This window comes from Littorina saxatilis, linkage group LG9 (assembly GCF_037325665.1).
Source record: "Littorina saxatilis isolate snail1 linkage group LG9, US_GU_Lsax_2.0, whole genome shotgun sequence".
NCBI classification, from domain to species: domain Eukaryota; kingdom Metazoa; phylum Mollusca; class Gastropoda; order Littorinimorpha; family Littorinidae; genus Littorina; species Littorina saxatilis.
Genome location: NC_090253.1, coordinates 66,347,596 through 66,481,271, shown reverse-complemented (window position 1 = coordinate 66,481,271; position 133,676 = coordinate 66,347,596). Strand labels below are relative to the sequence as shown.

Below are 133,676 nucleotides of genomic sequence, written 5' to 3'. Positions count from 1 at the left end.
ACCTAAATCACATGTCTCTTAACCCAAAGAAAACCAAATATATGATAATTACAACTAGACAAAAACGACAGAATTTTACCTCAACTGGTCCCGATTTAATGATTGACGGCAATATAGTGGAAAAAGTCGACCATCACAAAGTTCTAGGTGTCCACATCGATAACAACCTGTCTTGGTCAACTCACATTGAACAACTTAGTAAATTAGTGTCAAAGAAAGTGTACCTCTTATCTAGAATTAAACACTTCCTTAATTGTCAAGCCAGGCAGTTATTTTTCACTGCTCATATTCAGTCTCTTATTGATTACGCATCCACTCTATGGGACTCAGTAAGTGATAATTTCCTAAAGCTACTCAGCAGATTACACAAAAGAGCGCTAAAAGTAGTATCACTCAAACAGACTACTCTCACCGACTCGAGACTACATCAACATAGGGGTCCTACCTCTAAAGTCAAGAATGAATTATAACAAAGGAATAATGATGCATAAAATTATGACAGAAAATGCACCCGAAACCATTTGTTCAAAGTTCTCTTTAAAGAATTCGCACCACTTTATAAAACTAAACACTCCTCTTCCTAGGATAGACCTATTTAAATCAAGTCTTGTTTATTCAGGAAGCAGCCCCTGGAACGCTCTTCCGGACGCCCTGCGGCAATCCACCAATACGGATTCTTTTAGAACCAAATATTCTCTCCGTTTAATGAACTCTATGAACAAATAAACTTGATTGGTATGTTCTCTTTGTATACAGTTGTTCATTATCGGAATTATGGTTTATTGTGACAAAATCACGAAGATTTGGCTCTGTAATACATTGTTTTGCCGAGCTAATGTAGAGGGCCCCAAAGGGTTTAAAATCGTGATCGTGATTGGCGTTTTTTGACCTTTCTGTGACCGTGATTGCCGAAATTTCCATTTCTGTGATCGTGATGGGACTTTGCCCGTGATCCGTGATGACCAAAAAATCAATTCTCGTGATCGTGATCGTCATTTGTTTTCGTGATCGTGATGGGCATTATTGCAAAGCATTTTATTTTCAACGTACATTTTTCACAACTGTATCTCTCTATGATCCTCTATTCGTCAAGGAGCCAATCCCGATTGAAGGGAAGCAACAACACATTCAGAAATATGATTTTGACAGCGATTGCTTCCCTCACACACAAAAAAAGATCCAATCAGAAGGCAAATTGCAAAAGTCTGCCAAACTTCATCCAATGGAAGGGCTTCGTGCAAAAGTTTTGAGTGCATTCAGTCAAATTCGAATTCGAAGATCAAAAATGGCGTGCAGGGGTACTGTCATCGAACTTCTGTTATATATTGTGGATTCAAGCCAGACCAAAGCAGGCGGCGAGAATGCCTTCCTTGGTGGAAAGGTCAGGCTACGGGTCGGTCTTTCCGAAGACGAAATATCAAGGTATGTTGATCTATGTTGCTCGATGACTGTTCTGAATGTAGGCAAAGATCTTGAAATTTGTTCAAGATCTTTGAGTTTGACTTTGAGTGAGATCATTGACATTGTCGACATTGCCACGTCCGGCTGTCACTCGCTCAGTGTGATCTCGACTGGCTCGAGATCGAGTCTGCGTGTAGCCAAAACCGAAACTAGAAATGTGTTTTTCATCCCAGCAACGTGGACACGCTTGGCATAGATTCTAATTGTCGCTTCTTTGCATTAAGCTTGGATTTATTTTAGCGCCTGTAAACTTTAATATCAACAATGGGCTAAATTCAGAAACAATGGCGGGGAGACGTGCCAGTTTGGATCACTTCAGGGGCGGACGAGGGGGGGGGGGGGGGTTTCTGGGGTTTCCGTATCCCCCCCCCTCCCAGCCAAAAAATAAAAATATTTGTGTGTTTTTTTGGGTTGAGTTTCAATTTTTGGGGTATTAATCAGTGACAAAACCTGCTGCCTGAAACTGGTAATGATCATCCTCAGAATGCACCAGATTGCACCATTTTGCATCCTTTTTTTCAAAATTTTCCGGGGGTGCTTCGCGCCGTCGGCTCGGCGCTTCGCGCCTTCACACCCATATCTTCACAATATACTTTTGGAACCCCCCCCCCCCCCCATAAAATGAACTGATCCGCCCCTGCACTTAATCCTCATGTCAAAGACGATCAAAGTCATGTTCGTTGGGGATTTTGTCAGGCATGCTACTTTTTCAGTAATTGCTGGAAATCCGATAAAGCCGTTTTCAAAATCCGGTAAAGTCAAATTTATTCCGGTGAAGTTGAAAATTTTCCGCAAAAACGATCCGTGTGAATATCGCGCAACGCGACCGGGCACCGGTCTCAATGAAGCCAGCGCACAGTTACTGTAGTGTTGTTTTCACCAGTTTGGAGGTGTGTTCAATGGTGGTGGGGGGAGGCTAAAATGGGATTTTTAACAAGATCACAACACTATTACAACCCTGAAAATTATGCCCAGAATGCACCAGATTGCACAGATTTTAACCGTTTTTTGAAAAAAATTCGGGGGGGCATGCCCCCGGACCCCCCTAGTTGGCTCGCCTGCTTCGCAGGCTCAGGCTTGTGGCTTCGCCACTGGCACTGCACGCTTCTTTCAGGTAAAACCATTTTTGGCCTGTAGCATTCCTGTTTGTTTTTCAAGGCCATGAAACCAGGCGATGGTGTACCTAAAATTGTATGGCAAAGTTGAAAATAAAGAACCCATCACACATAGGGGAAGGGCTCCTAATATGGACCGGCTCCTAATATGGACCACCTCCTGTTCTGACAAACTAACGGCGCTAGAGCACTCAAATTTTTTTTATTGGCTGTATTCACCCTCTCTGGATCACTTGCACATGTCAAAAGAGTTGCAGAAACACAAACCTCAAAACCGTTAGGCTTTTTCTCTTTTTTCACTTTTGGCATGGTTCACTCTAAATTTGCCACCTAAAATGGACTCGTTTCTGTCCACAGCCAACGCTTTTATAACACAAAAATTGCTTTATATGACAGCCAAGACCGTATTTGTTACAATTTAGCAGTCTTGACCCCGAGTTTCTCCTGCAAACAAAAAATAATAGCAAAATCTCAAAGTATGTGCGAGTTCCCTAATATGGACCACCTTCAACAAATCGAAGAAAATAAAAGCTAAAGCCTATTTTCATTAATTCATTAAGAAGCTTGCTGGAAATAACCCATAACTCGCCCTCGAGATTTAAAAAAAATATAACAAATAGTTTTCTTTTCGTGGAAGTTGATAATTTCACTTAATTTCACTCTGTTTTTGATAAGCTTCTTTAGTTTCCTGGTGTGCTTCAAATAATGTTCTCATCAACCCGAAACAGCTAAATCTAAAGCATATTTGAATTAGTCTGACTTGCACACTAAGTTGTATCATGTTATTTTGAAGTGTAGGGGTCTTTTTACAGTGATTCGTGAAGGCCGCTTCACTGGTCCATATTAGGCGCCCAGGCTCCTAATATGGACCCTTTGTGATTTTTTCTGTATTTAATTGTTGCTGAATATCTATCAAAGCTATTTCACTCTAATTAGGCCTAAAGGTTAACCTAAGAGAGAAGGACTACCAAACACAAAATGAAACTTCTTCGCAAGAAAACAAGCAAGTTATCAGCATGAAACAAAAAGTGGTCCATATTAGGAGCCCTTCCCCTACATGTACTTTAATTTCAATCCACCCAATAGTTTTTGAGAAAATGGGTTTACAAGATTTAGCTCTGGAAATGTGAAATTGTGCAAGTATATAATTATTCATGTGTGTGAGTGAGGGTGTGGGAGTTGAATGTGTATGAGTAAAGAGAGAGAGAGAGAGAGAGAGAGAGAGAGAGAGAGAGAGAGAGAGAGAGAGAGAGAGAGAGAGAGAGAGAGAGAGAGAGAGAGAGAGAGAGAGAGAAAACAATGAAAACAACATTCTTGTTACTGATTACAAATCATGATATGTATTTCTATGTGCGTATGAAAGAGAATTAAAAAATAAAAAATAAAAAAAGTGCAACAGTTCGAATTCTCACTTTGCGTTGAATAAACAATACATCCAGAGGAGCGAATTACTGTGTGGTTGTGTTTACTTTGACACGTGCTTTCTGTACATGCAACTTTTACCGTGACCGTGATTTGCCACTGGTGTTCGTGATCGTGAAAACAAAACTCAAGGTAACTGTGATCGTGAAAGCTAAAATTTCTCTTCCCGTGATCGTGATGATACCCCCCCTTTGGGGCCCTCAATGTATTGTTGGGTTACTTTCCGTTTATCTTCATTGCTTTACACCCAATTTTGATCACTACCTTATGATCTACAATGCTTCTACATAATGCACTTCATGTACATAAACTTATTTGTCATCATTTTCACGAGTTTTCATTCACAAGCACCTGGGAAATAAATCTCATGTTCCCCAGGCAATAAATCCCCGGTTACCATAGTTGCAGAAGCAGGTTATACATGGATAATCAAAAGCAAACCCAATAGAAATTAAACGCTCCGGGATTCTTCGGCTCTTTTCATTGGTGTTTCCCCAGACCTAAACAGACGACACGACACTGCTTTGCAAAGTTCCAAAAACGAACTGGCAAACTGGCAAAAGTAAACAAAAAACAAAACTACTTCATGAAAGGTCATATATTCATCAAAAACAAATGAAACCTAGCGATATGTTTTGTCTTCTTACAGAGTCATGGAGTGCGTGTATCTGTGTTTCGATACACAGACGTTCGGAGACGTTCACGTAAAACGACCCCTGACACACACATTTGAAACAATAATAAAAGCAAAGAAAATAGCAAAAAGATATGCAAACATCTAACAAAGCCGAGCAAGCAGAATGACAGGTCTATTGAAAAACAAAGAGGTACTGAGTCGGAAACAAGATCGCGATTCTTTCCTTCGCTGCACGACGCAAATCTTCTGTGACCTTTGACCAAACGTAGCTTCCACATTCGATCACTCAGCTTAATATTTAAAACAGAAAGCCGATGGGGTGGAATACCGAGATGAACCTACAGAACTGTGCATCCTCAAACTTGACATATTCATCCCAACCTTTAATGAACTCAAAAACACAGACCGTTGCTTTCACACGCCAGCTTTGATTGCCAGTGGTTATCAAACCGGGACTCGTGTGGTTATCAGCACGGAACCCGTGTTTCAAAGCATGGCTCCCTCGGTTGATTGTGCACTTATTTTCTCACTACCAAAATGATGACAAAAACGATGTTTGGTGGTTTGTTGACAGACCAACTTTTTTGTCGGTCCTCGGGGAGCATATCGTCTTTTGTTTCATATTTATTGACCAAGGCCGCGGTCAATAGATATGAAACAAAAGTCGATATGCTCCCCCTCGGACCGACAAAAAAGCTGGCCTGTCAACAACCCATCAAACATCTTATAATGTTCTACCATTAATGTGTGTGGGTTTTTTTTTTTGTTTTTTTTTTTTTTCCTCCCCTAGTCATAGTAAAATAGTTTAGTCCCTCTTTAGGGCGAGGGCCAGATGCAAAAAAGCATATCTATGCTTATTCTTGTCACCCTCGAAAAATAAAGATTTGTCCTTGTCATTGTCATTGTCATTGACATTGTCTCTCTCACACACATACAGTCAGTCTCTCTTTATATCTCTCTCTCTCACACACAGTCAGTCTCTCTTTATATCTCTCTCTCTCACACATACAGTCGACAGTCTCTCTTTATATCTCTCTCACACACACAGTCAGTCTCTCTTTATATCTCTCTCTCACACACAGTCAGTCTCTCTTTATATCTCTCTCTCTCACACATACAGTCGACAGTCTCTCTTTATATCTCTCTCACACACACAGTCAGTCTCTCTTTATATCTGTCTCTCTCACACATACAGTCGACAGTCTCTCTTTATATCTCTCTCACACACACAGTCAGTCTCTCTTTATATCTCTCTCTCTCACACATACAGTCGACAGTCTCTCTTTATATCTCTCACACACACACAGTCAGTCTCTCTTTATATCTCTCACACACATACAGTCAGTCTCTCTTTATATCTCTCTCTCTCACACACATACAGTCAGTCTCTCTTTATATCTCTCTCACACATACAGTCAGTCTCTCTTTATATCTCTCTCTCACACACACAGTCAGTCTCTCTTTATATCTCTCTCACACACACACAGTCAGTCTCTCTTTATATCTCTCTCACACACACACAGTCAGTCTCTCTTTATATCTCTCTCTCACACACACAGTCAGTCTCTCTTTATATCTCTCTCACACACACAGTCAGTCTCTCTTTATATCTCTCTCTCACACACATACAGTCAGTCTCTCTTTATATCTCTCTCACACACACACAGTCAGTCTCTCTTTATATCTCTCTCTCACACACACAGTCAGTCTCTCTTTATATCTCTCTCACACACACAGTCAGTCTCTCTTTATATCTCTCTCTCACACACATACAGTCAGTCTCTCTTTATATCTCTCTCTCACACACACAGTCAGTCTCTCTTTATATCTCTCTCACACACACACAGTCAGTCTCTCTTTATATCTCTCTCTCACACACACAGTCAGTCTCTCTTTATATCTCTCTCTCACACACACAGTCAGTCTCTCTTTATATCTCTCTCTCACACACACAGTCAGTCTCTCTTTATATCTCTCACACACACACAGTCAGTCTCTCTTTATATCTCTCTCACACACACACAGTCAGTCTCTCTTTATATCTCTCTCTCACACACACAGTCAGTCTCTCTTTATATCTCTCTCACACACACAGTCAGTCTCTCTTTATATCTCTCTCTCACACACATACAGTCAGTCTCTCTTTATATCTCTCTCACACACACACAGTCAGTCTCTCTTTATATCTCTCTCTCACACACACAGTCAGTCTCTCTTTATATCTCTCTCACACACACAGTCAGTCTCTCTTTATATCTCTCTCTCACACACATACAGTCAGTCTCTCTTTATATCTCTCTCTCACACACACAGTCAGTCTCTCTTTATATCTCTCTCACACACACAGTCAGTCTCTCTTTATATCTCTCTCACACACACACAGTCAGTCTCTCTTTATATCTCTCTCTCACACACATACAGTCAGTCTCTCTTTATATCTCTCTCTCACACACATACAGTCAGTCTCTCTTTATATCTCTCTCTCACACACATACAGTCAGTCTCTCTTTATATCTCTCTCTCACACACACAGTCAGTCTCTCTTTATATCTCTCTCACACACACAGTCAGTCTCTCTTTATATCTCTCTCACACACACAGCCAGTCTCTCTTTATATCTCTCTCACACACACAGTCAGTCTCTCTTTATATCTCTCTCACACACACAGTCAGTCTCTCTTTATATCTCTCTCACACACACAGTCAGTCTCTCTTTATATCTCTCTCTCACACACATACAGTCAGTCTCTCTTTATATCTCTCTCACACACACACATACAGTCAGTCTCTCTTTATATCTCTCTCACACACACACAGTCAGTCTCTCTTTATATCTCTCTCTCACACACAGTCAGTCTCTCTTTATATCTCTCTCACACACACAGTCAGTCTCTCTTTATATCTCTCTCTCACACACACAGTCAGTCTTTCTTTATATCTCTCTCACACACACAGTCAGTCTCTCTTTATATCTCTCTCACACACACAGCCAGTCTCTCTTTATATCTCTCTCACACACACAGTCAGTCTCTCTTTATATCTCTCTCACACACACAGTCAGTCTCTCTTTATATCTCTCTCTCACACACATACAGTCAGTCTCTCTTTATATCTCTCTCACACACACACATACAGTCAGTCTCTCTTTATATCTCTCTCACACACACACAGTCAGTCTCTCTTTATATCTCTCTCTCACACACAGTCAGTCTCTCTTTATATCTCTCTCACACACACAGTCAGTCTCTCTTTATATCTCTCTCTCACACACACAGTCAGTCTCTCTTTATATCTCTCTCTCACATACAGTCAGTCTCTCTTTATATCTCTCTCACACACACAGCCAGTCTCTCTTTATATCTCTCTCACACACACAGTCAGTCTCTCTTTATATCTCTCTCACACACACAGTCAGTCTCTCTTTATATCTCTCTCTCACACACATACAGTCAGTCTCTCTTTATATCTCTCTCACACACACACAGTCACTCTCTCTTAATATCTCTCTCTCACACATACAGTCAGTCTCTCTTTATATCTCTCTCACACACACAGTCAGTCTCTCTTTATATCTCTCTCACACACATACAGTCAGTCTCTCTTTATATCTCTCTCTCACACACAGTCAGTCTCTCTTTATATCTCTCTCTCACACACAGCCAGTCTCTCTTTATATCTCTCTCTCACATACAGTCAGTCTCTCTTTATATCTCTCTCACACACACACAGTCAGTCTCTCTTTATATCTCTCTCTCACACACAGTCAGTCTCTCTTTATATCTCTCTCTCACACATACAGTCAGTCTCTCTTTATATCTCTCTCTCACACACAGCCAGTCTCTCTTTATATCTCTCTCACACACACACAGTCAGTCTCTCTTTATATCTCTCTCACACACATACAGTCAGTCTCTCTTTATATCTCTCTCACACACAGTCAGTCTCTCTTTATATCTCTCTCACACACATACAGTCAGTCTCTCTTTATATCTCTCTCTCACACACACAGCCAGTCTCTCTTTATATCTCTCTCACACACATACAGTCAGTCTCTCTTTATATCTCTCTCACACACACAGCCAGTCTCTCTTTATATCTCTCTCTCACACACATACAGTCAGTCTCTCTTTATATCTCTCTCTCACACACATACAGTCAGTCTCTCTTTATATCTCTCTCACACACATACAGTCAGTCTCTCTTTATATCTCTCTCACACACACAGTCAGTCTCTCTTTATATCTCTCTCACACACACAGTCAGTCTCTCTTTATATCTCTCTCACACACACAGTCAGTCTCTCTTTATATCTCTCTCACACACATACAGTCAGTCTCTCTTTATATCTCTCTCACACACATACAGTCAGTCTCTCTTTATATCTCTCTCACACACACAGTCAGTCTCTCTTTATATCTCTCTCACACACACAGTCAGTCTCTCTTTATATCTCTCTCACACACATACAGTCAGTCTCTCTTTATATCTCTCTCACACACATACAGTCAGTCTCTCTTTATATCTCTCTCTCTCACACACAGTCAGTCTCTCTTTATATCTCTCTCACACACAGTCAGTCTCTCTTTATATCTCTCTCACACACATACAGTCAGTCTCTCTTTATATCTCTCTCACACACATACAGTCAGTCTCTCTTTATATCTCTCTCACACACACACAGTCAGTCTCTCTTTATATCTCTCTCACACACACAGTCACTCTCTCTTTATATCTCTCTCACACACACAGTCAGTCTCTCTTTCTATCTCTCTCTCACACACACAGTCAGTCTCTCTTTATATCTCTCTCACACACACACAGTCAGTCTCTCTTTATATCTCTCTCACACACATACAGTCAGTCTCTCTTTATATCTCTCTCTCACACACACAGTCAGTCTCTCTTTATATCTCTCTTCTCTCTCACACACAGTCAGTCTCTCTTTATATCTCTCACACACACACAGTCAGTCTCTCTTTATATATCTCTCTCACACACAGTCAGTCTCTCTTTATATATCTCTCTCACACACAGTCAGTCTCTCTTTATATCTCTCTCATACACACATACAGTCAGTCTCTCTTTATATCTCTCTCACACACACACAGTCAGTCTCTCTTTATATCTCTCTCTCACACACATACAGTCAGTCTCTCTTTATATCTCTCTCTCACACATACAGTCAGTCTCTCTTTATATCTCTCTCACACACATACAGTCAGTCTCTCTTTATATCTCTCTCTCACACACAGTCAGTCTCTCTTTATATCTCTCTCTCTCACACACAGTCAGTCTCTCTTTATATCTCTCTCACACACATACAGTCAGTCTCTCTTTATATCTCTCTCTCACACACACACAGTCAGTCTCTCTTTATATCTCTCTCACACACACACAGTCAGTCTCTCTTTATATCTCTCTCACACACACACAGTCAGTCTCTCTTTATATCTCTCTCACACACACAGTCAGTCTCTCTTTATATCTCTCTCACACACATACAGTCAGTCTCTCTTTATATCTCTCTCTCACACATACAGTCAGTCTCTCTTTATATCTCTCTCACACACATACAGTCAGTCTCTCTTTATATCTCTCTCTCACACACAGTCAGTCTCTCTTTATATCTCTCTCTCTCTCACACACATACAGTCAGTCTCTCTTTATATCTCTCTCACACATACAGTCAGTCTCTCTTTATATCTCTCTCTCTCTCTCACACACAGTCAATCTCTCTTTATATCTCTCTCTCACACACACACAGTCAGTCTCTCTTTATATCTCTCTCACACACACAGTCAGTCTCTCTTTATATCTCTCTCTCACACACAGTCAGTCTCTTTATATCTCTCTCTCACACCCACACAGTCAGTCTCTCTTTATATCTCTCTCTCACATACAGTCAGTCTCTCTTTATATCTCTCTCTCACACACACACAGTCAGTCTCTCTTTATATCTCTCTCTCACACACACACAGTCAATCTCTCTTTATATCTCTCTCACACATACAGTCAGTCTCTCTTTATATCTCTCTCTCACACACACACAGTCAGTCTCTCTTTATATCTCTCTCACACACACACAGTCAGTCTCTCTTTATATCTCTCTCTTTCACACACACACAGTCAGTCTCTCTTTATATCTCTCTCTCACACACACACAGTCAGTCTCTCTTTATATCTCTCTCTCACACACTTACAGTCAGTCTCTCTTTCTATCTCTCTCTCACACACATACAGTCAGTCTCTCTTTATATCTCTCTTGAGCTATCCTGTTAGACTTATTTTTGTTCCTTCTGTGAGATAAAGTGTGTGTGTTTGTGCATGCGTGTGTGTGTGGGCGCGCGCGTTCGTGTGTGTGTGTGTGTGGGGGGGGTGTTTGTGAGTGTGTGTGTTTGTGTCTCAGTGTCAGTGCACGGTGTTCGAAACGGCACGCAGAAATGCTATACTGTGATGTCACTTGCCTGAGATCCTGGTCAGTGTGTTATTGTGACAGTAATTGCTTGACCACTGGGGTAGACTGTCGTTGACCACTCGGACAAAGAGCGATGATGAGCACATGATCGTCCATTAACTTGACCTAACAGTGTAACTGGCTGAGTGTAACTGTTCATAATTCAGTGTCACTTTCAGGTTAATGGGACTTATTGTTGTGATGCGTGGGCAGGGGTGGGGTGCTGGGGGATGGCGGGTGAGGGGAGGAGGGGGGAGGGCCAGGGCTGCTAGGTCACAGTTGAGACTGACCGGCCTCCCGCACTGCAAGTCATGTCGTTAGTCCAGCCCCTGGAATTGTGTTAACCGCTAATTTGTTGTAGTTTACTGACAGAAATCGCTGTCCGTCTGTCGCAGGATTAACCTATCATAGCATTAGTCTTTTCATTTATTAATTAGTACATACTTAGCTCCCTGTAACTCTTATCTGGCTGTGCCGCGCAATACTGGGCGATAGAAAAACATTTTATTATTTTTATTATTTATAGTTAATTTTCCTCTACTTTTTCTTATTCTACCCTACTCGTTTTGGGGTATTATACCACTTCAATTAAATGTAGGGTGTGGGGTTGAGGTCACGGTGTGTTTTGCCAATTACATCAAGTAAATTCCCTTTTCACAATCGAGCCAAGTGCAAATCTGAATAAACCAGGGAGTAGAAACAAGGGAGACTAATACAGTAACACACGCACTGTGTTTTGTGCAAGTAGCCTCCCTTGTTCCGCTGAGATATCGAAAGCAGGAAAAAAACACTGCATCTTCCCCAAAGCACCACTTTCTTAACTGGATGTTACGAAAAAGACACTAACGATCAAGTAAACAGTTTTCGAACTGCTTCTTAAATAAAATAAAAATTGAGTTTCGCAGCCTCGCGAAACTGTCCTTCACCTGTCGTGACCTTTAAATGTCAAAGTACACACGTGACAGGTCGTCTGCTTGCCGTGTGCTCTGCTTCAAACGAAACAGTGAAACTGACTGTTCAACGTGGCATACGAAAGTGTTTTTAAGATCTGGACTGAATTTCATAAACCAGCAACATGCCGATGCTCTTCTTCAATACCAACTTGAAAGACAAAGACATCCCAGCGGATTTTGAGCGCAAACTTTGTGAAAAAGTCGGAGAGGTTTTGAACAAACCCATTGAGGTAAGTAATGTGGACAAAGTGAAAGTTGCTGTTGCTCGTGTATGTCTTTTGTGTGCTAAAGCTCAACATTACCGCCTAACGCTAAGTTTGCAGCGATTTTTTGTTCTTCTGATTTTTCGCGTCTATAAAGTACATCAATTATGTGCATGATCTACTAGTGTTGTTTGGTTTTTACTCCGGTATTTGAAGGCATACATTTGCATCTATCAGCTCTGTTCTACTCTCGCATGCATTCTAGTTTACTGTGTGTGTGTGTGAGAGAGACAGAGAGAGACAGAGAGAGACAGAGAGAGATTTTCCTCTGTGATATCAACAAATAATATGCATCTATATCCAGACATTATACTTATATATATATAGTCATCAGACTTTTCAAAGCCAGATCAGAGTTGTGACTCTTTATCACAGATATTTCAAGATGCAGCAATTGAATGTTTATATTTTGTTTTATTGTTTGGAAAGTTGATGTAGAAATAGGCATTTTATCTCCCTCACAGCGAACGTTATTCTAAATGATTCAAGCACTGTTTTATGTGTAATATGGTGCTGTGTTATCTGACACTGCTCTTTGCCTGTGGCTTGGCCTTGACCTAGCTTGGAGCAAAATGGGACTGCAAAATGGGACTGCACTTCTGATAACATTGTGCAGCATAAAGCCTGTCCTTGGGCCAAGTGGACAACGCCAAGTGGACAACGCCAAGTATACTTTGCGAAGCTGGCCGCACATGCATGGCTTTAGCACTGAGTTTTCGGTAAACAGTCTTCGCGAAGTCTTTGTGAAGTCGACTTCAGGCTTAATTAAGAAAGGGCTTCAGAGAAGACGTTTTCTTCAGCTATGTGAAGCTCAATTGATAAAACTACAGAAAGTTGCCTGATGAGTGATGTGCACAGTCATGGTTATCAACAGTTTGACCTAGCGCTTATCATCAGGGACCTTACAGGGGAGTTTCATATACTGACTGAAGTAAAGACATACATGAAGTTCTGTAATAGTCATGAAGCTCATTTGAACAAGCATTTAGACTTTCATCGTCCACTGCTCAGGAAATTGCTGGTAGCTTATGGGGAGTCGGGTTGCTCAACTGGTAGAGCACTGGATTTGAGAATCACAGGGTCACGGGTGCGAATCTAGGCCAGTACTTTATTTGAAGACTCACAGACGGTATCCATGTTCCAACCCTGTGTCACCGCTGTGCATGGACACGAACGACCTCCATAATTCTACCAGAAGTGCAAGTGGCTGATAACACACTGTCCATACTTGAAATATTTTTTAGCAAAACTATGTCCTTTTTTTTCACAACGCACACCTAGATAGTGCGGCTATTATTGCTGCTAGCTTTCCACTGGAAGGAAGCCACCTCAATTTCCCAGCTATAGACCAATTCGGGAAATAACTCCGGTTTGTATGTGTTGTGAAAGAATGGATAGCCTTGCTTCTAGTGATCCAAACAATCCACAGGCCGGTCGCTAGCGAGGGTTTGTATGTGTTGTGAAAGAATGGATAGCCTTGCTTCTAGTGATCCAAACAATCCACAGGCCGGTCGCTAGCGAGGGTTTGTATGTGTTGTGAAAGAATGGATAGCCTTGCTTCTAGTGATCCAAACAATCCACAGGCCGGTCGCTAGCGAGGGTTTGTATGTGTTGTGAAAGAATGGATAGCCTTGCTTCTAGTGATCCAAACAATCCACAGGCCGGTCACTAGCGAGGGTTTGTATGTGTTGTGAAAGAATGGATAGCCTTGCTTCTAGTGATCCAAACAATCCACAGGCCGGTCCCTAGCGAGGGTTTGTATGTGTTGTGAAAGAATGGATAGCCTTGCTTCTAGTGATCCAAACAATCCACAGGCCGGTGGTTGTCTGAAACATGTGGACTCTGACTAGCGAGGGGTTGTCTGAAACACGTGGACTCTGACTAGCGAGGGTTGTCTGAAACATGTGGACTCTGACTAGCGAGGGTTGTCTGAAACACGTGGACTCTGACTAGCGAGGGGTTGTCTGAAACACGTGGACTCTGACTAGCGAGGGTTGTCTGAAACATGTGGACTCTGACTAGCGAGGGTTGTCTGAAACATGTGGACTCTGACTAGCGAGGGTTGTCTGAAACATGTGGACTCTGACTAGCGAGGGTTGTCTGAAACATGTGGACTCAGGGCACTTGTAGGTTGTTTGTCTCACTAATACTAAAAGGAAGGGTATTCACTCTTTCAGGGCACTTGTAGATGTCTGACTAACACTAAAAGGAAGGGTATTCACTCTCTCAGGGCACTTGTAGATGTCTGACTAACACTAAAAGGAAGGGTATTCACTCTCTCAGGGCACTTGTAGATGTCTGACTAACACTAAAAGGAAGGGTATTCACTCTCTCAGGGCACTTGTAGGTTGTTTGTCTCACTAATACTAAAAGGAAGGGTATTCACTCTTTCACATCCCATAAAAACCTGACAGAGTTAATCCAAACATTGTCTATTGGAAAATAAAGTGATGAAAAATAAACATAGCTGCTACACACCAACATGGCTGTGTGCACCTTTCAGAGAATCGAGCTGACTGGTGTAAAGACAAGGTGTAACATGAAACTTGTTTGAACAAGGATTTAGATTTTATGTCTATTGGCAAAAACAGTGATGAAAAATAAACACATCAACAGGGTTTAAATAGCTGAGAGAAAAAGGCAATGGGACATTTGTCCCCCTCAACCAAATTCCGATGGGACATAGTCAAAGGCAAGACGCGACAAAGAGGCCTGCACATGTACGCGTTTTGACCAAAGTTGCAGAATGGTGCAATATGGTGCCATCTGAGAATTAGCCGATATATGGTGTTATCTCTGTATGTGTGTGAGTGTGTGTGTGTAATCCGATGTAAAGTGTACATTTGGTGGCGCAGTGGTACGTAATTTCAATGCGCCCTTTGACGCACTGACGGAAATTGTGATGGGACATTTTCAGATTTAATGCGCCAATGGCGCAGGGCGCACTAGTAAATGAAACCCTGCATCAACATGTCTGTGTGCACCTTTCAGAGAATCACGCTGACGATCAACTGCGGGCTGCGTCAGATGCGAGCGGGAACCCCCGACCCCATGGTCAGCCTTGAAATTCACTCCATCGATGTCTTCGACAAGGAGAGGAACCCCACGTACTCCCCGCCTCTCCTCACCTTCATCTCCGAGTCACTCAAGTTGCCGCAGAAAAGGTGACATTTTGACGACCTTTTTCACTTTCACACACACACACATAAAACCACTGTACACACACACACACACACACACATGCATGCATACACACACACACACATATGCACACACACATGTACTAACTCACACACACAAAGCTGAAGACACACACACACACACACACACACACACACACACACAGATACACACACACACACACAGATACAGTCTGTATGTAAAAGTCCCAACCCTTTGTGAGGTAAGAATGCACTTGATGTGAAAACAAGGTGGAACAAAGAGTCAAGAGAGCATGCCAGGAAAGGTTCAAGTGAGTGGTGACAGGGTACGAATGTGTGACTGTGTCAAAGTTGTTCAGTGCGCGCAGACAGACAGACAAACAAAAACACACACAGATGCAGCATATATGTGAACAGATGCAGACATGACCCCCACAGACATGACCCCCACAGACATGACCCCCACAGACATGACCCCCCCCAAACATGCACGCACACACACACATAAATGATGACACACACATAAATGATGACACAGACACTCACGATACACACACGGGCAAACTTTCTTTCTTTCTTTCTTTATTGAGTCACTTGAGAAAAAGTGACTCTATGTAATCGGTCAGTGTTAGTCTGTCCGGCCGGCCGGCCGTCCATAGACACCACCTTAACGTTGGACTTTTCTCGGAAACTATCAAAGCGATCGGGCTCATATTTTGTTTAGTCGTGACCTCCAATGACCTCTACACTTTAACGATGGTTTCGTTGACCTTTGACCTTTTTCAAGGTCACAGGTCAGCGTCAAAGGAAAAATTAGACATTTTATATCTTTGACAAAGTTCATCGGATGTGATTGAAACTTTGTAGGATTATTCTTTACATCAAAGTATTTACATCTGTAGCCTTTTACGAACGTTATCAGAAAAACAAGGGAGATAACTAGCCTTTTCTGTTCGGCAACACACAACTTAACGTTGGGCTTTTCTCGGAAACTATAAAAGTGACCGGGCTCAAATTTTATGTGAACGTGACTCATTGTGTTGTGAATAGCAATTTCTTCCTGTCCATCTGATGCCTCATATAATATTCAGAACTGCGAAAGTGACTCGATCGAGCGTTTGCTCTTCTTGTTTGGTGTTTAACGTCGTTTTCAACCGTTCAAGGTTATATCGCGACGGGGAAAGGGGGGAGATGGGATAGAGCCACTTGATAATTGTTTCTTGTTCACAAAAGCACTAATCAAAAAATTGCTCCAGGGGCTTGCAACGTAGTACAATATATGACCTTACTGGGAGAATGCAAGTTTCCAGTACAAAGGACTTAACATTTCTTACATACTGCTTGACTAAAATCTTTACAAACATTCTATACAAGAAACACTTAACAAGGGTAAAAGGAGAAACAGAATCTGTTAGTCGCCTCTTACGACATGCTGGGGAGCATCGGGTAAATTCTTCCCCCTAACCCGCGGGGGGCACACGGGCAAACACACTTCCAGCATCTCTCATATCATCATTCAACTTTACTGGAAACACACCATAAGTCTACAAGTTACAACCTGGCTCCTTCCTCTTGCACAGTGGGAATAGTGTACGTGTATTAATGTCCTGTTTGACACCTTGGTCCACCTTCAATTTAATGTAGAAAACAAAACAAAACAAAACAAATCCCACTGCTGTATGCTATGTCCCAGTGGATGTGTCAACTTGTGTCTTGGAGAAAGTCAGGGCTGAGATGTACAACACGAAACTGGGTGCCACCAACATGGGCGGTACAAAGCCATAGGGTCTGATTGGTTGAAATTGAATTTTGATGTGATTTCAACCAATCAGTGGCGTGTTCCCACCACGGTGGGTGGCACCCAGTTTCGCTTCATGCACCCCGGCCCTGGTCAATGCGTGGTGATGATCAACATGATGGTTTGTGGGAGAAGAACGATACTAGCTGTACCTTTAAATGACTTAAAATTGCCCGTTTAACAAAACATGGTGTCTGCTTCTTCCACAGAGTGGTGATCCTCTATCATGACCTGCTGGCCGCTAATGTGGGACAAAACACCAGCTGAGCCTTTCTCTCCCTTGCAAGCTCAACTCCTGCTCCTAGCACTACATGTATGCCACTGATTTATCTCTTTGTTGCCAACATTTATGCACGATCACAGTACAGGAGTGCAGGGTAGGGTATGGCAGATCTCTATGCACGATCACAGTACAGGAATGCAGGGTAGGATATGGCAGATCTCTATGCACGATCACAGAACAGAATGTGCAAATTGTCACGCTACAAAATATTACGTGAGCGGCATAATCACTATACTGGCGTGCCCAGCCAAGGTACATGCTATTGGGCTATCAAAAATTGGAGTCTTGGTAGACATAATGCTGATAATGATGGTGTTTTGAGATATTTGAATCACCGTCCAGCATGACTGAATGAGGAATAAGTGGGAGCACATTGAAATTTGATGTACACGTTCAAGCATGTGCAAAAGTATGTACAGAAGACAGTTATTCATAGGGCCATGGATCGGCTGATTGTTTTTCAATTTTGAAAGAGGAACCATCTCTCTAGAGGGTGCATACAAGCTGTGAATTTTTAGGTTTTTTTTTTAATATAAATCTGATGTTAGTCAGAATGGCTGAAATCCTTGTGGAGTGGTTATGATCGATGCATTGCATGCATGACTTTGATTTTGTAAATTTCATTCTGTGTGTGTATAGTGACCACATGTCAGTTTGACCAAGCTAACATTGTGTGTGTATAGTAGTGACCACATGTCAGTTTGACCAAGCTAACATTGTGTGTATAGTAGTGACCACATGTCAGTTTGACCAAGCTAACATTGTGTGTATAGTAGTGACCACATGTCAGTTTGACCAAGCTAACATTGTGTGTATAGTAGTGACCACATGTCAGTTTGACCAAGCTAACATTGTGTGTATAGTGACCACATGTCAGTTTGACCAAGCTAACGTGCAGACAAACAAAACAATTATTTTAACAGGTTTATGCCTGTTCACATGCTTGATATGCATGTACTATAGAATTCCCATATGTTTGTGATTTTGTGTTTCAAGCTTTATTTACAGACCAGGACTGTGATTTGTTAATTGTTATCTGGGGGTTCAAATTTGTTGAAAATGTGATCACTGGTTCAAGTGCTAGTCTTTTAAACTACAAGTGATTGTCTATTTGAATGGGGTCACAACTAATACCATTTGTTGATCTTTGCTTAAAAATTTTTGTTGTTGAAAGTACAGTGTGTCTTTGAGTGTTTGAGTGTGTGTGAGTAGTGAGAGAGAGAGAAAAATTTGACAAGCACCAATGAACACTCAATCATCGACATGTGAGTAGTGAGAGAGAGAGAGAAATTTGACAAGCGCCAATGAACACTCAATCATCGACATGTGAGTATAGTGAGAGAGAGATAAATTTGACAAGCACCAATGAACACTCAATTATCGACATGTGAGTAGTGAGAGAGAGAGATACATTTGACAAGCACCAATGAACACTCAATCATTGACATGTGAGTAGTGAGAGAGAGAGAGAGAAATTTGACAAGCGCCAATGAACACTCAATCATCGACATGTGAGAAGTGAGAGAGAGATCAATTTGACAAGCACCAATGATCATCGACATGTGAGTAGTGAGAGAGAGAAAGACATTTGACACGCACCAATTAATGAACATTCAATCATCGACAAAACAGCAAATTGATTTTCTCTTGTTTTTTATTTTAAGAGCTTTGCCGGGTGTCTTATTACTCAAACTGGGGAGAACAGAAAATAATCACAGATCCCCATAGCTGAAACAGACTGCTATAGTCAATTCTAAACACACTAAATTTTGTTTTTAATCAGTTGCTTTTATTTCAAAACCTGATGCAAGAGCAGTGTGTTTTTAAGCAAAATAGTGGACTGAATTAATAAATAAATAAATTAGGAAAAGAACACTAGAAGAGAAAAATATTACAGTGTAATAAATGAATAAAGAAGGGTGAAAAAGAAAGCCAGAAGAAAAGGAAACACCAGTGTACTGTTTCCACCCACAGTGGTACCTGCCATGAAAGGACACCCATGGAACCAGCTAAAAGTGTCCCAACACTGCAGGTGGCCTGTCATGACAGGTACAGTATGGTAGAGAACAGAAAGAGGGACAACACAAGGTATCCTTGAGGGAGGTGTCCTCTCATCAGAGGGGCCACACATGGCAGGTACCAGTGTACACAGAACTAACCCTTCCTTCAACAAGTGGAAACCTTGTCACCATACTAACTCCTATACTACAAAGTGATTTCCCTTCTCCCAATTATCACACACCAAAAGAAAGTGTTTACTACAGACTGATCCACCTCCATTTCTAAAAAGCTGATGTGCCCCAGTAAAATATCTTATCTTTTGTGAGAAACCCTGCATAGGAATCCCAGTCAAAAATGTGTATGGTGTTAACACTGTCCATATACAAGAATAATACAAAATGTTAAAAGGGGCCAGGTTAAGGGGCCAGGTTAAGGGGCCAGGTTAAGGGGCCAGGTTAAGGGGCCAGGTTAAGGGGCCAGGTTGCTATTTCTTTTACAATTGCCTGTCGAACTGTATTATATTCACACTGACCATAGTTGAAAAATAAATACGTGAAAAAAAAGGTGCCATATGTTTTTAACAACTGACTGATTTACTACATTGTGTATGGTTCCTATTGTCCCTATCTGAAGAACGGAGAAAAAAATAGTGCCACGATTTTTAACACCTGACTGATTTTAATGACGCTATCTACAGACACAGACACAGAAACTGTGATCACTAACGGCCTAAAAACAATCCAGAGCCTTTTGACTTTCAGCCAGTCATTAACACACACAATGTACAATCAACATGCCAGGCAGATAAGTTACGACTTAACTTGTGAAACTACAGCTTTCGAAACAGCCCAGTCATCATCACATTCTTCTCTTCACATACACCTTATCTGTCATTCACGGTCAACCATACCAACACACACTCACACACTGACACAAGAAGGGTGGATCATCATTTCCGGTTTTTCCGACGAAGAGACTGTCCCATGCCGGAGAAGGCCTCAAATGCTTTATCTCCATCTTCCTGTAAGAAAAAAGAGTAATGTTTAAACCCCAGGGGAGTTTTATGGTCATGTCATTACAACGCGGGTGTCGGTGGCCGTAATGCTGGAATAGATGGTCATGTCATTACAACGCGGGTGTCGGTGGCCGTAATGCTGGAAGCTGGAATAGATGGTCATGTCATTACAACGCGGGTGTCGGTGGCTGGAAGCTGGAATAGATGGTCATGTCATTACAACGCGGGTGTCGGTGGCTGGTGGCTGGAATAGATGGTCATGTCATTACAACGCGGGTGTCGGTGGCTGGAAGCTGGAATAGATGGTCATGTCATTACAACGCGGGTGTCGGTGGCTGGAAGCTGGAATAGATGGTCATGTCATTACAACGCGGGTGTCGGTGGCTGGAAGCTGGAATAGATGGTCATGTCATTACAACGCGGGTGTCGGTGGCTGGAAGCTGGAATAGATGGTCATGTCATTACAACGCGGGTGTCGGTGGCTGGAAGCTGGAATAGATGGTCATGTCATTACAACGCGGGTGTCGGTGGCTGGAAGCTGGAATAGATGGTCATGTCATTACAACGCGGGTGTCGGTGGCTGGAAGCTGGAATAGATGGTCATGTCATTACAACGCGGGTGTCGGTGGCTGGAAGCTGGAATAGATGGTCATGTCATTACAACGCGGGTGTCGGTGGCTGGAAGCTGGAATAGATGGTCATGTCATTACAACGCGGGTGTCGCCGTAATGCTGGAAGCTGGAATAGATGGTCATGTCATTACAACGCGGGTGGCCGTAATGCTGGAAGCTGGAATAGATGGTCATGTCATTACAACGCGGGTGTCGGTGGCTGTAATGCTGGAATAGATGGTTATGTCATTACAACGCGGGTGTCGGTGGCCGTAATGCTGGAATAGATGGTCATGTCATTACAACGCGGGTGTCGGTGGCTGTAATGCTGGAAGCTGGAATAGAATGATGGTCATGTCATTACAACGCGGGTGTCGGTGGTTGTAATGCTGGAAGCTGGAATAGATAGTCATGTCATTACAACGCGGGTGTCGGTGGCCGTAATGCTGGAAGCTGGAATAGATAGTCATGTCATTACAACGCGGGTGTCGGTGGCCGTAATGCTGGAAGCTGGAATAGATGGTCATGTCATTACAACGCGGGTGTCGGTGGCTGGAAGCTGGAATAGATGGTCATGTCATTACAACGCGGGTGTCGGTGGCTGTAATGCTGGAATAGATGGTCATGTCATTACAACGCGGGTGTCGGTGGCCGTAATGCTGGAAGCTGGAATAGATGGTCATGTCATTACAACGCGGGTGTCGGTGGCTGGAAGCTGGAATAGATGGTCATGTCATTACAACGCGGGTGTCGGTGGCTGGAAGCTGGAATAGATGGTCATGTCATTACAACGCGGGTGTCGGTGGTTGTAATGCTGGAAGCTGGAATAGATAGTCATGTCATTACAACGCGGGTGTCGGTGGCCGTAATGCTGGAAGCTGGAATAGATGGTCATGTCATTACAACGCGGGTGTCGGTGGCCGTAATGCTGGAAGCTGGAATAGATGATGTTGGGAAATAACTGGGTTGGGTTTGTACTGGTTGTGAAAGAGTGACTCTTGCTTTTATTGAGTCAAACTTTCCCACGTGACATTATAGGCCACTAGCAAGAGGTGTGTTCACGTGACATTATAGGCCACTAGCAAGAGGTGTGTTTGAAACACTTGGACAAGAAGCACATGTTGAAAGCTTGCCTCACTAAGAGCAAGATTATTCACTCTTTCACACCCCATACAGATAGGTATTTCCAGGAACATGTCCAGGAACAAGAACAGTAACAGTTCAAGCAGACTTGTTGGACCCAACAGGTAGCCATGATGGTCTGAGCTGATGATGATGCTCTCTTCAAGCTGTGTCATATGCAATGTGAGTGTGCTGTTGCATGTATTTATACCACTGAGACTTCAAGCTGTGTCATATGCAATGTGAGTGTGCTGTTGCATGTATTTATACCACTGAGACTTCAAGCTGTGTCATATGCAATGTGAGTGTGCTGTTGCATGTATTTATACCACTGAGACTTCAAACTGCGCAATTTATGTTTGGAACTACAGTATTTGCATACCCATGCAACTACCCCGCCTGGTAAATAGTGAAAGGCACAAACTGATAAAGAAGAAAAACTCAGCACAAACTAACATACACAGTATAAAAACATTAATACATCTCTCTCTAGAACAGTGAAAAACACACAGATGCACACACACACACACAAACGCACAAACACAGTGACACACACACACACACACGGAGAAGAATACAAACCTCGGTGTTGCCATTAGCAACCGGGCGGCTGGTTCGGATAAAGGTGATGGTACCTCGCTTGTGGTTGTAGTTTGGTATTCCCCTGAAAAACACCACTGTTTATTTCAACCACCGAACACAACTAAATAACTTACGAGAATGTAAAGGGTTGACACGCACATGGGGCAACTTCAAGTGATAACATAGACACGCACATGGGGCAACTTCAAGTGATAACATAGACACGCACATGGGGCAACTTCAAGTGATAACATAGACACGCACATGGGGCAAAATCAAGTGATAACATAGACACGCACATGGGGCAACTTCAAGTGATAACATAGACACGCACATGGGGCAACTTCAAGTGATAACATAGACACGCACATGGGGCAAAATCAAGTGATAACATAGACACGCACATGGGGCAACTTCAAGTGATAACATAGACACGCACATGGGGCAACTTCAAGTGATAACATAGACACGCACATGGGGCAACTTCAAGTGATAACATAGACACGCACATGGGGCAACTTCAAGTGATAACATAGACACGCACATGGGGCAACTTCAAGTGATAACATAGACACGCACATGGGGCAACTTCAAGTGATAACATAGACACGCACATGGGGCAACTTCAAGTGATAACATAGACACGCACATGGGGCAACTTCAAGTGATAACATAGACACGCACATGGGGCAACTTCAAGTGATAACATAGACACGCACATGGGGCAACTTCAAGTGATAACATAGACACGCACATGGGGCAACTTCAAGTGATAACATAGACACGCACATGGGGCAACTTCAAGTGATAACATAGACACGCACATGGGGCAACTTCAAGTGATAACATAGACACGCACATGGGGCAACTTCAAGTGATAACATAGACACGCACATGGGGCAACTTCAAGTGATAACATAGACACGCACATGGGGCAACTTCAAGTGATAACATAGACACGCACATGGGGCAACTTCAAGTGATAACATAGACACGCACATGGGGCAACTTCAAGTGATAACATAGACACGCACATGGGGCAACTTCAAGTGATAACATAGACACGCACATGGGGCAACTTCAAGTGATAACATAGACACGCACATGGGGCAACTTCAAGTGATAACATAGACACGCACATGGGGCAACTTCAAGTGATAACATAGACACGCACATGGGGCAACTTCAAGTGATAACATAGACACGCACATGGGGCAACTTCAAGTGATAACATAGACACGCACATGGGGCAACTTCAAGTGATAACATAGACACGCACATGGGGCAACTTCAAGTGATAACATAGACACGCACATGGGGCAACTTCAAGTGATAACATAGACACGCACATGGGGCAACTTCAAGTGATAACATAGACACGCACATGGGGCAACTTCAAGTGATAACATAGACTCGCACATGGGGCAACTTCAAGTGATAACATAGACACGCACATGGGGCAACTTCAAGTGATAACATAGACACGCACATGGGGCAACTTCAAGTGATAACATAGACACGCACATGGGGAAACTAAGTGATAACATAAACACGCACATGGGGAAACTTCAAGTGATAACATAGACACGCACATGGGGAAACTAAGTGATAACATAGACACGCACATGGGGCAACTTCAAGTGATAACATAGACACGCACATGGGGCAACTTCAAGTGATAACATAGACAAGCACATGGGGCAACTTCAAGTGATAACATAGACACGCACATGGGGCAACTTCAAGTGATAACATAGACACGCACATGGGGCAACTTCAAGTGATAACATAGACACGCACATGGGGCAACTTCAAGTGATAACATAGACAAGCACATGGGGCAACTTCAAGTGATAACATAGACACGCACATGGGGCAACTTCAAGTGATAACATAGACAAAGACATAGAACATGTTATTCTCTCAACAAGGAGAAACCCAGGTGTGGTGTATACAGCATTACAATAAACAACATAAAACGTAAGAACATAAATAAAATATCGAGGCGCAAATAGTCCACTCATAATAGTCAAGATTAGGACGACAATATCAAAACAAATCTCTCTCTCTCTTTCTCTCTCCCTCCATTCATATCACATTACGTCACAACCGGACCCACGGGCTCATAGGCACATGGAATCAACATATATATATATGTTAAAAGTTGCTTAAAAATGAATCCAGATCCAAACAACATCACATCATCCAGGTATATATATTTAGGTTATAACTCGAAGACTGTATCTATGTCCCCACCCCATGTAAACGCCATGCCATGTAATTTTTTTTTAAAGGACACTTTGCCAGAAGTGTCAGTGACTGCTGTTAGTTTTCTTTTTTAGAGGAAGCGACCCAAATTTCACAGCAATTTAGTAAAGTAAGAAATGAAATGAAAATAAATCTAAGTTTTGTGAAGAGGTGAAACTTGTAGGGTGTAAAAAAAATATAATTACATGTTCACTGGACCTCCAAAAATCTGAGAAAATCAGGTCTTAAAAAGGAGGGAGTCTTAAAAGGGGAGTCTTAAAATGGGGGTTCCACTGTCGACAAGTTCGCCTGTATCTATAAAAACAAAATCACAACTCTGTGGATCACTAGATGCAGGTTTAAAAAAGCAACTGACCTGCGCTGCTGTGCACCGGCTTGTGCCTGTGGGTTGCTCTCCGTGCCCTTCTTCTTGCCGTCCAGCCGGTTGCCTTGACCGATGAACGGCTGAACACACACGGGGCAATCATGAAGAACAGCTCTTTTGACCGTGTTATTTATCAGCTGTACACAATGGAGAGAAAAACAGCGAGAGAGAGAGAGAGAGAGAGAGAGAGAGAGAGAGAGAGAGAGAGAGAGAGAGAGAGAGAGAGAGATTGAGATTGGATTGTTTAATTGTGTAACCAGTGATTTGGTTTTACAATGTTAAAAAAAAAAAAAAAAAAAAAAAAAAAAAAAAAGAGAGAGAGAGAGAGAGAGAGAGAGAGAGAGAGAGAAACACTCTGTATGTGTGTGTGTTTGTGTATGTACGATTCTATAACATGCTTGGTCAGAGAGTTATCTTTTGTGATGGTCAGCTGTTTTGACCGCTAATTATGAACTGTATACAATGGAGAGAAAGACAGCGACAGAGAGAGAGAGAATGATAACTCTTTAATAGAGTATTAGAGTAAGTAGTGATCTGCTTTCTAACATCCAGCCCTCGCCCTCAAGAGGGACAAATTACAAAGTAAGAACACATTGAACGTGTACATAAAATGCATTGTATAGAGGGAAATTCAGAGAGAGAGAGAGAGTACCACAACCCTCTCTGCATGTTGTTATGTTTGCAACTTGTAAGATTCCATAAAAATGCTGGGAGCGAGTTTCATTTTTAGACTGCACCCCTTCGCCCCACAAAATAAGAGAACAATGTTTGCCACATCAGTTAATTGCAGACTGACAGTGACAAGTTTATTCCACATTTCCTTTCACATTCACAAAACCAGTTCTTGACTTTACTCCATGAACAACTACAGTGTACACAAACGCTTTCAGACACTTACATACACATAGACAGACCGAGAACAGTAAGCAAGCAAGCAAACAAACACACACACAAAACAAATGACCAGATACCCTGAATGAGTCGTCCTCGTCATCCTCTGTTTCCATTGCCTGCACAACAAGGACACAACATTGAGTTGACTTCTTTCACACACATGTCATAAGTTGTTCTAACTTGCAGCATTCACAATTTAAATATCTCACTGACTACCATGATTGCTGAAATAGAAAGCTGACAACTATTCCTTGTGTGTTTTACACATAGGCATACAAATAACGGTGAAAGACAGACAAGCAAAACACAAGCCAAACGCAGAATGACAAAGAATCATCGTGAAAGAGTCAATACTCCTGCTTTTATCGAGTCAAACTTGACTCCGCAGCATGTTCTACAAGTGTGCCCTCCCCTTGCCCCCCTGCTTTTATCGAGTCAAACTTGACTCCGCAGCATGTTCTACAAGTGTTCCCTCCCCTTGCCCCCCTGCGCTACCAGACCTGGTCAGAGAGCACAACTCCTGATGCAAAACTGGGGGGAACTGTGGAAGCCCTGGGCCAAACTTGCCAGTCCATAACATCAGCAGGCCTAAGACTAAGAGTGACACAACCATTGAACGCTGGAGCAGAAGAAAAAGAGTCAAACTCTCTCTTACAACCCCTACAAACCCAGCAGAGTTCATTATGGGGGTTAGTCTATTATACCTGTCAGGACCGGCTGCCTGCTGGTACTACTGTTCATTATGGGGGTTAGTCTATCATACCTGTCAGGACCGGCTGCCTGCTGGTACCACTGTTCATTCTGGGGGTTAGTCTATTATACCTGTCAGGACCGGCTGCCTGCTGGTACCACTGTTCATTGTGGGGGTCAGTCTATTATACCTGTCAGGACCGGCTGCCTGCTGGAACCACTGTTCATTATTGGGGTTAGTCTATTATACCTGTCAGGACCGGCTGCCTGCTGGTACCACTGTTCATTATGGGGGTTAGTCTATTATACCTGTCAGGACCGGCTGCCTGCTGGTACCACTGTTCATTATGGGGGTTAGTCTATTATACCTGTCAGGACCGGCTGCCTGCTGGTACCACTGTTCATTATGGGGGTTAGTCTATTATACCTGTCAGGACCGGCTGCCTGCTGGTACCACTGTTCATTATGGGGGTTAGTCTATTATACCTGTCAGGACCGGCTGCCTGCTGGTACCACTGTTCATTATGGGGGTAAGTCTATTATACCTGTCAGGACCGGCTGCCTGCTGGTACCACTGTTCATTATGGGGGTTAGTCTATTATACCTGTCAGGACCGGCTGCCTGCTGGTACCACTGTTCATGATGGGGGTAAGTCTATTATACCTGTCAGGACCGGCTGCCTGCTGGTACCACTGTTCATTGTGGGGGTCAGTCTATTATACCTGTCAGGACCGGCTGCCTGCTGGTACCACTGTTCATTATGGGGGTAAGTCTATTATACCTGTCAGGACCGGCTGCCTGCTGGAACCACTGTTCATTATTGGGGTTAGTCTATTATACCTGTCAGGACCGGCTGCCTGCTGGTACTACTGTTCATTATGGGGGTAAGTCTATTATACCTGTCAGGACCGGCTGCCTGCTGGTACCACTGTTCATTATGGGGGTTAGTCTATTATACCTGTCAGGACCGGCTGCCTGCTGGTACCACTGTTCATTATGGGGGTTAGTCTATTATACCTGTCAGGACCGGCTGCCTGCTGGTACCACTGTTCATTGTGGGGGTCAGTCTATTATACCTGTCAGGACCGGCTGCCTGCTGGTACCACTGTTCATTCTGGGGGTTAGTCTATTATACCTGTCAGGACCGGCTGCCTGCTGGTACCACTGTTCATTATGGGGGTTAGTCAATTATACCTGTCAGGACCGGCTGCCTGCTGGTACCACTGTTCATCATTCAACCTCTCACGAAGTAGCAACATCTCCCTTTCCATCCCCCTGTTTCAGCAACCTCCCGAAACCCCCTTGTTCAATGAAATTGAGCACACACCTGTCCATCGACTTGAGAAGAGCCTTCCTGGGGCCTGCCTTGCCGCTCGGGTTCCTGATAGCCCACTGGCGCTGCAAAATCTACCTGCACACAATACCACCCATAACACGTCAATACGAGATCCTTTTAGGCATGCACTTTAAATCACACTATGGCTAAACTGTAAATGTGGTGCTTGAGAAAAAGGGGAATAAGTTGCACAAAACAGTGTCACTTTCCAGGTATGTATGTACTGACAAAAATGATTAACAGGACTCCAAAACAAATAACAGCATTCCTCTACACACACACACACACACACACACACACACACACACACACACACAAACGACATTTATGGCTCACATTCAGTCACAGTACTATCTCAAACGAATGATAAAATTAGTGAAAAAACAAATTAGCAAAACAAGAAGACACAAACAATGACCAGACTGGAATATTCAGTACAGCTCATGCTAAAGTAACGCTCAATGCTACTGTATTAATGTATTCCAACACAAAAGAGAACACCACTTCTCTACGTACGTTCATGTCACACTCGATGATGGAGACGGCTTTTCCAGGTTTTGTTTCCAGCACGCACAGCTCGTATACCTGAACAACAAAGCAACACATGCATGACAAACAAAACACTTCTTCTTCTATTTCTGTAACACAAAGAAAGCCGACAAGACTACAACAACAGAGGATTTAATGGAACATCCTCCCACCAAAGCAACACCATGCTGTCTCTCGTTATGCATGATATGTGCCTTCATATTTTCCTTTGTGCCATCCTAACCCAAAAAGTTCAACAGGTAAATGATATTCCAGTCACTGATAGTCTAGTGATGGTATTTGTATACAAGTTCCTTCAGATAACCCCAAAGGTGAAAGCCTGGCTTTAAACTGGGTGAATGTGGCTAACTTGAATGCAAAATCTTGTACTGCTGAGGCAATCCCTGAATTTGGATTTGCGTGTGTGAAAGAGCAAACATTTAGTCAGACCATCTAGACAAGAAACTTGCCATTTTTCTTGACCTCGTAATCACGCATAAGTTGAAGTTCATGTATACCAAATATGAAGTAATTTGGTAAAGTTATTTATAGCATTTTTGTGGGTTGCATTATTTATTAATTATTTAAAAGAAGAACAATGCGTGCAGTCTGACCTTGTCGTTGTACTTGATGGCCACCACGTCCCCTTGACTCAGGCAGGCAAAGTTACGCAGGGCGTTCTCCAGGCTGAACGTGCGTTAAGCAAAACCACCAAACACAATCATAGCCTCTAAGCTTTGAAGGTCACAAATCCCACTACAAACAAGGTTATTTTATTCTGTGGAATGTTTAATCCAGTACACATAAAAGAGAAATAACACAAAAACAGACATCATGCCAGTCTGGGCTGTTGCTTTAACAATCTTCACTGTGTTTGAACAAAAAATACAACAGAGTGGTGCTCAAACAACAGAGTCTGATTTCACCTCACAAAGTCTGAACATTCTCACCTGTGTAAAGCTCACTTGATAGACTGGACTTTGTCATCCACAGGTCACAGGTGTGAATTAAGGCCAGGATGGACGCTGGTCAACTTTATCCATGTTTCACTACTGCGTCACATGAAAGTGTTGGTGGCTGATAAACCGAAACACCTTCACACCTGGATAGTGCGACTCTTTCTGCTGTTACCTTGTAGCGGGGACAAACCATCTGCATTTCCAAGTAATGGGAGGAAAAAGTATTGAAGGAAAAGGATACACAGCCTTGGGGTTTGTGATGTCGAGGAAGTCGGGTGCCTGTGGCTGGAACTTGGCGAAGGTTGCCACGGACAACGACATGTTCTCCACCTGTACCAGTCCCCCCTCGTCCAGCAACAGGTTACGCATCATCTGCATACACACACACACACACATCGATTTTCTTATATAATATAATGCAAATGAATGAAAGATTTTTTTTACATTTTGTTGTTGTTGACAATACATTTGGTAAAAAGTACTAAAAATGACATTTTGATTGACTAGCAAAGCCAAAAATGGTTGCAACTTACTGACATGATCACTTCATAAATTATTTGGGTTGGTTAACTGGTTGATTCTTGATTCTGGAACACTAGCAGTCTATCTATGTTGGATTTCTTCTTGCACTAGTTTAAACAGAGAGCACTAGAGTTTAGAAGAGCAGTGCCTCACCCAGTATGGGATGTAGATGCGGCCCTCGTCAGCCACAAACTCCAGCACACCGCAGTGTGTTTCACGCTTGGTCTGCTTGTTGGTCAGCTTGAACAGCATGGGGTACTGGATGTTGAGGCGGGCTGAACGGCACACAAAAGGAGATGGTCAAACATGATTGGGTGGCCGAGTGGTAACGCACTTGCGCTCGGAAGCGAGAGGTTGCGAGTTCGACCCTGGGTCAGGGCGTTAGCAATTTTCTCCCCCCTTTCCTAACCTAGGTGGTGGGTTCAAGTGCTAGTCTTTCGGATGAGACGAAAAACCGAGGTCCCTTCGTGTACACTACATTGGGGTGTGCACGTTAAAGATCCCACGATTGACAAAAGGGTCTTTCCTGGCAAAATTGTATAGGCATAGATAAAAATGTCCACCAAAATACCCGTGTGACTTGGAATAATAGGCCGTGAAAAGTAGGATATGCGCCGAAATGGCTGCGATCTGCTGGCCGATGTGAATGCGTGATGTATTGTGTAAAAAAATTCCATCTCACACGGCATAAATAAATCCCTGCGCCTTGAATATGTGCGCGATATAAATTACATAAAATTAAAATAAAAAAATAACAAGAAGGGCAAAGCCCATACGACTCACATGTTTTACACATTTTTCCTACCAAAATACATGTGACCTTGACCCAAGGTCAAGGTCATCCAAGGTCATGCAACACAAAGCTGTTAATTCAAGACATAGGAAGTACAATGGTGCTTATTGGCTCTTTCTACCATGAGATATGGTCACTTTTAGTGGTTCACTACCTTATTTTGGTCACATTTCATAAGGGTCAAAGTGACCTTGACCATATGTGACCAAATGTGTCTCATGATGAAAGCATAACACGTGCCCCACATCATTTTTAAGTTTGAAACAGTTATCTTCCATAGTTCAGGGTCAAGGTCACTTCAAAATATGTATACAATCCAACTTTGAAGAGCTCCTGTGACCTTGACCTTGAAGCAAGGTAAACCAAACTGGTATCAAAAGATGGGGCTTACTTTGCCCTATATATCATATATAGGTGAGGTATTGAATCTCAAAAACTTCAGAGAAAATGTGAAAAATGTGAAAAATAGCTGTTTTTTAGGCAACATTTATGGCCCCTGCGACCTTGACCTTGAAGCAAGGTCAAGATGCTATGTATGTTTTTTGGGGCCTTGTCATCATACACCATCTTGCCAAATTTGGTACTGATAGACTGAATAGTGTCCAAGAAATATCCAACGTTAAAGTTTTCCGGACAGACGGACGGACGGACGGACGACTCGGGTGAGTACATAGACTCACTTTTGCTTCGCATGTGAGTCAAAAAAATAAATCCCTGCGCTTAGAACTGTACCCACGGAATATGCGCGATATAAGCCTCATATTGATTGATTGATTGATTGATTGTGTATGCCGCAGTTTGTCTGCCATGCGTCATTGTGTATGACTGAAAGTCAACGTTTAAGTATTTGTTTAAATTGAATATAACTTTTTGAAAAAACAGGCTTTTCCCTTTCTTAAAGGTAGTAGTCTATTTGATGCACACACAAAACATGTACAGTGGAACCCCCCTTTTAAGACTCCTTCCCTTCAGTTTTAAGACTTTGTTTTCAGAACCTCTGTAAATTTACCCCTATTTGTAATTAAAATTTTTTTTATAAAATGATCCAAAATTACGTTCATCTTATTCTTTATCATTTTCTGATTCCAAAACCATATAAATATGTTATATTCGGATTAAAAACAAGCTCTGAAAATTAAAAATATAAAAATTATGATTAAAATAAAATTTCTGAAATCGATTTAAAAACAATTTCATCTTAGTCCTTGTCGGTTCCTGATTCAAAAAACATATAGATATGATATTTTTGGATTAAAAACATGCTCAAAAAGTTAAAACGAAGAGAGGTACAGAAAAGCGTGCTATGCAGCACAGCGCAAACAGGCTCGTTAATTTCACTGCCTTTTGCATGAGCAGCGGGCTACAGTCATTGTGAAAAAATGCAGTGCGTTGAGTTCCACAGCTTGACTAAATGTAGTAATTTCGCCTCACGCGACTTGTTAAGACCTAATTTTATCAGATTTGTTTATGTCTTACTCTTAAAAGGGAGGTTACATAGTACAAGCAGATTGAAAGTAACAAGCTTTTCCCTTTTCTTAAACTAGGTAGCAGTCTGTTTGATGTGGAAACAAATTGACTTGTAGTTCAAATAAGACAACCAGAATGGTTAAGTTCTCATGAAACTCTAGCAAGATATTAAAATTCAAATGCGCTTTTAAACTCAAGCATACTTACTCAGTTGATCCAAAGCAGATGGAGGCATGATGACTGAAATACAAACACAAACACAGGTTATTTACAGAATAGAAACGACATATGGGTTAACAAACATGTTACATTCAAATGTGAAGATAAAAGAAAGAGAATCTAAAAACCTCAATGCAACTGCAAGCATAATCGTCTTGTATTTTATTTCACATGCCCATAAATTCTTTTAAAAAAGAAATGAAACAACAATGTACACACACAATGGAATTTAACCAGCGACCTGCTGGCTCTGACTATCAGCTTCTTGGCATTCATCGAGCTTAGCAGTTGAGTGATCTTCGATGAACGCTGCAAAATGAAGCAGGGGGCAAAAAAGAAGGAAATACATGCACAATAATGTGGACATATCACAGCAACTCTCCGGCTTTCTTTCAGGATAATCAGATGAGGAGTTGTTTTGAGCAATAAAGATCATGCCTTGGGTTTATATATATATATCTCCTTACTTTTTCCTCCCCGCTCCACGTCCTCCCTGTCCCCCAGCATCGTGACGCTGTAACAGCGGTACGTCGTGGAGAACGTCCGCCCCACTGGCATCTCTGGGAACATGTGTCCAAAACCAAACTGCAAGAAAAGAAGAACAAGAACAAGAACAAGAACAAGAACAAATCTTTAATTGTCTAAGGCCACAGCCCCTTACAATAGTGGTTAAAATAACAGCAATAGTATCTGCACAGTTATAAATTATAGTCACGCATAAAATTCAACAAATACATTAAAACCCTGATGACATATCACTGAACCTCATTTATAAGGGTTCGTCTCTTCTGCAGCATGAAGAACACAAATCTGCTGAAGCTGTTCATCACATTTTCCTCATTATTGCCACAGAAATACACAAGTTGTTGTTGCAGCGTCTTAGAGTTCGAGATTTTCAAATACTTTGCTCGAAGGTCTTGATAAAAAGGACATAAAAATACAACATGGTGTTCATCTTCTTTATCAGCTGTACAGAGAGGACAGTTTCTTGTCGTTTGGTTTGGTGCGTACCGAAACTTGTGAGCGTTGATTTCGGATACTCCTGCGCGGAAACGAGTAAGAGCAACTCTGTACTTAATATCTTCGATTAATTCAATGTATTTCTCTTTTTCCAAGCATGTTTTGTAACAATTATAAATGTCAAAACGTTCACTGCATTCTAAAAAGGAGAACCATTCTTGACAAAAACAATCTTGTAAACGTCTTTTAAACTCTTGTAAGAAACACTTCTCATTCCCAACCGTTCCGTACATCCACACAGCAGCAAAACCATTACAACATAAAAGACTCTGCACATGTGAGACCCAATTTGTGTGGCCCTTCGATGCCAAATTACATAAAGCTTTATATGCAATCTTGGAATATCTTGAATCAGGTTGCTTCAGCAGTGTAAACCAGTATTTCACACATCTGACTGCAGAGTTAATATACAGCGGATGTCTTCCCAATTCACCATACACAATGTTGTTTGGAGTTCGAATTGTCACTTTCAGAAACTTTTTACACGCAAACAGGTGGACCCTTTCCACAGAGTCATACTTTCCATATCCCCATAGCTCTGAACCATACAAGAGCATAGGAGCGATCCGTGCGTCAAACAGTTTGAAAAACACCTTTGCCGAATGGCAGCCAAGTCTGTTCAGTAATCTAACGATTTCGATCACTCCCTTTTTCGCCATGGTTGTCTTTGTTTCTACTGCAATGTTCCAGCTCAGTTGGGTGGAAAGGGTTACACCGAGATATCTAAACGAGTTCACAATCTCAAGACGATCCATTCCGTAGAACCACTTCTCTTTCTGTGCAATGTGCCCGCCCTTTCTAAAAACCATGACCTTAGTCTTTGTCAAGTTCACGTTCAGACACAGTTTTTCTGCAGAGCAGCGCAGGACATTAAGCTGGTTTTGTAGGCCTACTACAGTGCTGGATAACAGCGCAATGTCGTCAGCAAAAAGCATTACAAACAGTTCTAACTCAGACGGAGATAAACGTATCCCATGTCTGCCTCGTTGTATGACATCCTGTGCCAGTTCGTTGATCAGAAACGAGAAAATTGTCGGTGAGGCTACACAACCTTGCTTAAGGCCTTGCATACATTCAAAGAAATCAGTGTATTCGTTTCCGCACCGCACGCATGCTTTCACATTTTCATACATGCTCTTTAACACCTTAAATATTTTGCCTTGTATGCCTAATCGAAAAAGCACTGACCAGAGCACGGGGCGCTTAATGCTATCGTAAGCCTTACAAAAATCTATGTAGGCTACATACAGTTTGGCCTTTTGTGAAAATTGTTTCTGGACGCAAGCGTAAAGGGTAAACACATGATCAATAGTTGAGTAATTCCTCCGGAAGCCAGCCTGGCTTTCATCTAAAATGTTATTATTTTCTGACCACACAGACAGGCGGTCGTTCAGAACAGACATAAAAATTTTGCTCATCGTACTGGTGAGGGAAATTCCTCTGTAATTATCAGGGTTATCACAGTCTCCTTTTTTATGTAACGGCACAATAATGGCCTTGGACCACTCTCTTGGGTACACCCCCTTCTCGAGAATGTTGTTGAACAATTTAACTAAAAAGGGTAAAATAAGACTTTCAGACACTTTCAACATTTCATTCAACACACCATCAAACCCTGCCGCTTTACCATTTTTCAAATTTCTGATTGCTTTACTAATTTCAATTTCAAGAAAAGAAGAGAGAAGGAGATAAAAAAAATGGCACAAAATCAAATATTTAAGAATTGATAACTGTGTGAACTGTGAAAGTGATTGACAATGACTGAATGAGTGAATGACAAAAATTGACATGCTGCGCTCAAGAAATATCTACAGACTTTTTGCGCTTCCGTTCAATTTCTTCTCCGTGTATATTTTTTTTTAAACCCAGCAACCAGTAAATCAGACTCTACAATCCGTTCCGTTTGATCGTTTCTTTAGACTAAAGTTTAGTTCCTAATCCTAACTAGTCAAAGTGAAACACTGAAAGTGAAACACAACGCAATATTTCTGTCAACATTTTTAGCAGCTTTTCAGTTTACACGGACAGGTGTTCCTGAATATAAACTAATGCTAAGATGTAAAGACTATTCTCAAGCTGTAGATTACTGACTTACCATTTTGATCGCTTTTTTTCAACGTGGACAGAACAAATTGTGTATGATGAGTTCACACAGTGACTTTGCAGCCGGAAGTTTACGTTCGTTCTTATAATAGCTTCGCAGAGAAAAAGGTTACAGGAATACATTTTTCTCTTGATATTTTAATCTTTATTTTTTCAAAAGTCTATGAAGAAATTAAACGGAAAAATAAATTTAAGTCTGAAGCCCTGTGAAGGTTTTTTTTAAAGACATTCTATTATACGAGTGCTGTACTACTTCCGTTCCGAACGCGCCAGAATCAAAGAAGTAAAATGTTGATAAAGGATCTAAAAAGGGATTTTTACGACGCCATACAGCACCAGGTACATATTGTTGCAAGCGCTTGCTTGAAGCCGAATACTTTTCCTTTGTACAAGTGTCTTTTTCCTTTGAAAATAACCAGCAATTGTTTTATTAGTATCTAAAATCAAGCTGTTCATCACTGATGTCTGATCTGACAAAAGTCGTCTGCTTCACTGATTTAGTGATCATCACTAGTTTTACTACAAAGTAATAGTTATTCGATTGACATTTCACTGTCATTGAGTTTTTGGAGAGGGGATGGGTTGCTTTTCTTTTGAGTGCGTATGGTCTTTAAAAAAAAAGTTTTTGTTTGTTTTTGTCTGTTAGACTTGTTAGTTACAGTTAGGCCTAAAAAAAAAATAGGTGTGGTTACGGTAACCCGACCTACCCTAATTTTAGGGGCCGGTCCTATAACTTTTTATTACATTTGTCAAACAAACAACAACAACAAAAAAAAAAAACGAGTGCAAAAAACGCAATGAAAGCGAAAGCGCCCGAGTCGCACACTTATTTCCCGCCCTGTCAAGTAGGTTTAATCTGTACACATTAAAAAAAAAAAGTTAAAAAAAAAAGTGATTGCCTACCTACCTACCCTATTTTTTTGGGCTATGTTACCGTAACCACACCTATTTTTTTTTTTTTGCCTTACACAGCGCTAGACCTAATGTTTTGGTTGCACCAGAATGAAACTTTCTTTGTGTCTGTTTTGCAGAGAGTGCTGATTCTTGTGGCATTTGATGTTGATGCCCTTTGTGCTTGCAGAATCCTTCAGGTTTGCCTTTCTCATTTTTGTAAATTGTATTGTTACTTAGTTACTTAGTCCTATTATATACAACTGCATGTTCATTCTGACATTCACAATCATGAATGCACATTTTCATGCATTTGAGTCTTTTGACCATACAATTCCATTAAATTACATATTCTTACTCAACTCACATAGATAGCAATAACTTCGTTTGGTTGCTACACTTGGTTATACATTTCTGTCAGGCAGTATTTCAACAAATTAATGATTTTGGAATAGATTTACTGAAGGGAATTAACGAGTCAAACTAAGAATGTCAATTACAATTGGCTCTTTTAAAATGATCTGTTACTGTAAGTGTTTCAACAATGTTTTAGAAAACCAAACAGTTTATGGCACTGTCCTGATTTAGCCCCATGTGAGATTCACCTCCACATTGAATGAATCTGAAACATTCACTTTTCGTTCAGAATTTGATGTAACTTCCATTGGGCTACTCCAAGAGTATGATATATCTTTCTATGCCCAGTTGGTAAGGTTACAGGGATTGGCTTGAGTTTTGTCCACTATAGGTCCATTGACTGACTCGGCCATGAATCAACCAGTCATTTTGCAAATCAATCAGTCAACAACAACAAAAAGAGCTTTTTTTCCGCCCTGGGACTGCGCATTATGCATTACAGCAGTGAGGAGAAACTTATTACAGTTACAGAGCTGTTGTGAGAATTTTTTAAAGGGAGAACAAAAACAATGAAGAATAAAGAATCATAAAGATCAAAAACCAATGGTTAGTTGCTATATTTCGGTTTATGCAACCTTCTTCTGGCAAAATTTCAGAAGACTGAAGGCACAATGTCTTGAAGAGGTTGTTTAATTTCATGAAGATAATGTACAGTAAATTGTGAGGGTGGAATTTGATTTTGAACTTTCTTGTTCTAGTTTCTTCATTCCTAGTTGTGCTCAATGTGAAGCATTTGATTGAAACTAATTAAAAAATGTAACCTGAACCAACCCTTCCAATTTTCGCGGAATTCTTCTGAGTTTTGATTTCGTTCCAGCTATTTCCGATTTCTGTAAAAATCGGTCCATTGACTGACTGAGACATTTATCTATCGGTCTTTTCCGAATTTACCTAGGCAAAAGACCGATGACCGACGCCCAAGCCATACCCTGAGGTTAACCAGATTTGACAACTTACCATGTGCCTTTGATGTATAATACTATAATTTTGAAGACACCACACATACTCACACATTGTTTATTTTCTTCTTCTTCTCCTGTTTATTGAAGTTGACACCCTGCAGGCAGTGAAACTGAAAGGGTTGATGTTGACCATATTTGGGTGTTTAACTTTCTGTACCTGTTGCAATGCGACCACATCCTGTACACCATTGTGTTTATTGTTATTACACCCCCGGTATAGGGGTGTGTATAGGTTTCGGTCGATGTGTTTGTTTGTGTGTTTGTGTTCGCATATAGATCTCAAGAATGAACAGACCGATCGTCACCAAACTTGGTGAACAGGTTCTATACATTCCTGAGACGGTCCTTACAAAAATTGGGACCAGTCAAACACACGGTTAGGGAGTTATTGGTGGATTAAGATTCTACAAGGACTTATAGAGGGACATATTCATGGTCAAAGGGAAATAACCTTCTCAGTTGGTGGCAGTGAGAATGGGTGCAGTGAGAATGGTTATTTCCCTTTGACCAACGGGGGTGTTTTTCCTACCTCGGAGGAATTTCTTGTTTGCTTGTTGTTTCAGTACCTGTTGCAATGCGACCACATCCTGTACACCATTGTGCCCGTGTCGGGGAAGGAGGAGCTGGAGAAAGCTTTCGTTGACAACTCAGAGGGGGTAAACATTTTACTTTTAGTCCATGAACAGGCCTGAAAGTGGCGAGTATTTTACTCGCCATGGTGAGTAGAAACATGTAAATGGCGAGTAGAAATGTTAATCTACTTGCCAAATGCGAGTAAAGTTGCTGAAACAAATGGTTGGTTTGGCGAGTAAAATGTGCTCTCTTGCTAGTAAATTATGAGAAGTACTAGCCAAAGACCAGTGCCCCATTTTGTGGACTTTCAGTGCTGATAAACAGTGTTGTTCCCTGGCCTCGATCTTCGGTCAGTTGAGCATACTTTTTTGATTTGACGCATTGTTCTGACCCAAGGTCAGTCAAATGTTCGATAGCTTTGAAACGTGGGATGCCTTCTGGCACAGCAATTGTTTACGGATAGGATATTTTGACCGATACCAGTGGCAGTGAAGAAAATATGTGTGACTTTGTTTTGATCCGTACGTTACAGGTACAGCATGTATTGATGATCAACTGTGGCGCCACGATAGACGTTGTGGAGTTGTCATGGTAACATTGTTTTGACCTGTGTGTAACAGGTACAGCATGTGGTGATGATCAACTGTGGCGCCACGATAGACGTTGTGGAGTTGTCATGGTAACATTGTTTTGACCTGTGTGTAACAGGTGCAGCATGTGGTGATCAACTGTGGTGCCACGATAGACGTTGTGGAGTTGTCATGGTAACATTGTTTTGACCTGTGTGTAACAGGTACAGCATGTGGTGATGATCAACTGTGGCGCCACGATAGACGTTGTGGAGTTGTCATGGTAACATTGTTTTGACCTGTGTGTAACAGGTACAGCATGTGGTGATGATCAACTGTGGCGCCACGATAGACGTTGTGGAACTGCTGCAGCCAGACGAGACGGTTACCTTCTACATCTGTGACAGGTCGGTCTCTCTACTTATGGATGAGAGCTTTCATTTTACACAGAGGGTTATGGTAGGGAGAGAATGAGAGTGATTGTCCCAATAGATTCTGCTTTCTGCATCTTAAACTGAAGCACACATGGGCAAGAAATAAACTAGCTTTGGGAAAAATCCGATGTCTAGTGTTCTTGATTATCTGTGCAGTCGGTAATTATGCTTTGTCTGCTGGTCTTCCAACCAAAAGTTAAAGGCTACCGTTTTGAAACTGTGTCAGTCAGTTATTGTGGGAATGTTTTGCAGGCACAAATACTCTCACAGCTGAGTTGTGACAGTCAAGTTGTGTGGATAAGGCCACACAAAAAAAGGTGTATGTTTCTGGTAACATGGCTACAAAAAATAGGGTAGGTAGGTAGGGATTTTTTTTGTTTTTGTTTTTTGGTCAGGCTAGAAAATAACTATACAGTGACGCAAAGAGACTGGACTTACTATCCAAAGAGAAAGACAACATATTACAAAACAAATGAGACAAAAGAGATGCGGGGTTATCCCCCTTGTGTCGTCTGCCGTCTGTTACTTTCTTTTTGACGCCTTTTTTTTTGGTGTTTTTTTTTTTACAAATGCAATTAAAAACAAAAGTCTAGGGTCGGCGGGGAAAAAACTAGGTAGGGTCGGGTGACCAGAAACATACAACTTTTTTTTGTTGGCCTAAGCAATTGTCTTTCTTGTAAGGTCAAGTAGTCAGGGATGAGATTCTTCCGCCAATTGGCAGAATTCCGCCCAAAAGTTCGTTCCCAGGACCATTTTTCTGAATCGTCTAAATCCGTTGAGAAAAAATGGGGGAGGGGGGGGGGGGGGGGTAGAGTAGTTACTTAAATTTTGCACATGTGACTAACAAAATGTATGCTTCTGCTGCTCGGACTCATTTCCAAGTCTTTTTTTATGGTCAAAGTGTCAAAAAATCTTCAGCTTGCCCCCTGACCCCCACCAGGGGCGTTGCCACTGGACCCCCAGACCCCCGCCAAATAATTTCCTCCCAAAACTCTTTCAGGGAATCTCATCTCTGAGTAGTACCTGCATGGTGAGGCACCTCTGATGAGAGAACACTTCCCTTTAAAGAACGGTCTGGAATAGCAGCTAGCATCTGCTGAAGGGACATTAAAAACCAAACCAAACCCTTTAAAGAACGGTCTGGAATAGCAGCTAGCATCTGCTGAAGGGACATTAAAAACCAAACCAAACCCTTTAAAGAACGGTTTGGAATAGCAGCTAGCATCTGCTGAAGGGACATTGAAAACCAAACCAAAGCCTTTGAAGAACACCGACGTCTGATATTGATAAACCTGTCATGATAGGCCACCTGCAAAAAAAGGAAATATTTTAACTAGCAGGCCTGAAAGTGGTGAGTATTTTACTCGCCCTGGCGAGTAGAAACATGTAACTGGCGAGTAGAAATGTTCATCTACTCGCCAAATGCGAGTAAAGTTGCTGAAACAAATTGTTGGTTTGGCTAGTAAAATTTGCTCTCTGGCTAGTACATTTTCAGAATCACTAGCCAAAGGCGAGTACACCATTTGTTGGGCTTTCAGGGCTGACTAGTAAAAACAATTTTGTTCATCACAAGTACCACTGTACATGCTTAAAACTGCCCGATAAGAGGTCACAGTTATTATCAGACATGTTTTCATCACATTTCTTCTGTTGTTTCAGTCACCGGCCCGTGGAGGTAAGCAACATGTACAACGCCGTGCAGGTCAAGTTGCTGATGAAGGCCGACGACCTGACCGACGTACCCGAGTTTGACGAGGTCTTCAGGGAGGATGACGAGGTAACCTGTAGCAGCTGGCAAGCCTACCTGTATTTTTCACTTGTACTACATGGACGCTAGTGCTGTTATTAGTGCCAAAGGTTGTCTTTTGCTGTGTGTGTGCGAGAGAGAGAGAGAGTAATTCTGTGAAACAGAAAGATTGTGAGGCCTGGATCATCACTTTATGGTTCTTGTGTGTGTGTGTGCACTCTTTCTCTCCCTCTCTCACTCGCTCTTTGTTTCTTTGGTTTTTTTTTACAGATTTTCTGTATGTGTGTGTTTATAGGTTCGTGGTTATAAGTCACGAATGGACGAGAAAATGGGTACATTTACTGACATCTAAACCTGTAAAAGCAGGTGACTCACGACAGCTAGTGACAGCTACACCTGTAAAAGCAGGTGACTCACGACAGCTAGTGACAGCTACACCTGTAAAAGCAGGTGACTCACGACAGTTACACTTGTTCCCCCAGATATTTTCATTGTTGGTAGTTGCTGTTCAAGTCATTTTTGGTAGTTGCTGTTCAAGTCATTTTTGGTAGTTGCTGTTCAAGTCATTTTTGGTAGTTGCTGTTCAAGTCATTTTTGGTAGTTGCTGTTCAAGTCATTTTTGGTAGTTGCTGTTCAAGTCATTTTTGGTAGTTGCTGTTCAAGTCATTTTTGGTAGTTGCTGTTCAAGTCATTTTTGGTAGTTGCTGTTCAAGTCATTAACTAAGATCTCTGATGTATGCGCACAGTCAGATGAGTCAGGCAATGACAGATAAACTTGTTTCCTCAGATATTGTGAAAGTTGCTGTTACTGAGCGAGTCGTGAGCTAAGTTCTCTGATTTCTATGCACAGTCTGATGAGTCGGGCAATGAGAGTGAGGACTCGGACGGCCTCAGCAAGCGACGGAAAATGACAGACGAATCCATCGCTCGCAGACAGGATCGACGCAAGTGGGAGGAAAACAGGTACGGCCATCGAATGACATTTCTGGGACATTTAAAAAAAAGAAACCGCTGCTAATGTCAGGTTTAATTTGGCTGAATTTAATCTAATTTTTCAGTTTGATCGAGACAGTCAGTGGTCTACGAGACGGTGCTGGCAGTTGATCTTGGCCAAATATATTTTGGTAAAAAATGCAAAATTTGAATTATGTATTGATAAATTTTAGCTAGAATTCTTCACACACAAAATGTAGGATTCAATACACACACAAAATGTAGGATTCAATACACACACACACAATGTAGGATTCAATACACACACACAATGTAGGATTCAATACACACACAAAATGTAGGATTCAATACACACACACAATGTAGGATTCAATACACACACAAAATGTAGGATTCAATACACACACACAATGTAGGATTCAATACACACACAAAATGTAGGATTCAATACACACACAAAATGTAGGATTCAATACACACACACAATGTAGGATTCAATACACACACAAAATGTAGGATTCAATACACACACACAATGTAGGATTCAATACACACACACAATGTAGGATTCAATATACACACAATGTATATGATTCAATACACACACACAATGTAGGATTCAATACACACACACAATGTAGGATTCAATACACACACACAATGTAGGATTCAATACACACACACAATGTAGGATTCAATACACACACAATGTAGGATTCAATACACACAATGTAGGATTCAATACACACACAATGTAGGATTCAATACACACACAATGTAGGATTCAATACACACACACAATGTAGGATTCAATACACACACAATGTAGGATTCAATACACACACAAAATGTAGGATTCAATACACACAATGTAGGATTCAATACACACACACAATGTAGGATTCAATACACACAAAATGTAGGATTCAATACACACACAATGTAGGATTCAATACACACACAATGTAGGATTCAATACACACACACAATGTAGGATTCAATACACACACAATGTAGGATTCAATACACACACAATGTAGGATTCAATACACACAATGTAGGATTCAATACACACACAATGTAGGATTCAATACACACCCAATGTAGGATTCAATATACACACACAATGTAGGATTCAATACACACACAATGTAGGATTCAATACACACACAATGTAGGATTCAATACACACACAATGTAGGATTCAATACACACACAATGTAGGATTCAATACACACACACAATGTAGGATTCAATACACACACACAATGTAGGATTCAATATACACACAATGTATATGATTCAATACACACACACAATGTAGGATTCAATACACACACACAATGTAGGATTCAATACACACACAATGTAGGATTCAATACACACACACAATGTAGGATTCAATACACACACAATGTATATGATTCAATACACACACACAATGTAGGATTCAATACACACACACAATGTAGGATTCAATACACACACAATGTAGGATTCAATACACACACACAATGTAGGGTTCAATACACACACACAATGTAGGGTTCAATACAAACACAATGTAGGATTCAATACACACACACAATGTAGGATTCAATACACACACAATGTAGGATTCAATACACACACACAATGTAGGGTTCAATACACACACACAATGTAGGGTTCAATACACACACAATGTAGGATTCAATACACACACACAATGTAGGATTCAATACACACACAATGTAGGATTCAATACACACACACAATGTAGGGTTCAATACACACACACAATGTAGGGTTCAATACACACACACAATGTAGGGTTCAATACACACACACAATGTAGGGTTCAATACACACACACAATGTAGGGTTCAATACACACACACAATGTAGGATTCAATACACACACAATGTAGGATTCAATACACACACACAATGTAGGGTTCAATACACACACACAATGTAGGGTTCAATACACACACACAATGTAGGGTTCAATACACACACACAATGTAGGGTTCAATACACACACACAATGTAGGATTCAATACACACACACAATGTAGGATTCAATACACACACACAATGTAGGATTCAATACACACACAATGTAGGATTCAATACACACACACAATGTAGGGTTCAATACACACACACAATGTAGGGTTCAATACACACACACAATGTAGGGTTCAATACACACACACAATGTAGGATTCAATACACACACAATGTAGGATTCAATACACACACACAATGTAGGGTTCAATACACACACACAATGTAGGGTTCAATACACACACAAAATGCAGGATTCAATACACACACAATGTAGGATTCAACACACACACAATGTAGGATTCAATACACACACAAAATGTAGGATTCAATACACACACAATGTAGGATTCAATACACACACAATGTAGGATTCAATACACACACAATGTAGGATTCAATACACACACACACAATGTAGGATTCAATACACACACTTTGGAAGTCTCTGCCACTCCATTTAGGAACCTACGCTAACAAGATGGCGCGAGCTTGCATTCAAAGTTAGCTTAGGCAACGAAGGTTTGATGACGTCATCCAATGGCAACAAAGAAGGGAAGTAAGCCTTGAAGGGTTTACGGGAGTTGTCTGCCCCATTATCGAAAGCTACTTCCGGTTATAACCATCAGAAAACAATAAATTGTGTGTTCTCACGATCATTGAGGTCTGCACTCTGTTAAAAACTTCTTTTTAAAGGATTGTTTGTGTTACACCAAATAACTTACCTGAGAAACAATTTTGTTGTTGTTTTTTCTTGCAGAAACAAAGTGATATTTGACTACACAAAGTTCTCATCGTATGGCACTGCGGTAAGTGTTCCACGTTATGACACTGTCACAACATAACACTGGTGAGATGGCACTGCGGTAAGTGTTCCACGTTATGACACTGTCACAACATAACACTGGTGAGATGGCACTGCGGTAAGTGTTCCACGTTATGACACTGTCACAACATAACACTGGTGAGATGGCACTGCGGTAAGTGTTCCACCTTATGACACTGTCACAACATAACACTGGTGAGATGGCACTGCAGTAAGTGTTCCACGTTATGACACTGTCACAACATAACACTGGTGAGATGGCACTGCGGTAAGTGTTCCACGTTATGACACTGTCACAACATAACACTGGTGAGATGGCACTGCGGTAAGTGTTCCACGTTATGACACTGTCACAACATAACACTGGTGAGATGGCACTGCGGTAAGTGTTCCACCTTATGACACTGTCACAACATAACACTGGTGAGATGGCACTGCGGTAAGTGTTCCACCTTATGACACTGTCACAACATAACACTGGTGAGATGGCACTGCGGTAAGTGTTCCACGTTATGACACTGTCACAACATAACACTGGTGAGATGGCACTGCGGTAAGTGTTCCACCTTATGACACTGTCACAACATAACACTGGTGAGATGGCACTGCGGTAAGTGTTCCACGTTATGACACTGTCACAACATAACACTGGTGAGATGGCACTGCGGTAAGTGTTCCACCTTATGACACTGTCACAACATAACACTGGTGAGATGGCACTGCGGTAAGTGTTCCACCTTATGACACTGTCACAACATAACACTGGTGAGATGGCACTGCGGTAAGTGTTCCACGTTATGACACTGTCACAACATAACACTGGTGAGATGGCACTGCGGTAAGTGTTCCACCTTATGACACTGTCACAACATAACACTGGTGAGATGGCACTGCGGTAAGTGTTCCACCTTATGACAACATAACACTGGTGAGATGGCACTGCGGTAAGTGTTCCACCTTATGACACTGTCACAACATAACACTGGTGAGATGGCACTGCGGTAAGTGTTCCACGTTATGACACTGTCACAACATAACACTGGTGAGATGGCACTGCGGTAAGTGTTCCACCTTATGACACTGTCACAACATAACACTGGTGAGATGGCACTGCGGTAAGTGTTCCACGTTATGACACTGTCACAACATAACACTGGTGAGATGGCACTGCGGTAAGTGTTCCACGTTATGACACTGTCACAACATAACACTGGTGAGATGGCACTGCGGTAAGTGTTCCACCTTATGACACTGTCACAACATAACACTGGTGAGATGGCACTGCGGTAAGTGTTCCACCTTATGACACTGTCACAACATAACACTGGTGAGATGGCACTGCGGTAAGTGTTCCACCTTATGACACTGTCACAACATAACACTGGTGAGATGCCCCTTTAGTTACAAGCTTTTACCTAAAAACATCACTTTCAAGGGAGAAGTCTTGATTGTTTACTAACAGGCCTGAAAGTAGCGAGTATTTTGTTCGCAATGGCGAGTAAAAACCTGTAACTGGCGGGTAGAAATGTTCATCTACTCGCGAAATGCGTGTTAAGTTGCTGAAACAAATTGTTGGTTCGGCTAGTAAAGTTTGCTCTCTGGCTAGTAAATGTTCAGAATCACTAGCCAAAGGCTAGTACAGTGGTACCTCTCTATAACGACTTTGAAAATGTAACCGAAATTCGATCGTATTATGGAGGGGTCGTATTATGGAGGATGGTTTTGTTATGTCCGGGTCCGTCAATGATCCGGAATGACATTGGCGTTTTGATTGATTCCGCCCTCAAAGTAATGTTGTTCTTTTCTCAAACGATTATGGTAACCTGTTTTCTAATTCAATTAATTACCCACACAGTTTTCTTGCTTGTTTAATCAAGCCCCGTAACTACTCGTGGGTTAAGGTTTGAAATAAACAAACTGAGGTCGAACGAAAGCATGCGGTCCCAAAACATGCACATCGATGTCGATACCAGCTACTAATCATAGTCATACGATACCCAGCAACGATTTGGTTGAAAACAAAGAAAAGTGTCCCAAACGCAAGGAACAAAACGAATAAGAACCGCGGCAGTGTGTTGAAACTGATGTAAAGTTGTAGCCAAAAGCGTCAGTTTTCACGATGAAACTTGACTCACTCATTCAACTTGGGGACAACTGCACTACGGACTGTCCACAGAGTTGAGTAATTTAGGACACGTACTCCACTACTCACCTTCAAACTTCACTGACGGGATTCTGAGAAGAATTTATTGATTCAAACGAACGCGTGGTTGTATATCGCGTCATTCGCTCACGGATCGGGGAAAACCAAGAACAATTCCAGATTTCAAAACCCATGTTCGTCGGCCGCCATTGTTAGCTAGACCGAAAATGTTACACACGCTTTGCATACGTACATCGCAAAATGACATGACGTCACCACAACTTTCGGTTTTGGTTTGATGATTGGATTGCTTTCATAACGTTTCTGTAACTTTGCGTGTTTAAAAGCTAGGAGTTCCTGCACAGTTCTTTGCAAAATGAAGCAGACATCTGGCGAATTACCTTTATCTATTGTAAAGTAATGACCTGAAATAGAAACAAAAAACCATGGCTTCAGCCGTTTGCGTGCCGAAGTGATGTACACGGACAGGATTTCAGCACGTGTTTGTATCCGTATCGCTTACTCACTCGACTGGAGATATAAGTCAGAGTAAACCAACCCTGTGATAATTTTGGGAAAAGTCGTTATAAGTCCACGTATGGACGGTCGTATGTCGTATGAGAGAGGGGGACGTAATATGGAGGTGAGAAATACTAAGACAAAGAAGGAGAAAAAATCCGTCAGAGAAAAGTCAGTCGTAATATTGAGGGACCCTTAAAAGAGAGGGGTGGTAAAGGGAGGTACCACTGTAAAGGGAGGTACCACTGTAAAGAGAGGTACCACTGTAAAGGGAGGTACCACTGTAAAGGGAGGTGCCACTGTAAAGAGAGGTACCACTGTAAAGAGAGGTACCACTGTAAAGGGAGGTACCACTGTAAAGGGAGGTACCACTGTAAAGGGAGGTACCACTGTAAAGAGAGGTACCACTGTAAAGGGAGGTACCACTGTAAAGGGAGGTACCACTGTAAAGGGAGGTACCACTGTAAAGGGAGGTACCACTGTATAGGGAGGTACCACTGTAAAGGGAGGTACCACTGTAAAGGGAGGTACCACTGTAAAGGGAGGTACCACTGTATAGGGAGGTACCACTGTAAATGGAGGTACCATGTAAAGGGAGGTACCACTGTAAAGGGAGGTACCACTGTAAAGGGAGGTACCACTGTATAGGGAGGTACCACTGTATAGGGAGGTACCATGTAAAGGGAGGTACCACTGTATAGGGAGGTACCATGTAAAGGGAGGTACCACTGTAAAGGGAGGTACCACTGTAAAGGGAGGTACCACTGTACACCATTTTTGTCAGACTTTTAGGGCTGACTGACTAAAGTAACAGATAATACATTCAGACTTTTTCCTAGAACTGAGTTGCTATGGAAACATAAAGAGCTGCTTTTTGCGAATGGATTATGCAGTTGAGTCACCTGTGTTGCTCTGTGTTTCAGGCTTCCCTCATAATGTTTGAAATGGTGTGGAAGATGTCAAAAGATACCAATGATTTGGTGTGGTAAGTGTTGATAGCAATGTTTTCCTGTCACAATATTTCTGAAAGTCACAGTAGTTTGGGAGATTTTGCCCTGTGGTGGTTGTCACGTGTCAAATCCCACTCACTGTGTGTTGCCAAAACAAAGCTATTGTCACATTCTTTTTTATCCAGTTTGTTTAGTTGTTTTGGTTTGTTAATTTTTTAAAGAGCGATAGCACACATTTGTTCGTTGCTTCTTTGTTTTGTTTAAACAAAATGCATCAGACAGGAATGGTTTCAACAATCACAAGATCCAAGTTAAATAACTTGCCTGAGAACAAAAGTGGAGTTCTTTTCGTTTTGTTTTGTGACCCCTCATTGTAAGACTCCATTTCTTTTGAAACGTGTTTTTCTCAGATTGGAGGCAGTCTTAGAAGTGGGTTTTTATGGTACCCTCAGACCTGTTTACCCCCCACTTGCCTCATTTCAGGGTAAACAGGTCTGTACCATGTTGAATATTTGCATGATTTGTGTTTTGCAGGCTGGCTGTGATTGGTGTGACAGATCAGTTTGTTCATTTCAAAACCCCGCGTGACAAATACATGGAGGACGTCATGGCGCTTCAGTCACACGTATCACGACACAACCACAGGTGGGTCTGCAAGCATCAGGCATTCACAAAGAAAGAAAAACACACCTGCCATTAAAGGCACAGACACACCTGCCATTAAAGGCACAGACACACCTGCCATTAAAGGCACAGACACACCTGCCATAAAAGGCACAGACACACCTGCCATTAAAGGCACAAACACACCTGCCATTAAAGGCACAGAAACACCTGCCATTAAAGGCACAGACACACCTGCCATTAAAGGCACAGACACACCTGCCATTAAAGGCACAGACACACCTGCCATTAAAGGCACAGACACACCTGCCATTAAAGGCACAGACACACCTGCCATTAAAGGCACAGACACACCTGCCATTAAAGGCACAGACACACCTGCCATTAAAGGCACAGACACACATGGAATAGATCTGTCTTACACATCCTTGGCTCTTATGGGATGTTTTTTAGAAGTTGAAGCCAGTGTTTGGTATGACCTTTCCCCTTCCATAAAAGAAAGTTATGAAATTGATGGCAGAGTTTTCACCATTTTGTAAGAATCTAAAGCGTTTTGTCAACACCCAACACCCGACACCCGACACCAAACGATATCCCTCAAGACAGAGCTGCCAACTGTTACGCTTTCAGTGTAGCATGCTACGTTGTAACAGAAATTAAAAACAACTTTCAGACTTCTTCTTCTTCTGCGTTCGTGGGCTGAAACTCCCACGTACACTCGTGTTTTTTGCACGAGTGGAATTTTACGTGTATGACCGTTTTTTACCCCGCCATTTAGGCAGCCATACGCCGTTTTCGGAGGAACAACTTTCAGACAATGCTACACTTCAACACTTCTGAAAATGTTTTTAGAAATCTTACACTTGAGGCTTGACAAGGGTTTGCAGGTGTGTGAAGAGCTACGGTTGGAAGCAGAAACAGATTTTGATCATGGCTGTTGTGTCCATCAGGTGTGTGAAGAGCTACGGTTGGAAGCAGAAACAGATTTTGATCATGGCTGTTGTGTCCATCAGGGGTGTGAAGACCTACGGTTGGAAGCAGAAACAGATTTTGATCATGGCTGTTGTGTCCATCAGGGGTGTGAAGAGCTACGGTTGGAAGCAGAAACAGATTTTGATCATGGCTGTTGTGTCCATCAGGGGTGTGAAGATCTACGGTTGGAAGCAGAAACAGATTTTGATCATGGCTGTTGTGTCCATCAGGGGTGTGAAGAGCTACGGTTGGAAGCAGAAACAGATTTTGATCATGGCTGTTGTGTCCATCAGGTGTGTGTGAAGAGCTACGGTTGGAAGCAGAAACAGATTTTGATCATGGCTGTTGTGTCCATCAGGGGTGTGAAGAGCTACGGTTGGAAGCAGAAACAGATTTTGATCATGGCTGTTGTGTCCATCAGGGGTGTGAAGACCTACGGTTGGGAGCAGAAACAGATTTTGATCATGGCTGTTGTGTCCATCAGGGGTGTGAAGAGCTACGGTTGGAAGCAGAAACAGATTTTGATCATGGCTGTTGTGTCCATCAGGGGTGTGAAGATCTACGGTTGGAAGCAGAAACAGATTTTGATCATGGCTGTTGTGTCCATCAGGTGTGAAGAGCTACGGTTGGAAGCAGAAACAGATTTTGATCATGGCTGTTGTGTCCATCAGGGGTGAGGAGGACGAGAGCCTGCTGTCGGTGAACTGCCTGCGCATCGTGTTTGACGAGGAGCTGCAGCTGTCGCTGTACCGCCATTGGTCGCTGTTCGACAGCCTCTGCCACTCCATCAACACCGCATGCAAGTTCAGGGTCTGGACGCTCAAAGGACAGAAAAGACTCCACGAGTTTCTCGCCGAAATGGGGTAGGTGTAGTAAATATCTAGTAAGAGAGTACAAAGTTATGCCCAAGTGACTGGTCAAAGTTTGGCCCAAGTGACTGGTCAAAGTTATGCCCAAGTGACTGGTCAAAGTTTGGCTCAGTGTGAGTTCCCCCATCCCTACCCACTTCATCGCAACTCGCATAAAACACTGATTGTGTAGACCCCAAAGACCGCGATATAGTGGAAGTCCACTCTTATTGAGTTTCCATGTGCTTCAAACAACAAATTCATTTTACTTTTAGCATACATTCAGGGGTGGGACTTTTCCGTGGATTTCCGCGGACAGAACTTACGAATTCCGCTGGAGTAATCTATTTTTCCGCGTCCCATTTCATCACAGTATCTATAACTTGTTGACTGAATGATATGGAGAGAAGTGAAGATGGAACAGAACACTGGAGGCTTGAGAGTTAAATTGTGCTGACTGAAAACTCCCGATAACTAATAGTCATGTTGAGCGTCAATGCATTGGGGTGTCACTTGGATCATAATATTGCCAGTATTGGAGTAAGTATGCACCATTACAATGTTATCATTGTGTGGAAATTTTTGTTTTTGTTTGGTTGGGTGTTTTTTTTTCGGGGGGGAGGGAGGAGAATATCTTTTTTACCTGATCCAAACGAGTTGAATTTTAGTCTCAAAATGCACCAGATTGCACAGATTTTAATGTACCTTTTAACAAAAATTCGGGGGAGCATGCCCCCGAACACCCCTAGAAAAAAAAGGGATTTCCTCTTTTTTCATCACAAGCGAGTTCCACCCCTGTACATTTCATACTTGGACAGTAAACACTATACGCTATTCAGCTCATTATTTACATACCCAAAAATCGTTACCTAATTTGCTTTGTCAGGCAACAATGTAATTACAGCAGACTTCCACTAACTCGCGGTCTTTGGGGTCCAAAGATTTTTGATCGCGATATATTCGATTCGCGATGCAGTTTGGGGTCCAATTAAAGGGAAGAAACCGCGTTCTCTTCTGAGTCAGAGAAAAACGCGGTTATTTCCTTTGTTGGTCACAAAAAGCCTGTGAGCGTCACGTTGGCCTGTGTGCATTTGCCGTGTGAGTGCATGTGTGTGTGTGTGTGAGTGCATGTGTGTGAGTGCATGTGTGTGCGTGTGTGAGTGCATGTGTGTGTGTGTGAGTGCATGTGTGTGCATGTGTGAGTGCATGTGTGTGCGTGTGTGAGTGCATGTGTGTGCGTGTGTGTGTGCGTGTGTGAGTGCATGTGTGTGCGTGTGTGAGTGCATGTGTGTGTGCGTGTGTGAGTGCATGTGTGTGCGTGTGTGAGTGCATGTGTGTGTGTGTGTGCGTGTGTGAGTGCATGTGTGTGAGTGCATGTGTGTGCGTGTGTGAGTGCATGTGTGTGTGTGTGAGTGCATGTGTGTGCGTGTGTGAGTGCATGTGTGTGCGTGTGAGTGCATGTGTGTGTGTGTGTGTGTGTGTGCGTGTGTGAGTGCATGTGTGTGTGTGTGTGTGTGTGTGTGTGAGTGCATGTGTGTGAGTGCATGTGTGTGTGTGTGCGCATGCGCACGCACACCTGGCATGTGGTTGTGCTACAATGTTCATGTGTATGTGTTACTGCGTTTCTTGCAAGTGTGACACTTCTGTTGGCAACTAAGTTCTCAAAAGATTTAACTGCGATGACACGTTTTCTTTTATCAGCAGATGACGATTTCTGTTCTTTTTTCTCCGACTCATAGTCGTCACAAACTTACTAGTTAATCAGACACAGACGTACACTGTACGCGTATAGCCACTCACTGCATGCCTGACTAGATTGCAGAAGACTGAAGCGCAGTTTAAGCACTTGATTGGCGCCTGTGGCCACCCGGACCGTCTAGTAGAGATCGCAATTAGCTGGACTCGAGTGTTCAACTGCACGCCTGACTGGCCATACTGACTGGTCAGACACTTAACCTCTATAGGCACGTGGCCAATTTGACGATACCGATCGTGGCATGAAGTTCTTGACTGAGTGGGGCACGTGCGCGTGAAAGGTTTGTTTTTCTTTTGTTCGCAGGTCTCGATCAACCCGTAATGTACACAACCTGAAAACACACACACACGTAGAACACTATTTGGAGAGACTGAGGGAGAGAAAGAGAGAGAGACTGATAAGATGAAATGACAATTTACTGCATGATGAAAGGCCATCGGACCCAGAGGGAGATAGCGTGGTTATGATAGAACATTTTTTTTTTTTTTAAAGGTCGGTCCTGTTTTTTTCGGGGTCCAAGAGGTCTCCGCGATATAGCCGAATTCGCGATTTAGTGGACCGCGAGTTAGTGGAAGTCTGCTGTAACTGTAGCGTTCTGAAAAGTAAATGCTTTCTGATAGGAATTTTACGCAGATGCGAACATTAAGAGACCTGGGTTCTCTCTCTCCCTCCTCCGTCACTATCATAAAAGGTAACAAATGAATCGGTTTTAGAAGAGGAGCTGCAGTTTGGAAGAAGTTTATGTGTGTAAATTGTTTTTGCTAAAGAAATGATAACGCTAAATTGGTGATACTTTCAGTGTTTTCGTTTACCTGGTTCAGGCAAGAGTCTGCATGGCTGTTTATTATGCATCATTTTCCCAGAATGCCTCTGTTTATTATGCATCATTTTCCCAGAATGCCTCTGTTTATTATGCATCATTTTCCCAGAATGCCTCTGTTTATTATGCATCATTTTCCCAGAATGCCTCTGTTTATTATGCATCATTTTCCCAGAATGCCTCTGTTTATTATGCATCATTTTCCCAGAATGCCTCTGACGCAGTGCAAACAGCAGTACACAGCCATGGACTCCCAGCTGAGAACCAGCGTCAAGACCATGATGCAAGAACACATGACCAAATATGGGTTGGTATTTTGCTTTTGTCTTGAGAGGCTGCCGCATAGCTGTCCTTGATAATGTAGAACAGAAAAAACGTAGTAGCTTCGCTTATCTACCCTCAGATCTTGATTGCTTCTGCTATGGATTCTTCAATGGCAAACCTGGAAAATGTGTTCTGGAGCCGTCCCCACTACTGCCTTATGTCATGTGGTCACTTTTCCATAGTTCAAAGCTTTGACATACAATGCAAGCTACTTTTGATTACAAATCACAGGAAACATACAGAATCATGCTTACAACTATAGCTGTAACGCACAAGTTTTGCTAATAGATACAAATACAAAAGTATACCAAAAGACATAAAATGCAAATTACAAATTCATTCTAAAAGTAAAATATTTAGATTTGAAGTGAAGCTCTGCCTTGTGTAAACCTGAACTTGTTGCTTTCATGTTGTTTTGCTGTACATGATGTGTTGTTCATGATGTGTTGTTCATGATGTGTTGTTCATGATGTGTTGTTCATGATGTGTTGTTCATGATGTGTTGTTCATGATGTGTTGTACATGATGTGTTGTACATGATGTGTTGTTCATGATGTGTTGTTCATGATGTGTTGTACATGATGTGTTGTTCATGATGTGTTGTACACGATGTGTTGTACACGATGTTCTGTTGGTGTACATGATATTGTGTTATTCATGATGTGTTGTACATGATGTAGTGTTGTTGTACATGATGTTGTGTTGTTGTACATGTTGTGTTGTTGTCCAGGCTGACGATGCAAGACATTGTGTTGCCGTCATTCTGGGCACAGTACGGCTACAAGACCAAGCTGTGTGCCAGTGACGTGGTGCTGGCCTGTGCGGCGGTGCTGGAGGGGGTGGTGAGCACTGCTGCTTTTCTATCACTAGTCCTTATTTACTTACTTTCATGGCCTAACTCGGGCATTCAAATCCTGCTCCTTTTGGGGCATTTCTTCCTTTTTCACTCTGGGGTGTTCATTTCTGATGTTAAAAACTGACAAAATGTTCTTGATTTGGACAGAATAATTCACATTTTGACTTACTATGTGTACATCTTCTGTTTCTTCTTGTTGGCTGCTACGTGTACATCATTGCCTTATCTCCTGTTTCTTCTTGTTGGCTGCTACGTGTACATCATTGCCCTATCTTCTGTTTCTTCTTGTTGGCTGCTACGTGTACATCATTGCCCTATCTCCTGTTTCTTCTTGTTGGCTGCTACGTGTACATCATTGCCCTATCTTCTGTTTCTTCTTGTTGGCTGCTACGTGTACATCATTGCCCTATCTTCTGTTTCTTCTTGTTGGCTGCTACGTGTACATCATTGCCTTATCTCCTGTTTCTTCTTGTTGGCTGCTACGTGTACATCATTGCCCTATCTTCTGTTTCTTCTTGTTGGCTGCTACGTGTACATCATTGCCTTATCTTCTGTTTCTTCTTGTTGGCTGCTACGTGTACATCATTGCCTTATCTGTTTCTTCTTGTTGGCTGCTACGTGTACATCATTGCCCTATCTTCTGTTTCTTCTTGTTGGCTGCTACGTGTACATCATTGCCTTATCTCCTGTTTCTTCTTGTTGGCTGCTACGTGTACATCATTGCCCTATCTTCTGTTTCTTCTTGTTGGCTGCTACGTGTACATCATTGCCTTATCTCCTGTTTCTTCTTGTTGGCTGCTACGTGTACATCATTGCCCTATCTTCTGTTTCTTCTTGTTGGCTGCTACGTGTACATCATTGCCCTATCTTCTGTTTCTTCTTGTTGGCTGCTACGTGTACATCATTGCCCTATCTTCTGTTTCTTCTTGTTGGCTGCTACGTGTACATCATTGCCCTATCTTCTGTTTCTTCTTGTTGGCTGCTACGTGTACATCATTGCCCTATCTTCTGTTTCTTCTTGTTGGCTGCTACGTGTACATCATTGCCTTATCTTCTGTTTCTTCTTGTTGGCTGCTACGTGTACATCATTGCCTTATCTGTTTCTTCTTGTTGGCTGCTACGTGTACATCATTGCCTTATCTTCTGTTTCTTCTTGTTGGCTGCTACGTGTACATCATTGCCCTATCTTCTGTTTCTTCTTGTTGGCTGCTACGTGTACATCATTGCCTTATCTCCTGTTTCTTCTTGTTGGCTGCTACGTGTACATCATTGCCCTATCTTCTGTTTCTTCTTGTTGGCTGCTACGTGTACATCATTGCCCTATCTTCTGTTTCTTCTTGTTGGCTGCTACGTGTACATCATTGCCTTATCTGTTTCTTCTTGTTGGCTGCTACGTGTACATCATTGCCCTATCTTCTGTTTCTTCTTGTTGGCTGCTACGTGTACATCATTGCCTTATCTCCTGTTTCTTCTTGTTGGCTGCTACGTGTACATCATTGCCTTATCTTCTGTTTCTTCTTGTTCGCTGCTACGTGTACATCTTCTTCTTCTTCTACTGCGTTCGTGGGCTGAAACTCCCACGTACACTCGTGTTTTTTGCACGAGTAGAATTTTACGTGTATGACCGTTTTTACCCCGCCATTAAGGCAGCCATACGCCGCTTACGGAGGAAACGTGTACATCATTGCCTTATCTTCTGTTTCTTCAGAGCCAATAAAATTCAACCAAATAAAACCCATGTTTTAACTAATTTGGCTGCTTCCCTCTACAGCTTCTTGGAACTTAAAATGTTTGTTGGTTTAACAGTATTTTCTTCAAATACATGAATACAAGCCATGGATGATGGAGTGTAGATGTAATACAAGCCATGGATGATGGAGTGTAGATGTAATACAAGCCATAGATGATGGAGTGTAGATGTAATACAAGCCATGGATGATGGAGTGTAGATGTAATACAAGCCATGGATGATGGAGTGTAGATGTAATACAAGCCATGGATGATGGAGTGTAGATGTAATACAAGCCATGGATGATGGAGTGTAGATGTAATACAAGCCATGGATGATGGAGTGTAGATGTGATAAAGGAGCCCAACAAGATCAACTTATCAATGTGTTCTTAGAAACAAAAGAATAATGTGGCGGACGATATTGTAAATACATAATATTTAAACCAATATTTAAATGTTTGTTCACCTGAAAAGTATTTTTGCCACATGGTAAGCGAGTACACTTTAGTGGAGATAAAGACAGGTGTGTTTTGTGTGTCACCCTCGTGTTTTGTGTGTCTCAGGACAAAAACAAGTCTGCCACGGACTACTTCCTTGACGCACAGGACATTCTGCAGAGGTGAGCACAGTCAACTCATTTGCATTAGGCCAAACATTTTTCTCGGAAAGTCTGCAAATTCCAGTTTTGTCTTCTTTTTTTTGACGAAAGCAGAACAATGGTGACTGTGTGAGCGAGAAATAAAATAACCCAAAAAAACTGTACTCGCGTGTTTAACAAAGACGAAATAATACAAATAACAAAGCGACGTTTCATCACAAGCAAATTCCCAAGGCAAGTAACTCATACTCTAGCGACAAGAGTAGTTCCCCTTCTTTTAACTCAGTTTCTTCGACAACACTGACTGCAATCCGACGGTCAGTTTTCAACAATATTACATTTTATAAACAGATCACACGCAACCAAATGCACACATCTCATCAATTTAAACAACATAAAGCGGTTTCATACACTATTTTCCCCAGAAAACTGAACTTCATACAGTAATTAACGTTGGAACACGGGTGCAAAAGTTCGTCTGCTAGTCCCATTTGACGAAAGAACATTATCCTAAGCGATACTAAAACATAAACAGAACACACAATATCTGCCTTTACCGCCACAGCAGAATTACAGCATATCTGTGTACTTGATTTTAGTCTAAAACAGGGAAACTGACAAGAAGTGTTAACAGAATGGAATGATTTGCACGGAACTATACAACCGCGCATTAATCGATCGCCTGCGCAGGTTGACTGGTTGAGTGATTCGGATTCGATCAAACTTTCGCACAAAAACTCCTGTTTTCTTTGAATAACTGAAGAAAGGAGGAATAAAGAGGTTACACACCTCGTCTCAGTGATTATTAAAAATAATCACTGAGACTCGGCATGTAACCTCTACATATACCCAACCAACATTCTTCTCTTAAAAATGGGACTCGCAAATAATGATAAATGTCCATATTTTATTGAACAAGTTGATTATATTGAACATTTCTTTTTCTATTGCAGTAAAATTCACCATTTGTGGAAGCATGTTCAAACATTGTTTTACGATCGATATAACATAGCAATTATTTTACACGCAACAGATGTGCTGATTTGTGTGCGAGATAAGAATGGTTTGACACATGATATGTTTAAGTATCTTACCCATTTAATCTTGATTGGAAAAATTTGTATAAGTAAATTTAGATATGGGACACCCCTTGAAATATTATTTATTTTTCAAAGGGACTTAACCCTCAGGGGCCTGGTATAAAACAAGTGTAAGTTTAATCTGAGTGTTTGAAATAATAATATTTAGAGACTGTTATTTATGTGATAGTGAAATGTACAGGGTGGTCCAAAAAAATGTAGACAGTTTTGCGTGCCTGTCATTTCTGCTACAGGGCTCCCACCTATTCTTTTTCACCTGGAATGTCTCACACAAGCATGACAGTTTAGTAAGGCACAGTTTTTTCTTCTTTGCAACATCATTTCTGGGCGTAGTTCAATAGTTCATCACATTCTCAATCCAAGCACCTCGTCCCCAGATCTTTCTCCTCCAGATTTCTTCCTCTGGGGGTACTTGAAGGAAAGGGTTTACCACAACAATCCACAGACAATACAAGCGCTAAAGGAGAACATTCTTCGTGAAATCAGGAGGATTCCACTCGAGACCTTGGACAAAGTTATCAACAACTTGAATGTCCGTGTCGCAGCCGTAATCCAGAGACGAGGTGCTTGGATTGAGAATTGTATAGCTCTCTATGTTTGTGTCTTTTCAAAATCAAATCTCATGCTTTTATATTCATGACCACCCAAACAGTTACAGAGCGTATTAGTGTACCCCATGTGATATTTACAGGTGTCATGTGATATTTACAGGTGTCATGTGATATTTACAGGTGTCATGTGATATTTACAGGTGTCATGTGATATTTACAGGTGTCATGTGATATTTACAGGTGTCATGTGATATTTACAGGTGTCATGTGATATTTACAGGTGTCATGTGATATTTACAGGAGTCATGTGATATTTACAGGTGTCATGTGATATTTACAGGAGTCATGTGATATTTACAGGTGTCATGTGATATTTACAGGAGTAACACAGGGTGGCTGGAGAAGGGAGTGGTGCTGGCCAAGCGACAACTGACGGCGCTGGTCAACCAGGTTCAGACCTTCCTGGACATGCACCAGGTCATCTCCGCCGGCCCCTTCCTCTACGTCTTCGTGCAGGAGGTATGCTCTGCTCTTCTCTGCAGCCAGTCTAAAGTGGTTTTTTAGTGAATTCAAGTTAATTCCCTTTCGAGTTACTTTAGTACAAGAAAAATACCCAATTATTTGCTCTGGATGGTTGCATGTAACAGTCTGTAGAAAACATGTAACAGTCTGTAGTGATTGATTGTTGGTATGTGATCAAGCTGAATGATGGTCCTATCCCATGTAACAGTCTGTAGTGATTGTTGGTATGTGATCAAGCTGAATGATAGTCCTATCCCATGTAACAGTCTGTAGTGATTGTTGGTATGTGATCAAGCTGAATGATGGTCCTATCCCATGTAACAGTCTGTAGTGATTGTTGGTATGTGATCAAGCTGAATGATGGTCCTATCCCATGTAACAGTCTATAGTGGTTGTTGGTATGTGATCAAGCTGAATGATGGTCCTATCCCATGTAACAGTCTGTAGTGATTGTTGGTATGTGATCAAGCTGAATGATGGTCCTATCCCATGTAACAGTCTGTAGTGGTTGTTGGTATGTGATCAAGCTGAATGATGGTCCTATCCCATGTAACAGTCTGTAGTGGTTGTTGGTATGTGATCAAGCTGAATGATGGTCCTATCCCATGTAACAGTCTGTAGTGGTTGTTGGTATGTGATCAAGCTGAATGATGGTCCTATCCCATGTAACAGTCTGTAGTGGTTGTTGGTATGTGATCAAGCTGAATGATGGTCCTATCCCATGTAACAGTCTGTAGTGATTGTTGGTATGTGATCAAGCTGAATGATGGTCCTATCCCATGTAACAGTCTGTAGTGGTTGTTGGTATGTGATCAAGCTGAATGATGGTCCTATCCCATGTAACAGTCTGTAGTGATTGTTGGTATGTGATCAAGCTGAATGATGGTCCTATCCCATGTAACAGTCTGTAGTGGTTGTTGGTATGTGATCAAGCTGAATGATGGTCCTATCCCATGTAACAGTCTGTAGTGATTGTTGGTATGTGATCAAGCTGAATGATGGTCATATCCCATGTAACAGTCTGTAGTGGTTGTTGGTATGTGATCAAGCTGAATGATGGTCCTATCCCATGTGTCAATATAACACTTACCTCGACAGTACTATTCTTGCACATTATCTATTATAGGCCGAAAAAATTGGACAAAACGCTGCGTGGGTACAATTATCTCCCATAACCATGCGCCACCGTGGATCCCAAGCACTGTCTGAGTGCTTCCCCCTTACAGGATGTAGGTGGCGCGTCCTCTTTCTTTTTTCGCGCGTGACAGTAGGCTGTGTTTCTGCTGCGCTCCCGGATTATTTTGGATTCTAGAGTCTTCTTTTCTGTGTGGATTACCACCTGTTGGATTTTTGTGTGTTATTCCACTTCTGGCTTGAGGCTACGTTGTTTTTCTTCCAACTTGTGCCTCCGTTGTTGTGTGGCGGACTCGGCGTGCCTACCGTCCTACTTCGTGGTGACCGGTCGTCTGCTTCTCGTTTCGCCTCATTCACTTGAGTATTGACCTAATTTTCTTTGAATTTTGTTAATTCTCGATTTTTTAAGGGTACGTACAGGGCGAGGTAGGATGTCTCGTCTTGTTTTGGGCTCTGGTTCTACGGAACCAGAGTCTGCCGGGGGCAACCCTTCTCCGGGCGCACAGCGTCATGTTTTGCGCACGGACAGGGGGACCTTTCGGCGCTCCGACTCTCCCTCCCCAAACGCTTTGCGTTTGCGGCGAGGGAGGGCGGAGAAAGCCTGTTTGAGCAAGCTCAATGCGAGCTTGCTCAAACAGGCTGGGCTTGAACCTGGGACTTCGGGCGGGGCTGCGCCGTCGAAGGTTCGGGGAAGGTCGAGGGGAAAGAAAAAGCGTCTTTCTCCTTCTCCTTCCGTGGAACACGCTTCCCCCCCTTCGACGCCGTTGTCCGGCCCTCAGTCTCAGGCTTCAGCTCCTCCCGGTTTCAAGCCTGGGGGGAAGGTTTCCTTCTCCTCCCTGGCTCGAATCCGGGGGCGGGTCGATTCCCAACCCTCTTTGGGGGTTGGTGAATCTGATCTAGGGGCTACGGGAGAGACTCAGGTTTCGACTTCTTTCTTTTCCGGTGCCTCTCCTGTGCCCTCCTCGGTTTCCACCGCTGTGGAAGCCAGGAGGGACACGGGTCCTCCTCTGAACTCCCTCGCTGGGTCGTCTACTGCTGTTTCGACAGTAGTCTCGGACTCATGGGGGGGGAGATCGGAGGAGATGACGGGGTCTATGAATTCCCTCCCCGCTGGGGTTGGGATGCGAATTGACCCCGTTCAGGGCGGTCCTGTGGGGGCAGGGGTTTCAGGCATCGTGCCTACGACCACTGCTACTACGGTTCCCTCTGACGTCCGTGTGACTGGTGGCTGTCCCTCTATGAAACGCTCCGGCCGACTAGTTACTGGACGTGGAGGTGTTCGACAGAACGTGGTACTTCTGTCGAATGGTCAGGGCGACGGGAACATTGTTTCTGTTGCTCAAACCGACACCTCCGACCGGACCGTCTTGACCCCACGCCATTCCTTAGCGTCTGGTGTTCGGGTGACGGATGGTCCGGACCAAGGGTCCGGAACGGTCCAGGCTTACGGGTCGGGATCGAACCGGACCCACGGGTCCCGACTGGACTTGACCTCCGGGTTTGGTCCGGACGGGACCCATGGTACGGGACCGTACCGGACCTTAGGGTCCGGTGCGGGACAGTACCTCTGGCCCTTGCCGGACCCCCGGACCTACGGGTCCGGATGGTACGGTACGGGACCAGTGGTCCGGTCGGGACCGGACCACCCGACCACCTCTGTTGGTCCGGGTGGTCTGGCACCGAACCGGAACACACCGGACCACCGGACCTACGGGTCCGGATGGTACGGTACGGGACCAGTGGTCCGGTCGGGACCGGACCACCCGACCACCTCTGTTGGTCCGGGTGGTCTGGCACCGAACCGGAACACACCGGACCACCGGACCTACGGGTCCGGATGGTACGGTGTTTCCACGTCCGGACCGAACCACCCGAACACTTTTGTGGGTACGGATGGTTCTGTGCCGAACGGGACCTCCGGATGGTACGGGACCGGACCGGACCACCGGACCGGACCGGACCACCGGAACACCGGACCACTCGACCGGACCGGACCGGACCACCGGAACACCGGACCACCCGACCGGACCGGATCGGCACCCCCGACCGGACCGGACCATTTCTTTTCTGATCAGACCCGATGGGTCCCTGTTCAGTCTATAAATGGCGGGGGTTCGTTGGCTGGACTGACCCAACAGTCGCAGGGTTTTTGTTGTTCTCTCCCTTCGGCTGCTGGAGACGTTTCGTCTTTGGGGCAGGGGTCTTCGCGGCCTCTTGCTTCAGTGGGCGTTTCGTCACAGTCTACTTCATCACTTTCGGCTCCTCCCCCTCAAGCTTCCTACACTCCTGCTGTTGAGGAGTTGTCGGGAAGTGAAGAGGAGAGTGAGTCAGAGGACGATGGGGAGGAGGATCAGGGTCGCCCTGAGGTTAACACTGATCCTCTACCCTTGCCGGTTTCTGATGGAACTTCCGAAGCTATGCTTCGTACTTTCCAACAGTACATGACAGACATCACGCGGCGTCTTGACGCCACGGATGCCTCTCTTAAGCGTCTGTCGTCTAGTGTTCCCAACCCTTCGGTTGACACACAGGACGTGGAGTCTGAGGACGAGAGGCAGGAGGCTCTCCCTCGCACAGCTAGAAGGACGTTTGAACAGTTTCAGGACGTCCTTCCCTCCGACGCCCTCTCGTCCTTGGAGTCCGCTTCGGCCCGGGCGCGGGAGGCACACGCCGCGTCTGCCGGCGGCTCGTTTTATGAACGATCCGGCCGCCAGCAATTCGCGTTCCACCCTAGTCTTAGTGCCACGGTGGAAGCGGCAGCACATCGCCTGAGGAGTACAGATTCACGTGCGAACGCGACCTATGTTCCTCGGGAGGACGCGGATTCAGTGCCGTGCTTTCCTTCGGGAGGCGCACCTCCACTGTTTCCTCGTGTCCAATCTGTTTCGTCCCTCCCTTTTCCCTTTGACTCTCGAACTCTCCCTTTCCAGACTTCGAGTGTTCAGGGTGGGGCTGACGGTGATGTGTTCGTTGGGGAGGTGCCTTCGGTCAAGAAGGTGGAACTGAGCTCTGCTTCGTTCCACAATCTTGAGGCCACCGTTTCTTCCATTGTCGAGGCCCAATCACAGGCCTTGACATGGATGAGCACGCTGTCCACACTGTTGGACCCTCCCGATCGGGCAGAGTCCGATTCCACTCGGGTCCTTGACACGGTTCGAGTGGATCGGGCTTTGCATGCCGTGCGATCGTGCGTGACGACTGCGGCAGAATTGGCCATTGGAACACGGGTCCACTTGTTGGCCCTGTTCCGTGATCATTTTCTGGCTACTTCTTTAGTGCCTCCGGATATGAGGAAGAGTCTGAGGAACACGTTTCCTCAGCCTTCTTCCCTTTTTCATCCGGGCACTGTCCGTTCTGTGGTGGAGTCCACACGCCAGAGGAACACTGATTCTCTGATGGTTGGCCTCGCTGCTTCGGCGACGTCGGCGGGGAGTAAGAGAAGTGCTACAGTCACCTCCAGCTCCCAGCCTCAGAAGAAGAAGAAGAAGAAGCCAGTTTCACTGCCTCCTTCTTCCTCCTCTCAGGCGCCTGTCGCGTTCCCCCCTGCGGCCCCGGCTTCTCGTGCTCCCAAGCGTAAGAAGAAGGGTGCTCAGACAGGTAAGGGTAAGCAGCACCACCAGGGGGGTGGTCGCAAGCCTGCGCCTGCCCGCCAGCAGAATTTTCAGTGAGTCCCGGCCCTACGTTGACGCCCCCTCAAGTTGCCCCTCTTTCGTCCGTCGGTTCCCTTTTTCGGGCCCGCGACATGTGGGGCAGACTGGTCTCCAACCAGTTTATCTTGAGGGTGGTGGGGTCGGGGTTTTCTCTACCGCTGTCGTCACAACCTCCATTGTCCGCTCTACCTTTGACGTTCCCCCCTCCTCGAGACCCTGCCAGATGGCAGGCTCTTCAAGACGAGGTGAACTCGTTGGTCGAGAAGAAGGCTGTCTACCCCCTTTCTCAGCCTTCTCCGGGGTTCTACTCCCGCCTGTTCACCGTCCCCAAAAAGGACGGCAGGTTCAGGCCGGTGTTGGACCTCTCCACCTTGAACTTGTACCTTCGCAGGTGCAAGTTCAAGATGGAAACCCCTTCGTCGGTCCGGTTGGCCATCCGGCCAAACGATTGGGCCACGTCTGTGGACCTCCAGGATGCTTACTTCCACATCCTGGTGGCCCCGGGGTACCGACATCTGCTCCGGTTTGTTTGGGAGGGCACAGTGTTCGAGTTTCGGGCCCTCCCATTCGGCCTGTCCTTGGCCCCGCTGATTTTTACAAAGGTGGTCAAGGAGCTGGCGGCGTTGGTCAGAGCTCAGGGTGTGCGTCTGCGTCAATATTTGGACGATTGGCTCACCCTGGCCCAGTCTCGCGATCAATGCCTCCAACACACCCGGCAGGTCCTGGAACGGACCCATGCTTTGGGGTTCCAGATACAGTGGCACAAGTCAGACCTCGTGCCAGCCCAGCAGTTTTGCTACTTGGGGATGGCGTTCGACACAGTGCTTTACACTGTGTCTCCCTCCCCGGACAGAATCCTCTCCCTGAGGCGAAAGATCCTCTCCATTCAGGCTTGCCGCGCTGTTCCTCACAGGCGGCTGGCGGAACTGTTGGGTTCCATGGAGTCTGTCGCTCTGCTGCTGCCCCTTGCAAGGCTACACAAACGTCCCCTGCAACGGGCAGTAGCAGATCGGACTTCCAGGCCTCTCGATTACACCGAGTTGGTCCAGATCGGGCCTTGGTTTCACGAGGCTGTAGTCCAATGGCTGGACCCGATCTGGCTCAACTCTGCGGTGCCTATCCAACCGAGACGGCCGTCTCTCTTCCTGTACACCGACGCTTCTACGCGGGGTTGGGGGGCCCACCTGGACCTGCACGAGGCCCAGGGGGTCTGGACCCAGGAGGAGTTCCTCCTACACATCAACTTTCTAGAGTTGGAGGCGGTTCGTCGGGCTCTGCTGGAGTTTCGCCTCCTGATTCGGGATCAGGATGTGTTGGTCCACGGGGACAACACCACATGCCTAGCTTACCTTCGCCACCAGGGGGGCACCAATTCTCGGTCCCTCTCCCTGTTAGCGGAGGAGATTCTGCTCTGGTGCCAGACCAATCAGGTCCGGATGTCAGTCCAATTCGTTCCGGGGAAACTGAACGCCCTGGCCGACATTCTCAGTCGGGGCGATCAGGTTCTCCCCACAGAATGGACCATCGCTCACAACGTTCTACGGCGTCTGTGGGCAAGGTGGGACCGTCCTCTGATCGATCTGTTCGCAACTCGATTCAGCGCTCGGCTTCCCAGGTACGTCAGCCCCTTTCGAGACACGAATGCGTTCCACGTGGACGCATTCACTCTCTCGTGGAGGCTCCTCGATGCTTACGCCTATCCCCCGACATCTCTGATTCCGAGGGTACTGGCAAAGTATCTGCAGGAACGGCCAAGACTGATTTTGGTCGCGCCTTACTGGCCAACAGCTCCGTGGTTTCCAGATCTTCGCGGTCTCACCCACGTAGACCCTCTACCTCTGAATCTGAACGGGGGAAGTCTGCTCCAGCCTCGATCAGGCCTCCCTCATCCACGTCCAGAGAGTCTGTGCTTGACCGCATGGCTCTTGTGCGCTCCAAACTGCTTGCACTAGGATTGCACAAGAGTTCAGTAGAGTTTTCCTTGAACGCTAAGAGGCGATCAACTAATCAGCTCTATGACTTACGCTGGAGAGCTTGGGCCTCCTTCGCCTTGTCCAAGGGGATAAAGCCGCTTTATCCCTCAACACAGGACTTGGCCAACTTCCTGGTGGAAGTGTATCAAAAGAAGAGTCTTTCTTCTAAGACTCTTCTTGGATACAAATCTGCCATCACTTCCACGATTGCGGCTGCTACTGGTCGCAGACCTGAACACTTGATCAGTTCCTCCCTCATTGCTAATGTCCTTTCGGGTATTAGCAATGCAGCGGTGTCTAAACCTCGGGTTTCATTTCCCAAGTGGGATGTCTTCCTGGTTCTCAAACTCCTGCGTAGCAAGGAGTTTGAACCCCTGGCAGGCATTAGTATCAAGTTCCTGACTTTTAAGACTGTGTTCCTCATCGCTTTAGCCACTTGCCGTAGACTCAGTGGTATTCAAGCTTTGAGTGGCCTGGAATTTGACATTGAGTTCACCACACATCAGGTGACGTTGGCTTTCCTACCAGACTTTCGAGCCAAGAATCAGAATGCCTCGGAGTTGTCCAAACCAGTAGTCATTCAAGCCTTGGCTCCCACTCTTGAACATGATGACCCTGATCGCTTCCTCTGCCCAGTACGTGCCCTTAGAGTGTACCTGGATAGAACACGTAGCTTTCGGTCTTCTAAGCGGTCACTGTTTGTCTCGCTTAATCCGAAGTACCAATCGGATATTTCTAGACAAACTTTAGCTCGTTGGCTGACCTTGCTTATCAAACAGGCTTATGTTCATGCTCAAGTGGATGTGGTCCCTGACATCAGGGCACACGAGATTCGGGCTATCGGCTCCTCGTTGGCGCACGTGCGGGGTGCCTCGCTCCAAAGCATAATGGCGGTCGCGTTCTGGAAGACTCCAGCCACGTTTATTAACCACTATATGCGAGACTTTTCCAGTCTCAGGCTTGACCAGTCGTATGGCATTGCCAAAGCAGTGGTTGCCAGCATGGTCACGTCAGTCTAAGGTATTTTTCTTGGGTATATTTTCTTTTACAGTAGTACTGTTCGAAAATTGCCTGGGTATCTTAATCCTTGGATTTAAGTGATTTTGATTAAGGAGTTTAATACTCTACATATCACCCTCACACCACTCTGGTATTCTGTGCAAGAATAGTACTGTCGAGGTAAGTGTTATATTGACTGTAAGGCTTCTTTTTAAGCCTACTGTCTATATGATACTTACCGAGACAGTACTATTAGAGTTTCCCTCCCGCCTCCCCTCTTGATATGTTATGGGCTTTTTGAGGGTCTGCAGCTCATAAAGAAAGAGGACGCGCCACCTACATCCTGTAAGGGGGAAGCACTCAGACAGTGCTTGGGATCCACGGTGGCGCATGGTTATGGGAGATAATTGTACCCACGCAGCGTTTTGTCCAATTTTTTCGGCCTATAATAGATAATGTGCAAGAATAGTACTGTCTCGGTAAGTATCATATAGACAGTAGGCTTAAAAAGAAGCCTTACAAACAGTCTGTAGTGATTGTTGGTATGTGATCAAGCTGAATGATGGTCCTATCCCATGTAACAGGCTGTAGTGATTGTTGGTATGTGATCAAGCTGAATGATGGTCCTATCCCATGTAACAGTCTGTAGTGATTGTTGGTATGTGATCAAGCTGAATGATGGTCCTATCCCATGTAACAGTCTGTAGTGATTGTTGGTATGTGATCAAGCTGAATGATAGTTCTATCCCATGTAACAGTCTGTAGTGATTGTTGGTATGTGATCAAGCTGAATGATGGTCCTATCCCATGTAACAGGCTGTAGTGGTTGTTGGTATGTGATCAAGCTGAATGATGGTCCTATCCCATGTAACAGTCTGTAGTGATTGTTGGTATGTGATCAAGCTGAATGATGGTCCTATCCCATGTAACAGTCTGTAGTGATTGTTGGTATGTGATCAAGCTGAATGATGGTCCTATCCCATGTAACAGTCTGTAATGATTGTTGGTATGTGATCAAGCTGAATGATGGTCCTATCCCATGTAACAGTCTGTAGTGGTTGTTGGTATGTGATCAAGCTGAATGATGATCCTATCCCATGTAACAGTCTGTAGTGGTTGTTGGTATGTGATCAAGCTGAATGATAGTCCTATCCCGTGTAACAGTCTGTAGTGGTTGTTGGTATGTGATCAAGCTGAATAATGGTCCTATCCCATGTAACAGTCTGTAGTGATTGTTGGTATGTGATCAAGCTGAATGATGGTCCTATCCCATGTAACAGTCTGTAGTGGTTGTTGGTATGTGATCAAGCTGAATGATGGTCCTATCCCATGTAACAGTCTGTAGTGATTGTTGGTATGTGATCAAGCTGAATGATGGTCCTATCCCATGTAACAGTCTGTAGTGGTTGTTGGTATGTGATCAAGCTGAATGATGGTCCTATCCCATGTAACAGTCTGTAGTGATTGTTGGTATGTGATCAAGCTGAATGATGGTCCTATCCCATGTAACAGGCTGTAGTGGTTGTTGGTATGTGATCAAGCTGAATGATGGTCCTATCCCATGTAACAGTCTGTAGTGATTGTTGGTATGTGATCAAGCTGAATGATGGTCCTATCCCATGTAACAGTCTGTAGTGATTGTTGGTATGTGATCAAGCTGAATGATGGTCCTATCCCATGTAACAGTCTGTAATGATTGTTGGTATGTGATCAAGCTGAATGATGGTCCTATCCCATGTAACAGTCTGTAGTGGTTGTTGGTATGTGATCAAGCTGAATGATGGTCCTATCCCATGTAACAGTCTGTAGTGGTTGTTGGTATGTGATCAAGCTGAATGATGGTCCTATCCCATGTAACAGTCTGTAGTGGTTGTTGGTATGTGATCAAGCTGAATAATGGTCCTATCCCATGTAACAGTCTGTAGTGATTGTTGGTATGTGATCAAGCTGAATGATGGTCATATCCCATGTAACAGTCTGTAGTGATTGTTGGTATGTGATCAAGCTGAATGATGGTCCTATCCCATGTAACAGTCTGTAGTGGTTGTTGGTATGTGATCAAGCTGAATGATGGTCCTATCCCATGTAACAGTCTGTAATGATTGTTGGTATGTGATCAAGCTGAATGATGGTCCTATCCCATGTAACAGTCTGTAGTGGTTGTTGGTATGTGATCAAGCTGAATGATGGTCCTATCCCATGTAACAGTCTGTAGTGATTGTTGGTATGTGATCAAGCTGAATGATGGTCCTATCCCATGTAACAGTCTGTAGTGGTTGTTGGTATGTGATCAAGCTGAATGATGGTCCTATCCCATGTAACAGTCTGTAGTGATTGATTGTTGGTATGTGATCAAGCTGAATGATGGTCCTATCCCATGTAACAGTCTGTAGTGATTGTTGGTATGTGATCAAGCTGAATGATAGTCCTATCCCATGTAACAGTCTGTAGTGATTGTTGGTATGTGATCAAGCTGAATGATGGTCCTATCCCATGTAACAGTCTGTAGTGGTTGTTGGTATGTGATCAAGCTGAATGATGGTCCTATCCCATGTAACAGTCTGTAGTGATTGTTGGTATGTGATCAAGCTGAATGATGGTCCTATCCCATGTAACAGTCTGTAGTGGTTGTTGGTATGTGATCAAGCTGAATGATGGTCCTATCCCATGTAACAGTCTGTAGTGATTGTTGGTATGTGATCAAGCTGAATGATGGTCCTATCCCATGTAACAGTCTGTAGTGGTTGTTGGTATGTGATCAAGCTGAATGATGGTCCTATCCCATGTAACAGTCTGTAGTGATTGTTGGTATGTGATCAAGCTGAATGATGGTCCTATCCCATGTAACAGTCTGTAGTGATTGTTGGTATGTGATCAAGCTGAATGATGGTCCTATCCCATGTAACAGTCTGTAGTGATTGTTGGTATGTGATCAAGCTGAATGATGGTCCTATCCCATGTAACAGTCTGTAGTGATTGTTGGTATGTGATCAAGCTGAATGATGGTCCTATCCCATGTAACAGTCTGTAGTGATTGTTGGTATGTGATCAAGCTGAATGATGGTCCTATCCCATGTAACAGTCTGTAATGATTGTTGGTATGTGATCAAGCTGAATGATGGTCCTATCCCATGTAACAGTCTGTAGTGGTTGTTGGTATGTGATCAAGCTGAATGATGGTCCTATCCCATGTAACAGTCTGTAGTGGTTGTTGGTATGTGATCAAGCTGAATGATGGTCCTATCCCATGTAACAGTCTGTAGTGGTTGTTGGTATGTGATCAAGCTGAATGATGGTCCTATCCCATGTAACAGTCTGTAGTGATTGTTGGTATGTGATCAAGCTGAATGATAGTCCTATCCCATGTAACAGTCTGTAGTGATTGATTGTTGGTATGTGATCAAGCTGAATGATGGTCCTATCCCATGTAACAGTCTGTAGTGATTGTTGGTATGTGATCAAGCTGAATGATAGTCCTATCCCATGTAACAGTCTGTAGTGATTGATTGTTGGTATGTGATCAAGCTGAATGATGGTCCTATCCCATGTAACAGTCTGTAGTGATTGTTGGTATGTGATCAAGCTGAATGATAGTCCTATCCCATGTAACAGTCTGTAGTGATTGATTGTTGGTATGTGATCAAGCTGAATGATGGTCCTATCCCATGTAACAGTCTGTAGTGATTGTTGGTATGTGATCAAGCTGAATGATGGTCCTATCCCATGTAACAGTCTGTAGTGATTGTTGGTATGTGATCAAGCTGAATGATGGTCCTATCCCATGTAACAGTCTGTAATGATTGTTGGTACAGCAGTCCCTCTCATGAACGGACACCCTTGGGCCATAGCAAAACTGTCCGTACATTGCAGGTGTCCGGTCACGGGAGGGGTGACCACACCACCCCCTCCCCCATACACTCACACAGAGACACACAAACAACAGGATAGAGTCTATGCTAATCACTTCTTGTGGCTACTAAACAATAACAATAAACTCCTAATACTTCTTTAAACGTTCTGTAAAAAGGATTTGTATGAAAAGTGTTGAAAAGAAGAGATAAAATAAATCCTCAAGGCAGTGAACATACTCACCATGCACTGACATACGAAAGCAGCCACACAAACACAGCACAGAGGAGCGTGTGCAGATGCTTTGCAAGAATAAGCTTGAAAACCAGTTTGAATAAATAGCAGCAGATAGAGCTGCATGTCATAATCAAGTAATTTATTTGTTTCTTGTCTGGCTTTATTGACTGCATGCCGATCATGTGGCATGGCAGTGACTTTTCACTCTTCAGTCGGAAATACACTGTACATAACACAGCTCCCACTCTCCCTCACTAATGCCTACCCCAAGCGGTGACAACTGATGCTTGGAAATTGTGTGGAAGAGTACACCTCTCTATTTCTCTCCAATGCTCTTCCTGCTGACATGCGGTGACACCGGACACCCCACAGAGTTTAGCCAGCTAACCCTCCACCCCCCCCCCCCCCTTTCTCTCTCTCACTCCCTCCAGCCATGTACTGTTGGGGGCTGTGGCCAGAGAGGCCAGCTGCACTGTTCACTCAGAGCAAAACCAGTTGACTGTGTCGTAACTTTTGACAAAGCAAGACAACTGAAGGGTTCATAGATTAGGCAACCGACTCACTGGTCAAGGCTGAGGGGAAACAAGAGTATCTTGTCAATGAAAGAGGTTACACACAGACACACGATGGGTACACGTGCACTCAAGTTATCAGTGACTGTCATCACACCATTGCGGCTGTGATCTTTGTACCAAGAGCCGGACTGCTCTGTTATCGATTTTGTTGTGGTGAAAATTTGACGATGGTCTGTCCGTACATTGGAGGTATGACCTGCTGTTGGGACCGAAAATAAGTGTCCGCGTCCACGTTTTGCAGGTGTCCGTTTAAGGGGGGGCAAATATAGAAGGAAAACACTCCGTGCCGAGCAAATGTGTCCGTACATGTCAGGTGTCCGCTCACGCCGGGGGCCGTACATTGCAGGGACTGCTGTATGTGATCAAGCTGAATGATGGTCCTATCCCATGTAACAGTCTGTAGTGGTTGTTGGTATGTGATCAAGCTGAATGATGGTCCTATCCCATGTAACAGTCTGTAGTGATTGTTGGTATGTGATCAAGCTGAATGATGGTCCTATCCCATGTAACAGTCTGTAGTGGTTGTTGGTATGTGATCAAGCTGAATGATGGTCTTATCCCATGTAACAGGCTGTAGTGGTTGACAAGATGGGTTTCATTAGAAGGAAGATACAAGTACTTGAAGGCGTGGGTGCATGTGGCTAGCTCTAGTTTGATAAAGCTTTTGGGCAGGACTAGTGGGTGCATGTGGCTAGCTCTAGTTTGATAAAGCTTTTGGGCAGGACTAGTGGGTGCCAGATAAAAATAAAAGTCAGAACTAAGAAATGTTCTATCATGCCTTGGTATTGATTGCTGCAAAATATGTTCAGGCTGAACTTTGGCATCCCACATACACCCATGTTTGGGGTACAGATATTGCTTAAAGTGACTGGAGCTTGTGGGTATTCCTGCGTGTTGTGTGCATATGTCTTGCAGATTCTGTGTGTGTCTGTACGTCTGAGGGAGGGATGAGGGATGGATGGGGGATGGAGAAGGAGGGAGGGATGAGGGAGGGATGAGGGATGGAGAAGGCGCTAGATTACACATGTTGGTGCTGAGTGGTGATGGTGTGTGACACTGACTGTGCATTCACAGTGTCTGCAGTATCTTCTGACTATTTCTATGTTGTTCTTTGTGTTGCAGGGTACATCCGACGGAAAGTTTTTCTGTCAGCCGCAGTGTTTGATACGTCTAGCCAGGTTCACCTTGGAGGCCCACTGCTCTGTGGTCAGTCTGTCTGTCTGTCGGTCTGTCTGTCTGTTGGTCTGTCTGTTGGTCTATTTGTTGGTCTGTCTGTCTCTCTGTCTGTTAGTCTGTCTATAGGTATTGTGTGTGCCTTTCTATCTGTCTGTCTGTTGGTGTTCTGTCTGTCTGTTTGGCTTCATGCAGCATGCAGTCTTACTGAGTGAGACTGTGTCTGTGTTTTGTCTGTCTGTCTGTCTGTCTGTCTGTTTGGCTTCATGCAGCATGCAGTCTTACTGAGTGAGACTGTGTCTGTGTTCTGTCTGTATGTCTGTCTGTCTGTCTGTCTGTTTGGCTTCATGCAGCTTGCAGTCTTACTGAGTGAGACTGTGTCTGTGTTTTGTCTGTCTGTTTGGCTTCATGCAGCTTGCAGTCTTACTGAGTGAGACTGTGTCTGTGTTCTGTCTGTTTATTGTGTATGTGCGTGTCCGTCTGTTTGTGTCAGTTCATGCAGCTTGCAGGCTTACTGTCCGTCTGTTTGTGTCAGTTCATGCAGCTTGCAGGCTTACTGTCCGTCTGTTTGTGTCAGTTCATGCAGCTTGCAGGCTTACTGTCCGTCTGTTTGTGTCAGTTCATGCAGCTTGCAGGCTTACTGTCCGTCTGTTTGTGTCAGTTCATGCAGCTTGCAGGCTTACTGTCCGTCTGTTTGTGTCAGTTCATGCAGCTTGCAGGCTTACTGTCCGTCTGTTTGTGTCAGTTCATGCAGCTTGCAGGCTTACTGTCTATGTGAGAGCATGTAAGTCTTCTGTCGGTTTGTTGTTGTGTGCGTGTCTGTCTGTCTCTTTGGCTTCATGCAGCTTGCAGGCTTTCTTTATGTGTCAGAGCGTGTCTGTCTGTCTCTCTGGCTTCATGCAGCTTACAGGCTTTCTTTATGTGTCAGAGCGTGTCTGTCTGTCTCTCTGGCTTCATGCAGCTTGCAGGCTTTCTTTATGTGTCAGAGCGTGTCTGTCTGTCTCTCTGGCTTCATGCAGCTTGCAGGCTTTCTTTATGTGTCAGAGCGTGTCTGTCTGTCTCTCTGGCTTCATGCAGCTTGCAGGCTTTCTTTATGTGTCAGAGCGTGTCTGTCTGTCTCTCTGGCTTCATGCAGCTTGCAGGCTTTCTTTATGTGTCAGAGCATGTCTGTCGGTCTCTCTGGCTTCATGCAGCTTGCAGGCTTTCTTTATGTGTCAGAGCGTGTCTGTCTGTCTCTCTGGCTTCATGCAGCTTGCAGGCTTTCTTTATGTGTCAGAGCGTGTCTGTCTGTCTCTCTGGCTTCATGCAGCTTGCAGGCTTTCTTTATGTGTCAGAGCGTGTCTGTCTGTCTCTCTGGCTTCATGCAGCTTGCAGGCTTTCTTTATGTGTCAGAGCATGTCTGTCTGTCTTTGTGTTGCTGCATGTAAGAGAGACTGTAAGACTTGTGCTGAGCTGTGACAAACAGAGCAGTCCTCAGCTATTCCTCTCTCATTTTGCTGGTAAAGTTGACATGCAAATTGATTTTGTGACTTGATAGGCACCAGAGAGTGTTTTGCTTTTGTGCTGCAAATTATTGATAGTAAAGAAAAGGGAAAGGATGATGAATGGAATGTTGAATGTGATGCAATACAGAACAGTCTATAGTTCTTTTCAATGGCCTTTCTTGGGCCTATCTGTCTTTCTTATTTCCATTCATCTGGCAATTAGCTTATTTTGGTGAGTACTTCATTTCATCAGCCAATCAGCTTTTCTTGTTTCTTTGCATCAGCCTTTCTTCTTTTGTTTTCCTATTTGTGGAGTGTTACTGTTAGCAGCCTGCCTTGTTGTCGTCATCATGGTCAACGGTTATGTGTTGCACAGAGTCGCAGCAAGCGAGCTCCCAGCCTGCCCCTGGTTTTGGGCGTTCCCATGGCAACGGACCCGGGCACTCTCCTGATCATCGGCATTCCACCGCTCGACACTGATGATGAGAGGAAAAAGTGAGTTGTGTGGTATATTATGTTAATTTGGGATCTTATGGATTCAAGACTTCTTTCCTCTTTGAACCTTGTCATTTTGAGATTGAAGAAAGTCTGAAACGCAAAACTGATATAAGTTCATTTTCTGGGCTGGTATGTAATAGTCGAGGTTAGTGACTTTATTCCGGCATTAACTGTACTCTCAATGCAGTTTATTCCGGACTAAACTCTGTAAACTTTGACTCCTGCATACCGGATCAGTCCATTATCTCATCACTTGTTTGCCTACCCCCTCCGCTGACCGCTAGGTTGACCTACTAGCCTACCCCCTCCGCTGACCGCTAGGTTGACCTACTGGCCTACCCCCTCCGCTGACCGCTAGGTTGACCTACTAGCCTACCCCCTCCGCTGACCGCTAGGTTGACCTACTAGCCTACCCCCTCCGCTGACCGCTAGCTTGACCTACTAGCCTACCCCCTCCGCTGACCGCTAGCTTGACCTACTAGCCTACCCCCTCCGCTGACCGCTAGCTTGACCTACTAGCCTACCCCCTCCGCTGACCGCTAGCTTGACCTACTAGCCTACCCCCTCCGCTGACCGCTAGCTTGACCTACTTGTCAACTTTTCTTTCTCCCTTTTGTGTATGAATGACATTTTTGTAGCTTACCGTTCTTGTATTTTAATTTGGGATCTTTTGAATGATGGATTGATTTTCATTTGAATGTTTGTAACTCCACAGAATACAGACATACAAGTGCACATGCCCACACACACTCTCACGCTGAGTCAGTCATTTCAAACAACAAACGTCTGTCAGACCTGTCAAAGTGGTAGATGATTTCTGTCTGCTCAAATGGCAAGGAAAGGGAGGAAAAGGAGAAGATGGAGGAAAAGGAGAAGGGGACATACAAACAAAAATCATCACAAGAGCCTCTTGAGTCAAAATGTCTTGAGTCATGGCCACTGCTGTCTCAGACTTGACTTGGCTTAGTAGAGCATCAGTGACTGCTTTGGCTGGGACTATGAGGGTCCCAGTGGCTTGATAGAGCATCAGTGACTGCTTTGTGTGAGACCAAGAGCCTCCCAGTGGCTTGATAGAGCATCAGTGACTGCTTTGTGTGAGACTAAGAGGCTCCCAGTGGCTTGATAGAGCATCAGTGACTGCTTTGTGTGAGACCAAGAGGCTCCCAGTGGCTTGATAGAGCATCAGTGACTGCTTTGTGTGAGACCAAGAGGCTCCCAGTGGCTTGATAGAGCATCAGTGACTGCTTTGTGTGAGACCAAGAGGCTCCCAGTGACTGCTTTGTGTGAGGCTAAGAGGCTCCCAGTGGCTTGATAGAGCATCAGTGACTGCTTTGTGTGAGACCAAGAGGCTCCCAGTGGTTTGATAGAGCATCAGTGACTGCTTTGTGTGAGGCTAAGAGGCTCCCAGTGGCTTAAGAGAGCATGAGTGACCGCTTTGTGTGAGACCAAGAGGCTCCCAGTGGCTTGATAGAGCATCAGTGACTGCTTTGTGTGAGACCAAGAGGCTCCCAGTGGCTTAAAAGAGCATCAGTGACTGCTTTGTGTGAGACCAAGAGGCTCCCAGTGGCTTGATAGAGCATCAGTGACTGCTTTGTGTGAGACCAAGAGGCTCCCAGTGGCTTGATAAAGCAGTGACTGCTTTGTGTGAGACCAAGAGGCTCCCAGTGGCTTGATAGAGCATCAGTGACTGCTTTGTGTGAGACTGAGAGGCTCCCAGTGGCTTGATAGAGCATCAGTGACTGCTTTGTGTGAGACTAAGAGGCTCCCAGTGGCTTGATAGAGCATCAGTGACTGCTTTGTGTGAGACCAAGAGGCTCCCAGTGGCTTGATAGAGCATCAGTGACTGCTTTGTGTGAGACTAAGAGGCTCCCAGTGGAAAGGAAATACCCGCCTGTTAACAACCTGTTTTTTTCTACTGATACTTCTGTTTATAACCTCTGTAAATTTACCCCCATTGTAAGACTTCTTCTCCTTTTTAAGACCTGATTTTCTCATATTTTAGGAGGCCTAAAATGGGATGTTAACCTTTTAACTACCAAGTTTATTGTTCTGTAGAATCCCTCAGCTCCCAAGTTATTTTGAGCAGAGACGGTCAAAAACGGGTATGCGTGTTTAAATTATTATTACTCAGTTTCTCTTTGTCAGATTGATAAAAAAAATTGGTATGTTATTGGATAGGGATCAAACTTCAAAGAGTATGTGTTCTTCTTCTTGGTGGTATGTATGTCGCAGTGTTATCATGATTTATCTACCTGTTTACCTGTCAATAAAGTTGAAAAATTACGCTTACTTGTTGCTCCGGTATATCATCCGTTTCGCTGTCACTTGTTGATATTCATTGAACGATCAAAGTAGGTCAGATCAGCAGTGTTCACAGAAATGCTGATGTCGAAGCCAGAATCTTCTAATTGATGTCTATTTTCGTGGAGATAATCAAGCATAGTCATGAAATCAGGATCACTGTCATCTGAATCCATGTCGGCAACAAGCGCCCAAAAGATTTGGTGAAAAAAGATCGATTGTAACTCTCACAGAGATCGAAAGCACATGGGAAAAAAACAAGGCGGAAGTGAGACAATCCCACAATGCATTTGCAACCGTCTTATTACTACTGCTCGCGCACAACAACCGCAAACAACCGAAACAGACGCTACACCGGCGAGGGGCGGTATCGGGCGGTATGGGAATAGCGGCAATGGCGGAAGACGGGCGGTATCGGGCGGTATGGTAGTTAAAAGGTTAATATGGAAAGCGTGAACATTGATTGTGTATGTCTTTGTGCTGTGTTCCAGTTTCTTTGGCAAGGCGTTTGAGCAGGCAGCGTCCTCAACCAGTTCACGCACCCGACACGACAGCTTTGATTCACACAGTGAGTTCTCTCTGTTTGACAGTCTGATGGTATAGAACATGACCCTCGGAAAGAAGGGCTTCATTTCTGCTACGTTAGCTGCAGGCTATTTTTGGCACCCATCCTTTCCCCGCAGGAGAGATAACCCACTAGTAGCTCTCTCGGTGCTATGCACTGAAAATAATAATAATTGTCAGTAAGTACTGGTGTCGCATGACTAATGTGAACCAGTTGATTGGCTAATGGCGATGCGCTAATTGGAGTGCGCTAACAATACAATACAATACAATACAATACAATACAATAACTTTATTAATCTCTAAAAGAGAAATTACATTGCTGAGCGTTTGTGTCCGTAATAATAACATACATAAAACATTCAAAATAAACATTTGTTCTTTGTCCTGAGAAAATATAGCACATTGGTTATCACATAAGAAAATATATTAAAAATAAATTAACATGCATTCACAATCAACAATGCACAAAAGAAACTTTTCCACAGAGCGTATTCTTCCGCCCTTTGCCTAAGCGAGACTGTGCTCTCATCCTCAGAATTAATTAATGACACGTAGCTTATATTCTCCACAATACCAAATGACCATAAATTCCCTGCTTCTCAATTAAAGCAGAAGTGGTTTTTTTTTCTGTCAGATGCATGTGCCTGTGCCACAGTGCCACTGATCTAAAAATAGAAGCCGCTGTGTTTCATCTAATTTTCGCCCACTTGCATAGATTCTTCTCATATTCCGTGTTTGTGGCATGTAGCTTATCATCCACATTACCAAATGATGAGTTAGTATACAATTCCCAGCGGCTAACAGAAAACACAAGTGTTATTCCGATAACGTACCAGCTAGACCAGTGAAGACTGACTCGATCGACTCTGTCATTCGTAGCAGACTACACTGAAATATGACTGCATCAGTTCAGTAAATGAATGGTTTCCGAATTATTATTTCAAGGCAAGAACAATCGTAATCGAAAACGTGTAGGGTTCAGAATGTTCTTACCATATATAAAACTTATTACCAGCTTGCCTCATGCGTACAGACTCAGTGCTGACTGCAGTGGTTCGATTGCCCTAGCCTAGCAGACGACATAAACCCCGCTCAGCAAATTAACATGTTGGGCAAATGTGAACGAAAAAACGATGGGGATATAATACGTGTAGGGTTCAGAGCATTCTTACCGTTCATATTTAGTATCAGACTCCCTGATGAGGGAAGATACAACACGAGAAATATGCCACATTTATTTTGAAAATGTGCTAACCGTCGAGTCCTTCGGGGAGGTAGTCAATTCATGGGGAATCACTCCGCACAGTCAATCCGTCGAAGCTCAACTGGAGGTTTCGAATCGCAAATAACGAAGAGCACAGTCCTTTCTCCGAGTTCAAATGAGGTCTCTCTGAAAGATCATCACTGTTCAGCTTAACGCTACACTGGAATTTACCAACAGAAATTAAAATGTTTGTGACGAAAGCTTGACACACTTGAGACACCCCACACAAAAGTAGATCTTACTGTACACGACCTGACCACACAGGTATGCCTATTCAAATGCGTGCAGCAAAATGTGCGTTTGGAATCTTCTTTTTTCTATGGCGGTACTGACAATATCGTCATTGAAACAATCCCAGTGCACTAAGGGATTTATAGAGCAAATCTCAAAAATAATTATTGAACTCAGCGCTATGCGCTTTGTTCAATAATGAATTTTCTCTATAAATCCTTTAGTGAACTGGGATGTCTCAATAACTTAAATAATACGAGAATTTATAACGCGCTCATATCTCACCGCAAGGCGACTCAAGGCGCACTAAAGGCCAATCTCCCAGTATAGCGCACAAGCAGTTGTGTTTATTATTATTATTATATGAAGTCTTATATCGCGCGCGTATCTCCAAACTCGGACTCAAGGCACAGGGATCTATTTATGCCGTGTGAGATGGAATTTTTTACACAATACATCTTGCATTCACATCGACCAGCCGATCGCAGCCATTTCGGCGCATATCCCACTTTTCACGGCCTATTATTCCAAGTCACACGGGTATTTTGGTGGACATTTTTTTATCTATGCCTATACAATTTTGCCAGGAAAGATCCTTTTGTCATTCGTGGGATCTTTAACGTGCACACCCCAATGTAGTGTACACAAAGGGACCTTGGTTTTTCGTCTCATCCGAAAGACTAGCACTTGAACCCACCACCTCGACGGGCGCTGTGGCGGGGTGGTAAGACGTCGGCCTCTTAATCGGAAGGTCGAGGGTTCGAATCCCGGTCGCGGCCGCCTGGTGGGTTAAGTGTGGAGATTTTTCCGATCTCCCAGGTCAACTTATGTGCAGACCTGCTAGTGGCTTATCCCCCTTCGTGTGCACACGCAAGCACAAGACCAAGTGCGCACGGAAAAGATCCTGTAATCCATGTCAGAGTTCGGTGGGTTATAGAAACACGAACATATCCAGCATGCTTCCTCCGAAAGCGGCGTATGGCTGCCTTAATGGCGGGGTAAAAACGGTCATACACGTAAAATTCCACTCGTGCAAAAAACACGAGTGTACGTGGGAGTTTCAGCCCACGAACGCAGAAGAAGAAGAACCCACCACCTAGGTTAGGAAAGGGGGGAGAAAATTGCTAACGCCCTGACCCAGGGTCGAACTCGCAACCTCTCGCTTCCGAGCGCAAGTGCGTTACCACTCGGCCACCCAGTCCTTGTTTAACTGGCAAGCAAGCTTAACAGTGGGCTGGCTGCAGCTGTTGGTAGCCAAACTATTCGCTCTGCTGGGCTAATTTTAACTCACACCAAAACACACAAGTTAGGAATAGCCGTGGGCTATTTTAACTCACACTAAAACACAAGTTAGAAATAGCCGTTCACACTAAAACACAAGTTAGGAATAGCCGTGGGCCGTAGCCAGGCACAGTGTAGTTCAGTTAGTTGTGAGTTTGCACCTGTGAAAACAGAGAGCACAAGAGAAACAAGTTTTGCTATTTTCTCCATCAATTATTTGTCACATTACTGTCGCCTGCTTCTTCACGACGGTATGGACAAGAAATAAGGAATGACGTTTTGCACTTGTGATTAAATGATGGTGTGTAGATATACAGTTGCAGCGTATTATTCGTTCATGATTTCCCAAAGCAGACCCATTAAGGCACTGTTCTAAGTTTTATTCGAAAACGGAATGAATTAGAATCTCCAGGCGTTTGGCTGAAATAAACCTTTTCTGGCTTTCAACATAGAGAGATTTTTTTAAGCATCAAACCTTGAATGTGTTGACTATTTTGGACTCAAACATCAATTTTAGATTATTCAAATGTCCAAGTTGGCATTTCCTGTTTAATTCTGCCTCACCGTATTTTATGCGGTGTACTTGTTGCAGACCAAATGTTCCAAATGTTTCATGTTTACAAATTCTTATTTTGAGTGACTTTTCTTTCAGTGATGGAGATGAAGGCGGAAGACAGAAGCAAGTTCTTTGACGCTCTGGTCAGCCTGCTTCAGTAACACAGCGTGTTCTTTGACGCTCTGGTCAGCCTACTTCAGTAACACAGCGTGTACTGTGTGTTGACGCTCTGGTCAGCCTGCTTCAGTAACACAGCGTGTACTGTGTGTTCACATGATTTCTGTTTAACATTCATGTCGTTACCTTTGGGGAGCATTTGAGGGTCTGAACATGTTTATCTCCTTGTTCTGTAAATATTTGTACTTTTGTGGGTGTACATGCCTCCTTGTAAATATTTGTACTTTTGTGGGTGTACATGCCTCTTTGTAAATATTTGTACTTTTGTGGGTGTACATGCCTCTTTGTAAATTTCTGTGTGAATGTTTGTGTGTGTGTTTGCATGTCTGTGTGTGTGTGTGTGTGTGTGAATGAGTGGGTATGTGTGACTGTGAATGAGTGTGTGTGTGTGTGTGTGTGTGAATGCATTTCTGTATGCGAATGAGTGCGTGTCGGTGTGTGCGTGTTTGTGAGTGGTTGCATGTTAGTGGTCATATGGGTATGAGTGAGGGTGTGCCCCCCTAGACCCCCCAGCAAGGGTGCTGCCCCTGCGCCAGGGCCTTGGCGGCCCCTGGACCCCGGCCTTCCAAAATGTTCAGTCCTGGCAACATTTGGGGCTCCCACCCATGGGAACGATAACTCTTGAGAGCAAAAAATGTGCCCGCAGGGAAGTGAACCTTCCTTATCTTTCGCACCGGAGAGCTATCCAAGCGGGGTATTGTGCAAGTTGGCTATTCTACACATAATGTCCATAGTCAAGTTATGTCATTTTTAATACATTTTCTGTAAAATATTTAGTTTTGAATTTGACATGTCAAAAAAAAAGTTCCAGGGTCGGGAGGACAAATACAGGGTTGGTCGGGGAATCACAAACATTGCAATTGTTTTTCTTGCCCTTATCATGTATACATGGGTGCAACTCTGCCGGCTACATGCCGGCAGCCGGTTTTTGGTTTCATCGGCTGCCGATGTTTTTGTTCCAGGAGAGGTGTTTTTTTGGCATTTTAAATACTAAAAAAGCTGGACCCCAACTTTTGCCGGTTTTTGGAATTTTCCAGGTTGCACCCATGTGTATATGGGGAAGAACACGTAGAGGTTACATGCCGAGTCTCGGTGATTATCAAAAATAATGGTCGAAGTTAGCGGATCATGAAAAATGCGAGCTTTTGCGAGCTTTTTCATGACCGCGAACTGAGACCATTATTTTTTATAATCACTGAGACGAGGTGTGTAACCTCTTTATTCCTCCTTTCTACAGTTATTCAAAGAAAAGAGGAGTTTTTTTGCGAAAGTTTGATCGAATCCTATTCTCTCAACCAGTCAACCTGCGCAGGCGATCGATTAATGCGCGGTTGTATAGTTCCGTGCAAATCATTCCATTCTGTTAACACTTCTTGTCAGTTTTCCTATTTTGGGCTAAAATCAAGTACACAGATATGCTGTTATTCTGCTGTGGCGGCAAAGGCAGATATTGTGTGTTCTGTATATGTTTGGGTATCGCTTAGGATAATGTTTTTTCGTCAAATGGGACTAGCAGACGAACTTTTTCACCCGTGTTCCAACGTTAAAAACTGTATGAAGTTCAGTTTTCTGGGGAAAATAGTGTATGAAACCCCTTTATGTTCTTTAAATTGATGAGATGTGTGCATTTGGTTGCGTGTGATCTGTTTATTAAATGAAATATTGTTGAAAACTGACCGTCGGATTGCAGTCTGTTGTCGAAGAAACTGAGTGAAAAGAAGGGGAACTACTCTTGTCGCTAGACAAAGTATGAGTTACTTGCCTTGGGAAATTGCTTGTGATGAACGGTTTGAGCACGGCAGATCTAGATTCAGAAAACAACCGAACTCATGGATTTTATATGGAGATTCATGTGTTCAGGCCTGTAGTTGTTAATTTAAATGCGGTATGTTTGTATTGTTTGCTCCAGAGATGTATACTTCGTACATTAGAGCGTTCGGAACTTTTCAGTCGCAAAAAGTAGTACCGAAACAGAACAACCTCTCAACCCATTGCACTATCGAGTTTACAGAGGTAAAGAAGCAGAGGGGGGAATAAGTAGAGGTTACATGCCGAGTCTCAGTGATTATCAAAAATAATGGTCGAAGTTTGCGGATCATGAAAAATGCGAGCTTCAGCGAGCTTTTTCATGACCGCGAACTGAGACCATTATTTTTGATAATCACTGAGACGAGGTATGTAACCTCTTTATTCCTCCTTTCTTCAGTTATTCAAAGAAAAGAGGAATTTTTGTGCGAAAGTTTGATCGAATCCAAATCACTCAACCAGTCTACCTGCGCTGGCGGTTGTATAGTTCAGGGAAAATCAATCAAATCTGTTAACACTTCTTGTCAATTTCCCTGTTTTGGACTAAAATCAAGTACACAGTTATGTTGTTATTCTGCTGTGCCGGTAAAGGCAGATAGTGTGTGTTCTGGTCATGGTTTGGTATCGCTTAGGAAATGTTCTTTCTTCGAATGGGACAAGCAGACGAACTTTTGCACCCGTGTTCCAACGTTAAAAACTGTATGAAGTTCCGTTTTCTGGGGCAAAATAGTGTATGAAACCGCTGTATGTTCTTTAAATTGATGCGATGTGTGCATTTGGTTGCGTGTGATCTGTTTATAATGAAATATTGTCGAAAACTAACCGTCGGATTGCAGTCTCTTGTCCAAGCAACTCAGTTCAGAAAATTTGGAAGGGGAACTACTCTTGTCGTACGAGAGTTACTTGCCTTGGGAGTTTGCGTGCACTCATAAGAGATCTAAAGCGAGTTTCTCTGCACTGATCGTTAGATTTGGATTTAGAAAACAACCAAACTCAAAGATTTTATATGGAGATTAATGTGTTCAAGCCTGTAGTTGCCAGTTTAAATGCAGTATGTTTGTATTGTTTGATCTAGAGATGTATATTTCGTACATTGGAGCGTTCGGAACTTTTCAATCGCTAAAGTAGTTCCCTCAAAGTCTAACTCATCAACCTGTGAGCTATCGAGGATTCAGGCCCGTTGTTGGGTAAGTGATTTTGGTTGTTGGGTAAGTTACCGAAAAATAACTAGCCCTACACCTTTACAGAGAGAAAGAAGCAGAGGGGGGAATAATACCTTTTATTTTGCCAGATAGTCTAGTTCTCATTGTCACCGATGACTGCTGTGTTGGTGTGCAGCTTCAGGCATGGGAATTGTCCGCCGAAAGGCAAATTTCCGCCGAATTATTTTTTTGTTCCGCCGAAAAAGCAAAAGTGTCCGCCGAAAAAATAAATGGGGGAGGCAAAAATGGTTCTAAAAACTGAATATAATGGCAAACTTGGAGCTTACATGACACCAAATTACACCAGTTGGGTTCTTTGGAGAAAACATTTTTCTTTGGAGAAAACATTGTTTCGCCCAAAATGCCCCCAAACCCCTCTAGCAGGGCTAGGCGCTTCGCGCCGTCGACTTTGCTATTACTTACAAATGTTCAGCCTTTTTTACTTTTTTCAATTCCCATGCCTGAGCTTCTTGTCTTTCCCTCTTTTCAAGTAACTCGTGTACGTGTCAATGGTATGTGTTGAAGACTGTTTAAGGTGAACGGACACAACGCATGGACGTTTGTTTCTGGTTGTACATAAAGGTCGTAAGTTATCAGATTGATTAAAATAATTATGTGCATTGAATATTTGTCTCTGTTGTTTTGTATTGTAAAGTTAAAACTTGACAGAATGAGTGCCTCGGTGTATCTCATTATCATAAGACATAAGCACGGGTGGGATTCTTCCGGTATATGCCGGAAATACGGATTCGTAATGTCTGTGGTGACGTTTTTTACATTTAATCAAGTTTTGACTAAATGTTTTAACATAGAGGGGGGGAATCGAGACGAGGGTCGTGGTGTATGTATGTGTGTGTGTGTAGAGCAATTCAGAGTAAACTACTGGACCGATCTTTATGAAATTTTTCATGAGAGTTCCTGGGTATGATATCCCCAGACATTTTTTATTTTTTGGATAAATGTCTTTGATGACGTCATATCCGGCATTTTGTAAAAGTTGAGGCGGCACTGTCACACCCTCATTTTTCAATCAAATTGATTGAAATTTTGGCCAAGCAATCTTCGACGAAGGCCGGACTTTGGTATTGCATTTCAGCTTGGAGGCTTAAAAATTAATTAATGACTTTGATCATTAAAAATCTGAAAATTGTAATTAAAATTATTTTTTTATAAAACGATCCAAAATTACGTTTATCGTATTCTTCATAATTTTCTGATTCCAAAAACATATCAATATGTTATATTTGGATTAAAAACAAGCTCTGAAAATTATAAATATAAAAATTATGATTAAAATAAATTTTCCGAAATCGATTTAAAAACAGTTTCATCTTATTCCTTGTCCGTTCCTGATTCCAAAAACATATAGATATGATATGTTTGGATTAAAAACACGTTCAGAGAGTTAAAAAGAATAGAGATATAGAAAAGCGTGCTATCGTCCTCAGCGCAACCGCTACAGCGCTTTTCTGGATTGTTAATTTCACTGCCTTTGCCACGAGCGGTGGACAGACGATGCTACGAGTGTACGGTCTTGCGGAAAAAATGCAATGCGTTCAGTTTCATTCTGTGAGTTCGACTGAGCTTGACTAAATGTTGTATTTTCGCCTTACGCGACTTGTTTGATTGTTAATTATACAAATCCTTCAGCGTCTGGGGCCCCCAGACCCCCCTTAAAATTCTTCTGGATTCATGATATTTTTCAGTCTCGCCCATGTATACTGAAAGGCATAAATTCTGCAAATAGTGCATTGAACAATTTTGCTCTCAAACGAAAATCAGATTGAACCTGTAATTTGTAGTTGACATCTTGAGTGTCGGAGCAAATGTTTCACGCTGTCAGCGTGCGCTTTGCAGTATTGCTGATCCAGCCACAGCTCACTGTGCCAATAAAGACAATGGGCTGAACGGGAGACAATAACGTAAAAAAGATAGTGTATGGCCCTATAAAATGCAACTGGCTGTTTGGCTGTATCAGATATTACAATCATGCCACGACTTGATGAAGGAGAGAGACAGCAAGCGATTGGGATGCTTAGAGCTGGCCAAAGCATTGAACGTGATGAACACTGAACGTTTTCCGAAATCATTGCGCTTGGACTCAGTCACTTTTTTTGAAAAATTGTCATTTCATGATGTTCTATTCAAAATCAATAAAGCGAAGGTTTATGAACACTAAAATGGCCAATAAATAAAATATTCAAACATTGAAAACATTCACCACTGAGTTGATTTTTTGTGATTTTTTAAAGTTTAGTTTGCGGAATTTATGCCTCTCAGTATATAAGATTTTATTACAACCACGTGCAGTACACAGCATGTCATGAAGTGGATTATAGTGCGAATAAAGGAGTTACTTTTATGTATACGTGTTCTGCCCTATCTAATTACACTGACTCTTCACTCTTCACACTTCAAACACAGAATTTGGGAGGATACAGACTTATTAATTCCTCACAAATTACAACACAATTCTTCACCTCAAAACATCAATACCAATCAACTTCTCGAACACACAGTTCACACAATCTTATCGCAATCACTCAATACATGTGATTAAATGATATAAAGATACTATCTCAATAGTAGATTACTGCACAAGTTAAGGTGTTGACAGACACTCACGAGTTCGTATCACGGCTCACTGCATGTCGTCATTTACACATCCTTGTGCCGCTGAATCCACGTAGATAATGATTTCCCAGAAACACACTCTCCTTGTAAATGCTATTATGTATATTTCACACGTTCCTCCCCGAGGAATACTCTTCCGCCATTAGTGAGTAGCACCGTCGTTTCTACGACTGGTAACGATGGAGACTCCCCGTCTAGCCATCTCTGCGCCGATGTGGTCTCTTCCTCCACCATCACTCCGCATTCTCCCGTGTAAGGTCCGTCCCTCGTACACGCCATGGAAAACTCCTCATGGAAACTCCTAAAGAATTAACCCAAGTCTTAATACAACATTTTCTTAATCCATCTCTTCTTCCTAAACAGTCATGTATCATCTCATACATTCTCGTTCATTCTACATTCACATTCCGTCCACAGTCAATATCCAAGCTATACTTAATCTATGAATAACACTACCATACATAGCATCACCATCTTAAACATAACATAAATGCGTAACAACATTTATGTTGAAGAAATTTCCCAACAAAAACCGTAATACAATCACAACAAGAATTCTCTTAAAACTTCACACTAGAATTTAGTGCACTTTGTATACACTAACATTTACATTCCAGCTATGTATTCAAGCTTCAATAATATACAACATAGTAAATCATTTACCTTAAGAGACCCGTCTCTTGAAAGAGTGCTTGTTCCCCGAACAAGACCGACACACGCTGACAACCTTCCTGGTTGAAAATCTTAGACGCTGTAATCTTTCTAGTTCATATTGTTTTTTTGTTTTGTTTGGTTATCGCCCAGCCGACCACGAAGGGCCATATCAGGGCGGTGCTGCTTTGACATATAACGTGCGCCACACACAAGACAGAAGTCGCAGCACAGGCTTCATGTCTCACCCAGTCACATTATTCTGACACCGGACCAACCAGTCCTAGCACTAACCCCATAATGCCAGACGTCAGGCGGAGCAGCCACTAGATTGCCAATTTTAAAGTCTTAGGTATGACCGGGCCGGGGTTCGAACCCACGACCTCCCGATCACGGGGCGGACGCCTTACCACTAGGCCAACCGTGCCGGTTTCTAGTTCATAACCAGCTCTATTTCTCAAACTTGTAAACACAACTCATGTCAAGCTAAAGCTATTTCCTCGTGCAACCCACGAAACCCGTGATAACGCTTCTTCTGTCCCCTACGCATCGCAATTCAATATTTAGGGAAGTTAAAATCACGACGTGTTTCACTTCACAAATATCCTACTCACATCTTTGTGACATACAAGCAATACATAATACATTCCAACACAACAACCAAACACAGTGCTCACTGAACTGCGTACACACCCAATGAACATGATTGTGACTGCTTCTGATCCGCTTGTGTTGTTGTATGGAAGCCTCATTGTTTGGTGTATGCTGGCAGGGACCTATATTATAGGTCTATGATGCTGGTAACGTTCACACTCTCACCGACACAGACTCATTGTTTGGTGTATGCTGGTAACGTTCACACTCTCACCGACACACAGACTCATTGTTTGGTGTATGCTGGCAGGGACCTATATTATAGGTCTATGATGCTGGTAACGTTCACACTCTCACCGACACAGACTCATTGTTTGGTGTATGCTGGTAACGTTCACACTCTCACCGACACACAGACTCATTGTTTGGTGTATGCTGGCAGGGACCTATATTATAGGTCTATGATGCTGGTAACGTTCACACTCTCACCGACACACAGACTCATTGTTTGGTGTATGCTGGCAGGGACCTATATTATAGGTCTATGATGCTGGTAACGTTCACACTCTCACCGACACAGACTCATTGTTTGGTGTATGCTGGCAGGGACCTATATTATAGGTCTATGATGCTGGTAACGTTCACACTCTCACCGACACACAGACTCATTGTTTGGTGTATGCTGGCAGGGACCTATATTATAGGTCTATGATGCTGGTAACGTTCACACTCTCACCGACACACAGACTCATTGTTTGGTGTATGCTGGCAGGGACCTATATTATAGGTCTATGATGCTGGTAACGTTCACACTCTCACCGACACACAGACTCATTGTTTGGTGTATGCTGGCAGGGACCTATATTATAGGTCTATGATGCTGGTAACGTTCACACTCTCACCGACACACAGCCTCATTGTTGGTCTAGTTCTTTTTAATTTGGTGACGGTAGAGAGAGAGAGAGAGAGAGATGTGAAAACTGTGGGCAAAACAAAAAACACATATAAGCCCTTACAGAATTTCAACTATCAACTTAAACACATATTTAACACATATTTCTTGCTTATAACCTGAAGAGAAAAAAGGGTAGAGCGAATAAAAAGAGAAAAGAAGAGAGAGAAACATGAAAGAGACACAGAGAATGAGAAAGAAGGCGAGAAAGAGCGGAGACTGAGAGAAGTAGAAGGAAACAAAGGAAGGAAGAGAGAGAGAAACGAACAGACCGACAGACGGAGAGAGAGAGAGAGACGAACAGACCGAAAGACGGAGAGAGAGACAGACAAACCAATAAAAGAAGACAATGTCAGACAGACACAGAATGGAGAGAAAGAACGAAAAATGGAAGAAAACGTGAGCATACACATCAATTAATACGATATTTCTCATACACAACATCATCAGTTTATACAAGATTTCTTATACACATGTGACAGGGTGACCTGAGTCACCAATAGTAAAGTTTTATTTTCCAGTCTACGTGTTTGTAGTTCATGTTGCCGATCGCTTTATGTTTTGTGTAATGCCATTATCTGTTTTAAGTTAAATGTTGAGATGCACATGTCCAGTCACCGGTAGATCCTTTGAACTTAAGCCGCTCTCCTAGAAAGAGACGGGAGCCGGGGAGCCTGCAGGTGTTGTTACGTCATATGGCGGCCTGTCTGTCTCAGCTAGCTGCATGATGTAGCAGTAGTTTTCAAGTAGGTGTGAATTCCTTTGAATTTGATACGGAGAAGCGTGTTAGCTGCGGTTGGAAGGTCGTAATCCCTTTACCCCCCCCCCCCCCTTTTTATATTTAGTCAAGTTTTGACTAAATATTTTAACATCGAGGGGGAATCGAAACGAGGGTCGTGGTGTATGTGCGTGTGTGCGTGCGTGTGTGTGTGTGTGTGTGTGTGTGTGTGTAGAGCGATTCAGACTAAACTACTGGACCGATCTTTATGAAATTTGACATGAGAGTTCCTGGGTATGAAATCCCCGAACGTTTTTTTCATTTTTTTGATAAATGTCTTTGATGACGTCATATCCGGCTTTTCGTGAAAGTTGAGGCGGCACTGTCACGCCCTCATTTTTCAACCAAATTGGTTGAAATTTTGGTCAAGTAATCTTCGACGAAGCCCGGACTTCGGTATTGCATTTCAGCTTGGTGGCTTAAAAATTAATTTATGACTTTGGTCATTAAAAATCTGAAAATTGTAAAAAAAAAAAAAAATTTATAAAACGATCCAAATTTACGTTTATCTTATTCTCCATCATTTGCTGATTCCCAAAACATATAAATATGTTATATTCGGATTAAAAACAAGCTCTGAAAATTAGATATATAAAAATTATTATCAAATTTTTTTTTTCGAAATCAATTTAAAAACACTTTCATCTTATTCCTTGTCGGTTCCTGATTCCAAAAATATATAGATATGATATGTTTGGATTAAAAACACGCTCAGAAAGTTAAAACGAAGAGAGGTACAGAAAAGCGTGCTATCCTTCTCAGCGCAACGAATACCCCGCTCTTCTTGTCAATTCCACGGGCACTGCCTTTGCCACGGGCGGTGGAGTGACGATGCTACGAGTATACGGTCTTGCTGCGTTGCGTTGCGTTCAGTTTCATTCTGTGAGTTCGACAGCTACTTGACTAAATATTGTATTTTCGCCTTACGCGACTTGTTCTTCTTGTCTTTAACCAATGGAATGGCTTATCTTAGAATGTTGTGTTGCTAATAGTTACTAGGATTTTGATTGGATGTTTGTGACTCTAGCTAAAGTTTGATTATGTATGTACATGCTAGGGTGTGAGAAAGAACTGGGAGAACTGTGAAAGACGCGAGAGAGAGTGGACGTATTTTGTTGTGTGCTCCACTGACTGACTTCTGGTATCGTTAAAATAAAAGTCACGTTACTGCAACCCCTGACTTGGCGTTTCTATGTGAATGCTTCCTGCCCGAGCACCCCTCATTCTTCTTCACTACTGCACCCCATCACACACACAAAAATAACTTTTCCTTACCGTATTCCAGGTTCACACAACTCCATCACAACACAACCCTCTCAGTGTAAGGACATAGGACGACAAATCTCATCACCCAAAACTGACATCAACATCTTCGAACTCACAAAACTGAATAATAGCTCACCATATAAAAATAAGAAACTGCAAAGCACACGCAAAAACACGTTCTTCGTGAAACACTAAACAAACAAACAACTTCACGAGACTGCTTGATCAAGGCTGAACTCGCAAAGCTGAGACAAAAAAAAAAAACCCACAAAAAACGAAAGTAAGGGACGTTTCACGATAGAGATGAGCAACAAACAACAAACTTGTCCACATGTCATGAATCGCTTAAACAAACAGAACAACCGAATACAAAAAAGATAGTTCAAAACCCGAAGGCCCTGCACGGGCAGGCACAATGATCATGATCATCTCTTCCTCTCATGCATGCAAATATTAAGGGATGCCCGCCAGAGTCTTATCTTAAGATAAATAAAGGGAGACGTCGACTTGTTGCCGACTCATCTCTCCATGTTCCTGAATATTGTGATATGGCTTGATGTCAGGCACCCCTCCACAGTCATACACACCACACGCACAAATGCACAGCTGTAGATGTTTTCAACATTTTTATTTTCAATACACTAATGATTTCTTCCTCTGCTGAGTGATATGCAATCTCCTGTACACAACAATACACTAAATGATTTGTTTGTCTAGCTTACTCTGGTGAGTGATATGCAATCTCCTGTACACAACAATACACTAAATGATTTGTTTGTCTAGCTTACTCTGGTGAGTGATATGCAATCTCCTGTACACAACAATACACTAAATGATTTGTTTGTCTAGCTTACTCTGGTGAGTGATATGCAATCTCCTGTACACAACAATACACTAATGATTTGTTTGTCTAGCTTACTCTGGTGAGTGATATGCAATCTCCTGTACACAACAATACACTAATGATTTGTTTGTCTAGCTTACTCTGGTGAGTGATATGCAATATCCTGTACACAACATGATTATATTTAGTCTATAGACACAGAAAAAGGTCTGTCCCCTACACACAATATAACTGAGATTCACACTGTGACGTGGAAACTCCACACATACACAACACCCCTTTTAGACCAGTGTTTAATGTGATATAACCGCAACACAAATGAAAAATATATGGAATGAGATCGTAGATGAGTATCATGATATGAACTTTTTTTTTCTCAAAGAAAGAAAATCACAGATTTAATTTTGTGGTCTATTTACTCAGATAGATTACTACATGCAATTTTGATTCAAAATTATACAAATATATTTTGTAATATTTTCATTGCCGCTTCTTCATTAGTCTGATTAAATACGCAACATGCTTGATTGAAAAAGAAAATGCCCCCATCAGTGATGCAGCCGTTTATATCTTGCAATCTGGTGTAACTGTTTGGCTGGGCATCCATCTATGCTTTATTCGTTACGTACGAGTAACTCATATGAATACAGGACTGGAGCTAAGAAACAGGACTGCAAGTAAATAAATAGAATCACAAGTAAACAAAAAGAAAGTGTCGTGAAGACCTTGTAATGTCGATGTGGTAACCCGGAACCAGACTGCTGTATTATGTCATTTCTTCTACTGATTAAAGACTGTTTTTCATGAAAAATGAGATTCATCGCTAGGCAATACAAGCACAATAAAAGGATAACAGTAATATTATAAAAAATGAAAGCACATTAATTACACCTTGATATATTATGGTCTTGAGATGTTTTTCCGAGTATCTTTCTTTCTTTTCTTTATTTGGTGTTTAACGTCGTTTTCAACCGTTCAAGGTTATATCGCGACGGGAAAAGGGGGGGGGGGGGGGGGGGGGGGGATAGAGTCACTTGTTAATTGTTTCTTGTTCACAAAAGCACTAATCAAAAAATTGCTCCAGGGGCTTGCAACGTAGTACAATCCTTACTGGGAGAATGCAAGTTTCCAGTACAAAGGACTTAACATTTCTTACATACTGCTTGACTAAAATCTCAACAAACATTGACTATATTCTATACAAGAAACACTTAACAAGGGTAAAAGGAGAAACAGAATCCGTTAGTCGCCTCTTACGACATGCTGGGGAGCATTGGGTAAATTCTTCCCCCTAACCCGCGGGGGGTTTCCGAGTATCATGTTAAATGTATTTCATATTATGATTTTAACAAGATATATTTCAGACACAATCACACTAAAGGGTTAAAAGTCTAAGCATCAGAATATCCACGGCAAAATGCAAAACACGCACAATATAATCTCGAAGAAAGAAACAATGAGCTTGCAATACTGCACAGTGTACAGATGCAGAAGGAAACAAAACGGAATATTTACAACCCAGCTACCAAATCTAAAAGTAACCATAAACAATATTCACAGATCAGCCAGTTTCAAAATGTTTAAAACAAGAAAAGCAAATGCTTTACACGACTCTCCTCTGTCATGTCCATCAGGGTTTTGTAGGTCTTAACAAGGGCCATACAACCGGACACATAGGAATCCTAATACTCAACTCAGGCGAGTCAAAAGGTGAGTTGTTTCAAGAGAAGTTGATAAGACTCGAGCTCTATGGTGCACATTCCACTTCTTCTTCTACTGCGTTCGTGGGCTTAAACTCCCACGTACACTCGTGTTTTTGCACGAGTGGAATTTTACGTGTATGATCGTTTTAACCCCGCCATTTAGGCAGCCATACGCCGCTTTCGGAGGAAGCATGCTGGGTATTTTCGTGTTTCTATAACCCACCGAACTCTGACATGGATTACAGGATCTTTTCCATGCGCACCATGGTCTTGTGCTTGCGTGTACACATGGAGGGGGATAAGCCACTAGCAGGTCTGCACATAAGTTGACCTAAAATCTCCACACTTAACCCACCAGGCGGCCGCGGCCGGGATTCGAACCCTCGACCTTTCGATTAAGAGGCTGACGTCTTACCGCCCCGCCACAGCGCCCGTCTACATTCCACTGATCTTGAGACTCTTACATGTACACTCCACTCATGCCTTAATTCTCGGCACAAATTCACTTCTTTCAAGTAACAATCAAGAGAAATGATTTCCATTAACATCCTGATAAAACACCGTAACGGGTCAAACTTGAACTAAACTGAAATTCACTTTCACAAAAGGGCGGGGATGTAGCTCAGTCGGTAGCGCGCTGGATTTGTATCCAGTTGGCCGCTGTCAGCGTGAGTTCGACCCCACGTTCGGCGAGAGATTTATTTCTCAGAGTCAACTTTGTGTGCAGACTCTCCTCAGTGTCCGAACACCCCCGTGTGTACACGCAAGCACAAGACCAAGTGCGCACGAAAAAGATCCTGTAATCCATGTCAGAGTTTGGTGGGTTATAGAAACACGACAATACCCAGCATGCTTCCTCCGAAAGTGGCGTATGGCTGCCTTTCTTTCTTTATTTGGTTTTTAACGTCGTTTTCAACTGTTCAAGGTTATATCGCGACGGGGAAAGGGGGGGGGGGGTTTAGAGCCACTTGTTAATTGTTTCTTGTTCACAAAAGCACTAATCAAAAAATTGCTCCAGGGGCTTGCAACGTAGTACAATATATGACCTTACTGGGAGAATGCAAGTTTCCAGTACAAAGGACTTAACATTTCTTACATACTGCTTGACTAAAATCTTTACAAACATTGACTATATTCTATACAAGAAACACTTAACAAGGGTAAAAGGAGAAACAGAATCCGTTAGTCGCCTCTTACGACATGCTGGGGAGCATCGGGCAAATTCTTTCTCGTCCCAACCAATATGGGACTCCCCCTAACCCGCGGGGGGTGTATGGCTGCCTAAATGGCGGGGTAAAAACGGTCATGACACGTAAAAGCCGTGGGAGTTTCAGCCCATCAACGAACAAACAAACTTTCACAAAGAACAAGCAAAAACAGCACACTTTGCAAAGATGTAACCGTCTGAAACACTTTCTGACCATCTATTTTGACACAAGGATCACAACATATGAGTTTAGTGATTATACTCCAGGCATGGTAGTGTTGCTATCTATAGCGGCTGATATGATTTTTTGTGGAAAAAAGTAAAGTCAAGTAACCACCCTACGACAGACAGCAAGCATTGTGGTGGTTTTCTCTGCCAGTGGAACGCCTACAACAGATTTACCGCAACTCCTATAGACCCGCACCTTTCAATCCCAAGACTGGCAAGCCCTGTGGAAGGACATGCAGTCATTTCTATCAAGTACTGAGAAGTCAAACAAAATCAAAAGTAAAGAAACAAAAGTAAATCTGGTCAGGTCAGACAGCACAATCTGCAGAGACCAACATTATGCTGACCCAAAGACAGCACAATCTGCAGAGACCAACATTACGCTGACCCAAAGACAGCACAATCTGCAGAGACCAACATTATGCTGACCCAAAGACAGCACAATCTGCAGAGACCAACATTATGCTGACCCAAAGACAGCACAATCTGCAGAGACCAACATTATGCTGACCCAAAGACAGCACAATCTGCCGAGACCAACATTATGCTGACCCAAAGACAGCACAATCTGCAGAGACCAACATTATGCTGACCCAAAGACTGCACTGTGCAGAGACCAACATTATGCTGACCCAAAGACTGCACTGTGCACTAACGTGCTGAGTATTTGACACAACTACAAGAGAGGCACAACTACAATTAAATGCTTCATAAAACCCCTTCCTCTCTCTGCCTGGAATGACACGTTCAAAGGCTGTCAAAAAGCACACATTTTCTCTCTCTCTCTCTCTCTCTCTCTCTCTCTCTCTCTCTCTCTCTCTCTCTCTCTCTCTCTCTCTCTCTCTCACTCACACACACACACCCTTGAGTGGCAAACAAATAACAGTTCGACCTGCTACCCTTTTCAGCCTTGAAATATGACTAGCATAGCCTGCAGACATCGAAAGACAAAATCTGGGAACAATATAATCATACTTATAATCATATCTTATACCTTGAAACCCCAACTATACAGGTAGAAAAAGTGGTCATTGGGGACTCTCTCTCTCTCTGGTTTTTAATATTTCAAGATTTCATCTCTGCAGATCTTAGCAGAGTGCTAAACTGAGATTCTGAATAACGAGCTTTTCAAAAACAAAACAGCAGAAAGAAAAAGAAACAGAATCTAGAAAACAAAAGCCATAAGACATGGCAAAGCAATCATTTCAGAGATCTTTTTATCATGATAAACAGCGATACCTTTTCAATAAATAAACAGTCTGATTTCTTCTCAAAATTAACCATACTTTCCAATCTTCCACAAAATTATAGTCACTGGCATAATGATCAAATTGATCATGAAAAAAAACCTCCACAAACATCAACTTAACCAATCGGGAAAATGTTCTGGCCATACTGTTTAAGAAAATTCAGTAAAACAATACTTTGACAGTGACAAGAAGTCGGAATTTCCTTACATAAATCAAGAAACAGATCTCTTCTCGAAAACAAAACAGAAAAAAACAGCCAAGGAGAAGAGTTCTTTCTTTCTTTCTTTAAGGAGAAGAGTTAAATCTCTTTCCTACTATTAGCAGCAATATTTGTGTTTACTGGTAAAACAGGCTTCTTAATTTGGAAAGAACAAACAAGCAAACAACAACCTTCCAGCAGTCTTTCACAACAATGCACTCTAACCAGATCGTAACATTCATAACATGAAACAAACAATGCACTCTAACCAGATCGTAACATTCATAACATGAAACAAACAATGCACTCTAACCAGATCGTAACATTCATAAAATGAAACAAACAATGCACTCTAACCAGATCTTAACATTCATAAGATGAAACAAACAATGCACTCTAACCAGATCTTAACATTCATAACATGAAACAATCAATGCACTCTAACCAGATCGTAACATTCATAACATGAAACAATCAATGCACTCTAACCAGATCGTAACATTCATAACATGAAACAAACAATGCACTCTAACCAGATCGTAACATTCATAAAATGAAACAAACAATGCACTCTAACCAGATCTTAACATTCATAAGATGAAACAAACAATGCACTCTAACCAGATCTTAACATTCATAACACGAAACAAACAATGCACTCTAACCAGATCGTAACATTCATAACATGAAACAATCAATGCACTCTAACCAGATCGTAACATTCATAACATGAAACAAACAATGCACTCTAACCAGATCGTAACATTCATAACATGAAACAAACAATGCACTCTAACCAGATCGTAACATTCATAACATGAAACAATCAATGCACTCTAACCAGATCGTAACATTCATAACATGAAACAAACAATGCACTCTAACCAGATCGTAACATTCATAACATGAAACAAACAATGCACTCTAACCAGATCGTAACATTCATAACATGAAACAAACAATGCACTCTAACCAGATCGTAACATTCATAAAACGAAACAAACAATGCACTCTAACCAGATCGTAACATTCATAACACGAAACAAACAATGCACTCTAACCAGATCGTAACATTCATAAAACGAAACAAACAATGCACTCTAACCAGATCGTAACATTCATAACATGAAACAAACAATGCACTCTAACCAGATCGTAACATTCATAAAATTAAACAATCATGAGCAGATCTTGGACAATCAAGAAGAAAGCCTTGGCAACGCCTTTTAGGAAAAATCAGAACAAGAAGAGCAAACGCTCGATCGAGTCACTTTCGCAGTTCTGAATATTATATGAGGCATCAGATGGACAGGAAGAAATTGCTATTCACAACACAATGAGTCACGTTCACATAAAATTTGAGCCCGGTCACTTTTATAGTTTCCGAGAAAAGCCCAACGTTAAGTTGTGTGTTGCCGAACAGAAAAGGCTAGTTATCTCCCTTGTTTTTCTGATAACGTTCGTAAAAGGCTACAGATGTAAATACTTTGATGTAAAGAATAATCCTACAAAGTTTCAATCACATCCGATGAACTTTGTCAAAGATATAAAATGTCTAATTTTTCCTTTGACGCTGACCTGTGACCTTGAAAAAGGTCAAAGGTCAACGAAACCATCGTTAAAGTGTAGAGGTCATTGGAGGTCACGACTAAACAAAATATGAGCCCGATCGCTTTGATAGTTTCCGAGAAAAGTCCATATAAAATGTCTAATTTTTCCTTTGACGCTGACCTTGACTAACACTGACCGATTACATAGAGTCACTTTTTCTCAAGTGACTCAAAAACATTATCTTCACAGTAAAAAACCCAAACATTTCCAACCGTTCATCAAGCAACAGGCTTCATTTAGTGACGTCAAATTTCAAGTGCCCCTCAAAGAATTAATTGCCTTATTTCACAACCGCAATTGTTTTAGACCATTCAACATTTCTCTTTTGTCAAAAACAGTATCATTAAAAGCAACACTCAGACCAGCAAGGCAAAAACCATCACCAGCCAGTACAGTCGATTCTGAAGGTACATGATTCATTAAAATCACACTCACAACTTCATACCCATTTTTAGACAAGCCAAGTTTAGAGAAACAGAAAGTTTTGAATGGACAGTGTTTTTCGATAAAACAAGTGTAGCTTCTCTGTTAAATGCCTTTGATGAGTATTAGACAAAGTACAAAAATTGACTGTTCATAAAGTGCAATTTAAAAAAAATTATAAAGTAAAATGTAAAAGGGCAAACAGGGATTATGAGTATCAGATATAGGGTCTTGTGTTCATTTGACTCAGCATTCTGCACAGATCCATAACTTACAATCTAACGGTGTCAGATCAACCACTTACAATCTAACGGTGTCAGATCCATAACTTACAATCTAACGGTGTCAGATCCACCACTTACAATCTAACGGTGTCAGATCCACAACTTACAATCTAACGGTGTCAGATCCATAACTTACAATCTAACGGTGTCAGATCCATAACTTACAATCTAACGGTGTCAGATCCACCACTTACAATCTAACGGTGTCAGATCCATAACTTACAATCTAACGGTGTCAGATCAACCACTTACAATCTAACGGTGTCAGATCCATAACTTACAATCTAACGGTGTCAGATCCATAACTTACAATCTAACGGTGTCAGATCCATAACTTACAATCAAACGGTGTCAGATCCATAACTTACAATCTAATGGTGTCAGATCCACCACTTACAATCTAACAATGTCAGATCCATAACTTACAATCTAACGGTGTCAGATCCATAACTTACAATCTAACGGTGTCAGATCCATAACTTACAATCTAACGGTGTCAGATCCATAACTTACAATCTAACGGTGTCAGATCCATAACTTACAATCTAACGGTGTCAGATCCACAACTTACAATCTAACGGTGTCAGATCCACAACTTACAATCTAACGGTGTCAGATCCATAACTTACAATCTAACGGTGTCAGATCCATAACTTACAATCTAACGGTGTCAGATCCATAACTTACAATCTAACGGTGTGTTTCTTCAGGTCAAAAAAGGTCATCATAAAGTAAAATGTAAAAGAGCAAACAAGGATTATGAGTATCAGATGGATGGTCTTGTGCTCATTTGACTCAGCATTCTACACAGATCTACAACTTACAATGAGTATCAGATGGATGGTCTTGTGCTCATTTGACTCAGCATTCTACACAGATCTACAACTTACAATGAGTATCAGATGGATGGTCTTGTGCTCATTTGACTCAGCATTCTACACAGATCTACAACTTACAATGAGTATCAGATGGATGGTCTTGTGCTCATTTGACTCAGCATTCCACACAGATCTACAACTTACAATGAGTATTAGATGGATGGTCTTGTGCTCATTTGACTCAGCATTCTACACAGATCTACAACTTACAATGAGTATTAGATGGATGGTCTTGTGTTCATTTGACTCAGCATTCTACACAGATCTACAACTTACAATGAGTATTAGATGGATGGTCTTGTGTTCATTTGACTCAGCATTCTACACAGATCTACAACTTACAATGAGTATTAGATGGATGGTCTTGTGTTCATTTGACTCAGCATTCTACACAGATCTACAACTTACAATGAGTATTAGATGGATGGTCTTGTGTTCATTTGACTCAGCATTCTACACAGATCTACAACTTACAATGAGTATTAGATGGATGGTCTTGTGTTCATTTGACTCAGCATTCTACACAGATCTACAACTTACAATGAGTATTAGATGGATGGTCTTGTGTTCATTTGATTCAGCATTCTACACAGATCTACAACTTACAATCAAAAAGTGCATTTCTTCTCATCAGAGCAATCGTATTCATTACCACAGATATGTTCAGGCCTTTACACGGGATAAGAGCAATGGTATTCACCACACAGACGTGTTCAGCCTGTACACGGGATAAGAGAATCCTTTAACTTGAACGCACGTCAAAGATCAACAGCTTGGCTGCTTTCTGTGCAGCGTATGACTATTTGCTCAATTCATTCCGCACATTGATGCAAGAAGCCTCAATTAGAGGCAAACATTTCACATACTTTCTGTGTGCTGTCCTTGTGTTGGTGAGTACACAATTGTTTTGTTTTTCAACCAAGTGACTTACAACATTCATTCTACACAATTGAGGAAGCAGCCAGTGTTGATTAGCTATGTGTCAAAGTGGCAGGATTAGATTATCCCACATAAAGGATTAGATTATCCCACATAAAGGATTAGATTATCCCACATAGAGGAATAGATTATCCCACATAAAAACCTGGACATATCTGTGACAGCCAACATGATCCGTATGTCGTACACGTAACAGGAAACTGACAAAAAGAACATAAAAATACAGCTTTGTGCGACTGTGGTTTGGACCAATATCTAACAGAAATGAGTAAAACAAATGTGGGCTGGTCCCGTTGTAGCAGATACGAGTATTTGGCGCTAAAAGCAACAGCCAGACTCTCCAGTGGAGATTCAGCTCTACATAATCATACATGGCTTGTTTTCAAAGACGGTCAACAGATATTATTGAGATTTAGCTCTACATAATCATACATGGCTTGTTTTCAAAGACGGTCAACAGATAATGTTGAGATTTAGCTCTACATAATCATACATGGCTTGTTTTCAAAGACAGTCAACAGATATTGTTCAGATATAGCTCTACATAATCATACATGGCTTGTTTTCAAAGACGGTGAACAGATATGTTGAGAGTACGTGAACGTGAACAGTGAAAGAACGTTAGCTAAAGTAAAAAACTTAGCTGCTGACGCCCAGTGAAAGAACGTTAGCTAAAGTAAACAAACTTAGCTGCTTACGCCCAGTAAAGAACTTTTGTTATTGACGCTCAATGAACGTAAACGTAGCTGTTGATAACCAGCAAAAGACTTTATTGTTACCTGTCACTGTGTTAGTGAACCATAGTTTGACATAGATCAACTTGTCGGTTAGAGATCTTCCTACTCCGTATCCGGCGCATTTTTTGTGACTTTTGTGTATTATCCCAAACGACCCTCAGATCGATTCATTTTACTTTTTAAACAGATAAACCTTATGTAGGTTTTTAGTGCTTTTGAATAAGCGAACATTGTAATGGAGGAGATTCCAGCAGATAAACCATTGGAAGCTTCAGGTTATGACATTAACGGCGATGAAGATGAACATTCTCAAAGGCCTAGGCGTGACATTAAGCCTACTGAAAAAGGTAGAGATTACCAGATTGAGATCAAAACTAGAAACTTTGCAAGACAACGAACATTCTTGGAACGAGCAATCGGTGAGGTAGTAACAGAGCTTAACCAAGAAACTCCTAATCAAGAGTCGTTAACCAGTCAGAAACAAATTGTTTTGAGCATGTACAAGGATCTTGGTGACATAGAGAAAGGTCTTCGTAGTATTGGTAGCGGTGAAACCATTCAGGAAAGTTGGGATGATGTTCAGAGAACAGTTCAGAACATTATGTTTGACATTGATCGAGCTCTTGACAGACAAACGACTAGCGTGCAGGTGGCTAAGGAGCCTACTTCCAGGCATAGCAGTGTTACACCTAGCGTTGGGTCATCCACCCACAAGTCAGCCAGTGGTAAGACTGCCAGCCATAAAGCAGCTAGCATTACGTCAGCCATCCACAAGTCAGCTAGCCACAAGTCAGGTAGCAGGAGATCAGGTAGCCAAGTAGCTTCTCGCGCCGAGTCTCTCCGCTCTAAAAGTGTTAGCTCTGAAGACACTAAATTGGCTCTTAAACTAGAGGCTGCTTCCCTGGCCATAAAAGTGGAAGGTGACGCAATAAAGGAAGCTCAGTTTAGTGAACTGGATCTCTTACAACAACAATATGCTGAGAGAACAGCAGCTAGGCAGACTGAGGAAGCTGAGAGAACTGCAGCTAGGCAGACTGAGGAAGCTGAGAGAACTGCAGCTAGGCAGACTGAGGAAGCTGAGAGAACTGCAGCTAGGCAGACTGAGGAAGCTGAGAGAACAGCAGCTAGGCAGACTGAGGAAGCTGAAAGAAATGCAGCTAGGCTGATCGAAGAAACTGCTAGGCAGGCTAAGGAAGCTGAAAAAGAAGCAGCTAGGCAGGCTAAGGAAGCTAAGAGAACAGCAGCTAGGCAGGCCGAAGAAGCAGCTAGGCAGGCTAAGGAAGCTGAAAGAACAGCAGCTAGGCAGGCCGAAGACACAGCTAGGCAGGCTAAGGAAGCTGAGAGAATAGCAGCTAGACAGGCCGAAGACGCAGCTGAAGCAGCTCTTGAAGATATTAAACAGAAAAAGGCTTTGAGACAAATTCAGTCCACCGAATTGAAAATTAGCTTAAGAGAACAACAAGCTATGTTACAAGTATTGGAACAAGGTGAATCCGTTCAGCAGGATCTCCCTGATCTACCGTCAGTTGATTTGTTGAACACTAGGTTCCACCCTCGTCCTTTCGTTCCCTTGTACAGTCTTGTAGCCCCTCCTCTAAACAATGAGCAAACAGCGATAGGAATAGGGACAGGTGCTGCCGTCATTGCTGACCAAGGGACACACCAGCCAGCCTTGGACGCCACGTCTGTTCCTGTCTGCCAAGCTGCCGTCATTGCTGACCAAAGGACACACCAGCCAGCCATGGACTTCACGTCTGTTCCTGTCTGCCAAGCCGCCAGCACCCATGACATCTCGACTGTCAACGTCAACGCTGCTGTCACCAACTTCGTCGCAGGAACCACAACGACTGAGCCACGACAGCACGCGTTACCTGTCGTGGACCTCGTCGTTGGAGTCAGCGCCTCTACAAGCGCCGCTACTACCAACAACGCCACCTACGAGGCGTACGGACCTCAACGTAGAGAGGATGTCAACGCCCCCCATCACGTCGGAATGAGCGCTCCTTTCGTCCATCAGGAGCCCTTCACACCTAACTACACGACGGCTGCAACTACATCCTCCATGGAGAGGGTCACCACCAAAAACGTGTTGCCTCACAAACGAAGGGCACAAAACGATTCACACTTGAGAAACAACTGTCTCCAAGAACATTACGTTGACGTTAAAACATAAGAAACACTCCGTTGGTTCACTTGCTAACCTTCATACGTTTACATCAAAACCAAACGCTTCCTAAAACCCTCAGATCGACTGACGAGACAGGAGTCAAGCAGTGGTATTTATGGAAACAAAAACCTAACATGGAATAGTTATTCAAAAGTCAAAGGTCACCGGATTGACCAACCAACAACATTCCTAAGACAGAATCGGGTGAAACTACTATTTTACAACCAATCAGTAACCGATCACGCACTCCGTGCATGCCCAAAACTTAAAACGGTATATTTAACAGAAAGAACATCAAGGAACTAGCTGACATCACAAAGCTAAAAACACGTGAGTCACACGTATTCTAAAACTTGCAACGCAGATTCGCAGGGCTCACCTCAAAATCAAGACACAGAAAAGAGCACGTGAATCTCACGGTGTTCTAGAACTAAACGACGCAGTTTGTGACACTCCGACCAAAACCAGGTCACAACAACTGAACAAGGAGCACGTGAATCTCACGTAAAAATATTAACGCTCCACAAAACGGGTCACAACAAGGTGCCACAATAAAAACACGGTTTACTTCTTTTTACATCGTGCAATGGCTTGAGCAAACGTAATTACAACAAAAGTAGGTGACTGCATGCCACATCGGCATGCACAGAAATGCCCAGTAGAAGATTCTTGTAATGGCACACTTACGATGAGATTATGTCAATATTTCTGTTCTAGGAACTGGGAGTTTGTTAGGATCAGTGATTGCATGACAAACAAAATATATCCACATATGACAGTTAACCACGTATCTATACAAAATATGATTTTAAAAAATGTTGGCCACCTGCAACCTGACAGCCTTGCCTTTGTTCAGAGTACTGGATCCTTTGGGATCAGAGATCACATGGCAAACAAAAGCAATAATAACAACTGCAACAACAAAACCCTCAGATTCTAAAACAAATAAACCAGGTTGTAAGTCATCTCATTATCACTGTTGCATTATGCTGAATAACAGAACTCAAGTTTGATTGAAAATAACACAAGCACCAACAAGATAGAAAATACGCATTATGAAATAAACCTTAGCTCCACTGTTGTGTCAATAGTCACCCGCAACATTACACTTGTCCACAGTACCACTGCTTTCAATAGTCACCCGCAACATTACACTTGTCCACAGTACCACTGCTTTCAATAGTCACCCGCAACATTACACTTGTCCACAGTACCACTGCTTTCAGGCCAAAGGCAATAGTCACCCGCAACATTACACTTGTCCACAGTACCACTGCTTTCAGGCCAAAGGCAATAGTCACCCGCAACATTACACTTGTCCACAGTACCACTGCTTTCAGGCCAAAGGTAATAATCACCGGCAACATTACACTTGTCCACAGTACCATGTGATCATATGCAGCAAAAGCAATGCACACCCATGACATCAGACAGTCGGAAAAAAACGTGTGATCATAACCGACTGTGGCACAAAAGAGACCTGGGTCATTGTGCAATAAGAGACCTGGGTCATTGTGCAATAAGAGACCTGGGTCATTGTGCAATAAGTGCAGGTGGCTGATTACACCCAAAGATGCACACACCTGGGTAGCGTGACTCTGTTACTGCTAGCTTTCCCCTGGGAGGAGGCGACCCAAAATTTCCCAGCGATGGGACAATCAATGTCTTTCCCCTCTGTATAATTCCCCTTTCCATAGCGACCACCAGTCTAGTTTGGTTGGTCCCTTGGAAGATTCAAAAAGGCAGAACAGTGGAACTACCCGTTTAACCCCCCCCCCCCCCCCCCCTCAATTTAAGACCCCTTCCTTTTCCAGACCTGACTTTCTGATTTGTGAATGTGTTAAAAGGGAGGCCCCACTGTAGAGGGAATGGCGACAAAGGCTTCATCGTGCTCATGTCAGTCTTCCATCTGATGCACCAGTGGTCGACATGTGTTAAAAGGGAGGCCCCACTGTAGAGGGAATGGCGACAAAGGCTTCATCGTGCTCATGTCAGTCTTCCATCTGATGCACCAGTGGTCGACATGTGTTAAAAGGGAGGCCCCACTGTAGAGGGAATGGCGACAAAGGCTTCATCGTGCTCATGTCAGTCTTCCATCTGATGCACCAGTGGTCGACATGTGTTGATAGTAATACAAAAAGCCAGTGCTACCCATTTTTCTTATCACGCGATTCGATTGTGTAGGAAAACACTGGTGCGGATCAATATATATTGCAAAGCTAAAACACACAAAATTAAACAGCAGCAACCAAAAAGCCCCCCTTGACACTTCACAGAGCCTGTCTCTGCAGGTGTAATCATGCACACTTCACAGAGCCTGTCTCTGCAGGTGTAATCATGCACACTTCACAGAGCCTGTCTCTGCAGGTGTAATCATGCACATTTCACAGAGCCTGTCTCTGCAGGTGTAATCATGCACACTTCACAGAGCCTGTCTCTGCAGGTGTAATCATGCACACTTCACAGAGCCTGTCTCTGCAGGTGTAATCATGCACACTTCACAGAGCCTGTCTCTGCAGGTGTAATCATGCACACTTCACAGAGCCTGTCTCTGCAGGTGTAATCATGCACACTTCACAGAGCCTGTCTCTGCAGGTGTAATCATGCACACTTCACAGAGCCTGTCTCTGCAGGTGTAATCATGCACACTTCACAGAGCCTGTCTCTGCAGGTGTAATCATGCACACTTCACAGAGCCTGTCTCTGCAGGTGTAATCATGCACACTTCACAGAGCCTGTCTCTGCAGGTGTAATCATGCACACTTCACAGAGCCTGTCTCTGCAGGTGTAATCATGCACACTTCACAGAGCCTGTCTCTGCAGGTGTAATCATGCACACTTCACAGAGCCTGTCTCTGCAGGTGTTACATCATGCACACTTCACAGAGCCTGTCTCTGCAGGTGTAATCATGCACACTTCACAGAGCCTGTCTCTGCAGGTGTTACATCATGCACACTTCACAGAGCCTGTCTCTGCAGGTGTAATCATGCACACTTCACAGAGCCTGTCTCTGCAGGTGTAATCATGCACACTTCACAGAGCCTGTCTCTGCAGGTGTAATCATGCACACTTCACAGAGCCTGTCTCTGCAGGTGTAATCATGCACATTTCACATACATTCTTTACAAAAAATCAAAATAGTTTTTCTCAAGTTGATGATTGTTTTCGTGCGTCACTAATAGTGCAACACTCCAAATTACTAGCAACCGCACTGCAGACTCCCTGATTTCGTTTCTAACTTTGAAACATCAACACTAAGACTGTCTTTATGATGACAGTAAAACACGGTCTAGGAAAACTCTTCGCTAGCATGAAGACAATTTCAAACAAACATAGAAATGCACTGATCATGTGAAAAAGGTAACTCAGAGTCTTTTCGTCGTAGTCAGAAATCTGTCCCTAACGGCATGTTGTTGTTCCATCCATAACTTTATCCTTGAAAAATGTACCTTTTATCCCCAAAGAAGTCAATAATTTATCCTGAAAGAAGCATATCTTTTATTCCAAAAGAAGTTTTTAATTTAACGTAAAAGGATATTATCTTTTATCCCAAAAGAAATTTATCTTTAAAATCCTAAAAGTTTATCTTTCATGCTAACAGAAGTTGATTTTTTATCCAAAACACTCAACAAAGTTTTCCTTTTATCCTCAAAGAAGTTTATCCTTAAAGACGTGACAGCTACCGGTGTATGCGGGTTCAACCAACAGACGCGATGACTACCTGTGTATGCGGGTTCAACCAACAGACGTGAAAGCTACCGGTGTATGCGGGTTCAACCAACAGACTTGACAGCTACCGGTGTATGAGGGTTCAACCAACAGTCGTGGTGGTGGCCAGCTGGGCCATGGGGTCGTAGAAAAGCTGTCCGGTTTTCAAGCGACGGCCAAGCTCCTCTCCCAGCAGCCGTCTCTCTTTCTTGGTTTTCTTGAGCATGCTGCGGTTCTCCATGGCGCGGCGAGACAGGTAGGGCAGCACCTCCTCCACAGGGCCGAAGGGAACGTACTTGTACACCGAGTACCCTGCCTGGCCTGTGTGGACAATCATTTCAAACACATCTTATGTCATCTCTCTCTCTCTCTCTCTCTTACAGTGGAACCCTCTTAATAAAAAACCCTCGTTTAAGACTTTTCCATTTTTAAGACTTTGCTTTTTTTGATTTTCTGTTCAAAATCTCTGTAACTTGACCTCCATTTTAAGACTCCCTCCTCTTCAAGATGTGACTTTCTCTTCTATAACCTTTGTAACTTTACCTCCATTTTAAGACTCCCTCCTCTTCAGGACGTGATTTTCTGTTCTATAACCTTTGTAACTTTACCTCCATTTTAAGACTCCCTCCTCTTCAAGACGTGACTTTCTGTTCTATAACCTTTGTAACTTTACCTCCATTTCAAGACTCTCCTCTTCAAGACGTGACTTTCTGTTCTATAACCTTTGTAACTTTACCTCCATTTTAAGACTCCCTCCTCTTTAAGACGTGATTTTCTGTTCTATAACCTTTGTAACTATACCTCCATTTTAAGACTCCCTCCTCTTTAAGACGTGACTTTCTGTTCTATAACCTTTGTAACTATACCTCCATTTCAAGACTCCCTCCTCTTCAAGACGTGACTTTCTGTTCTATAACCTTTGTAACTTTACCTCCATTTTAAGACTCCCTCCTCTTTAAGACGTGATTTTCTGTTCTATAATCTTTGTAACTTTACCTCCATTTTAAGACTCCCTCCTCTTTAAGACGTGATTTTCTGTTCTATAACCTTTGTAACTTTACCTCCATTTTAAGACTCCCTCCTCTTTAAGACGTGACTTTCTGTTCTATAACCTTTGTAACTTTACCTCCATTTTAAGACTCCCTCCTCTTTAAGACGTGACTTTCTGTTCTATAACCTCTGTAACTTTACCTCATTTTAAGACTCCCTCCTCTTTAAGACGTGACTTTCTGTTCTATAACCTTTGTAACTTTACCTCCATTTTAAGACTCCCTCCTTTTTAAGACGTGACTTTCTCCGATGTGTTGAGGTCTTACAACAGGGGTCCCACTGTCCTGGCACTCTTGCTCCTATTGGCTACGTCGCTTACTTTAGATAACCTCTCTTTGATACAGTCTACACAGATTTAGCTTTGCCTCAGCAGTCCCTCTTTGTCCTCACCGTCCTCCTAGACGGCTATAACCGTACGCCTAGACGGCTGTAACCGTACGCCTAGACGGCTGTAACCATACGCCTAGATGGCTGTAACCATACGCCTAGACAGCTGTAACCATACGCCTAGACAGCTTGAGCGTGGGCTATTTATAGTGGCTCGACGTTTCTTGTACGTCAGTCGCTGGTTAGTCAATTGTAGAGTTTTGTTTGTGATGTTTTGTAGAGTTTTTGGCTGTTGCTGTCTCCTTGTATGTTCTTGGGAACCTTTGCATACCCATAACAGTTTGTATAGGGCTATTAATTTAGCTTAATCCTGTTTGAGTGGCTTTGCCTCCAAAAGGTAAATGTTGTGCTTGACAGGCACTCGGTTACACATTTAAACTTTAACCAACAGTTCACAAAGGCACCTTAAAATGCCTTTTGAAAATTCCACCTACATGAGAAAAAGAGCCCCTTACCTAGAGGAAAGCTGACGTGGTCACACATGCCCAGGAGCTGGCCAAAACAGATCAAGCGATCCTCAGGGCCGATGTTGTACTTCTTCATCCTGAAACATATAACTACAACTGTTGATACAATACACACCTTTATCTCAGCGTACATATGTAGGGGTATGCATAAAAAGTGACCACCATAGTTCTGATTTAAATCTCAACTTAACTTTTAAATTTAAATGTAAACAGATATGTGTCATATGTAGCATTGCGTACAGCTGGTGTTTCAGGTATCTGCATATGAGAGCTGGAGCGAGGAACATGAGGCCCTCTGGGGGGAAAGGTCAAGTCATAAGAGGGGATTTCCATTGTACATTTGCACATTATTCTGGATATATTCTCTCTCTCTCTTTCTTTCTTTCTCTCTCTCTCTCTCTCTCTTTCTCTCTCTCTCTTTCTTTTTTTCTCTCTCTCTCTCTCTCTCTTTCGGCATGTATGTATCATCTTAGTATTGTGGCGCTCATTTGGGACTATGCCATGTGTGTTCCCCAAAGGTGTCAATATACTCACAGCTGCACGGCCTCGCGCACAGTGTCCTCGTTATGGGAGGCGACCATGACGGCGATCTTGCCGCGCTCTCGGCGGTTGATCTGTCGCATGACCTCCTCCATCAAGCTGTGGTACATCTCCGTCGTCGCCTCGTACGTCGCGTTGATGGGGTCCTCGTACCCCACTGACTCCGCTCGCTCCCGCTCCTGCACAAACACATCCAAAGATGTTATCGCTTTGCCAGGAAACACAGGGCGCTTAATTCCTCCAAATAGAAAGCATGCTGGAACCAGAGTACAGTGCTACCTGTCCCCCATGATGTACAGTGATACCTGTCCCCCATGATGTACAGTGATACCTGTCCCCCATGATGTACAGTGATACCTGTCCCCCATGATGTACAGTGATACCTGTCCCCCATGATGTACAGTGATACCTGTCCCCCATGATGTACAGTGATACCTGTCCCCCATGATGTACAGTGATACCTGTCCCCCATGATGTACAGTGATACCTGTCCCCCATGATGTGCAGTGATACCTGTCCCCCATGATGTGCAGTGATACCTGTCCCCCATGATGTACAGTGATACCTGTCCCCCATGATGTACAGTGCTACCTGTCCCCCATGATGTACAGTGCTACCTGTCCCCCATGATGTACAGTGATACCTGTCCCCCATGATGTACAGTGATACCTGTCCCCCATGATGTGCAGTGATACCTGTCCCCCATGATGTACAGTGATACCTGTCCCCCATGATGTACAGTGATACCTGTCCCCCATGATGTACAGTGATACCTGTCCCCCATGATGTGCAGTGATACCTGTCCCCCATGATGTACAGTGATACCTGTCCCCCATGATGTACAGTGATACCTGTCCCCCATGAAGTACTGTGATACCTGTCCCCCATGATGTACAGTGATACCTGTCCCCCATGATGTACAGTGATACCTGTCCCCCATGATGTACAGTGATACCTGTCCCCCATGATGTACAGTGATACCTGTCCCCCATGATGTACAGTGATACCTGTCCCCCATGATGTACAGTGATACCTGTCCCCCATGATGTGCAGTGATACCTGTCCCCCATGATGTACAGTGATACCTGTCCCCCATGAAGTACAGTGATACCTGTCCCCCATGATGTACAGAGATACCTGTCCCCCATGAAGTACAGTGATACCTGCCATGTGCGGCCCCTCCGATGAGAGGACACCTCCCTTAACAGAACACATTCTGTGGTCCCTTTGTCTATTATCTCTATAAAAAAATTTAAAAAACCTGTCATGACAGGCCACCTGCACTGTAGGGACATTGTTTTAACCAATACATGTTAACATTCTCTCAAAAGGATGAAGCTGTGTGACCTGTTCCATGTAGGCCCCCCGGACCAGCTTGGCACCGAAGTAGAAGTCCTCCCTGGCGGCAAAGTTGAGGTCCACCACGATGTTGTTGTAGGCTTGCTGCACAGAACACACACAACACAAAGTTGAGGTCCACCACACAACACACACAACACAAAGTTGAGGTCCACCACACAACACACACAACACAAAGTTCACTTCTGCTTCTTTCTCCTTCACTCAGATAAGAGCCCTGGAGGCAAAAAAAACTTTATTATCTCAAATGAAAAATGAATGCCGAGGTGTATGCATATACAGTGGTACCTCCCTCATTGGTCTTATTGCACTTGACAGAAGACTCATGTATTCTCCTATCCCACCAGTAGGGGAAGGGCTCCTAATATGGACCACTTTTTGTTTCATGCTGATAACTAGCTTGTTTTCTTGCGAAGAAGTTTCATTTTGTGTTTGGTAGTCCTTCTCTCTTAGGTTAACCGTTAGGACTAATTAGAGTGAAATAGCTTTGATAGACATTCAGCAAAAATTAAATACAGAAAAAAATCACAAATGGTCCATATTAGGAGCCTGGGCGCCTAATAGGGACCAGTCAAGCGGCCTTCACGAATCACTGTAAAAAGCCCCCTATACTTCAAAATAACATGATACAACTTAGTGTACAAGTCAGACTAATTAAAATATGCTTTAGATTCATCTGTTTCGGGTCGATGAGAGCATTATTTGAAGCACACCAGGAAACTAAAGAAGCTTATCAAAAACAGTGAAAATAAGTGAAATTATCAACTTCCACGAAAAGAAGACTTTTTGTTATATTTTTTTTAAATCTCGAGGGCTAGTTATAGGTTATTTCCAGCAAGCTTCTTAATGAATTAATGAAAATAGCCTTTAGCTTTTATTTTCTTCGATTTGTTGAAGGTGGTCCATATTAGGGGACTCACACATACTTTGAGATTTTGCTATTATTTTTTATTTGCAGGAGAAACTCGGGGTCAACACTGCTAAAATGTAACAAATTCGGTCTTAGCTGTCATATATAGCAATTTTTGTGTGATAAAAGCTTTGGCTGTGGACAGAAACGTGTCCGTTTTAGGCGGCAAATTTAGAGTGAACGCTGCCAAAAGTGAAAAAAGAGAAAAAAACTAACGGTTTTGAGGTTTGTGTTTCTGCAACTGTTTTGACATGTGCAAGTTATCCAGAGAGGGTGAATACAGCGAATGAAATTGTTTTGAGCGCTCTAGCGCCGTTAGTTTGTCAGAACAGGAGGTGGTCTATATTAGGAGCCGGTCCATATTAGGAGCCTTTCCCCTATATGTTGAAGACAACGCTACCAATATACTCATTGTTTTTCTACTCATTAAAGGGTGGCCAAATTGTCTGCCCGATCACCATGGGCAAGTAAAAAAAATGTGCTGGGCTAGTAGAAAGCACCTGTAAACCACTCTTTGCCCGGCGTGCCAGTGATTCTTTCTTTATTTGGTGTTTAACGTCGTTTTCAACTGTTCAAGGTTTATCGCGACGGGGAAAGGGGGGAGATGGGATAGAGCCACTTGTTAATTGTTTTTTGTTCACAAAAGCACTAATCAAACAAGAGGCGAAGCCTTCAAGGCTCACGTAAGAAATCGACAAACAGTAACACAAACTCAATCACTCCGTCACACATACACACACACACACACACACACACACACACACACACACACACACACACACACACACACACACACACACACACACACAGTAAGCATAGGTGAAACTATGCAAGAAAGCGAGACCCTGGATCTGCCAAGAAGTCTCGGCCCGCTCACAATAACAATGACCGAGACTTTCAGTAATTCCTTTGCGTGACGTCTAACCCTCTTACGTCATACTGTGACGTCTTCAAATAGTTTCTATCACACACGTCGAACACTTTTGACCGAGACTGACGTAATCCATAGACTCGGAAATGTTAAAGTTTCTACCACAGACATACACACATACATACATACGCACGCACGCACGCACGCACGCACGCACAGACAGACAAAGTTTATCATCGCATAGGCTACACTTACGTGAGCCAAAAATTGCTCCAGGGGCTTGCAACGTAGTACAATATATGACCTTACTGGGAGAATGCAAGTTTCCAGTACAAAGGACTTAACATTTCTTACATACTGCTTGACTAAAATCTTTACAAACATTGACTACCGTATTTGACGGATTACAAGACGCACCGTTTTATAAGCCGCACCCCCGACTTTAAAAAAAAAAATTGGGACGAGCCACGTATAGGCCGCGTCACTATATTAGCCGCTGTCGAAAAAAATATAATCAGATCGTGTCAATCAATCAAAACAACCAGGCAAACGAAAGTACGGTATTTGGCGAAATCGGCTCCCAGAATAAACAAGTGAAACAAAGAAGAAAAGTGAAAAAGTTTGAAGAAAAATATCACACACACAATTTGTAACCAACACACACATGTAGTCCCGCCCGGAATAAGCTTTTTTGGGATGATTTACGACTTTTGCGCACATTTCGAGCAGACGAAAACACAACATGGCGGCTCTCGCTCCTCCAACTATCGCGAGACACAAAAAAACTAAATCTCGCGCGCGCGAGATCCTGATACATCCGGTGTTTCTCTGTACGCTATCTTGTCACGACGACTTGTTGACAAACGAAGATTCGCGAAAGAAAGAGAAAAGCGCCGAGTTTTAAGTAGAGAGCTAATAAAGTACCGGTAATCGCTAATCGAGCGAAATGAAAATCCGCTGCGACTTCCATTAGGTGAATGCTATTCAAGTTTAGGTAACGTTTTAGCCGCATCTTTTTATAAGCCGCAATGCGATTTTTTTTTACAAAAAGTCGCGGCTTGTAGTCCGTCAAATACGGTATATTCTATACAAGAAACACTTAACAAGGGTAAAAGGAGAAACAGAATCCGTTAGTCGCCTCTTACGACATGCTGGGGAGCATCGGGTAAATTCTTCCCCCTAACCCGCGGGGGGTGGCGTGCCAGTGAAGATTCTAGTCAAATGCAACACAATATAAACACTGCACATGTATATACCGTGCCAGTGAAGATTCTAGTCAAATGCAACACAATATAAACACTGCACATGCATATACCGTGCCAGTGAAGATTCTAGTCAAATGCAACACAATATAAACACTGCACATGCATATACCGTGCCAGTGAAGATTCTAGTCAAATGCAACACAATATAAACACTGCACATGCATATACCGTGCCAAACCGCCTCCTGACTCTGCATCAGATTGCTTGCGCTGGCATCTGCTTACATAGACCCACATTAAGTCACCACCGAGTGGTAGACACAGACGACATTTGGTAGCACTGACTGCCAGCTTCACGGTAATGCGTACCCATAGCGCGGCTCTGCATGGGTGGGAATGTTCTGAGCAAAACACTATGTGTTACTCCATACCCCCCGCCCTCCATGGAACTTCTTGACCCCAACAAATTGGGGGGGGGGGGGGGAGTTTGCCCAGTCGGTAGAGGCGCTGGCTTTAAAACCGGTTGTTACTATCCGCGTGGGTTCAACCCCCAAGTTCGGCGCGGGATGTGTGTCCCAGAGTCAACTTTGTGCAGACTCTCCTCGGTGTCCGAACACCCCCGTGTGCACGCATGCGCACGATAAAGATCCCAGGGTCACAGCGAAAGCCTCAGGCCTTGGAAACACGAATACATGCATGCAAAAATATGAAGCCCGGGTGTCCGTTCGGCCAACAGCCAAAAAAGTAACCATTTCAGCACTGACCCAAGACGACCCAACCAGGTCCCAAGCCCATTTCAGGTCTCCTCTAGCAGCCGGCAGCCAGCTGTCTACATCCCCCCCCCCCCTCCCCCGCATTTTTATTTTTTATTTTCATACAAAGCCGGGTTTTCCCGTGTAACATGCCCCTAATGGCTTTGCCGTGAGGGCGTAAAACTTTCATTTCATCATACCGTGCCAGTGAAGATTCTAGTCAAATGCAACACAATATAAACACTGCACATGCATATACCGTGCCAGTGAAGATTCTAGTCAAATGCAACACAATATAAACACTGCACATGCATATACCGTGCCAGTGAAGATTCTAGTCAAATGCAACACAATATAAACACTGCACATGTATATACCGTGCCAGCGAAATTTCTGGCGGGCTTGTAACTTTCTTGAAGTTACCCGCCCGGCTGGCGAGTTAAAAATATGAGAGTGGTAAGTGTTGAAGACCACGCTACTAATACACTGGTAGTGTTTCATTCTTCACAGTACTGACTTATTGCCTCACCTTCAGGTAGAACTGTTTGAAGACCACGCAACTAGTAATACACTCGTAGTTTTTCATTCTTCACAGTACTAACTTATTGCCTCACCTTCAGGTAGCACTGGTACGTGTTGAAGACTACGCTGCGTTTCTTGTTAAACTTTCGCATCATCTCCATGGTGAGGCGGCTGATGGCGCACTGGAAGTACGTCTGCTCCGCGTCGATCATGATCCTCACCTCCTTCTCCTCTGCGTACTGCAAGCACATCATGTTACACTGTTACACGGCAAGCACATTATGTTACACTGTTACACTGCAAGCACATCATGTTACACTGTTACACTGTAAGCACATCATGTTACACTGTTACACTGCAAGCACATCAGGTTACACTGTTACACTCCAAGCACATCAGGTTACACTGTTACACTGCAAGCACATCAGGTTACACAGCAAGCACATCATGTTACACGGTTACACTGCAAGCACATCAAGTTACACTGTTACACTGCAAGCACATCAAGTTACACTGTTACACTGCAAGCACCTCATGTTACACTGCAAGCACATCATGTTACACGGCAAGCACCTCATGTTACACGGCAAGCACCTCATGTTACATGGTTACACCGCAAGCACCTCATGTTACACTGCAAGCACATCATGTTACACGGCAAGCACATCATGTTACACTGCAAGCACATCATGTTGTCACTGTTACACTGCAAGCATCTCATGTTACACGGTTACACTGCAAGCACATCATGTTACACGGTTAGGCTGCAAGAACATCATGTTACACTGCAAGCACATCATGTTACACGGTTAAACTGCAAGCACATCATCTTGACCAAAATGTACGAACCCTGCCTGTCATGACAGGCCACCTTTGTCTATCATCTTGACCAAAATGTACCTGTCATGACAGGCCACCTGTGATGCAGGGACGCTTTTAACTTCTCCCAAGAGTGTCCTTTCATCGCAGGTACCACAGTACTGGGTATTGCCATAATAACAATAATAATAATAATTGTCAGTAAGTACTGGTGTCACATGACTGATGTGAACCAGTTGATTGGCTAATGGCGATACGCTAAAACTGTTAGCGCACTCTTGGAGTGCGCTAACTTTTCCACAAAGCGTATTCTTCCGCCCTTTGCCTAAGCGAGACTACTCTCATCCTCAGAATTAATTAATGACATGTAGCTTATATTCTCCACAATACCAATGACCATAAATGTCCTGCTTCTCAATTAAAGCAGAAGTGTGTTTTTCTTTCTAACAGATTGCATGTGCCTGTGCCACAGTTGCCACTGATCTAAAAATAGAACCCGCTGTGTCTAATTTTTCAGTTTCGACTTGCAAAGATTCTTCTCATAATTATGCCGTGTTAGTGGCATGTAGCTTATTATCCACATTACCAAATGATGAGTTAGTATATACAATTTCCAGCAGCTAACAGAAAACACAAGTGTTATTCCGATAACATACCAGCTAGATCAGCATTTGGAATATATACGAAGCAGACTACACTGAAATACGACTGCATCTGTTCAGTAAATGAATGGTTTCCGAATTATTATTTCAAGGCAAGAACAATCGGAATCAAAAACGTGTAGTGTTTAGAACGTTCTTACCATATATAAGACTTATTACCAGCCTGCCTCATGCGTGCAGACTCAGTGCATTAACGTGACGAGCAATTTTTGTTTTTGAAATGAGACTGCAGTGTCAGTGGTTCGATTGCCATAGCCTAACAGACGACATAAACCCCGCTCAGCAAATTAACATGTTGGGCAAATGTGAACGATAAAACAATGGGGATATAATACGTGTAGGGTTCAGAGCATTCTTACCGTTCATATTTAGTACCAGACTCCCCGATGAGTGAAGACACCACACGAGAAACATGCCACATTTATTTTGAAAATGTGCTAACCGTCGACCTTGGGGGTTAGCCAATTCAAGGGGAGTCACTCTGCACAGTCAATCCGTCGAAGCTTGACTGGAAGTTTCGAATCGCAAATAACTAAGAACACAGTCCTTTCTCGGAGTTCAAATGAGGTCTCTCTGAAAGATCATCACTGGTTAGCTTAACGCTACACTGGAATTTACCAACAGATATTAAAACAAGAGTTTGCGTGTGACGAAAGCATGACACACTTGAGACAGCCCACACAAATGTAGATCTTCCACGACCTGACCACACAGTTATGCCTATGCGCATAGAAAAATGTGCGTGTTGTATCTTCTTTTTTTTCTGGCGGTACCGACAATATCGTTATTGAAACAATCCCAGTGCACTAAGGGATTTATAGAGCAAATCTCGAAAATAATTATTGAACTCAGCGCTATGCGCTTCGTTAAATAATGAATTTTCTCGATTTGCTCTATAAATCCCTTTGTGCACTGGGATGTCTCAATAACTTAAATAATACGAGAATTTATAACACACACATATCTCACAACAAGGCGACTCAAGGCGCACTCATACACATTCTTTCGCATTAACAACTCAAGCACACTCATATTCACTTACGCATAAATTACATGAAGAGGAAAAGGCAACAACACAAACAGAGACAATGTATAGTGCACAACTATATCATTCTCACTGGAATCTGAAACAGTTAGACCGCTTGTTTTTCCGGAATTTAACGTCCCAAAAATTTAACCTTTCTTGTTTTTTCCCTTCTCTCTGGGACATAGGACAGAACTATATGGTACAAGCAGGTGTTAGTCTTCTCACTGGGAACATATGACAGAACTATATGGTACAAGCAGGTGTTAGTCTTCTCACTGGGAACATATGACAGAACTATATGGTACAAGCAGGTGTTAGTCTTCTCACTGGGACATAGGACAGAACTATATGGTACAAGCAGGTGTTAGTCTTCTCACTGGGACATAGGACAGAACTATATGGTACAAGCAGGTGTTAGTCTTCTCACTGGGGCATATGACAGAACTATATGGTACAAGCAGGTGTTAGTCTTCTCACTGGGACATAGGACAGAACTATATGGTACAAGCAGGTGTTAGTCTTCTCACTGGGACATTGGACAAAACTATATGGTACAAGCAGGTGTTAGTCTTCTCACTGGGACATAGGACAGAACTATATGGTACAAGCAGGTGTTAGTCTTCTCACTGGGACATAGGACAGAACTATATGGTACAAGCAGGTGTTAGTCTTCTCACTGGGACATAGGACAGAACTATATGGTACAAGCACGTGTTAGTCTTACTTTGGCCAGAGCGTTGATGCGTCTCAGCATGTTCTTCATCTCATCCTCCTCCCTCTCCGTCAGTCCCTCCACAATGGGCCGCAGCTTGCCCGTCTGCACACACACAGTACACAGCTACACATCTCTTCCACGACACAACTCTGTCTCACAATACAGATATCTCACGACACAACTCTCTCACAACACTGGCAGGAAGAGAATAAAATGATGAAGACAGTGACCTTGAGGTCAGGAACCAGGAAGAGCTTGGACAGACTGTGGTTGATGTCCAGCAAGTTCTGCCAGTCCAGCAGGTCCACCTGGCTGCAACACACACATCAGTACAAATAAGAATGACCCCACCAGTACAAATAAGAATGACCCCACCAGTACAAATAAGAATGACCCCACCAGTACAAATAAGAATGACCCCACCAGTACAAATAAGAATGACCCCACCAGTACAAATAAGAATGACCCCACCAGTACAAACAAGAATGACCCCACCAGTACAAATAAGAATGACACCACCAGTACAAATAATGACCCCACCAGTACAAACAAGAATGACCCCACCAGTACAAATAAGAATGACCCCACCAGTACAAATAAGAATGACCCCACCAGTACAAATAAGAATGATCCCACCAGTACAAACAAGAATGACCCCACCAGTACAAATAAGAATGACCCCACCAGTACAAATAAGAATGACCCCACCAGTACAAATAAGAATGACCCCACCAGTACAAATAAGAATGACCCCACCAGTACAAATAAGAATGACCCCATCAGTACAAATAAGAATGACCCCACCAGTACAAACAACCATCAGGGCAGGTCTGCAAGAGTCAAGGTCAGAGACTTTGGTCAGGGATAAAACTGTCCCCTCAATGCAGTTTATCCTGAAATCAATTCTCCAAACTCAGCCCAGAACAATAATGAACTGGTCATTTTTCACAATGTGTGTGTCAATAACCCCACTGAACACTGCCCCAAAACACACAACTGGTCATTTTTCACAATGTATGTGCCAATAACCCCACTGAACACTGCCCAGAACAACAATGAACTGGTCATTTTTCACAATGTGTGTGTCAATAACCCCACTGAACACTGCCCCAAAACACACAACCCATGCCAGGCATCTCAACAAAGTCACCGACACACTCGGTATGATCTTCATAATAGAGTTGTGTGTATGCGACTCTTTACCCTTGAGCAAGCCCCATCCTACAAACTCATGTGTCATTTCCAATACAAAGATGCATGTCCATGATCCTTTGCCCTTGAGAGTGACCCCTATCTCACAAAGACACTCACCCATTTTGTGTGACCTCAACATTGGAGATACGTCTGCATGACCCCTTATCCTTGAGCATAACCCCCATGTCAAATAGCCACTCATCCATTCTGTGTGATATTCATGATGGTGATGCGTGTCTATGTATAAGAGCCTTTGCCCTTGAGCACGAACCCCGTTCACAAAGACACCAACCCATTCTGTGTGATCTCCATGATAGAGATACGTTTGCGTGACCCTTTGCCCTTGAGCACGAACCCCATTCACAAAGACACCAACCCATTCTGTGTGATCTCCATGATAGAGATACGTTTGCGTGACCCTTTGTCCTTGAGCACGAACCCCGTTCACAAAGACACCAACCCATTCTGTGTGATCTCCATGATAGAGATACGTTTGCGTGACCCTTTGCCCTTGAGCACGAACCCCGTTCACAAAGACACCAACCCATTCTGTGTGATCTCCATGATAGAGATACGTTTGCGTGACCCTTTGCCCTTGAGCACGAACCCCGTTCACAAAGACACCAACCCATTCTGTGTGATCTCCATGATAGAGATACGTTTGCGTGACCCTTTGCCCTTGAGCACGAACCCCGTTCACAAAGACACCAACCCATTCTGTGTGATCTCCATGATAGAGATACGTTTGCGTGACCCTTTGTCCTTGAGCATGACCCCCATCTCACTCAGCCGACGATCAAAGTCCTCGACCTCGAAACGACGCTCTCCCGTTACGTGGGTCCCCTCCGGCACTTGCTGGCACAGTGTGATGAAGTTTTTCACTGTCGTCAGCACTTCTGACATCTGCAGCTGTAAAACATGTGGAGAATTTAGTGCCTGACAAACTACCCAGCGCTTACACACACCCATCCATGTACACACACCCATGAACCCACACACGTGTGCACAGGAACACACACACCCACGCCAACACCCACATCGCAAGTTTAACATAATTCACCGTTCCATATCGACCATCTGTCATATAACCAGCACTGTTGGTCAGTCCCTAGGGTGGTAGTTATAATTCACCGTTCCATATCGACCATCTGTCATATAACCAGCACTGTTGGTCAGTCCCAGTGAGTAGGGTGGTAGTTATAATTCACCGTTCCATATCGACCATCTGTCATATAACCAGCACTGTTGGTCAGTCCCTAGGGTGGTGGTTATAATTCACCGTTCCATATCGACCATCTGTCATATAACCAGCACTGTTGGTCAGTCCCTAGGGTGGTAGTTATAATTCACCGTTCCATATCGACCATCTGTCATATATAACCAGCACTGTTGGTCAGTCCCTAGGGTGGTAGTTATAATTCACCGTTCCATATCGACCATCTGTCATATAACCAGCACTGTTGGTCAGTCCCTAGGATAGTGGTTATAATTCACCGTTCCATATCGACCATCTGTCATATAACCATCACTTTAGTTCAGTCCCTAGGGTGGAGGTTATAATTCACCGTTCCATATCAACCATCTGTCATATAACCATCACTTTAGGTCAGTCCCTAGGGTGGTGGTTATAATTCACCGTTCCATATCGACCATCTGTCATATAACCATCACTTTAGGTCAGTCCCTAGGGTGGTGGTTATAATTCACCGTTCCATATCGACCATCTGTCCTATAACCATCACTTTAGGTCAGTCCCTAGGGTGGTGGTTATAATTCACCGTTCCATATCGACCATCTGTCATATAAGCATCACTTCTGGTCAGTCCCTAGGGGGGTGGTTATAATTCACCGTTCCATATCGACCATCTGTCCTATAACCATCACTTTAGGTCAGTCCCTAGGGTGGTGGTTATAATTCACCGTTCCATATCGACCATCTGTCATATAAGCATCACTTCTGGTCAGTCCCTAGGGGGGGTGGTTATAATTCACCGTTCCATATCGACAATCTGTCATATAACCATCACTTTAGGTCAGTCCCTAGGGTGGTGGTTATAATTCACCGTTCCATATCGACCATCTGTCATATAACCATCACTTTAGGTCAGTCCCTAGGGTGGTGGTTATAATTCACCGTTCCATATCAACCATCTGTCATATAACCATCACTTTAGGTCAGTCCCTAGGGTGGTGGTTATAATTCACCGTTCCACGTTCCATATCGACCATCTGTCATAAAACCATCACTTTTGGTCAGTCCCTAGGGTGGTGGTTATAATTCACCGTTCCATATCGACCATCTGTCATAAAACCATCACTTTTGGTCAGTCCCTAGGGTGGTGGTTATAATTCACCGTTCCATATCGACCATCTGTCATAATTATAAGCATCACTTCTGGTCAGTCCCTAGGGTGGTGGTTATAATTCACCGTTCCATATCGACCATCTGTCATATAAGCATCACTTCTGGTCAGTCCCTAGGGGGGTGGTTATAATTCACCGTTCCATATCGACCATCTGTCATATAAGCATCACTTTAGGTCAGTCCCTAGGGGGGTGGTTATAATTCACCGTTCCATATCGACCATCTGTCATATAAGCATCACTTCTGGTCAGTCCCTAGGGTGGTGGTTATAATTCACCGTTCCATATCGACCATCTGTCATATAAGCATCACTTCTGGTCAGTACCTAGGGGGGGTGGTTATAATTCACCGTTCCATATCGACCATCTGTCATATAAGCATCACTTTAGGTCAGTCCCTAGGGGGGTGGTTATAATTCACCGTTCCATATCGACCATCTGTCATATAAGCATCACTTCTGGTCAGTCCCTAGGGTGGTGGTTATAATTCACCGTTCCATATCGACCATCTGTCATATAAGCATCACTTCTGGTCAGTCCCTAGGGGGGTGGTTATAATTCACCGTTCCATATCGACCATCTGTCATATATAACCAGCACTGTTGGTCAGTCCCTAGGGTGGTAGTTATAATTCACCGTTCCATATCGACCATCTGTCATATAACCATCACTTCTGGTCAGTCCCTAGGGTGGTGGTTATAATTTACCGTTCCATATCGACCATCTGTCATATAAGCATCACTTTAGGTCAGTCCCTAGGGGGGTGGTTATAATTCACCGTTCCATATCGACCATCTGTCATATAAGCATCACTTCTGGTCAGTCCCTAGGGTGGTGGTTATAATTCACCGTTCCATATCGACCATCTGTCATATAAGCATCACTTCTGGTCAGTCCCTAGGGTGGTGGTTATAATTCACCGTTCCATATCGACCATCTGTCATATAAGCATCACTTCTGGTCAGTCCCTAGGGTGGTGGTTATAATTCACCGTTCCATATCGACCATCTGTCATATAAGCATCACTTCTGGTCAGTCCCTAGGGTGGTGGTTATAATTCACCGTTCCATATCGACCATCTGTCATATAAGCATCACTTCTGGTCAGTCCCTAGGGGGGTGGTTATAATTCACCGTTCCATATCGACCATCTGTCATATAAGCATCACTTCTGGTCAGTCCCTAGGGTGGTGGTTATAATTCACCGTTCCATATCGACCATCTGTCATATAAGCATCACTTTTGGTCAGTCCCTAGGGGGGTGATAAGCATCACTTCTGGTCAGTCCCTAGGGGGGTGATAAGCATCACTTCTGGTCAGTCCCTAGGGGGGTGATAAGCATCACTTCTGGTCAGTCCCTAGGGGGGTGGTTATAGACAGGTTGGACAGTACAGTGGAACCCCTCTCAATTTAATATCTCCACAAATCTGAGAAACTCGTGTCTTAAAAAGGAGGGTCAGTTTTAGGTTAAATGTGGGGGTAAAACGTAGAGAGGTTATCAACACAAAGTCTGAGAAAAGGTCTTAAAAGGGGGTGTGGGGGGGAGGGGGGGGGGGAGGGGGGAGGGGGTGTTGGGGTGTGTGGGGGTCCACCGTACAATGGAACTACGCCTGCTACTTACCAAGAGCTGTGGTCGTCCCAGTGCTGTCAGCTTGATGGCAGCCAGCCCCGACTTCTCTGTGGCGTCTGAAAGCAGGCACACATTACAGCATCATTCACAGTCATGCCTGGCAGGTAAACAACAGATGCTGCTCGGAACTCACCGCTTTAGCTGTTATCATTTCTCATGAAAAGGAATCATCATTCTTGGCCTGCCCATCCATGTTCTTTTTTTCCTGTTCAGTTCCTGGTTTTTACATTTAGTCAAGTTTGACTAAATGTTTTAACATAGAGGGGGGAATCGAGGTGAGGGTCGTGGTGTATGTGTGTGTGTGTGGGTGTGTGTGTCTGTGTGTGTGGGTGTAGAGCGATTCAGAGTAAACTACTGGACCGGTCTTTATGACATTTTTCATGAGAGTTCCTGGGTATGATATCCCCAGATGTTTTTTTCATTTTTTTTGATAAATCTATTAAATGTCTTTGATGACGTCATATCCGGCATTTTGTAAAAGTTGAGGCGGCACTGTCACACCCTCATTTTTCAATCAAATTGATTGAAATTTTGGCCAAGCAATCTTCGACGAAGGCGGGACTTTGGTATTGCATTTCAGCTTGGAGGCTTAAAAATTAATTTATGACTTTGGTCATTAAAAATGAGAAATTTGTAATTAATTTTTTTTTTATAAAACGATCCAAAATTACGTTTAACGTATTCTTCATTTTTTTTAATTCAAAAAACATATAAATATGTTATATTCGTATAAAGAACAAGCTCTGAAAATTAAAAATATAAAAATTATGATTAAAATTAAATTTCCGAAATCGATTTAAAAACTATTTCATCTTATTCCTTGTCGGTTCCTGATTCCAAAAACATATAGATATGATATGTTTGGATTAAAAACACGTTCAGAGAGTTAAAAAGAATAGAGATATAGAAAAGCGTGCTATCCTACCTCAGTCAGCGCAACCGCTACCGCGCTTTTCTGGATTGTTAACTTCACTGCCTTTGCCACGAGCGGTGGACAGACGATGCTACGAGTGTACGGTCTTGCGGAAAAAATGCAATGTGTTCAGTTTCATTCTGTGAGTTCGACAGCTTGACTACATGTTGTATTTTCGCCTTACGCGACTTGTTTTAACTCTCAGAACCACCTTATGGGGAAACTTTTGCACGTCGTACTGAATCTTTTACCCTGCCAAATTGGCAGCGTGACGCCGTCTTAGAGAATGTATACAGTCGAACCCACCTAAAACGAACATGCTAGTTACGAATTTTGACTTATAACGTATTAGTTTTAAGTTGCCAACTGAATACCTCTTTCTTCATGCTTAAAAAAAATGCTTGAAACGAATTCTTTGTAACGAATTTATGCTTATAACGAGCACTTTTTGGATTCCCAAGCATGCATAATGTCTGTAATTTACTCACGCTTATGACGAAATCTTTAAACTCGTCCCGAGATCGACATATCATGGGAATTTGAGAAGTTTGAATGTGTCAAAGTCTTCCCTTGCGTCGACTGCTTGAACCATCGCTCAACCGATCACTGAATAAAGTTAAACTGATTACAGTACACTGTACTCGCAAAACAATTTTAAATTTAGAATCAAAGTGATTGATAGCTCAGACACTGAACATGAATGACTGATATAATGATCAGCTTTGATAGCTCAGACACTGAACATGAATGACTGATATAATGATCAGCTTTGATCGCTCAGACACTGAACATGAATGACTGATATAATGATCAGCTTTGATAGCTCAGACACTGAACATGAATGACTGATATAATGATCAGCTTTGATCGCTCAGACACTGAACATGAATGACTGATATAATGATCAGCTTTGATCGCTCAGACACTGAACATGAATGACTGATATAATGATCAGCTTTGATCGCTCAGACACTGAACATGAATGACTGATATAATGATCAGCTTTGATCGCTCAGACACTGAACATGAATGACTGATATAATGATCAGCTTTGATAGCTCAGACACTGAACATGAATGACTGATATAATGATCAGCTTTGATAGCTCAGACACTGAACATGAATGACTGATATAATGATCAGCTTTGATAGCTCAGACACTGAACATGAATGACTGATATAATGATCAGCTTTGATAGCTCCGACACTGAACATGAATGACTGATATAATGATCAGCTTTGATAGCTCAGACACTGAACATGAATGACTGATATAATGATCAGCTTTGATCGCGACTACAGTCAGACAGATCGCCTACAACGATGGCAGAGAACAAGAAGAAACGAGCGATCTCTCTTGAGAGAAAGCTACAAATTTTACACGACGTCGACATGAAGACTGGATTAAAATCGGCGGTTGCTGCAAAGCATGGGATATCGGCATCCACCCTGTCTACCATACTCAAAAATCGGGTGAAGATCAACGATACTTTCAGCGACTCATCCCACCCACTGACGTCCCAAAAAATGAGAGAAAGCAAAAACGGCAAGATTTTGGATGATGCAGTTTACACGTGGTTCAAACAGACAAAATCGCAAGGTGTCCCAATTTCTGTGAAGCAGCATGAAAGTTGCGAAAGAAACAAATAGAAACACCATAAAATGTACAAGACTTTAAAAAAAAAAAATCAATCAATTCTCTTTATGCGAATTTTGGTTAAGACGAACTTATTTCCCGATCCCCAGTGATTCGTCTTAAGCGAGTTCGACTGTACATACTTTCTCCAGTCCCTGAACTTTTGCTGAAAACTTAAGACCTTTAAGGTCTTTGTGCATGCATTTGCACACCCTGGTGATCCCATTCTCTTAATATGCCCCCCACACTCAACACAACACTCTTTGCACACCCTGGTGATCCCATTCTCTTCATATGCCCCCCCACACTCAACACAACACTCTTTGCACACCCTGGTGATCCCATTCTCTTAATATGCCCCCCACACTCAACACAACACTCTTTGCACACCCTGGTGATCCCATTCTCTTCATATGCCCCCCACACTCACACAGAACACTCATTAGGAATATGCCCATGTTGCATCCACCCACACACACTCACATACCAATCCACGCATACCCCCCCCACACACACACACACACAAAGCACTTATTTTCACTCACATGATACAGCAGCAATACAGTTGAGGAATGTCCATTTTGCAAACAATTTGAAACAAACAGACAGACAGACAGACAGACACCCACTCACACACAGACACAGACACTAACAGCAATGTTATTTTCACTCACATGATACGGCGTCAATACAGTTGAGGAAGATGTCCATGTTGCGGTCACATTGCAGCTCATTTTCGTAGAAATACGTCCTGGCGCTGACCACCTTCTGTCGGCGGTCACCGAACTGTTCATGAACCTGAAACTGTGCTCCTGAAAAACACAGATTTTCACACCATAAAATAGAGCAAAACGGCGCGGCATTTAAAAATAACTTAAACTGGAAGTAAATGTCTCATAAATAACACAAAACAAAAATTCTAACACTCTTGAATAAAAATGTCTTACACACCTACCATAAAGCAGTATATAACAGTTATATATATATCTTTTAACGAGGATGAATTTAAGTACAATGTACTAATATTTACATGAGACAGATGTTGGTTAAATTATTACCAGTTAGAACACAAATTGCAAACTCACATTTAGAATCAAATATCAATGGCAAACTCCAATTAGTAATCAGAAATCAATTGTGAACTCAGAATCATGAATGAAATTCAAACAATGTAATGATGAGTTAACATGACAATGAGACACCCACAAGTGTCTATTATTATACTGACAACGCACTCACGGTTCTGAAAACAATGACCCCTACCAGACGTCACAATGTCACAAACAGCTGTGTCACCATTGTCACAAAGATATATCTAAGTCACGATGTCACAAACAGCTGTGTCACCATTGTCACAAAGATATATCTAAGTCACGATGTCACAAACAGCTGTGTCACCATTGTCACAAAGATATATCTAAGTCACGATGTCACAAACAGCTGTGTCACCATTGTCACAAAGATATATCTAAGTCACGATGTCACAAACAGCTGTGTCACCATTGTCACAAAGATATATATCTAAGTCACGCTGTCACAAACAGCTGTGTCACCATTGTCACAAAGATATATCTAAGTCACGATGTCACAAACAGCTGTGTCACCATTGTCACAAAGATATATCTAAGTCACAAACAGCTGTGTCACCATTGTCACAAAGATATATCTAAGTCACGATTCTTCTTCTTCATTCATATATAGGCTCCAACTACCACGTTCACTCATGTTTATTGCACGTTCACTCATGTTTATTGCATATTCACTCATGTTTATTGCATGTTCACTCATGTTTATTGCACGTTCACTCATGTTTATTGCACGTTCACTCATAAATCCCTGCGCCTTGAATATGTGCGCGATATAAATTGCATAAAATAAAAAATAAAAATAAAATCCCTGCGCTTAGAACTATACCCACGGAATACGCGCAATATAAGCCTCATATTGATTGATACACTCATGTTTATTGCACGTTCACTCATGTTTATTGCACGTTCACTCATGTTTATTGCACGTTCACTCATGTTTATTGCACGGGTGGGATTTTACGTGTATGACATTTAGGCAACTTAGTCGTGATACATGTAGTAGACAAACTCCAGATATAACTATTGGGTTTGTATAGAATATGAGAGCAGAGTGAATACTCGCTGATGACTGGCGTATAATTTGACATGGGAAAGTTGGACTCAATAAAAGCAAGAGTACTGTCAACTCTTTCACAACCCATACACAAATCCTACAGAGTTATTTCAGCACATTTTCTATTGATCATTAACCCCTATTCCCGCTGTAACAAACATATCTTACCTCCGGAATCAGCACCAGTCGTGTCTGCATGAAATATAAATTACCCCCAGGTTATTGCAATTTCATAATCAATATACCTAAGAGCTACATGTATCTGGTTTTCTATAAACTGCTGTAACAGATAGGCACAAAAAGAATAGGGTGCACAGGTCCTGGGATTTCGGCGGGTGGGGGGTGGGGGGGGTGTTAAAGATGCATCCCTTCTCATGTAAGCAATCATGTACACCGTCCATCTCAACCCGTAGCTAAGCTCTTTCACTGTATATTGACGCCATTTGGGGTCTATGTCCACCAAAAGAGTAGGATTCCCAGTAGGTGGAGGTCCTGTAGGTGGATTCCCTGTATACAGGGAATACCACAGGGTGTAGTTCCTGTAGCGTTTCGCTGATATCGCTGAAATTCACGTGATGCTTAGCGACATTGGTAGAATTTGATTTTTTTTTTATTATCTTTCTTAGACATTTGAGTATGGTTTGCAAGTTTTAACTTTTATTGAAAAACTACACCCTGTGGGATTCCCTGTATCCGCCTACAGGAACTCCACCTACAGGGAATCCCACTCTTTTGGTGGACATAGACCCCATCAACTATATTAACACAGTGTTGTTCCCAGACTAAGAAGACAATCGGTCAGTTGGACCTGGACTGAAAATACGTGGAGGTCAAAATGTTCTGGCTGTTCCTCTTCTTTGTTCATGGGCTGAAACTCTCACCATCTTTTACGTGTATGACGGTTTTTACCCCGCCATTCAGGTGGCCGTACACCTCTTTCGGGGGAAGCATGCTGTGTATTTTTGTGTTTCTAAAACCGACCGAACTGTGACATGGATTACAGGATCCTAATCCACGTACAGGAGACGGGTGTCTAATACCCCCTATGCCACTGTTGGATTTTGTTGTGCTGAATGAATCCAGCAAACTGACTGTTTTACAGGTGTCATGTTTTACAGGTGTCATGTTTTACAGGTGTCATGCTTTACAGGTGTCATGTTTTACAGGTGTCATGTTTTACAGGTGTCATGTTTTACAGGTGTCATGTTTTACAGGTGTCATGTTTTACAGGTGTCATGTTTTACAGGTGTCATGTTTTACAGGTGTCATGCACTTACAAAAGTAAAGCAACAAATATTTGCCACCCTGCAGAGCAAGCAGCTCTAGGCAGTTGACGTAATAATTATGGGTAATATGGCGTGTGCTGAAGTTGAATGATGGTCTTGCTCTGTGTAAAAACATGCAGGTCAACATGATTGCTGACACCAGATGGGATGTACCTCAGTCACAGAGGGAAGGGGGAGCATGTCAGTCAATAGAAACAAAACATGTGCAAGAGCATTCTTAACAGGCAGAATATCAGTTAGATATTGTAATGGGAGATACTTGCAGCAAACATCCTCTGCAAGAATTTTATTTGTTCAACAGCTGTTACCATGAACAATTGAAAGATGCAAATCATAACTGACAACTGCACACACATATATATCAACATGCACACACACACGCACCAGTAATACACAAAGGCGCACACAGTACACCAAGGCACACAGTACACCAAGGCACACAGTACACCAAGGCACACAGTACACCAAGGAACACAGTACACCAAGGCACACAGTACACCAAGGCACACAAAAACACACACTTCTTAAATGTAACATTAACCAGCGTTTTTCTTAAATGATCTCAGCTTCACCAGCACAAAGACAGTGTACTGCTTTCCTTGTCTTTGTGTCGAGGTGATGTCCTGATCCATCTAAACCACAACTTTTGTTCACTCTTATTGATGTTCACATGTGCAGGGGTCACACAGGTCAGTCAACTGTCCTCGCTATTCTCTCTCTCTCTCTCTCTCTCTCTCTCTCTCTCTCTCTCTCTCTCTCTCTCTGACTCACTCTCTCTCTCTCTCTCTCTCTCTCTCTCTGAGCTCTCTCTCTCTCTCTCAGAGCTCTCTCTCTCTCTCTCTCTCTCTCTCTCTCTCTCTCTCTCTCTCTCTCTCTCTCCCCCCTTTCACCTGGACACATACCAACAATTAATAGCATGGCTGCATTCTGTGCAGAGTGGGAACTATTTCCTGAAATACAGGGTGACCCAAAAAAAAGAGTACCCAAACAAAACGTCATAAATTGAACAAAAATAAAGCAATCTTCATAAAATTTATTTACACACACAAGTAGCCTCTGCGTGATTTCAACAGAAAATGTTAGCGTTCTAGCTTGTCTTTCAGGAAAGTTATGCTCATTCTACAGAACATGCTCCAAATGGCCTCCCCCGGATTTAAATCCCCCAGATTTCTATCTTTGGGGGTTCCTGAAAGACAACGTCTACAGGAACAACCCACAGACAATCGCAGAACTCAAGCGAGCCATCACAACAACCATTCGCGGAATCTCGCAACAGGAGTGTGTGCGGGTGATTGATAACTTTGCGCGGCGAGTTCAAGTTTGCCTGAATCGGCGCGGAGGCCATTTGGAGCATGTTCTGTAGAATGAGCATAACTTTCCTGAAAGACAAGCTAGAACGCTAAAATTTTCTGTGCAAATCATGCAGAGGCTACTTGTGTGTGTAAATAAATTTTATGAAGATTGCTTTATTTTTGTTCAATTTATGACGTTTTGTTTGGGTACTCTTTTTTTTGGGTCACCCTGTACTTCATCAGACTGACATGGGTGTTATTTACTAACTTTCTCCAATCCCACTCTACATACAGATACCCACACTATTGATGTTTTGGCATACAGTTAAACTTGAAGCACCATTGTAATAGAACAGTAGGTCTTCAACTTGACGGAGTCTTAAAATCGAGGTCGATTTACAGACAGGTTATCAACAACAAGTGTTAGAAAAAAGGGTCTTAAAACTAATAAAAGGGAGTAAATGTTTTTTTGGTTTTTTTGCAGATTTTTTTAAATTAAAAAACCAATTACAATATTTGTTTTAAATGGGGGATTTCTGATCTTGAAAGGGTCGGGGGGGGGGGGGGGGGGGTCACTGTACATGCATGTCCAAGCGGAAAAATGCTAATTTTAATTTCCCAGTAATTAAGCCTGAAGAGATGTGAGGCGGTGTTAACTACGTGATCTCTGACACAAGCAGGACAGCACCTTTAACAGTGGCTGTAACTAGTGAGGCGGTGTTAACTACGTGATCTCTGACACAAGCAGGACAGCACCTTTAACAGTGGCTGTAACTAGTGAGGAGTGCAGAGAGAAAGTGAAGAGAGAAAGTCATGCAGTAGCAACCCAGTTAATACTTGACTCACCAGCCTCTGAGCCCACGGGAGGATGCTCTGGTGCACAGCCCCTGGAGAGGAAAAAGATATTGACACTGTAATCAAGTTCCTATCCCTATCAAAGTGTATACTACGTGTATAAACAATCTAAGTAAGGGGGGTAATAGGATTTATCCCACATACTGTGACATACCACTCTGGCACTCATGTCATAACAATATCGTTCACTCCACAGTGCACGTGAAGAGGTCGTGTCTGGCAGGGACCTGATTTTCCACTGCCCTGATGCCCAGTCACTGAGACAAACGTCATTCTTTGAACACTTGGAAGAATTTTAAGAACGTACACGTCACCATATGCTTTCTAGAGTGACGTCTCTTTGCTTTGACGTCAAAGATTACATGAGGCTTTCGGAGACATCCAGGTTCCATTTGAATTAGCTTCTTCAATCTGGGCGCTTCGACTGAGGGACGTTTAGAGCAATAGACAGGCAAGTACAGTATGTAGGATAAACAGAATACTACATGGCTTCCTGTTTGATACCAGTTTTACACTCGTTGTGTTTTCAAATATTGAAAAGCTCGCTTTCGCTCGCAGTTCAATATCTAAAAATACAACTCGTGTAAAACTGGTATCACATAGGATTAGGAAGCCATGTAGTATTCTCTATGTATGTATGTGTGTGTGTGTGTATGTGTGTGTGTGTGTGTGTGTGTGTGTGTGTGTGTGTGTGTGTGTGTATGTGCATGCATGAATCTAACTGACTACATGCAAACCACCAGCCGAAAAAAAAGTATGTTGTACTGTAAGTGTGTGCATCGTGCAGTTAATTCTAGCTTGTCTAGCCAGGATACACCCAACACTGCATGTATCCTGTACCTTAATTCTAGCTTGTCTAGCCAGGACACACCCAACACTGCATGTATCCTGTACAAGGCACACAGAGCAACAACAACATGCATCATGCAGTTAATTCTAGCTTGTCTAGCCAGGATATACCCAACACTGCATGTATCCTGTACAAGGCACACAGAGCAACAACAACAAAACACACAAAATGTGAGAAACAGGATGCACGATTATTACTGTACACCCAACAAGCTCAAGTCCTGCTGTATGAACAATGACTAATCATTTCATGTTTAAAACTAGGTCAGACACTGTCATAATATTATGACAATGATTTGAATGAATGCATTTAGTCTGCACAAGTCATGACAATTATTAAAGAGGTTCTTTTCAACACTGAAATTGTTTTTGTTAAAAGAAGGAAAAACTTTTCTACCTAAAGCTGATGAACTTGGGAGGAAAAGCATGTACGCAAGGTC

The 133,676-nt window shown here is 43.0% G+C and overlaps 4 protein-coding genes and 1 long non-coding RNA gene across 6 annotated transcripts in view; 2 read left to right on the top strand and 3 right to left on the bottom strand.

Annotated features, from left to right (window-relative positions):
* Window positions 1–12,024: 12,024 nt before the first annotated feature.
* Window positions 12,025–18,725, top strand: LOC138976874 (MIF-like protein mif-2). The gene is made up of 3 exons (XM_070349759.1): window positions 12,025–12,272; window positions 15,297–15,469; window positions 17,474–18,725. Exons 1-3 carry the CDS (start codon window positions 12,165–12,167, stop codon window positions 17,529–17,531), a joined length of 339 nt encoding a protein of 112 aa, XP_070205860.1. The 5' UTR covers window positions 12,025–12,164; the 3' UTR covers window positions 17,532–18,725.
* Window positions 18,726–19,183: 458 nt separating this feature from the next.
* Window positions 19,184–36,130, bottom strand: LOC138976873 (ubiquitin recognition factor in ER-associated degradation protein 1-like). The gene is made up of 12 exons (XM_070349758.1): window positions 36,034–36,130; window positions 33,386–33,503; window positions 32,907–32,939; window positions 30,593–30,714; window positions 30,159–30,289; window positions 29,573–29,645; window positions 28,947–29,015; window positions 28,422–28,505; window positions 26,482–26,520; window positions 25,502–25,590; window positions 22,879–22,960; window positions 19,184–20,569 (listed from the first exon to the last, which is right to left on the bottom strand). Exons 1-12 carry the CDS (start codon window positions 36,034–36,036, stop codon window positions 20,498–20,500), a joined length of 915 nt encoding a protein of 304 aa, XP_070205859.1. The 5' UTR covers window positions 36,037–36,130; the 3' UTR covers window positions 19,184–20,497.
* A 179-nt stretch (window positions 36,131–36,309) lies between these two features.
* LOC138976871 (cell division control protein 45 homolog) lies at window positions 36,310–85,362 on the top strand. The gene is made up of 18 exons (XM_070349757.1): window positions 36,310–36,380; window positions 37,073–37,132; window positions 38,875–38,967; window positions 39,766–39,860; window positions 41,547–41,664; window positions 42,485–42,597; window positions 45,401–45,449; window positions 49,052–49,113; window positions 49,613–49,723; window positions 51,346–51,537; window positions 54,307–54,405; window positions 55,153–55,264; window positions 57,573–57,628; window positions 59,639–59,777; window positions 73,320–73,403; window positions 75,231–75,349; window positions 78,145–78,221; window positions 81,649–85,362. Exons 1-18 carry the CDS (start codon window positions 36,330–36,332, stop codon window positions 81,711–81,713), a joined length of 1,695 nt encoding a protein of 564 aa, XP_070205858.1. The 5' UTR covers window positions 36,310–36,329; the 3' UTR covers window positions 81,714–85,362.
* Window positions 85,363–87,163: 1,801 nt separating this feature from the next.
* Window positions 87,164–88,900, bottom strand: LOC138976872 (uncharacterized). The gene is made up of 2 exons (XR_011459202.1): window positions 88,035–88,900; window positions 87,164–87,672 (listed from the first exon to the last, which is right to left on the bottom strand). It is a non-coding gene; the product is annotated as an uncharacterized lncRNA (long non-coding RNA).
* Window positions 88,901–106,993: 18,093 nt separating this feature from the next.
* The window catches only part of LOC138976870 (proline dehydrogenase 1, mitochondrial-like), a 37,209-nt gene continuing 10,526 nt past the window's right edge, over window positions 106,994–133,676 (bottom strand). Inside the window, exons 3-14 of one of the 2 annotated variants that reach the window (XM_070349755.1) lie at window positions 132,379–132,419; window positions 129,123–129,146; window positions 127,487–127,624; window positions 124,255–124,319; window positions 120,983–121,179; window positions 119,307–119,388; window positions 119,086–119,178; window positions 115,946–116,092; window positions 111,583–111,678; window positions 110,230–110,414; window positions 109,684–109,772; window positions 106,994–108,112 (exon numbers count right to left, since the gene is read on the bottom strand). In XM_070349755.1, the coding sequence (XP_070205856.1) occupies window positions 107,895–108,112; window positions 109,684–109,772; window positions 110,230–110,414; window positions 111,583–111,678; window positions 115,946–116,092; window positions 119,086–119,178; window positions 119,307–119,388; window positions 120,983–121,179; window positions 124,255–124,319; window positions 127,487–127,624; window positions 129,123–129,146; window positions 132,379–132,419 (1,375 nt within the window). In that variant the 3' untranslated portion in view covers window positions 106,994–107,894. The remainder of the gene's footprint in view (window positions 108,113–109,683; window positions 109,773–110,229; window positions 110,415–111,582; window positions 111,679–115,945; window positions 116,093–119,085; window positions 119,179–119,306; window positions 119,389–120,982; window positions 121,180–124,254; window positions 124,320–127,486; window positions 127,625–129,122; window positions 129,147–132,378; window positions 132,420–133,676) is intronic. The other variant, XM_070349756.1, reaches the window with a different exon arrangement.

What these genes read in the sequence shown, in the direction of transcription:
- LOC138976874 (XM_070349759.1), top strand. Translation starts at nt 12,165, where the DNA reads ATGCCGATGCTCTTCTTCAATACCAACTTGAAAGACAAAGACATCCCA. An exon ending in TTTTGAACAAACCCATTGAG is followed by an intron (nt 12,273 to 15,296) that starts GTAAGTAATGTG and finishes TGCACCTTTCAG; the next exon opens with AGAATCACGCTGACGATCAA. An exon ending in CTCAAGTTGCCGCAGAAAAG is followed by an intron (nt 15,470 to 17,473) that starts GTGACATTTTGA and finishes CTTCTTCCACAG; the next exon opens with AGTGGTGATCCTCTATCATG.
- LOC138976873 (XM_070349758.1), bottom strand. An exon ending in GCATCTACATCCCATACTGG is followed by an intron (nt 30,290 to 30,592) that starts GTGAGGCACTGC and finishes GTGTGTATGCAG; the next exon opens with ATGATGCGTAACCTGTTGCT. An exon ending in TTGCTAATGGCAACACCGAG is followed by an intron (nt 20,570 to 22,878) that starts GTTTGTATTCTT and finishes TTTTTCTTACAG; the next exon opens with GAAGATGGAGATAAAGCATT.
- LOC138976871 (XM_070349757.1), top strand. Translation starts at nt 36,330, where the DNA reads ATGTTGATAAAGGATCTAAAAAGGGATTTTTACGACGCCATACAGCAC. An exon ending in GTATCACGACACAACCACAG is followed by an intron (nt 49,724 to 51,345) that starts GTGGGTCTGCAA and finishes TGTGTCCATCAG; the next exon opens with GGGTGAGGAGGACGAGAGCC. An exon ending in ACTGATGATGAGAGGAAAAA is followed by an intron (nt 75,350 to 78,144) that starts GTGAGTTGTGTG and finishes GCTGTGTTCCAG; the next exon opens with TTTCTTTGGCAAGGCGTTTG.